Raw genomic sequence first — 144179 nt, forward strand, 5'->3', positions numbered from 1 at the left:
TAGCTGCTCAGGAAACGCCTGCCCTGTATATTAAGTGACTGCAGGAGTCCATGACAGAGAATATGACACAAAGCAGCACCACACCAGCTGTTCTTCCATCTCTGTAACTGTCGGGCAGCTCTTCAAGCGTCAGCCCAGCAACATGTTGCCTATCCCTACCTGGCCCCTAGCAACAGCCTATCCTTGATCCAAGCCCTAGCAACAGCCTATCCCTAACCCAACCTCTAGCAACTGCTGACCACCACGCTACACTATTGCAGATTTGCAGCAGGCCAGGCAGTGGTTGATGCCCACTATCACTCTGAATGGCTCTGGCCAATGTAGGCTAGTGCTGGGGGTGCCTGACATAAGGTTTGTGCATGCCTATAATAGGGATACGTTACTGGGTCTGGCCGGGGGGCTGCCTACTGGGAGAGGGCTCTGAAGGGCCCTTTTGTGCACCATACACTGTATTTCACAGTTCCAGTGGAAGTTGTCATTATAATTTTTTGGATTGGATAGTATCTCCTTCACAAAAGAAACCGTTATATGAGGACCCACTACAGTATACGTGTAAGCATACGTGTAAGCACGTTTTATTGTTTGGATTTATACGTGGTGTGATAACGCTATTGATTACCATAAAGGGGTACACAAAGGAAAGAAGTATAAAGAAACCTTTATATGTATAGTAGACACTAGGGGTGAGCGGGTTCGGATTTCTGAAATCCGAACCCCCCCGAGCCCCCCCGATCCGAGGCCGATCCGAGTCAGGCTCGACTTTTCCCGCCTGACTCGGATCTGAAATCGAGGCAAAACGTCATCATCCCGCCTTCCGGGTCTCGCGGGTTTTGAATCCTATATAAGGTACCCGCGTCGGCGCCATTTTCTCACTCGGCTGTGGACAGTGAAGAGGGAGGGTGGGAGTTAGGGCTGGCTGGGCTGTGTAGTGTAGTGTACTGCAGAGTAGTGTTGTGCTGTGCTGTGCTGTGCTGTGCTGCTGTTGTCCACTACTTCAAAGTCCATAGGGGCTGGGTGGACTGTGTTGTGCAGTCAGTTGTCCATAGGGGCTGTGTCCACTCCAAAGTCCTGTGCAGTGTCCCAGTCCTAAAGGGGTGCTGTAGTGTTGTCCAGGGGGTGCTCTGTCCATCAGGGGTGCTCCCCCCAAGTGCTAAAAAAATTATATTTTTTTCTGTGTTTGTGAATTGTGTGCGCAGTAGCCGCACGTGCATCAACAAAGTAGTGCCAAGCGTGCGCCTGTGTCATAAGTAAAGGGCCGGCTGGCTTGACCGTTAAAGGGTGCTGTAACCCCCAAAGTACACTCCAGTCCAAACCCCAAAAAAAAATATTTTCTGTGTTTGTGAATTGTGTGTGCAGTAGCCGCACGTGCATCAACAAAGTAGTGCCAAGCGTGCGCCTGTGTCATAAGTAAAGGGCCGGCTGGCTTGACCATTAAAGGGTGCTGTAACCCCCAAAGTACACTCCAGTCCAAACCCCAAAAAAAAATATTTTCTGTGTTTGTGAATTGTGTGCGCAGTAGCCGCACGTGCATCAACAAAGTAGTGCCAAGCGTGTGCCTGTGTCATAAGTAAAGGGCCGGCTGGCTTGACCATTAAAGGGTGCTGTAACCCCCAAAGTACACTCCAGTCCAAACCAAATAAAAAAATATTTTCTGTGTTTGTGAATTGTGTGCGCAGTAAGCGCACGTGCATCAACAAAGTAGTGCCAAGCGTGCGCCTGTGTCATAAGTAAACGGCCGGCTGGCTTGACCGTTAAAGGGTGCTGTAACCCCCAAAGTACACTCCAAACAAAATAACAAAATATTTTTTCTGTGTTTGTGAATTGTGTGCGCAGTAGCCGCACATGCATCAACAAAGTAGTGCCAAGCGTGCACCTGTGTCATAAGTAAAGGGCCGGCTGGCTTGACCGTTAAAGTGCTGTAACCCCCAAAGTACACTCCAGTCCAAACCCAAAAAAAAAATATTTTCTGTGTTTGTGACTTGTGTGCACTGTGGCTGCACGTGCATCAACAAAGGAGCAGCGCCAAGCGTGCGCCTGTGTCCCATAAGTAAAGAGCCGGCTGGCTCATTTCTTAAAGGGTGGTGTAACCCACAAAGTGCACTACTCTCCAGCAAAAATAAAAAAATATTTTCTGTGTTTGTGTGCGCTTTAGCCGCACATATATATCAATATAACATAAATGGAGGACCAAACTTTCTCTGATAAAAATAAAATAGGGAAAGATCAAGAACCACTTCCTCCTAGTGCTGTTGCTGCTGCTGGGAGTTGTTCATCATCCCAGAGAGGAAGTAGGAACACCACCACTTTTACTAAACAATTGACCCTCCAACAGTCCCTAGCGATGAGGATGAAGTATGACAGCAGTCATCCTGAAGCAAAACGTATAACTGAGGCCTTGACTGCTATGTTGGTGTTAGACATGGGTCCGGTATCCGCCATTAGTGCAGTGGGATTTAGACAATTGATGGAGGTAGTGTGTCCCCGGTTCCAAATCCCATCTAGATTCCACCTGCATCCTCAAAGCAGCAGCAACAAGCATGCGTCTGTCTGTTAAAGGGTGGTGTAACCCTCAAAGTGCGCTCCACAAACAATAAAAAAATTCTTTTTTTTCTGTCTTTGTGAATTGTGTGGGCTGTAGCCGCACCTGCATCCTTAAAGCAGCAGCGACAAGCGTGCATCTGTCTGTTAAAGGGTGGTGTAACCCTCAAAGTGCTCTCCACAAACAATAAAAATATTCTTTTTTTTCTGTCTTTGTGAATTGTGTGGGCTGTAGCCGCACTTGCATCCTCAAAGCAGAAGCGACAAGCATGCGTCTGTCTGTTAAAGGGTGGTGTAACCCTCAAAGTACGCTCCACAAACAATAAAAATATTCTTTTTTTTTATGTCTTTGTGAAATGTGTGGGCTGTAGCCGCACCTGCATCCTTAAAGCAGCAGCGACAAGCGTGCGTCTGTCTGTTAAAGGGTGGTGTAACCCTCAAAGTGCGCTCCACAAACAATAAAAAAATTCTTATTTTTTTTTCTGTCTTTGTGAAATGTGTGGGCTGTAGCCGCACCTGCATCCTTAAAGCAGCAGCGACAAGCGTGCGTCTGTCTGTTAAAGGGTGGTGTAACCCTCAAAGTGCGCTCCACAAACAATAAAAAAATTCTTATTTTTTTTTCTGTCTTTGTGAAATGTGTGGGCTGTAGCCGCACCTGCATCCTTAAAGCAGCAGCGACAAGCGTGCGTCTGTCTGTTAAAGGGTGGTGACACCCTCAAAGTGCGCTCCACAAACAATAAAAATATTCTTCTTTTTTTTTCTGTCTTTGTGAAATGTGTGGGCTGTAGCCGCACCTGCATCCTTAAAGCAGCAGCGACAAGCGTGCGTCTGTCTGTTAAAGGATTACATCGGTGACAGCATCCAAGTAGGCATGTCAGACAGTCCGTACCTGTACTGGCATGAAAAAGAAGCAATTTGGAGGTCCCTGTACAAACTGGCTCTATTTTACCTGAGTTGCCCCCCCTCCAGTGTGTACTCCAAAAGAGTGTTTAGTGCAGCCGGGAACCTTGTCAGCAAAAGGCGTAGGAGGTTGCTTTCACAAAATGTGGAGAAGATGATGTTCATAAAATGAATTATCAACTCTTCCAGGGAGACCAGCCTCCAGAACGTACAGAGGGACCTGTGGTTGTGGATTCCAGCGGGGACGAATTAATACTCTGTGAGGATGAGGATGTACACAACACTGAAGAGGGTGAGGAATCGGAGGATGAGGACGACATCTTGCCTCCGTAGAGCCAGTTTGTGCAGGGACAGATTAATTGCCAGCTTGTTTTGTGGGGGCCCAAACGAACCAATCATTTCAGCCACAGTCGTGTGGCAGACCCTGGCGCTGAAATGTTTGGTTTGTTAAAGTGTGCATGTCCTGTTTATACAACATAAGGGTGGGTGGGAGGACAATTCCATCTTGCACCTCTTTTTTTTCTTTGAATTATGTACTGTTTGGGGCCTAGTTTTTCAAACTGCCATCCTGTCTGCCACTGCAGTGTCACTCCTAGATGGACCACGTGTTTGTGCCGCCCACTCGTATCTCTTAGCATAGTCATCCAGCTACCTCGGTGCAACCTTTTGGATATAAAAACACTATTGTGAGGTGTTCAGAATAGACTGGAAATGAGTGGAAATTAAGGTTATTGAGGTTAATAATAGCATAGGAGCAGAAAAACACACAAATTCTGTGATTTTAGCTGTTTTTATGCTTTTTTAAAAAAAAATACAGATCCAAAACACAAAATCCAGAACCCAAAACACGGAAGGGTGGTTTTGGCAAAACCAATCCAGATCCAAAACACGAAGAAAGATCCAGATCCAAAACCAAAACACAAAACACGAAAAGTGGCCGGTGCACACCCCTAGTAGACACCAGTGGATGTAAGCTTTATTGTGAGCGTCCTATGCTGAATTTGCACTTGTGGGTGACCTGCTATCAATAGATCAACAGTAAACTCCATTCTCTATATGTGGAAGGGATCATTTTTGTGACTTTATATATGGACTTTTAAGATCACAGAAATACTACAATATTAGCTTTTCCTGTTCACTATTATTTCTTTTCATATATGGAGAAAAGATCTATTTGAGAACATCAGAGAAAGAGATAAGAATTAAGAAGAATTACGGACAATACCAATCATAAGTATATATTAATCCAATATTGAAGCGCTCGTTTCTATTTGTTTGTATTGTAATACTAAAACAATACCTACTAAACAACTACTGTAATGCTAAAACAATACCTACTAAACACCTACTGTAATGCTAAAACAATACCTACTAAACAACTACTGTAATGCTAAAACAATACCTACTAAACACCTACTGTAATGCTAAAACAATACCTACTAAACACCTACTGTAATGCTAAAACAATACCTACTAAACACCTACTGTAATGCTAAAACAATACCTACTAAACACCTACTGTAATGCTAAAACAATACCTACTAAGCACCTACTGTAATGCTAAAACAATGCCTACTAAGCACCTACTGTAATGCTAAAACAATACCTACTAAACACCTACTGTAATGCTAAAACAATGCCTACTAAGCACCTACTGTAATGCTAAAACAATACCTACTAAGCACCTACTGTAATGCTAAAACAATACCTACTAAGCACCTACTGTAATGCTAAAACAATACCTACTAAGCACCTACTGTAATGCTAAAACAATGCCTACTAAGCACCTACTGTAATGCTAAAACAATACCTACTAAACACCTACTGTAATGCTAAAACAATACCTACTAAACACCTACTGTAATGCTAAAACAATACCTACTAAGCACCTACTGTAATGCTAAAACAATACCTACTAAGCACCTACTGTAATGCTAAAACAATACCTACTAAACAACTACTGTAATGCTAAAACAATACCTACTAAACAACTACTGTAATGCTAAAACTACCTACTAAACACCTACTGTAATGCTAAAACAATACCTACTAAACAACTACTGTAATGCTAAAACAATACCTACTAAACACCTACTGTAATGCTAAAACAATACCTACTAAACACCTACTGTAATGCTAAAACAATACCTACTAAACACCTACTGTAATGCTAAAACAATACCTACTAAACAACTACTGTAATGCTAAAACAATACCTACTAAACACCTACTGTAATGCTAAAACAATACCTACTAAACAACTACTGTAATGCTAAAACAATACCTACTAAACACCTACTGTAATGCTAAAACAATACCTACTAAACACCTACTGTAATGCTAAAACAATACCTACTAAACACCTACTGTAATGCTAAAACAATACCTACTAAGCACCTACTGTAATGCTAAAACAATACCTACTAAGCACCTACTGTAATGCTAAAACAATGCCTACTAAGCACCTACTGTAATGCTAAAACAATGCCTACTAAGCACCTACTGTAATGCTAAAACAATACCTACTAAGCACCTACTGTAATGCTAAAACAATGCCTACTAAGCACCTACTGTAATGCTAAAACAATACCTACTAAACACCTACTGTAATGCTAAAACAATGCCTACTAAGCACCTACTGTAATGCTAAAACAATACCTACTAAGCACCTACTGTAATGCTAAAACAATACCTACTAAGCACCTACTGTAATGCTAAAACAATGCCTACTAAGCACCTACTGTAATGCTAAAACAATACCTACTAAACACCTACTGTAATGCTAAAACAATACCTACTAAACACCTACTGTAATGCTAAAACAATACCTACTAAGCACCTACTGTAATGCTAAAACAATACCTACTAAGCACCTACTGTAATGCTAAAACAATACCTACTAAACACCTACTGTAATGCTAAAACAATACCTACTAAACAACTACTGTAATGCTAAAACAATACCTACTAAACACCTACTGTAATGCTAAAACAATACCTACTAAACACCAACTGTAATGCTAAAACAATGCCTACTAAACACCTACTGTAATGCTAAAACAATACCTACTAAGCACCTACTGTAATGCTAAAACAATACCTACTAAACACCTACTCTACTGTAATGCTAAAACAATACCTACTAAACACCTACTGTAATGCTAAAACAATACCTACTAAACACCTACTGTAATGCTAAAACAATACCTACTAAGCACCTACTCTACTGTAATGCTAAAACAATACCTACTAAACACCTACTGTAATGCTAAAACAATACCTACTAAACACCTACTGTAATGCTAAAACAATACCTACTAAACACCTACTCTACTGTAATGCTAAAACAATACCTACTAAACACCTACTGTAATGCTAAAACAATACCTACTAAACACCTACTGTAATGCTAAAACAATACCTACTAAGCACCTACTGTAATGCTAAAACAATACCTACTAAGCACCTACTGTAATGCTAAAACAATACCTACTAAACACCTACTGTAATGCTAAAACAATACCTATTAAGCACCTACTGTAATGCTAAAACAATGCCTACTAAGCACCTACTGTAATGCTAAAACAATACCTACTAAACACCTACTGTAATGCTAAAACAATACCTACTAAACACCTACTGTAATGCTAAAACAATACCTACTAAACACCTACTCTACTGTAATGCTAAAACAATACCTACTAAACACCTACTGTAATGCTAAAACAATACCTACTAAACACCTACTGTAATGCTAAAACAATGCCTACTAAACACCTACTGTAATGCTAAAACAATACCTACTAAACACCTACTGTAATGCTAAAACAATACCTACTAAGCACCTACTGTAATGCTAAAACAATGCCTACTAAGCACCTACTGTAATGCTAAAACAATACCTACTAAACACCTACTGTAATGCTAAAACAATACCTACTAAACACCTACTGTAATGCTAAAACAATACCTACTAAGCACCTACTGTAATGCTAAAACAATACCTACTAAACACCTACTCTACTGTAATGCTAAAACAATACCTACTAAACACCTACTGTAATGCTAAAACAATACCTACTAAACACCTACTGTAATGCTAAAACAATACCTACTAAACACCTACTGTAATGCTAAAACAATACCTACTAAACACCTACTGTAATGCTAAAACAATACCTACTAAGCACCTACTGTAATGCTAAAACAATACCTACTAAGCACCTACTGTAATGCTAAAACAATACCTACTAAACACCTACTGTAATGCTAAAACAATACCTACTAAGCACCTACTGTAATGCTAAAACAATACCTACTAAACACCTACTGTAATGCTAAAACAATACCTACTAAACACCTACTGTAATGCTAAAACAATACCTACTAAGCACCTACTGTAATGCTAAAACAATACCTACTAAGCACCTACTGTAATGCTAAAACAATACCTACTAAACACCTACTGTAATGCTAAAACAATACCTACTAAGCACCTACTGTAATGCTAAAACAATGCCTACTAAGCACCTACTGTAATGCTAAAACAATGCCTACTAAGCACCTACTGTAATGCTAAAACAATACCTACTAAACACCTACTGTAATGCTAAAACAATACCTACTAAGCACCTACTGTAATGCTAAAACAATACCTACTAAGCACCTACTGTAATGCTAAAACAATAGCTACTAAGCACCTACTGTAATGCTAAAACAATAGCTACTAAGCACCTACTGTAATGCTAAAACAATACCTACTAAACACCTACTGTAATGCTAAAACAATACCTACTAAGCACCTACTGTAATGCTAAAACAATACCTACTAAGCACCTACTGTAATGCTAAAACAATACCTACTAAACACCTACTGTAATGCTAAAACAATACCTACTAAGCACCTACTGTAATGCTAAAACAATACCTACTAAACACCTACTGTAATGCTAAAACAATACCTACTAAGCACCTACTGTAATGCTAAAACAATACCTACTAAACAACTACTGTAATGCTAAAACAATACCTACTAAACAACTACTGTAATGCTAAAACAATACCTACTAAGCACCTACTGTAATGCTAAAACAATGCCTACTAAGCACCTACTGTAACACCTACTGTAATGCTAAAACAATACCTACTAAACACCTACTGTAATGCTAAAACAATACCTACTAAGCACCTACTGTAATGCTAAAACAATACCTACTAAACACCTACTCTACTGTAATGCTAAAACAATACCTACTAAACACCTACTGTAATGCTAAAACAATACCTACTAAACACCTACTGTAATGCTAAAACAATACCTACTAAACACCTACTGTAATGCTAAAACAATACCTACTAAACACCTACTGTAATGCTAAAACAATACCTACTAAGCACCTACTGTAATGCTAAAACAATACCTACTAAGCACCTACTGTAATGCTAAAACAATACCTACTAAGCACCTACTGTAATGCTAAAACAATGCCTACTAAGCACCTACTGTAATGCTAAAACAATACCTACTAAACACCTACTGTAATGCTAAAACAATACCTACTAAACACCTACTGTAATGCTAAAACAATACCTACTAAGCACCTACTGTAATGCTAAAACAATACCTACTAAACAACTACTGTAATGCTAAAACAATACCTACTAAACACCTACTGTAATGCTAAAACAATACCTACTAAACAACTACTGTAATGCTAAAACAATACCTACTAAACACCTACTGTAATGCTAAAACAATACCTACTAAACAACTACTGTAATGCTAAAACAATACCTACTAAACACCTACTCTACTGTAATGCTAAAACAATACCTACTAAGCACCTACTGTAATGCTAAAACAATACCTACTAAGCACCTACTGTAATGCTAAAACAATACCTACTAAACACCTACTGTAATGCTAAAACAATACCTACTAAACACCTACTGTAATGCTAAAACAATACCTACTAAGCACCTACTGTAATGCTAAAACAATACCTACTAAACACCTACTGTAATGCTAAAACAATACCTACTAAGCACCTACTGTAATGCTAAAACAATACCTACTAAGCACCTACTGTAATGCTAAAACAATACCTACTAAACACCTACTGTAATGCTAAAACAATACCTACTAAGCACCTACTGTAATGCTAAAACAATACCTACTAAACACCTACTGTAATGCTAAAACAATACCTACTAAGCACCTACTGTAATGCTAAAACAATACCTACTAAACACCTACTGTAATGCTAAAACAATACCTACTAAACACCTACTGTAATGCTAAAACAATACCTACTAAGCACCTACTGTAATGCTAAAACAATACCTACTAAACACCTACTCTACTGTAATGCTAAAACAATACCTACTAAACACCTACTGTAATGCTAAAACAATACCTACTAAACACCTACTGTAATGCTAAAACAATACCTACTAAACACCTACTGTAATGCTAAAACAATACCTACTAAACACCTACTGTAATGCTAAAACAATACCTACTAAACACCTACTGTAATGCTAAAACAATACCTACTAAGCATCTACTGTAATGCTAAAACAATACCTACTAAGCACCTACTGTAATGCTAAAACAATACCTACTAAACACCTACTGTAATGCTAAAACAATACCTACTAAGCACCTACTGTAATGCTAAAACAATACCTACTAAACACCTACTGTAATGCTAAAACAATACCTACTAAGCACCTACTGTAATGCTAAAACAATACCTACTAAACACCTACTGTAATGCTAAAACAATACCTACTAAACACCTACTGTAATGCTAAAACAATACCTACTAAGCACCTACTGTAATGCTAAAACAATACCTACTAAGCACCTACTGTAATGCTAAAACAATGCCTACTAAGCACCTACTGTAATGCTAAAACAATACCTACTAAACACCTACTGTAATGCTAAAACAATACCTACTAAGCACCTACTGTAATGCTAAAACAATGCCTACTAAGCACCTACTGTAATGCTAAAACAATATCTACTAAGCACCTACTGTAATGCTAAAACAATGCCTACTAAGCACCTACTGTAATGCTAAAACAATGCCTACTAAGCACCTACTGTAATGCTAAAACAATACCTACTAAGCACCTACTGTAATGCTAAAACAATACCTACTAAGCACCTACTGTAATGCTAAAACAATACCTACTAAGCACCTACTGTAATGCTAAAACAATACCTACTAAGCACCTACTGTAATGCTAAAACAATACCTACTAAACACCTACTGTAATGCTAAAACAATACCTACTAAACAACTACTGTAATGCTAAAACAATACCTACTAAACACCTACTGTAATGCTAAAACAATACCTACTAAACACCTACTGTAATGCTAAAACAATACCTACTAAGCACCTACTGTAATGCTAAAACAATACCTACTAAGCACCTACTGTAATGCTAAAACAATGCCTACGAAGCACCTACTGTAATGCTAAAACAATGCCTACTAAACAACTACTGTAATGCTAAAACAATACCTACTAAACACCTACTGTAATGCTAAAACAATACCTACTAAACACCTACTGTAATGCTAAAACAATACCTACTAAGCACCTACTGTAATGCTAAAACAATACCTACTAAGCACCTACTGTAATGCTAAAACAATGCCTACTAAACACCTACTGTAATGCTAAAACAATGCCTACTAAGCACCTACTGTAATGCTAAAACAATGCCTACTAAGCACCTACTGTAATGCTAAAACAATACCTACTAAGCACCTACTGTAATGCTAAAACAATACCTACTAAGCACCTACTGTAATGCTTAAACAATACCTACTAAGCACCTACTGTAATGCTAAAACAATACCTACTAAACACCTACTGTAATGCTAAAACAATACCTACTAAGCACCTACTGTAATGCTAAAACAATACCTACTAAACACCTACTGTAATGCTAAAACAATGCCTACTAAGCACCTACTGTAATGCTAAAACAATACCTACTAAACACCTACTGTAATGCTAAAACAATACCTACTAAGCACCTACTGTAATGCTAAAACAATACCTACTAAGCACCTACTGTAATGCTAAAACAATACCTACTAAACACCTACTGTAATGCTAAAACAATACCTACTAAACAACTACTGTAATGCTAAAACAATACCTACTAAACACCTACTGTAATGCTAAAACAATACCTACTAAACAACTACTGTAATGCTAAAACAATACCTACTAAACAACTACTGTAATGCTAAAACAATACCTACTAAACACCTACTGTAATGCTAAAACAATACCTACTAAACACCTACTGTAATGCTAAAACAATACCTACTAAACACCTACTGTAATGCTAAAACAATACCTACTAAGCACCTACTGTAATGCTAAAACAATACCTACTAAACACCTACTCTACTGTAATGCTAAAACAATACCTACCAAACACCTACTGTAATGCTAAAACAATACCTACTAAACACCTACTCTACTGTAATGCTAAAACAATACCTACCAAACACCTACTGTAATGCTAAAACAATACCTACTAAACACCTACTGTAATGCTAAAACAATACCTACTAAGCACCTACTGTAATGCTAAAACAATACCTACTAAGCACCTACTGTAATGCTAAAACAATACCTACTAAACACCTACTGTAATGCTAAAACAATACCTACTAAACACCTACTGTAATGCTAAAACAATACCTACTAAGCACCTACTGTAATGCTAAAACAATACCTACTAAACACCTACTGTAATGCTAAAACAATACCTACTAAACACCTACTGTAATGCTAAAACAATACCTACTAAGCACCTACTGTAATGCTAAAACAATACCTACTAAACACCTACTGTAATGCTAAAACAATACCTACTAAGCACCTACTGTAATGCTAAAACAATACCTACTAAACACCTACTGTAATGCTAAAACAATGCCTACTAAGCACCTACTGTAATGCTAAAACAATACCTACTAAACACCTACTGTAATGCTAAAACAATGCCTACTAAGCACCTACTGTAATGCTAAAACAATACCTACTAAGCACCTACTGTAATGCTAAAACAATACCTACTAAGCACCTACTGTAATGCTAAAACAATACCTACTAAACACCTACTGTAATGCTAAAACAATACCTACTAAGCACCTACTGTAATGCTAAAACAATACCTACTAAGCACCTACTGTAATGCTAAAACAATGCCTACTAAGCACCTACTGTAATGCTAAAACAATACCTACTAAACACCTACTGTAATGCTAAAACAATGCCTACTAAGCACCTACTGTAATGCTAAAACAATACCTACTAAACACCTACTGTAATGCTAAAACAATACCTACTAAGCACCTACTGTAATGCTAAAACAATACCTACTAAGCACCTACTGTAATGCTAAAACAATACCTACTAAACACCTACTGTAATGCTAAAACAATACCTACTAAGCACCTACTGTAATGCTAAAACAATACCTACTAAACACCTACTGTAATGCTAAAACAATGCCTACTAAGCACCTACTGTAATGCTAAAACAATACCTACTAAACACCTACTGTAATGCTAAAACAATACCTACTAAGCACCTACTGTAATGCTAAAACAATACCTACTAAACACCTACTGTAATGCTAAAACAATACCTACTAAGCACCTACTGTAATGCTAAAACAATACCTACTAAACACCTACTGTAATGCTAAAACAATGCCTACTAAGCACCTACTGTAATGCTAAAACAATACCTACTAAACACCTACTGTAATGCTAAAACAATGCCTACTAAGCACCTACTGTAATGCTAAAACAATACCTACTAAACACCTACTGTAATGCTAAAACAATACCTACTAAGCACCTACTGTAATGCTAAAACAATACCTACTAAACACCTACTGTAATGCTAAAACAATACCTACTAAACACCTACTGTAATGCTAAAACAATGCTTACTAAGCACCTACTGTAATGCTTAAACAATACCTACTAAACACCTACTGTAATGCTAAAACAATACCTACTAAGCACCTACTGTAATGCTAAAACAATACCTACTAAGCACCTACTGTAATGCTAAAACAATACCTACTAAGCACCTACTGTAATGCTAAAACAATACCTACTAAACACCTACTGTAATGCTAAAACAATACCTACTAAGCACCTACTGTAATGCTAAAACAATGCCTACAAGCACTGTTTCATAGGAATACCTTAGGTACTATACTACCTTATTTTCCAGGAACATGGATGCCTTGTGAGGACAAATAGAAAAGAGAAAAAGAGTAATTCTGCATGTGGCCTAACACATAACAGTGAGTCTGGAGAGGTACCAGCTTTCTCCAGATTGTGGGGCAGTACATCTTCTATACGATGTGCCACTCACATATCGCACCTGGTAAATAAATAAAGCAATATTACACTAACAACCTCACAGAAATGTACTAGGTGTCAGTGGAGGAAAACTGAAATCATGCATCTAAATATTGAGGCACAAATCTTGGTAGAATATAATATTTTAAAATATAATTTTTAGCATGTAAAAATATAGTCATGCGTTTATACATACTTTACAACTTTTAAGAGTTACAGAGCAGGTCAAGGCCAAACCCCCACGGAAAAGAAGACAGGGCAGTTTCATATTAAAGGACATGGCCAAATCATGGTGGGCAACCCAGGGGTGTGTGCAGTGCATCTAGAGTGCTAGACATTCCAAATAACCCTCCTCCATGCCTGCTTACACACGTACACTGCCACTCTACAATGTGCGTATATCACCATATTGTGTAGTTTGCTTTTTACCATATGCTTTAAAGTAATCAGTAAAATGAAAATCATCTTATAGGAAGCGTGGTAAAATGTAATTACATTTTCATTATAATTCTATTAAAAAATAAAGTGGGACTAAGGGCCTATTCATCAACACTAAAATAACGGTTTTAAGGACATTTTCCTTAATTAAAGTTTTTTTAGGGTTCATTAACACACTTAAAACAGGAGATATCACTGATATCTCCTGGGTACGTCCGTCTGCGTTTATTTCCACACTCCCCATACATTAGTACATTAGTATGGGGATGTAGAAATTAGGCTATTCATCAAACTCCGAAAATTATGTATTCTCTGAATTTGATGGTGTTACTATCAGTGGCATAACTAAGTGGAGTCGAGCAGGGTGTGTGCCCTGATCAGAGACATGGCTTATTTTAATATGATTTTATGTTTATTTTTGTGTTTGTGTGGCTGTTTCCTGGTGATGGGCACTCTTGGTTTAAGTTTCCATGTATTTTATCTGTTTTAATGGAAGTTTGGGAATTTGCATGTTATATTTCGTTGCCATTACCAGCTTGTCTTGTTCAAAGAAAATAAAGTTTGAAATTATACAAAACTAAGATATTTGAGATCATTTACAAAATATCCAAATCATAGTAGCTACCAAAATGTTACAATTATGAAAAATACAGGCGAGGTGGATATTAAAAACAAATATGGCCTAAGAAGAGCCGGGTCTCCACTGCAATCAATTAGTGAAATATAATTTGAAAATTAAGCTAAAAAAATATAAAAATAAAAATATCTCACAGATACTGTAACACTGCAGCTCTCTAGCTAGGGTATGCTAGAACTGTGTCAGTGCATGCTGCTGCTGGGATGTGTAGTTCCATAGCAGCTGGATTGTGGCATGTTGAATACCACTGCTGTATGGAACTTGGAGCACAATGGAACCAGCTACAATTTTAGATCCAAGTGGCCCTTGTTTGGAGTGATACAAAGCCATCTTATTCTTCCATTTTAGATGTTTACAAAATAGGGGTTTCTAGTCCGCATAGACTATTCTGAGTTATAACTTGTATTTGGGGTTTATGATTTGGGTAGCTATAAAAATTTAGCATAAAAGAATGCAGAGAAGTCAAGAGGTTCAGTCAGGGGCATCTTAAGAGAGGAGGGGCACGGCAGCCATTTTCCGGTGTTCCGAACAGCGCAGACACCCGACGTGGGACCACGGACAGGTAAGTCTAAAATAATATGGGGGCAGTGTGTGCGGTGCGGGGCTCCCCTGGAGCCGGGGGCCCGTGTGCCCCGTACACACTGCACCCATTATAGATACGCCACTGGGTTCAGTTGTTTTTCAGATCAAACAAAAGTATGAGGAAAAAAATTTATCTAAGCAACTTTGACCGTGCAATGATTGTCTTTGCCGGACAAGAAGGTTCAAGTATTTTAGAACCTGCTGATAGCCGTGGATTTTAACAAACGGGGCCTGATTTAGAGGTGGACACTAATCCATGCTCCGCTACCATTTATTTTGGATTTGCATCTGTGATAATATGCAAATGCTAGTTTCATCCTTGCCCTTGTGTACTTGTGTTTACTGACACGCCCAATGACACTCCCATAACATGCACATGAGACAGTTGTTTTTTTTTTTTAGATCACTTCAAGCCGCCCCCCAGTCACCTCACAGGAACGCCCATGGCTTTACCCTGCCAGCTCAAATGTGAGTGATCGTGTACACAATAGCACACTCAATGGTAAGCATGCAACGTAGGGGTTTCCAGAACTTTTCACGCATGCGCAGTAGCAAATAATCGCTTAACTGCGTCCATCTCTGATTCAGGTCCACAGACTCTAGCGTTGATGAGAGGTCAGAAGAAAATGGCCAAACTGGTTCAAGTTGAAAGAAGGATGACAGTAACTCAATAACTCTTTGTATGCAGAAGTGCATCCCTTACAGCTCAACCTTGAAGTGGATGGGCTCCAGCATGCCAAAGACCTCAGTGGGTTACAGTCCTGTCAGCTAAGTGATGCCGCGTATCCACTAGACGATATAATGAACAATTGAACGATATATTGTTATCGTTCATTATATTGTGCAGTGGATATGCCGCCAGTGCCCTTCTGCTCCACGGGAGATTTCTGTCCTCCCTGAGCTCGCCTTGGGACACCTACGTTACGATTTGACAAGTGTATCGCCCGAACCTGCTGTCCAACCTGACGATATCGTCTGGCTGTGCAGGTTCGGGGATGAGGGAGGGTGCCGGCACTGAACGATATATCGTTCAGTGTGAGCTCAATGTCCACTGCATGATATAATGAATGATAACGATATTGTTATCATTCATTATATCGTCTAGAGGATACGCGGAATGAAAACAGGTAACTACAGTGGGCCCAAGGTCACCAAATCTGGACAATTGAACATGGGCCAAATGTTGCATGGTATGGATTTTCCTGCAACATGCAGGTGGTAGGGCCACAATTTAGTGTAAACAACATGATTTTATGGATCCAACCTGCCTTGTGCCAACAGTTCAGGATGATGGTAGTGATGTGATGGCGTTGGGAATTTTTTCTTGGCACACATTAGGCGTTTTAATAATCTGGTTCCACAAACATAACAATGAGTTCAGTTTAATCTAAAAGGCCACCACAGTCACCAGATCTCAGTCCAATAGAGCAGCTTTGTTATGGAATGGCAGATTAACAACATGAGTGTGCCGCCAACAAATCTGCTATCATGTCAACATGGGTTAGAATATCTAAGGATCTTTTCCATTACCTATTATTATACTATTAAACTTTATTTATAGGATGCCACAAGTGGTCCGCAGTGCCGTACAGTACAATACATTAAACAAGTAACAAATAGCACTACAAATGTCAACACTGATGCAAGGGAAGCAAATGAAATATTCAGCATAAGCTGAAACCTGTAGATATTAGCATGGGCGCAGATAACGGGTCTAGGTCACTTGAAGAATCAAAAACATTGGAGGAGTGGAGTCCAGGGGCCGAAAGCACAAGGAGGAGATGTAGAGTGTAGCTGGTGTGCAAGAGAAGTAGGTGATGAGAACAGAAGGGAGAATGGCCCTACTCATGGAGCTTACAGTCTAAGGGAAGGGGGAGACAAACAAGACATAAGGAGTGAGCCACTGCAAGGGGAGCTAATGTAGGAAGCAAGAGTGAGAGAATTGGAGAGTGCAAGAGGGTGAGGTACACAGTAGGCTACGTGGTAACATGGTTAAGAGGTGGATAGATAAGTTTTTATGACCGGAGTGGGCGGGAGGCAGTATGTAGAGAGAAGATGTTAGAGATGTAGGGAGCAGTGGAGTTGGAGAGGGCCTTATACATGAGAGTGATGAGTTTGAAGAGGGTTCTGTATTGGAGGGGGAACCAGTGTAGGGCTTGGCAGAGAGGGAAGGCAGATGTGGAGCGGCGGGAGAGGAAGATAAGTCTAGCTGCAGCGTTACATACAGATGGGAGTGGAGCAAGACGGGAGTGGGGGAGGCCAGTAAGGAGAAGGTTGCAGTGGTCGAGACAAGAAATGATCAGTGAGTGGACAATAGTTTTGGTGGCATCCTGGGAGAGGTAGGGTCTGATGCAAGCAATGTTACAGAGCTGGAAACGACAAGATTGAGCAAGAGATTGAATGTGGGCGGTGAATGAGAGGGAGGAGTCAAGACCCCCAGGCAGCGGACTTGATAAACAGAGGAGATAGTGGTGTTGTCAACAGTGATAGAGATGTTGGTGGGGGGAGGGGAGACACTTAAGGGAGAAAAGACAATGAGTTCAGTTTTGGCCATGTTGAGTTTTAGAAAGCGCACAGACATCCAGAAGCAGATGACAGAGAGGCAACAGGACACCCGAGAGAGGAGGGAGGGGGAGAGATCAGGAGAGGAGAGGTAGAGCTGTGTGTCATCGGCATAGAGGTAATACTGGAGGCCGAAGGAACTGATGAGTTCACCCAGGAGGAGGTATACATAGAAAAGAGCAGAGGGCCGAGGACAGAACTCTGCTGAATGCCCATGGGCAGGATGCATGGGGGGAAGATGGAATCAGAGGCAGAGACAGAGAAAGAGCAGTTGGCAAGGTAGGAGGTGAATTAGGAGAGAACAGTGTCAGAGAGGCCAGTAGTCTGAAGGGTGCGCAGCAGGAGAGTGTGATTAATGGTGTCAAAGGCTGCAGAGAGGTTCAGGAAGATGAGCAGGGAGAAATGACCCCTGGATTTGGCAGAGAAGATCATTGGTGACTTTGGCCAGGGCAGTTTCAGTGGAGTGGAGGGGGGCAAAAACCAGATTACAGAGGATCAAGAAAGATTTGTCAGTGCGGTAGCAGGTGAGACGTTTGTAGACACGCTGCCTAAGTATTTTAAAGGCAAAAGGGAGAAGAGAGATAAGGCAGTAGTTAGTGAGTGAGGAGGGGTCAAGGTTGTTGTTTTTTAGAATAGGTGAGGCAGGAGCATGGCCTGACATAGTGGGTACATAATGGCCGTTGTCGACGTATCAGGCGACATAGCTAATCTGTACCCACCATTAGTCAGGGTTCAAGCAGTGAAGTACAGTAGTGCCCTGAATGCGGGCTATGGGCCTGATTCAGAGCCGTTCGCTATTTGCGGTCGTTCGTTCAAAAACAAGGGGTGGCTATTCAAATGATCCGTTCGCAAATTGCAGTCTGTTCACACCTCTAAGTCTGAACGAGCGAGCAAAACATACGCTCGTTTATTTGTTAAAAACGCCCCCTGGCCGCTCGCACCATACGTCATGTCCGCTATTTATTAGATTAATCGAGTACATCGACCAGCGTATGAACTGCTCGCTATTCTTGTGGTTGGTTTTTGCTACCACAATTTTGCGAACAGTTCTGGCTTAAAAAAAACCCAGTGACGTGGTCAATGACGCTGCTGTTTTAAATATGCACACCCATAAAACGCCCGTTTTGACCTTTAAGCACGCCTGCGTTCTGATTTCCACTCCCCGTTTTCAAGCACCTTCCCCTGTTACCACCCACATACGCCTCATCCTGTCACTCAAATTATCAGGCATTCGCTATTTTGCGAGCACATGAATTTCGGCCGCACTGACTGGTTCGCGCATGCGTATAACGATCCGTACGCATGCGCAGATGTGCGAACATCGCTCGGAACGAGCGTACTGCCGCTAGCGAGTGGCTCTGAATGAGGGCCTATGTTTTTTTAAATTTTTGTTCCTGAATGCTGACAGTAAAGCTCCATTTTGTTTATTTAAACTGCAAAGTTGCATGTGGACCCTTATTTAAGCACGTAGACACTGCACCACTGACCCTGCTACCAAGCGAATTACCCCAAATTATCACAATATACATTATGCAAATATGAATAATGTAAGGCCATGGATAGAATCTCTTCTGTGGCAATGCTGTGCGCAACTCCAACTTTCCAAAATCAATAACTCTTTGGCTTCCATTACTTGACACTTTAATTATGTTTCAGGACATCATTAATGGGATGGAAGAATGGTCAGACCCCTTTGTTAGCAGTATATTGGGAAATACTTAGCATGCTGTGAAATTCTCAGTCTGTTGAATTTGAGGGATGGGAAATGTCACATATGCCAAGGATTCACTAATAGACATATTTTCAGGGAATTACAGGTTTTAAAATACAGAACTGTATTCCACATTTAAATAAGGTGTCACATTGCTCATACACTTGCCATTCATTATATAATACTTTTGCCAAATTAATTTTAGAAAGTACATATTAATATATATAGTCAATTAATCTCAAATCATCCCAAATGAAAATAATTTTAATTAGTACAATAATACAATGCTTTCTTTTATTCCACCTCTCTTCATAAAGTAGTTACAGAGTGTACAGTATTTACCCCCAAATGGCACGTTTCACATTTTATTTATTATGATATGGAATCAAACTGGATTCATTCTGAAATTCTACACACTGGTCAACACAAAATGTTATGTAAAGGCACCCTCGCGAGTGGGTCTGAATGAGGGCCAATGTTCAAAGCAAATCTGAAATAAGGCTATCGAAAACCACCAATCAGGTAAAGGCTATAATCAGTTTTTAAAGAATTTCAATATCCCCTGGAATACTGTGAATCAGTTTTAATGAAATAGAGAGAACATGGCATAACTGTTGATTTGTCTAATACCTCTTTTCCACCAAAAACCCAGGTCCGACCCGGGTTTTTGTACATGGTTCCAACCCTGGTCAGACCCAGGTCAGACCCATTTACACTGCACCTTTGATCTGGGTTACTCCCAGGTCAGCCCTGTTCACACTGAACTCAGGTCTGCTCTGCTAAACCTGTGAGGTCATAAAAAGTGGGAGGTGAATGCTCCACAACCACCAAACCACTCATTTTAGGCATGAACCAGGTCAGATAACCCGGGTTGCACCGTTTACACTGCACCATTACCTGGGTCCATCCTGGGTCCAACCCTGGTAGCTACCTGGGTTGCATTGCAGGGTCACTTGACCCAGGTTATTTTTCTGGGACCCTTTTACATTGAACTGCGACCTGTGTAGACCCAGCAAAAACCCATGTTTTTGTTCTGGTGTAAAAGGGGTATAACAGACTGACCTCCAAAACTGACCATCTGCATGGCACTTATAATACCTCTTTTCCACCAAAAACCCGGGTTTGACCTGTGTTTTCAGACATGGTTCCAACCCAGGTCAGACACCGTTTACTCAGCACCATCGATCGGGGTTATTGTCAGGTCAGCCCCGTTCACACTGAACCCGGGTCTGCCCTGCTAAACTTGTGAGGTCATAAAAAGTAGGAGGTGACTACTCAACAACCACCAATCATCTCATTTTAGGCATGACCCAGGTCGTATAACTCGGGTTGCGCCGTTTACACGGCACCATTACCCAGGTCCATTCTGGGTCCGACCCTGGTAGCTACCTGGGTTGGATTGCCGGGTCACTTGACCCAGGTTATTTTGCAGGTACCCTTTTACACTGAAGCTGCGACCTGGGTAGACCCACCAATAACCCGGGTTCTCGCAGCAGTGTAAAAGGGGTATAGACCACCAAGCGGCCTAGGCAACTCTGTCAAAGTTACAGGGCTAAATGTAATAGGGTGTGCGTTCTTTAAAAGTGTGAGTATAGCGCTATAACGCACCCAATGTAATGGATTGCGAGAACATGCACACTTGCATGTTACTCCCATTTCCACAACCCATAATGGCAAACTCGCATCCAGATGGAAAACATACACCTCGGCCAATGTACTAGAGTGTAAGTTTTTAACTTGCACAATATTACTTACCTGAAACTCACCAAATAATAGACCTGCTTTAGGCTAGCAAGTTTAGCCTGAGCAGGTGCAAGAAAGGCCGTCATACATCAGCGACAGATAGCCGCGATGTTGCGATCCTGCAACCCGATCACGATAAAAAAATCATCGCGATTGGCACATCAGTGAAATTTAACATGTAAAACTTCACGATCCTGCAACGGATCGCGGAACATCGATAGCCGCCTGTCAGCATTTCCGACTGGCATTTTTGATCGGATCGCAGGATTGCGAGATCGGACGCCTGATGTATGGGGGCCTTTAGACAGAAGCCTTTACAGATCAGTGAGATCCATGAAGGCTTCTGTGTGAAAAAAGCTATGAAAGTGTTAAAAAAAAATTCAAGCAAAAGCGCAAACAGCACCAGGCTTTTTTAGCCGGTCCTGTTTGTGAAAAGGAAGTACCATTTGAGGGTGGTGATGGGGGGTGGTCGGTGAAATGCAGGCGTGCATAAATTATACACTGCGATGCCATACGGAGCCTGAGCTCTCACTGTGTACCAGAAGGTTAGCAATTTCTGAGTCTGACCCCGATGGTACTCGATGTTACCGATGATTTTGCAGTCTTCTAAGTATTATGGGTGTGTGTAATGTAAGGTGAGCATCCTTATGTTGTGCTGCGATGGCATAGCATCGCAGAGGATTAGCATATGATCGCAGTGAGACTGCGTGCGTAATCGCTATTGCAATCGCAGTTGTGATCCGTACTGCCCATAGTACCGTCCTCTAGGTATGGAACTTCGCGAATGACGGTACAGTCGCTGCATTTCTAATAGAAATGCTTTGGCTGAACATTTATTGGCTGAACGAGGTGAGTCTCCGCCTCTCAGCCAAAGAGCGGTTCCCACCATTGACTTCAATGGTGGGAACCGCTAGGTTACTAAAGTACATTACAACCATTGAAGTTAATGGTGGGAATCGCTCATTGGCTGAGAGGCGGAGGCTGGCTGTTTCTTACCAGTTCCCAGAGGTGGGGCATTAGGTGAACCCAATGAGTTGTTTAGGTTGTCTTTATTTAGGTGGCTCATTAATCGAGGGCCTGATTTATTGATGTATGTTATGTTGATGTCAGACGCCAATGTTTTCAGTTTGCGCATGCGCCTGAGTCGCAGGTGCGTTCTCTGCTAAAAAAAAAAAGTGCTTTAAAATTTATTCATTTGGGTGTGGTATATTAAGTCGACATTCTTATTGTCGACATGTACAAGGAGTAGGTGGTCCTCCCACATCCCTTCCACTTCCGAGTGAAGTGGGCAAGATGGAAAAAAAGAAACTCCCGCAATCACAGTCTGAGAGGGGGCGGGGCCAATATGACGCGATTCTATGATTTAATGTAAAGGTCTAAAATCACCACAAATAAACTGTAAAAGTTCCAAATGAATTTCAGCAATTCATACTGAATATTAAAAGTATCCTTACCTACCAACACACAAAAAAACAAATGCACAACTCACCTTAACTTGTAACATGTTTATCTGTGATCCATTAGTTTGTCTGTTTTGAACAGTATAAGGTTAGTAGTTAATATGGATTATGGGAATTGTATTACTTACCATTGCACTGCGCAACAAACACACTGAACAGACATCTGGATTACAAGTCCTATGATGCAATGCTGGATTCTGTGATCAGTTATCTGTTTCAAAAACATTTTAATAAAAAAAGTACTCTAAAAATAAAGGTCCTCTAAATAAATAAACACATTAATATTCTCAATTGGGATGTAGTGACCTTGCCAACGGATGGGATGCAGGATGTAGAAATCCCTGTGTTGGAATCCCGACCCGGGACTAAACATAGGCGCCTAAATCCTGACGCCAGTTTAGATACCAATGCTGGAATCCCGACAGCAGGCATCCCAAATGTAAGTATAGCGGGGCTGGGTTAGGTGTTAGCCGCGAGGGAGGGAGGGTTAGGTTTAGGCACCATGGGGAGGTTAGGATCAGGCTCAAGGGGGGAGGGTAGTGTTAGGCACCACTGGGTGGGGTTAGAGATAGGCACTAAGACGGGAGTGGATCAGGCACCAAGAGGGTAGGGTTAGGTTTAGGCACTAACGGGGAGAGGGTTAGGGTGCCGGTTGGGGAGCGTTAGGGTGCAAGAAAGAAGGGTTAGAGGGAGAAGGGGGGGAGGATTAGCATAGTTACATAACCGTCGGGATACTGAACATCGGGATGCCTTTGTCAGTTTATTGACAGCTGGTATCCTGACAAGTACCACCTCACACTTTTCCTTGTCTTTACAAACTCCTAGTAGCCAATCGCTCACCCTCTTTCCCCCAATATACGAAGACCTGGGCCAGAGAACTCCAACTATCAATACCAGTGGGGAACTGAAGGAAAATCTTTTTAAACATTTATGGTGGGTACACACTACACGATATGCTCCCTGAGCGATATCGTGTAGTGTGTCCCCGACAGGGTGTGCTCAATGTCGTTCATGACATTGAGCACAGCCGCTGAACGATATCATTAACGATATCGTTCAGCGCCGGGCTCTCTCCCCCATTCCCTGACATGCAGCAACCTGACGAGATCGTCAGGTTGGCCTGCATGTCAGCCCGATGAACGATAATGACGAACGACCCGCGGGAACGCGCGTCGTCGTTATCGTTCATCTTTTTGGGGTTAAAAATGGACGATAAAGTGGACGACTGAACGATAACGATATCGTTATCGTTCAGTCGTCCACTTTATCGCCCAGTGTGTACGTACCTTTACTGTAGCTCCACATGTGTTGTTATAATGGAAACACAATTCAAGATTCTTACTACTGTAGGTGGTACAGACATCCTACAATTCTCCATAGCATATTCCCCTTCATCTATGGCCCTTGTTGTAGATATAGCAAGGCTCCTGGGGGTATATTTACTAAAGATCAATTATGGATTCTGGGCCTGATTCAGAGCCGGACGCTATTTGCGCTCGCTCGTTCAGAAAAACGAAGCCGGCTATTTGAATTGATCGCTCGCTCTTTGCGGTCTGTTGACGCCTCTATGTCTGAGCGAGCAAACGAAACATGCGCTCGCTATTTTGTAAAGATGCCCCCTGGCCGCTCGCATCATACGTCACCTCCGCTATTTATTTGATTAATCGAGTACATCGAAAGGCGTCTGAACTGCTCACACGTTTTCCGACCGCAATGACTGGTTGGCGCATGTGCATTACGACCCATACGCATGCGCAGATGTGCGAACATCGCTCGGAGCGAACGAGTGGCAGCTTACGAGCGGTTCTGAATCAGGCCCTCTGTTCGATTTGCCATTCGATTTTCATTCGATTTTGATATTGGAGATTTACTAAAGCCAAAATAAAATGTCAAATCGAACAGAAAACTGAATTTCACTCAGAATAGAATATAGGCAAAACATCAATGTTTTCCCATAGTTGAATATAGGATACCTTCATTTACTAACATCGAACTCAAAATTGAACTTCAATATCCATATAAATGTATATATACATATATAAATACTATATATATATATATATATATATAAATATATATATATATATATATATAAAGAAATCCTCTGGCGTGAATGCGTGTCCACGCACTAATAAAGGAAGGCGGCACTCCGATTGGTAAGAAAAGTGAATGTATTCAAGCAAACAGCAAATTCATGGTGTAAACATGTCAACGTTTCAAGGCACATTGGCCTTTTCATCAGGACATACACTGTCTGTGCAGCCAGACAGCCGGGACGGATGAGGGAGAAGGTGTCACCGCAGGCAAAGGTCTCCTCTGCCTGCGGTGACACCTTCTCCCTCATCCGTCCCGGACTCAGGTAAGTTGTTTTTACTAGTTTTTTTTTGTCAGCAGTGATCATCTTGTGGTCTGTTTAGACCACACAGCTGATCACTGGGGCCGGCTCCGGGCTCTGCTCTGCCTGTTAGAGCAGAGCAGGAGTCCTGAAACCGGGGGAGACCCTGGATAACGCCACCTCCAGATGGTGTTATTGTCACAGGGCCTCACCCGGTTTTTTTCACATTTTATTTTTAATAAATCTCAGGCAGATCGAATTTCCCATTACAATTATAGGAAATGCGATCTGTTTACTAAAAATATGTGATAATTAGGGCTTGGAGTAGAGTTTTACGAATTCTACTCCAATTGCCCTTTAGTAAATTTAGGTGAAACTAAAATAATGTGAAAAGGGTCTGACAACACCCTTTTTAATTTTATTTTAGTAAAAATAATGTTAATAAATAGAGCCCTATATGTCCATGTAAGATATCATTATTTCCCCAGTTATGTGCCACCTTATTGAGTTGAATGGAGTTTAAGGAGTCTGACTGCTACAAAACCTATATTTCCCGCTCAGCTCCATTTCTCCCTCATGCTGGGCTGTCTGCTTAAATCTCTTTTGTTTTATGCTATATCTGGGATGGATTACCTGGCTGCTTTATGCCTCCTTGCTCCCCTCCTCAGAGCATGTCAGGTCTACTCACACCCTACATTGTCCATATTCATTTTTCCAGCTTGTTTCTTCCCCATATCTTTCTCTCCCTGCCATGTTTATGTAGATTATCTCAGTGCAATGCCTATATTTGCTCTATTCCTCAAGATTTCTTGCTGTTTAATCTAGGGAAGAGCAGTTCGGTTTTGGCTCAGATTTTCCCGCCAAGTTCAGATTTCAGAATAAGGCAAAACATCATCATTCACCGACATCTCGGCAAAGATGTCCACTAAAGATGATGGTTTGCCTCATTCTGAGATCCGAACCGAACCAAAACGCTCATCTCTAATTTAGGGGTCTATTTACTAAGCAGTGTTAGGAGACAGAGTGAAAAGTGATAAGAAAGTGATAAGGTGCCAGCCAATCAGCTCCCAACTGTCATCTCACAGACTGTGTTTGAAAAATGACAGTTGGGAGCTGATTGGCTGGCACCTTATCACTTACTTATCACTTTTCACTCTGTCTCCTAACACTGCATAGTAAATAGACCTCCTAAACTTGTTTTCTTATCAAGACGGTTTGATAATTGTTCTTTTTCGCTATTTCTCCCCTGCGATATGCTGCATGGCATTACAATTTGCTTTCAATGTATATTTTAAGTGGAAATTTGCATAGCAAAATATCTTCAATAAAAACAATTTAAATAAAAAAATAAAAAAACCTATGGGGACAGCTGATGCGAGGGCTGGTGACAGGAAAGCAGGTGGTATCTCCAATATCTCCTGCTTTCTATTATGTTACATTCCAGCAACACTTCATTCTTGCTTGATAAGTATGGTGCAGTTTGCACGTATATTTTAAGGGCAGAAATTGCTTGATGCAGTAAATAGGCCCATCAGAGTTTCACATAAAGAGGCCACTTTTTGCATATGGAACAAAATGTGATTTCTACCTGTATTCAAAGTTGCCACATGTATGCGGCCGCTCCCCCACCATCCATCCCACTGGTGAAAGTTGTCGTCACCCAATTGCTGCCCGATAACAGCCTGTCAGCCACAAGTGTAGATGTTGCTGAGATGTGTACAACTCTATATCACCCGTAATTGCGCTACTGTAACTTGTATATGCTGGCTCCGACGCACGCGCAGCCTGCTTAAGGGTATGTGCGTAGGTGAAATTGAGCGCAACTCTGATTCCCGCCTATAATACTATCTACATTCCCCACACTGTACAATGTTACACAACATATGAGTAAAAGAATGAAAATACATCTAGGTGAGATTATTTTTACTTTTAACATTTGTGTAGTAACTTCATAATGACAACAGCATCAACAAGCTAACAACATAAAATAGCATGTAGTAGGAAAAGCAATATACCAGCATCCTATACCATTGTTTCTGGGGCAGATAGCCAGCGCTTGCTCTGTTCCACATGGTAATTACCCAGAATACCCTGCTGCTGCATTTCTGTCCTATTGTAATGTGCTAAAATAAGACGATGGGGGTCACAATTGAAAATGAGTAATAGAAGTGATACTCCAGGGTTTATAAATGGAAGAAAAAATGAAAAGCTGCCGAACAACTTTTCTTCCTCTTCTGCTTAGAGTTAAATTATGTATTTCTAGTTTGTTGTTTGCTGGATTAAATTTAAAACTACTTTAGACAACGTTAGGCAGCGTAATCCATCACTTGATCACTGCCAGAATGGATAAAAGCAAGGAGGAATATAAAAAAATTACACTTCTACTACTCTCAGCATCTGTTTTAGGGAATTGGGCTCATAAATCAAACTGTCTTGTCAGTTTCAGGGGCACCATCGGAGTGCAGTGTTTAAACGCCGTATGCCCTATGCATAAATGTAATTTCCCCGAATGTCAGCGGGAAATGCACTGCAAAGTATAACACATTGTGTATCTTTGACCCTGTAAGTGCTGAAATCACAGATTCTTATTATTCTGACATGATAGAGAGAGAGGGTGGGGTGGGGGGGGGACTCTTGTCCTCTCTCGTGCTCCTGCTAGATGTTGTTTTTTTTTGTTAAGTCGCCTGTGCGGTTATGATGGAGCGCAGAGGAATATTTCACAGCTCGCTGGGACAGGAGAGTGCAGATGGGTTAGTTTGGTTCCCTCTGGTGTAATCTGTAATGCCTGCTCATGCATTGGTTCTGAATGCTATCTATCCAGCAAGTCTCTTCAAATAGTTGCAATCGGAATTAAGATTGTCAGCTTGTCGCACATCTTGGAAGGAACTGCCGGCCATCTTGAAAATAACTATTTCCATATGGTGACCACGAAAGATACTAACTTGCTTAAGAGATTCATCAAAATGAAAAATAAATGTTTTAGTAATTAAAGTATTAAGTCATGCGGGTGACTGGCCTGCTCAGCTTTACCAACCATTAACCTTGCTTGTATCTAGAATGTTGGTAGCAATTATCAAGTAGGTTCTAGGTGGGTACGGCTTAGTTCCACTCACCAATATGATGCTCTGCACCTATAAATTAAGTTAAAAGAAAATACTGTCTGTCGATACCTAGACATACATTTACATTTGCTTTTCTCTGTCTTCTCCCTTCAGCTGCTCGGTCCTTATGTATTTTGCCCTCTAGCTCCGCTAGGTGTACTATTTTTACAATATCCCCTGGGCCTTGTGTCTTCTCCCTGAACTGCTCGTCCTTCCTCTGCAACCTCTAAGCTCTAAATATCCCTCATGCACCCTCAATGTGTCAGTCTCCTGGGCACATTGTTTTATTTGAAGGGTTTGGACATACTAAAAATAGCTATCACCTGAGTAACTAGTTGCACCTTAATGCCGGATGCTTTTATTACCCGAGATTTATCATTTACATGCCAAGAAAAGGTTCAGTCCATATTTTTTTTTGAAGACCGGTTACATATCATATGGAATCCTCCACAGCCCTGCCTCTTTATCTTCTATCTCCTCAGTTGGACCACTTTACTCTTGTCCAAACTTTCAGAATGTCGACAGTCGGCATGTTGACCATGCGGTTTTCCATACATAGTTTAACTAACCGTAATCCTAATCCTAAATTTAACCCTAAAGTTTGGAAAAACCGACTGTCTATATTCTGTCTGTCAGCATTCACAATGTCGACATCCGGTCATTGTTTACATTATGAATATCAACATTGGTCAACATTCTGAATCTCAACAATCGGACTATGGGCCTTATTCAGAGCCGCTCGTAAGTGGCCGCTCGCTCGCTCTGATCGATTTTCTCCAGTCCGCGCATGCGTACGATTCTAAGTACGCATGTGTGAACCAGTCTGTGCGATGGGTAATCGTGCTCACGGAAAACAATGAGTGAGCACTACTTTGAGTGACAGATAGTGGCGTTTGTGGGTGGTAAAAGGGGAAGGTACTTGTGAACGGGGGAGTGGTGCTGCTAACGCAGGCGTGTCTGACCGTCAAAACAGCGTTTTAAGGGCGTCCATAATTATCATGGGTTCGTCATATGACGCGGCAGTAGGTGTAATTTGACAAGAAGCACTCGCACTGCTTGCGGTAAGGTAAGGTCTACCACAAACAGTGCATGTGCTTCCGATGGCTCTTGATGTTAACGATGGCTTTAAACACTTCCTGGAGATGATGTTAGCTGCGAGCGGCAAGGAGCGGAATTTCACTAAAATGCGTTCACATTTTTCTCGCTCGCTAAGACATAGAGGGTGTCCTTATGGTCTGCCGTGCGAGCAAAGAATTTGAATAGCCAGCCCCTGTCAGCAGCGAGCGCGCGGCCGCTTACGAGCGGCTCTGAATCAAGCCCTATGTCGTCAGTCTGTCAGAATTTTGAATGTGTATCCTCAAACGTATAGAGCTACAGAATATATCTGGTGCTTAGTAAATACATGTGTGATACCAGATGTGGTAAGGTTGGAAATTGTGTTGTGTGCCTACAGGTCGGCATTACCTTATTGTGGGTTTCTTGTTTTGGCGGCAGCTATTCCTTATACCATGCCCTGGCAGAGAGGCAAGGTTTCCCCAGACAAACACAAATAAATGCAGCCAAGGCTTTGCATAAAAGAATAACATGGTTTATTCCATAATTTTGAATAGGAATTGGTTAATGTAGAAAGAATGGATTCACTACATTATACACTATATGCATTTAAGGTTATCACACATATGACACATTTCTATCTCTGTTTTAGGTTAATACATAGATTACTCAAACAATAATATATTCAATCCATGCAGATGAATACGCTACTCATGCCGTATATGAACTATTATCAGAATCTAACCCTTTTCTATTATCAATTAGACTCCTACTGCTACTTTTCTACAATAATAAATTCCCAGTTAACTTTGGAGTAACCCGGGTTACAAAGGGTCTGCCGCCGAAAGCCACAGAATGCAGAGAGAGGCAATTTCAGTGTGGGTGTTCCTAGGTGGTAACAGGAGGGTGGCTAGCCAGACGTGGTTGTTTAGTGGCGCAGGTTTTGCCACAGTTTCACTGATTCCATCGACCAGACAGACATTCTGTGCCAGCATAGAGCTGGTGCAATTTTCGGTGGTGCGACCGATGTGCGGCCAATGGTGACAGATTAGCACAGCAGCCAGTGGGTGTATGAATCCGACCAGGCTGTTGACACAATCCTTCTGGAGACCTTGGCCACAGATACAATGCCCAATCTCTGCGTACACACCTGTCCAATTTGGCTGCCCATCTCCAAACTGCAAATGCTGAAACCATCTGCTGAAAGGATTGTGTCACCATACAGACTCTTCCAATCAGACTGGCTGTCACTCACTGCTTGAGGGATGAATTGGGAGCAGAATTGGACAAACCAGTGGAAGGAGCGTACACACTTCTATATTGGTCGGGTGATTGGCAATATGGTCTCCTGATTTTTCAACAGGTTTAAAAATCTTTTTGACCAGACGTGACCACCAGGGTTGGATGAAACCAGAGGTCATGTTAGCGTACACACCAATGTTGACCCAACTGGTTGGTCGGAGGTTGGATTGAATGAGAATTGGATTAGTGTGTACCCAGCTATAGTGATGATGGATGCTCTAGCAGACAGAGGTCTGGTGGCGGTGCAGTCGTACAGATTAATGCAATTCACTACACGCATTCAACTTCTGCTCACGAACTGGTATACAGAATTTCGGCGTAGGGTGTTTATAATAATATTTTCATAAACCGGTTTAATATGTACCAGCTGGTTACATTTTATTTAGCAAAGGATAACTTGTGTGTCTATCTGAAAACAGTGGGAAGACATATTATTATTATTATTTTATATATTTTTTTTTTAAGGAAAATAATAAATGAATAGTATAGAATGTTCCAAGACTATGGATGTTTGTGAAATGAGAGTGGAATAGAATACACACGCAGCCTGATCCAGAATTCAGTGCTTGCAACATATGAAATGTATTCATGCTGTAGGAATGTCGGTGGCAGATTTATTGTGGGTGAATACAGTTCAGTGTGCATTGCAGAAGTACACACATTTGTATAGGATATGCCCTTTCATGTCACAAACAACCTTAAAGAAACATAAAAATGTATTTTCCTGGAATTGGTGCTGCCAGCAAAACTTTAGTACAGTAACTTCAGTCGGCATTTACTTTGTAACCATTATGCTTTCCTTCTCGCTAGACACAAGGTAAATGAATGGCCGTGGGCTGGACGGCTCCTCGCCCCCTTCTGCATGCATCTTGTTCAAGGAAATGAGGTTGAACGGCTAAATTCCCCATCGCCACACTGGAGAGCCTGTAATGTGTGTAGCCTGGGGTGAAAAACACGATGGATAGGGAGACCAGGCCGATGCAAATAGCATTGGTTTAATTAGGCCAAACGTCTGGAGAGCATAAAAAAATGAGTTGCTATCAAACCCTCACTATTGTGAGCAGAAACATTGAGGCTCAATCCAGTCAGACAATGGGTGAACACGCGTTAGAGGAGTTTTCATAATAAGCAGGAGCTGGGTTCAATTCCCTGAAAGCATGAAGTATTATAATAATTATGAGGAAGTAGTTTTAGAATGTTGTCAACAGATTCCTGCCATTTGATTGGTCAGTGCCAGAAGCACACTGCTGGGAAGTGAATGGGTCATATATTCTTCTTTGGATATTGCACAGAAAATGACTTTAAAGGACTAAGATACATCTACAGCTTGTCTAGAGAATTAGAACATAGCAGACTTGTGGAATATATATTAGGAAACTGATGTGTAAAGCTTTTGCTATTTGTATGAAGTGTGTATGTTGTCTCCATATTCAGGTGGGTGCTCTAGTTCAGTCCCACCGTCCAAAGAAATACTATTAAAAAAAATAATAATTAAAAAAATAATTAAATCATAATCTCTGCTTGAGGAAGGATTAAGTGTATCAATAAAAATTCTGTGACTGTGCAGGAATAAATGATAAAATAATAATTAGCGTTTAAAAGAAACAAAACATGGCAGCCCCAGCCAAAAGGTTAGACTTTTCAAATAAAGGGGATTTATGTTTCCATGTTCTTCTGACAGAAGATTAATGCTGATATAACATTAATGTTCTCCAATCATGACCTTCACATAGACCTCATCCACTGCCCTTTAGTCATCCCTGCTGAGAAAGGACATCTTTATACTTGTCACCAGCAGTCAACCATGGATTTAATACATTTCTTTCACTTCCCACCTTATTCCCTTCTCCTTTATTTCTAGGTTACCATTCCACTTATCACTTCATTCATTTCACTCTTTTTATTACATTTTCCCTTCCTGTATTTCTCAGCCTTTGCCTGGATTTTTTTTAACCACAGTAGTGAATTTGAACTTATTAGTGTAGTTAATTTAGAAAGGGTGTACAAATTAGAGGCAAACACCTCCAGGACACCAAAAGGTGCTGGCCCACCGCAGAAGTGACAATCCAGAACCTAGAAGAAAAGTTCTGCTAGCCAGGGGGTCAGGAGAAAGAGGTTCAGAGATGATCCAAAATTCAGGCATTTATGTAGTTTTTGACCACTGCATTTCCTTTTTAGATACACTGTTTGAAATGCCTTCCAATTCGATAGTCAGTGTGGTAATGGCTGAGTGTTAGCAGAATGGCAATAAAATCACTACTTAAAGAGCATAGGAAAATGTAAGGGGGGTTTCCGGTTGCCTGGAACCCCAGCCCACACCATGACCACAATAACAGTATATAATTCAATTTTGCTAGAGCTGCATGTTTTAAAGATATCAGTATCACAAATGAAATAAATACCACAACCACCAACGATTACACATGTGCACCAACTAGGATATCTGGAAAACATGCACTGTAAAGGGTGCACTACTTTAGACCAGGGGTGAGCGGGTTCGGTTCTACTCGGTTCCGTTCGGATTTAAAAACCGAATCTTATTGGCTATCAGCTGTCACGAGTTTTGGATAGCCAATAAGATTCGGTTTTTAAAACCGAACAGAACCGAGTAGAACCGAACCCGCTCACCCCTACTTTAGACCATCTATAGGGATAGTTATTAATACTGTATACTATCCAGTTAATAATTAGACCAATGTATACATATATGTCCAAGGCAGTGCTAGGTTCTACTGCTGCTCCCTTAGCTCCTGGACTTGCTCCAATGCCCTGGAATGGTGCCCACAGGGAAAATAAATCCCTCTATGTCCACAGCATGATGGTCGGACAAAGCGTTTCGGATTTCTTGAATCCTGCCTCAGGTGTGGTGTTTCCGTCCATCTGTGGATGATACGGCTGCTTTCTCTATAATGCACACATTCTAGTACTTTTCAAACTTTTTTTTACTATAAAACAATGCGATTTTCATAGAATCGAATTATGATTGCTCTCACCCACTCCTTATAGACCAATGATTCCCCACATCCTGCTCCCTGTCCCGTCCATTTGAATAGGAAATGGGAGGGATGTGAGAGAAGCACCTACATTTCCTGCAGCCCATGGGGCTATAGAATATCCAGGAGTCTCCCAGACTTTCTGGGGGAGTATGTAAGTATCTTGTAGGCAACATGTGCTCTGCGGATGGGGGGCATCGTCATGCTGGAAGAGACTGCTTCTGTCAAGACTATAATGCAGTGAAGGCGATCACTTTGTGCCATTAAGCAGGGAATAGCATTAACCTTGCATTTTAAGAGAATGCACCCATACCATGCCAGGAAATTTGCATTATAGAGTCAACAGATTCCTTCTATGATGTAAACTAGTAATAGGGATGTACATTTCCTTAGGTTGGCACTTGACATGCACTAGTCTGATTGTCAATAATGTGAAGGATGACCAAGGCCAGATCAACCCTATTTCAGTTGGTAAGCAGTCATCTGGTTGTGCCTCCCTATCCTGGTATCCACAGAGGGGTAGGCTGTGTATTACTAGTGCGGGGTCAGAGGCAGAGTGGAGAGGGAACCTATGTCAGCAGGGCAGACATTGCCATTGTATCTGCAATGCAGTGCGCTGGCATTACCTTCATCTGCTGTGTGCGGCTCAGACGCTGACTTGGGTAAAGAGGCTAAAGGCTAAGGGCCTGTTTCAGCAGTGCACGCTAGACTGGCAGCAGACTGTCAGTGATTGACAGTCTGCTGCCGTTTGTGGGCGGGGAGGGGGCGGCGATGCCCTCCATCTCCTGAAACGGAGACGTGTCACCGCCGTTGCGGGGGAGGGAAGAAGCCAGGATCTCTGTCGGCTGACGGAGATTTCCTGGCCTCTTCCTCTAAACTGTGGCAGCCGGCTGCGGGACCCCATGGGTCACCGCAGCCAGCCGATGTTACGCAGATTATCCAATACTGTGTTGGACAACGCTGCTTGGGTAAGTAATGCACAGGAGGCGTGATGCCACCTGCTGCATTACCATATCTGCAAGGGTCGCAATTGCAAAGCTGACTGCGTGCAGCTTTGCAATTACGATCCTTGCAGAATCAGGCTCTGAATCAGCCATGCATTGTGAAACGCATCATTGTGTTTAATGTGCAACTTTATGCCAACTTCTCTGTGAGAAAAATAGTAATCCGAAGTACCTAGGACAATAAGCAACTTTGTATGCGGCTATGATGCAAATAAGACGCTAAATTCAAGAAAAAGTAAGGGAATCTGGAAATCACTCCCCACTACTATGAGACCCATTACACTCTCTCTACATCAGTCCAATGTACTATGATACCCATTATACTCCTCCCTCGTCAGTCCAAACCCCAACCCTGGCACTCCAAACTGACCCAGTTTCTCCAAAAGTGCTCGCGCACAGCCGAGCTCCTCTGGAGGAAATCTCTTTCTCTGGCGGACTTCCTTCACTTCAAGTCTGTCCTCTCTTCCTACAGCTCATCCCTCTCCCTCACCAAGCAATCCTTCTTCCAGTCGCTCATCTCCTCTCAGGCCTCCAGTCCCCGCAGCCTCTTTGGTACTTTCAACACTCTCCACCCCTCCCATCCTCCCTCACTACATTTGACTTTGCCTCCTTCTTCTCTGCCAAAATTGAGGCAATTGGTCACAGTATTTCCTTCAATCTCTTTGCTGCAACCCCACGTCCCCCACCATCCATACCTCCCGGCCACCCCACCTTGTTCTCCTTCAGCCCCACCACAGGCGATGAGGTCGACTCCCTCATCTTGTCCTCTCCCCTCTCCACCTGCCCCCTTGACCTCCTCCCTTCTATGCTCCCTCTCCTCCACCCTCTGCTCCCACCTTGCTCACCTTTTCAACTTATCTCTCTCCACCGGCATCTTTCACTCATCTTTCAAACATGCTCTTGTCACACATATTCTTAAAATATCCAACCTTGACCTGTCCTCACCCGCCAATTACCACCCCATTTCTATTCTTCCTTTTGCCTCCAAACTACTTGAGTGGCTTGTCTACAGCCGCATCACCAGCTATATCTCTGACAACTCCATCCTTGATCCACTTCAGTCTGGCTTTCACCCACTTCACTCCACTGAAACTGCCCTGGCCAAAATCACCAATGACCTGCTTGCAGCTAAATCCATGTCTCTCTGCTCATCCTCCTGGACCTCTCTGCAGCCTTCGACACTTTGGATTATACTCTCCTCCTCCGCACCCTTCAGACCTTTGGCATATCTAACACCGTCCATGCCTGGTTCACCTCTTACCTCACCAACCGCTCCTTCTCTGTGTCTGCCTCTGGCTCCACCTCCCCCCCTTCCCGTTGGTGTCCCACAGGGTTCTGTCCTGGGCCCACTGCTCTTCTCCCTGTACACCTTTACACTAGTAGAACTCAATAGCTTCTTTGGCCTCCAATACCACCTCTATGCCGATGACACGCAACTATACCTCTCCTCTCCTGAATTCTCCCCTTCTGTCCTCTCTCAGGTATCCAGCTGCCTCTCTGCCATCTCTTCCTGGATGTCCGAGCACTCTCTGAAGCTCAACATGGACAAAACCGAAATCATCATTTTTCCCCCTAATAGAGTCTCCACTCCAATCAATCTTGCTATCACTGTTGACAACACCATCATCTCCCCTGTCCCCCAACTTCACTGTTTGGGTGTCACCCTTGACTCCACCCTCTCCTTCACCCCTCACATTCAATCTCTGGCTCAATCCTGTCGGTTCCAGCTACGCAACATTGCTTGCATTAGGCCTTTCCTCTCCCAGAATGCTACCAAACTGATTATTCATTCACTAATCATTTCTCAGCTTGACTACTGCAACCTTCTCCTTACTGGCCTCCCACATTGCCATCTTGCCCACCTCCAGTCTGTTCTCAATGCAGTAACTAGACTTAACTTCCTCTCCCGCTGTTCCACTTCTGCTGCTCCCCACTGCCAAAACCTGCACTGGTTCCCATTCCCCTACAGAATCATCTTCAAACTCCTCACCTTCACATACAAGGCCCTCTCTCACTCTACTGCTCCCTAGATCTCCAACCTCATATCCTTACATACTCCCTCCTGCTCACTCCGGTCTGCCAATGACTGTTACCTCTCCTCCACCCTGGTTACTTCATCTCATGCTGTATCCAAGATTTTGCCCGTTGAGCCCCCCTTCACTGGAATGAAATCCCTCGCTTGATCAGGCTCTCCCCGACCTTGCAGAGCTTCAAATGTGCACTGAAAACCCACCTGTTCATCAAAGCATACCCTTCCACCACATGACCATGTTACCAGGTCTCTGTCCCTCCCGCCTCAGCCATCTCTACCTCACCTACTTCCTGCACTCAGTTCCCCCTCTACACACTCATGCCTCATGTCATCTGTCTGTCTCCCCTCTCCCCTAGATTGTAAGCTCCTAGGAACAGGGTCCTCCTCCCTACTGTCTCACAGCCCTCTTCTCTAGCACTTCTATGACAGCCTTCACCTTCCCAGCTGTATTGTGTATGGAGAATTGTGTTGCTAATTGTTACTTGTGCTCTATTTATAATTTGGTTACTGTATTGTAATGTAATGTTCTGTGTAACCTTTACTGTATGTATGGCGCTGCGGACCACTTGTGGCGCCCTATAAATAAAATGTAATAATAATAATAATATTAAGGAGGAAAAATGATAGGTACATATATGAGGACTTATCTTTGCTTTTTTTCCCCCCCAATGTGCTGAAATGCAGAAATGAACAAAAATGGAACTAGTGGCATTTCCAAAACTAAGCTGAGCCAATGCATGTAAAAATTCCAGTGGGTATGGTAACCCAAGGAACATTTGTAAAACACATTCAAAAACATCAGTGGGTATGTTATGTACACTTAGGTAGTCTATTTATGTTACAGCAAAGCAAAGACTGTGGCTTACGCTACATAACCTCATCTGGACTGTTGGCTTTCTGTGACTGTCTAGCTACTCTTAGTTGACTCACTGCAGTGCAATAAGGACGATATAGTACTTGCTATGATAAGATGTTAAAGGGCACTTTATTTTGTGATCGTTCTTCTGGGACTCTCAGTACAATTCATTTAGTAGGAAAGGCTTATGCGAGACATGTATACATTGGGAGTTTGGGAGGAATCAGTGGCACAATCTATAGTCCGCATTAGCAGCAGTAACACATATTGGCTATTAATGCCTACTGCAGTCCATGGACAAATTAAAAATCAGCTCCATGATTCCCCTTTAAAACTACTTATTCCCTTTACATCTATAATATATAAAATATATTTATATCCCATAATCATTTCAAAGACCAGCTGGTTCCTGTGCCAGTTTTTACCTTTTAAACTTGTAGAACGAGTTATGTTTTCTCTTTTTTTTTCCATAATCACAATAATCCTTTAGTCCTTCTGCGGTCTTCCTTTCAAATTGCTCATTCAGCTGAAAGTAACTAATCCTCCATTTTGCTAAATCCTCAAACCCATGGTTACTGCTAACTCTGCCTGATCTATCTAGAACCAAGAATAACCCTGTGGTTCACATTCCAGTGTTTCAATCATTGAACATTCTAGAAAGAGATTTATTCATATTTTAAGGATTCACAAATACATGCTGTGGTGTTAACATATGAAAGCGGGCGCATACCAAGCTGCCTATCCTGGAACGGCGATGCAACACACTTGCTGGTTTTTGTGCCAGTCACAGGGATAGGCCTGTGGGCAAAAGTTCAATTGTCACCTGATAGTACAGCCAAAGAGCACATCTGGTCACACCCTCTGCTGATTGATAAAGGGAAATTGAAGCTATATTTATTTTCTTTGTCTCAGTTTCAAGTTTATTGCTTTCCTTATATTGGTTAATGTGTGCATATACTATAAATGCAGTTACCAGTATAAATTGCATCTAACACCATTACCATCAATGCATTACCTGTAAATGTCAGTCTGCAGGGCTAAAATGACTCCACAGACCTCCTGTCACAAAATCGGGAACAAAACTTCCTGAGGGCCGATTCATTACGGATCGCAGCTGCGATTACGCACGCATACCCACTGCAAAAATATGCCAATGTTGCAATCGCAGTACCGTCGTAGTCCAACATAAGGGCTCCCGCTTCCCCTTACTCCCTTACTCACATCCATAATACCTTGCAAGTCTACGAAACCCCCGGTAACATCGAATACCACCTGTTACAACAGATCTGACCTTACTCAGAATTTGCTAACCTCATCTCACGCAGAGAGAGCTCAAGCTGTGTATGCCATCGCAGTGGATAATTTATGCACCCCTGCACGCCTGTGTTTCCCCGACAACCCCCCTGTCAACAGTCACTTCCTGTCAATCATTCTACGATGGGTCTGCTTGGTCACTGCAATCGCAGTGTGGGACTGATTGGCCAATTATCGGGAATCTGCGCGTGCGCAGGACCCATTCTTGCAAGTGTGCAGAATGGGTCCTGCTAAGACACACGCAAGCCCTTGAATGCCTCTGCCTGATTGACAGGCAGCGGCATTGAAGGGGTGGTGTGGGAGAGGGGTCAGCAGGCGTTCCCGGAAACAAGGGCGCATCCGCCTCGTTTTCAGGGAGTGGCCAGCTCAGGGACTGCGTAGACGTACGCCGTCTGCTGGGCTCGCAAGCCAGCCAGCCTGAGTAAGCTGAGGCTTACTTTAGCTGGCCTGGCGCCGTCTACCATCGCGACCATCGATAACCAATGGTCGCGATGGTGGTCGCAGTGCTGGGATCGCAAATGCAGATCCTGCTGCATTTGCATTATTGCAAGGATCACAATTGCAAAGCTGCCTGCGTGCATACATCATATATCTATAGCCTGCGTGCATACATCATATATCTATAGCCTGCGTGCATACATCATATACCTATAGCCTGCGTGCATACATCATATATCTATAGCCTGCATGCAGCTTTGCAATTGTGATCCTTGCTGAATCAGGCTCTGTGCTCGCAGTGGAACCTTTGCTCACTCGATGCATACGAAGGACGCAACAATCGTCCGTCTGCGTGCGTAATCACAATTGTGATGCTTGCTGAATCAGGCCGGAGTATATAACTGTGACTACTCTGCATTCAGCAATGGACACGTTGAATTACCCATGTCCAACCATTGTGTGCCCATAAAAATGGAAAATGTGCAAAAGGAGGCAGACCAACAGGAAATGGCCCTTTTACTGCTGTGCTATCATAACTTATCATGCCTACGCTATGCTGTGATGCCATATGCTGCCCAATGATTTTCTGTTTTACATAAGGAATCCTAATGCAGGGAAATACATCAATCAGGACCTTAGTAACTCAAAGTAATTTTTTGCATCGATAACCTACAAGGTCAGCCTGTTAGGATGCCCTAATACTGTAGAAATGATGAAAAGTACGACTTCACCTGTCATTACCACCCATCCTCTTTCAGCAACAATGGTGATGAGAGCAGAATTGTACTTCACACTAGGGGAGATGACATCACATTAGGAACATTCTATCAGCTACAATTAGTCTCTTTATTCCATTAGGTTTCATTTTCTCTGACATGATGGGAAAAGCAGTAATGTGGCTCAGTTTTAATTGCCTCACATTACAGAAAATAAATATGAATCTGCTGTGATGGTAATGCGCTGAGATGGGGCATGAGAAACGGATCACAGATACGGAGGCCGGACCTCTTGTGCATGTGCAGATTGTCCCAGAACAATGACAGATGGGACACATTTAAGTGATGAAAAAATGCACATTACAAGGAGTCTATTATTAAAAATGTTCTAATCCTCTGTAATACTGGATTAGTCAGTCTTTTTAGTTTATGCATCTATTCATAACAGTTTGTGGTTATTTGTTTTTGTCTTATTTGCTTTGCAAGAATCAAGACGTCTTGGCAATAAATTTGTGTCAGCCCCCAAGTATTAGATTCCTCATTGTAAAAGTGAGTGTGTTCTACCAGACTGGCGACATAACATGGCAATATCATTAATAATACTGGTAGGTAATACTTGGGGTCTGACACAAATTTATTTGTAGAACAACTTTCCGGGGGCTGGCTGGAGAACTCCAGCAGCAGGCTGGAAAGAGGGGCGGAGCCGGACTGGTGACATAATTAGGCCCCATCCCTTTCTCTGAAAAGTCCGCAATTCTCGAGTCTGCGAGAAGGGGGGCGGAACTAAATTAATCAAATTGTCATTTAGCCCTGCCCCCTCCTCGCGGATCCACAAATTCCCCATTAAATCTCCCCATCCTGCCCGCTTCACCAGGAAGTGGGCAGGATGCGGGAGATCTGCCTACAGTTCCAGGGTGCGGGGGGTTACATCGGGAGCATGTAGGCAAGTATAATGGGGCCTGGTCCGGTGGTTGTGTGGTCCACTTTAAACTATGAATGGTCTACTGTTCCTTTTGGAAGGAGTAGGGGAAGGGGATGTATTAAAAAGTACCAATATCTATAATACTGGACATATTTTCCTCCATGATTTATCAGCGGACCTGATTCACTACTGTTTGCAATTCTGCTTATACGGACCCACCACAGTTGCTAATATCAGCAGTGCTATTTAAATGTGTGCATTCACATTGCGATCGCAACCTGACATAAGGACGCCCACTGCCCCTTATTCACATCCGTAAACTAGGGCAACATAGCGAAACAATCGGTAACATTGAGTAACATCGGACCCATATGCACACTTGCACAAGCCTTGACCTTACTCCGAAATTGCTCACATCCATTCACGCTATCAGTGCTATGGCTGCTTATGGCCACGCAGTGGATAATTTATGCACGCCCTGGCACGCATGCATTCGCCTGACCACCGCCCTTTCTTCACCCACAAATGGCACTTCCTGTCAGTCAGCTGCTCTCGTTCTGCGTAGCCTCTGCAATCGCAATTCTGGTTGGGATTGCTAGTTTGCGCACACGTACTGCGATGCATGCGCAGTGTGTATGTCTGGAGCATCCTCAGAACGCTCTGGGCGGTACTGCAGCAGCGATTCTGGCTGCAGGGTGCTGTTTATGGGGCCGTGGGTCAGCCGCAGTGCAGTCCACCGGGCTCTGTGCTCTGTGCAGCTGCACTACTCGCACGCCCCTAGTTACAGCCCGGTTTATAACCTACAGAGATGAGAATGTTATTTATTAGGAAATGTTATTTATTAGGAGAATGCTGATGGTCGTTTTATATATTAAAGAAGATCCCCAGCCATAGTTCACCTCAGCAAGCAAACCTACTGAAGTTCAAGTCCAGGATACCTCCCAACCTGAGAGATCGTCACGTTCCAGTGACTGGAGGCAGCAGATGAAGATTGCACGCACTGATGCCTCACGTATCCAAGTGACATAGGATAGCCATCAGTCGTTGAAGTCCTTGAATTTCAGATTTCTATGACTGTTGAGCAGATGTTGGAGGTATCTCACAGAATGTATCTCTTAGAATGACTACACAGTTCGATATATCGACAGGCACCACGTATACGTCCTAAGAATATCAACATGTTCACAGTGTGACATGTGAAATATTGACATTCTCAGAATGCTCCTTGAGCATGTTGTTTACAACCACCTTACCACCTTTCTTTCCTCCCACTCCCTCACTAACCATTTTCGGTCTAGCTTCCATTCTCTCCACTCCACTGAAACTGCCCTCACAAAAGTCAGCAATGACCTCCTTGCTGCCAAATCCAAGGGCCACTAATCTCTCCTCATTCTCGCTGACCTCTCTGCTGCTTTCCACACTGTGGAATACCCTCTTCTTCTGCAAATCCTTCACTCCCTTGGTCTACGTGACACTGCCCTCTCCTGGCTGTCCTCCCACCTCTCTGACCGATCCTTCTCTGTCTCTTCTCATGACTCCTCTCCCCCCCCTCAGCCTCTTACAGTAGATGTTCCCCAAGGTTCTGTTCTTGGACCTCTCCTATTCTCCCTTTATATGTCCTCTCTAGGTGAACTCATCAGCTCTTTTGACCTCCATTATCATCTCTATGCTGATGATATGCAGATCTACCTTTCCTCCCCTGACCTCTCCACCTCTCTCCTCACACGTATCACCAACTGTCTTTCTGCTATCTTTTTCTGGATGTCTCAGCGATTTCTTAAACTTAATATGTTTAAGACCGAGCTGATCATTTTCCCAACCTCCAACATAAACGCACTTCCCAACATTTCTATATCAATTGATGACACAACTATCTCCTCTAGTCCCAAAGTGCGCTGACTTGGAGTTATCCTGGACTCCTCCCTCTCCTTCAAACTACATATCCAGAACCTCTTGCAGTCCTGTCATTTCCATCTTAAAAATATTTCCAAGATGAGACCCTTTCTCACCCAGGATGCCACTAAAGCCCTCATACACTCACTGGTCATCTCCAGATTGGACTACTGTAAACTCCTCCTTTCTGGTCTCCCCAAATCCCATCTCTCTCCTCTCAAAGCTGCTGCTCGGCTCATCTTCCTCTCCAAACGCTCTACATCTGCCTCCCCTCTCCTACAAGCCCTCCACTGGCTCCCCATCACTTTCAGAACCAAATTCAAGGTTCTCACACTCGCTTACAAAGCCCTCACCCATTCCTCTCCCATTTACATATTTGACCTCATCTCCCTTCACTCTCCTGTCCACCCTCTTCGTTCAACAAATGTACACCGCCTCTCATTCCAACTGATTACTTTCTCCCACTCCCGCCTTAAAGATTTTGCCCGCGCTGCTCCCCATCTTTAGAACTCTCTCCCTTTTCCCATCAGACTCTCCACCTCTCTACAATCCTTCAAACGGACTCTCAAGGTCCACCACTTCATCAAAGCCTTCTAGCTCTCATCTTAACTTGCTGCTACATGCTCCTTCTTCCCTGTCTACCCCATCTGTGCCACACCTGTTTGTCTGCCCTTCCCTGTAGAATGAAAGCTCTTATGAGCAGGGCCCTCTACCCTCTTGTGCTTTCCCTACTTGTACTTTCATCTACTTCTTACTCTTATGCTATGTTGCTTATCTGGGTGTTATGGTCGCTAATGTAGCAATGTATATTATCCTTGTCCTCGTCCTGTATTGTATTGTACTGTAAGTCACTGGCCAACTTATCTGTTTATGTACTATGTAAGGCGCTGCAGAACACTTGTGGCGCCATATAAATAAATGACAATAATAATTATGCCAATGTCTACGGTTATAGGCACTGACGGAAAGGTTAGGGTTAGGCTGCGGGGCGGAGGGGAGTTAGGGGTAGGCACTAGGGAGAATGTTGAGGGTAGGGATTAGGGTTAGGGATAGAGGAATAATACAGAACTGTCACTCATCAGATGTCTGCACCGGAACTTCTGCACACGTGACTGTTGGGACCCAGAAGAATACGTTTGGAGCCACTGCAGCTGTCTGGGTCAGGTAAGTGACTGCTGGGCCACCAGGGACGTTAGCTCGACATTATATCATGTCGACATGTCATCCGTGTAGGCATGATGAATGCCAAGACTGTTGACATTTTCGACCATGTTGAAATTCTCATGTCAACCTGATGCACGTCGACCTGATAAATGTCGACCTAACATACCATACCCCTCACAAGTGATGTCACGCTCTGATCCTAGAACCCCAAATGCAAAGCTACGCTAGTTCATGGGGGAAGGGGGCATTAGGCTACAAGATTACAGTTCTTCTTTAATGCATTATCATGTGTTACTTTGAACGTACAGTAAATATGCCTTCTCTTCCTTACACTGTCTACAAATCTTTGGCCAGCCTACACCTGATGTATAACAGTGTAAAAGTTAGTTTACACTCATTTATGGCCATTTAGGTGGGCCTAGCCACTATACATTGAACGGCTGGCTTTGTGTACTTCTGACATTTTGTTTCCAGGTGGGATAACCGTCCTTAGTAATCCTTACAATAAAAAAGAGGTTATCTGGATGAGTGCTCTCTTTCATATACTCAATAAAAGGAAAGCCTGTGTTATTGTTGTTATCTCAGCTGTGTGTGTGAGTTGGAAGAGCTGGACTGGGAATACATGAAGTATGCCGCCTGGGGGGGAATGTGGGGGAGGGAGGAGGCTTGTCTCTCTCTTCTACCTACATGTTATTCTAGCGATAAATCCATGTGACAAGCTTGAACTTTCTCAATTGACATGTTTACAAGGAAAGTCCAGCTTTGACAGGAAAATTACGCATATCAATCACTTAACGAAGGCTATAATGAATAGCATGCCCCCTCCCTCTCATAATCTGGCCCCCACTGCCCAAAAGCCGATTAACCCTTGGGCTGCTCCTGCCTTCAATCCTCTGACACCAAATAAAGATCTGCTTTATACAGTACAATAGGCACCTATTGTAATTGTTTAAGACAACAAACTATTTCCTACTGGGAAAACCTCTGTAACACGCAGTTGTTAATTACAAAGTGAAGGTTAATGAAGCAAAAACTAGCAGCACTCCCTAATTCATAAAAACAACTTCAAATACTACCATTTCTTTACACTTTAACCGGAGTATAACTTAGTATTCTGTGCATTGGTACCAAAATAAAGAGGCACAGTGTCCCGACAGAACCCCTGTAGAAACTGGACCTCTGCAAATGAAGAATGAATGTACAGAACTGGTTGAAGCATAACTTGCTTTCAGGTATTCTCCCCTCACCCCCATGTCCTCTTATTGCATCATTGCCCTAATGTTATAACCTTTAGATACTAATAGTTACTAACCTGTGACTTTTAAATATCATTACCTTAACAAAATGATACCCTGGCATTAAGCAATTATAAGAGAATGAGTCTCTGTGGAGGCCTGATTACTATATTAGTATTATGATTGTTTATATATCGGCAATTCTATTACGCATCATTCAGTAATCATTCATGTACGTCTCTGCCCCATTGAAGTCTAAGGGCCTGAGGGCCTGATTCAGAGCCGGACGCTCTGAATCAGGGCCGGCCTTCTGTGTGACCACCTACAGCTATAGCGAGCGGCCAGGAAGATGGTCGCGATGGTCAAGACCATCGCAACCATCGGGCTTGCGACGAGACCCTTGTGTAGGGTCTCGTTGCCGCAAGCCCTAGAGTGCTTTCGGCTCTACCGGAGCCAAAAGCACTCCCACTGACATCACTTGTGATGTCAGTGGGGCCGGCCCCAGATGGTAGCCGTTCCTATGGGAACGCCTCCGTCTGGCCAGCCACGCCCCCGGCCCGCCCACCAAAGGGGGCGCGCTGTCACTCAACATCGACAGCACGCCCCCTTTGGTACGAGACCCGGAGCGACGGCTTGCCCGTCGCTATCCAGGGCTCCCGCATGCGCACTGGGCCACCATCGACCCGCTTGCGAGCGGGTCTGAATCAGGCCCTGATTCAGATTTGAAAATAGAGTAAGATAGAGCTGTGGCGTCACTATAGATGGTGACACCCGGTGCGGCATGGTGGCCCAAAAAGGGGGCATGGCCTCATGACTGCAAAGCCACGCCCCCAATGTGATCTTTTGGGGGTGTGGTTGCATATCACGTCCCCCTCAGCACACTGGGGGTTTGCCCAGTTCTCTGCACAGTGTGGCTGTTTGGTGACACCGTTCTAGGGGGTGACACCAAAATAGCAGAGCAGCTCTGCTATTTCGGTGTCACCCCCTCGGATGGTTTTGTTTTCAGTCTCTATGGCAATGTCAGAACATCTGTAGAATACACATTTGTTATGCCTACACTCATTAGTACAAGGTAAGTGCTTAGCAACTGTGGAAAGAATCATGAAAACGTACCGTATATACTCGAGTATAAGTCGACCCGAATATAAGCTGAGGTACCTACTTTTACCACAAAAAACTGGGAAAACTTATTGACTCAAGTATAAGCCTAGGGTGGGAAATGCAGCAGCTGGTAGTACCCCCAATAGTAATTCCCCCTGGTTGTGCCCCCAGTAGTAATCCCCCCTGGTAGTGCCCGCAGTGGTAATCCCCACTTTCAGTGCCCCCAGTAGTATTGCACCCCTGGTAGTGCCCCCAGTAGTAATCCCCCCTGGTAGTTCCCCCAGTGGTAATCCCCCCTTTTAGTGCCCCCTGTAGTAATCGCCCCCTGGTAGTGCCCCCTGTAGTAATCGCCCCCTGGTAGTGCCCCCCCCAGTCGAGAGACGTAATAAAAATAAAAAAATAAACACTTACCTGAAACCCCCGCGCCTGGTCCCGCCGCTAACAGCTCCTCCGGCCGCTTTGCATGGGAGAGACGTCATTACTCATGACGTCTCTCCCATGGAATGGGTATGATATACTGCCGGCCGCATGGCAGCCCGACAGGAGCAGAGTGCGAAGCAGCGGAAGCCCGACAGCGTTGGAAATCCTGATCGTGGCTAGGTAAGTATCTGCTAACCTAACCTAACCCCCCTAACCCTAACCCTCCTTAGGGGTGCCTAACCCTAACTTCCCCCCTGTGCCTAACCCTAATCCCCCCTCTAAGTGCCTAACCTTAACCACCCCCTTCCCCGCTGCCTAAACCTAAGTCCCCCGACGGGGGTCCCTAACCCTAAGTCCCCCCCGGGGGTGCCTAACCCTAACCCTCCGGGGGGGGTGCCTAACCCTAAGTCCCCCCAGGGAGCCCTAAACCTAACCCTCCCCACCCCCCGTGGCTGTCCGCTCGCGGCGCCCCGCATCACTACGATCGTGATGCCGGGCGCCGGTCTCTACATCTAGACGCCCGGCATTTTACCCATGCCGGGATAAGACAGTCGGGAAGCCGGCTGCCGGTATTTAGGCAGTCGGCTTCCCCATTGTTTCCCCTCTCCCATTACCCACTGTGGGAGCCGGAAGATGGCTCCCGCAGTGGGAGCAGCAGCCGCTGAGAATCTGACAGACTCTCAGCGGCTGCTGATTACAAGAAACACACAGCTGCCGGCTCCGGCGGCTGTGTATTTGTGCTTTGTAGCGCTGACCGAACTCCGTCCGGTCAGCGCTACACACTTCACTCGAGTTTAAGCCGAGGGGGTACTTTTTCAGAACAGAAAATGTGCTGAAAAACTCGGCTTATACTCGAGTATATACGGTATATTTGTTACTATTTATGCAGATTTCTCCCTCAACATTTTCCATAAAACTAAAAATATATTTCATCCAATATGCAACAGAAAGAGAGCCATCTCTGTACCGTGATACAAATAGCTATGTAACATGCACTTAGATAGAAATGCTACTTTTATCCCAGATGAAAGAGGCAAATCGGCAAATGAAAAAACAAGGGGTACATTTACTAAGTATCGAGTTTGGTCGAGAATAAAAACGAGCAGGTTTGCAGAAACACAGGAGTTTTCCCAGACCAAACTAGCAAATTTACCAAGATTCGAGTGTGGCTAAATCGCGTTTTCTGTTGGTGAAAGCAAACGAGTTTTGTCATGCGGGTTTTGACCCACACACGTGCGAGACACAAATGTCTACGTAGTTTCACAATACAGGTGATGATAAATACGCAAGAGCATGGAAGTGTGCTGTTAAATCACACACGAGATTGCATGCATCATCCTAGAAACGTTTTCTGATTGGTTGAAGCAGTCACATGTCATGTACACATTGTGCAAGCATATAAAAATGCCACAAACAGCCTAACTTTAGAGTGTTTTGTTGGTTGGAGTTTGCAGAGGGACAGTGAGGAGTGTGTTTAGTGGTGTATGAGAGTTTTTGGCTTGTGGAATTGTTGCTTGGTGTGTAGAAGTTGTTTTGTGCTTATCTGTTTTCTTGTTATTTATCTGTTTGTCTCATTTTTCTGTCTTGATCGTGTTTTTTTCTTTTGTCCTGTCATTGTTTTATGTGTGTGTGTGTGTTTGGGTAGTATGAGAGGAGGGTTGTGTTAGTTTGTCTTTTCTTGTGTGTGTGTTTTGTGTTTGTATAGGGAGGGGGACAGAAATATGTCCAGGGCAGAGGAGAGACAGGGAGATATTGAGGAGGAGGAGGTTGCTGCTCAAGAGGCCCAATTGAGCAGTACAGGCAGCAGTGATGAGGCACCCAGGCAGAGGGGCAAGACCAAGAAGGGGCACAATGTGAAATTCTCTTTGGAGGAGAACATGGCCCTTGAGCAGAAGATCATTAAATCCCACCACCTGCACATTTGTCGACTGGGCATGGTGTCTATTAAGATAGACATGTGCCCTGGCCCTAGCTGGTCTCAGCTGAATGTGTGGGCGGTCAATAGCACATAAGACATTAGACATGCCAGGTACTCCCTGCAAATCCTTTGCCTCCCCCATGGGTAGACAAACTCTCTACCTCAGTAGAGAGTTTGGCTAATACCTCAGCAAATGCTGCAAAAGGAAAAGCCTTTACCTACTAAAATTATAAACCTTCTAAACATGCTGTGTTATCTTCCCAGTCCACCCAGTTATCTGATTCTGATATATCATGTGGGGAGGCAGAAGATGCAGACCTCTCTCACTCTGACTCCCTCTCAGGAGACAAGGAGCCACCCTCTAAACTAAACATACCTGCTCTCGTGAAAAAAAATCTATTTTACAAGTAGAAGAGGAAGAACTTGCTTCTAAGAAAAAACAACCACTTTTTAAACGACAAAAGGTAGTTTTACCAGAGTTCCCTCACTCTGATCAGCTATCTGATCACATGAGGGAAGCATGGAATATGCCCGGCAAAAGGTTTCAAATTCCCTCTTCCAGCTACTGATTGTACTACATGGGAAGTTTCCCCACAGTGGATTATCATGAAACACATCTATTTAAGAATGCCACCTTACCCATCCATACTGCAACCTCCTTGACGGAGAGTACAGATAGGCGTATAGAAGCTTGTCACAAATCCATATACTCTGTCACAAATCCATATACTTTCTTACAGGAGCTATTACTCGTCCTGCTAGGGCTACAGCCTGGGTGGCAAAAGCCATTGAGAGTTGGGCAGAGACCCTAGAAGAGACATTCCACCCTGATGGTTCAAGGGAACAACTATCCTACATATCTCACATTAGAGATGCAGCCTCCTACTTGGGAGAAGCAGCTATGCATATGGCTCTCCTGGCCTCCAGGATATCTTCCACTTCGGTAGTGGCTCGCCGTATTGTTTGGCTCCATTCCTGGAAAGCAGACTCAGGTTCAAAAAGGGCTCTGGAGTCCCTTCCTTATTCTGGAGATATCCTGTTTGGTCACAATTAGATAAAATTGTGACTACTTTGGCAGCTTCCAAGAGGGCGCTTCTGCACTCTACATATAATACCAAGCCTTGGTCGTCATCCTTTCACCCTCAAGGAAGAACTAAGGGTCAGTCCTTTCCTCGGCAGCAGGCATCATCCAAGGCCTCCAAGCCTATGGCCAAAAAAGCCTGGGCTACTAGACATCCACTTGCCAAATTAGAGGACAAGCCTACAGCCTGACGAGACGGGCCTCTCCCTGGGGCTCCCAGGGTGAGAGGCTGACTTCTTTAGTTTTGCCATCAGACCAAATCAGACCCCTGGGTAAGAAAAGTGGTCTCTCACGGATATGCTCTATCCTTCCTAAGGTGACCCTCCCAGCAGTTCTTTTGCACAGGGCTTCCATCGGACCCAAATAAGGCCCTGCTGCTCTAAAAAGCCATTCAGTTCTTACTGAATTCAGCAGTAATAATTCCAGTTCCCTCCTCATAATAAGGCAAGGGCTATTATTCTACCCTTTTCCTGGTTCAGAAGCTCAAAGGGTCTCATCGGCCTATCCTCAACCTGAAATCTCTGAACAAATTTATCAGGGTGACCAGGTTTCAGATGGAAACACTCCACTCTATTATCCTGGCTATGGAGCCTGGGGATTTTATGGTGTCTCTGGACATTCAGGATGCTTACCTACATGTACCTATAGCACCTTCTCATCAACATCATCTCCGGTTTGCTATCCTACAGCAGCATTACCAATTTCAGGCCCTACTGTTTGGCCTCTCAGTGGCCTCTTGGGTCTTTACCAAAATCATGGCAGTTATGGCGGCCTCCCTTCGTCGTCAAAGGATCAGACTCCCTCTGTACTTAGATGACCTCTGCAGGTAACATTGCCTTCCTACATATGCTCGGGTGACTGATCAACTGGAAAAGCCCTCTTGGACTCTCAGGTACAGAGAATCTTTCTAACAACAGACAAGATCTCCTTAATACAACATCAAGTGTGCAGACTGCAGAGTGTCAATTCACGCTGCAATGCAGACATTGCGATCAATGGTGTTCACCTTCAACATTGTGGAGTTCGCTCAGTTTCACTCCAGGCCCCTACAACACCTGATCGATTCCATGTGGAATGACGTACCACATCTACTTCAATCCCAGACGATGGGCCGCCCCCGGAGGTTCGCCAGTCCATAGCCTGGTGGCTACAGACATTCCATTTAGACAAGAGTCACCCCTTTTGGATCCCAGGTTTGGGCTCTCCTCAACAAGGATGCAAGCCTCCGAGGGTGGGGCTCAGGGACCGGCCAGCACTCCTTCCAGGGCCGCTGGACCCCAGTCGAGGCAAAGTTACCAATTCAAGTCTTGGAACTTCGAGCCATCAACAGAGCTTTCACTCTGGCTCAGGATATTCTTCAAGGCAGGCCAGTACAAGTACAGTCCAACAATGCCACGGTAGTGGCCTACCTCAATCACCAAGGAGGCACTCGGAGTTGGGCAGCAATGGCAGAAGTGTCCCACATTCTCACATGGACCTAACGCCATCTCCCAGCTATCTCCGCAGCATTCACCCCGGGAGTTCTCAATTGGGAAGCGGATTTCCTCAGCCATCACGATGTGTATGCAGGAGAGTGGTCTCTACATCCAGAAGTCTTTCAGCTCCTGGTGGACAAATGGGGTCTGTCGGATGTGGATCTCATGGCCTCAAGACACAATAACAAACTTCCAGTATATGGAACCAGGACAAGGGACCACGATGCTGCCTTTGGTAGATGCATTGTCAGTGAAATGGACCTTCCATTTGGTATACCTCTTTCCCCCAATATCCCTGCTTCCTCCAGTTCTTCGGAAGTTCAAGCAGGAAGGGGGCACAGTCCTGTTGATAGTTCTGGCTTGGCCCAGACGCCATTGGTACTCCAATCGTCATAGTTTCTCCATATACGTTCCTCTTCAACTTCCTGTACAAGTAGACCTGTTGTCTCAGGGTCCATGTCTGACCTGGCCCGACTGTATTTAATGGCTTGGCTCTTGAGACATCCCTCCTAACGGCTCAGGGATTTTTCAGCCTCCACCAGGATTTATCACAGAATATGGCATACATATTTCCAATGGTGTGCTCCAAGAAAACTATAAGTTTTTAAGGTGTCTAGAAATCTTGCCTTTCTTCAGGCTGGATTGGATCTAGGCCTTCGCCTAGCATCTCTGAAAGTGCAGCTCTCTGCTTTATCCATTTGGTTCCAGCGCATCTACCAGATGTTCACACCTTCCTGCAAGGTGTTCTAAATATACAGCCTCCCTATGTCCCTCCTGTAGCTCCATGGGATTTGGCAGTGGTGCTGGATGTCAAGTGGCTCACTGCGAAGACTCTGTTTCTTCTAGCTATCGCATCTGCCCGTAGGGTATCGGATGTAGGGGTGCTTTCATATCACTCCCCCTTTTTAGTCTTTCATCGGGATAGGGCAGTTCTTAGAACACGCCCAGGCTTCCTTCCCAAGGTGGTCTCTCGTTTCCACCTCAATGAGGAAATTGTGGTTCTGGCCTTTCAATCACTTGACGTCTCGGGAGGTGAGGCCTCTTTGGATGTGGTCCGTGCTCTAAGGATCTACGTGGACCATAGTACTTCCATCTGGAAATCGGACTCCCTCTTCGTCCTATATAGATTCCACAAGAAGAGATGGCCAGCTAACAAACAGACTCTGGCCAGATAGATTTGCATGACTATCTCACAGGCATACACACAGTCTTGCCTTCCTGTGCCGGCTACAGTATATGCTCATTCTACTCGCTCTGTGGATCCCTCGTGGGCAGCCCGGCGTGGTGCAACAGCTATGCAGGTCATCTGTCCACACCTTTCTTAGGTTTTATGCCTTTGATACATTTGCCTCTCAGGATGCTTCCTTCGGGCGTAGGATTCCCACCCTTGAACAACTGCTTTGGGACATCTCCATTGTGGGCCCTATGGACCCTGAAGAAGAAAAGGAGAGTTATGTTAAAACTTACCCTTGTTAACTCTCTTTCTTTGAAGTCCATAGGGTCCACAGGGCATCCACCCTGACACTCCTATCTTCTATGGGTTTCTTCTCTTGGTCACTTATTTCCTTCTCTGTGTGAGAGTGTGATTCTACAGCATACCAGTTTTCCTTTTCTCCTCTCCTGCTCCTGCCTTGGGCTTGTTAACAAAACTGAGTTGCCCTCAGGCTATGGGCAGGGTATAGGGGAAAGGACCAGAGCATCCTGGGATTGAAAAGCTTTGCTGTTGGTGTGCGGTCCTCCAAGGTCCCACCTACACCACATTGTCTCCCTGTGGACCCTATGGACTTTGAAGAAATAGAGTTAACAAAGGTAAGTTTTACCATTACTCTCCTTTTTAGTATCACTTACATTTATTAAAGGGCAATTGGAGTAGTTTTTGTGATAAACTACCCCAATCCCTCCAATTCATATATTTTGAGTAAACAGATCGCATTTCCCAGACTTGTAATGGGAAATGTGATCTGCTCAGATTTACTAAAAATAAATAGTGAAAAAATACCAGGGGAAGCCCTGTGATAACAACTCCATTTTCAGATGGCGTTATTAGGGCTTCACCCCAGTTCCCTGACTCCTGCTCTGCTCTGACAGGCAGAGCAGAGATGGGTGCCGGACCCTGTCATCAGTTGTGTATTAGAAAGAGACCACAAGCTAATCACGTAGGAAAAAAAAAATTGTTAAAAAAAAAGAAAAGAAAACTTACCTGCATCCAGGGACCGGTGATTGGTGCTCCAGTGAAGTCCTCTGGGGCTCCAGGGTCTGCACTGTGACCCCGGTCAGCTGCTCTATGCAGCAGCTGACCAGGGTCGCAGTGCAGGAGTCCTGAGACCAGCTGACCAGAGTCCTAGAGAGAGGACCTCACTGGAGCACCGAACACCAGGCAGGTAAGTGTAAGCTAGGGGGAATCACGCGGGGGGTAGGGGGTCGGCGGTGGCGCATGCCCGAACAAATACTCACTGTAATACAGTGAAAAGTATGTGAAGTGGATTCGCAGGGACAGAGCTTTATCACAAGCTCTATCCCTGCATGTGATTTTTTATACATCCTTGTGATGTATTCAAATATTGCATTGAGATAATATGACCCTTAATGCGTTATTTACTTTGGATATAACCCAGTTCTTGCACAAAGGACATATTGAATTATTTTAACTATCTGGCACTGCTGGGGCAATAGGTAAAGGTACTAATTTATATGTGCATTGATTTAAATATATTTTGAGTTGGCTAAAGCTAATGTAGATGCATTATGTTGTGGTGTGTAATAATAAAATACAATAATAGTGTATGCTTCCTTAATTAACTTAGACCCAGGGCTAAATGTAATAGCCTCCGATGCTGCAGGGATTTATGCGAGTCTACCCGTATTTTCAAGGCTATGGCTTTAGATTTCCTGACATTCGACAACCCTGTTGTGCAGGGTAATTTCCTCCTTTAACTATATATAACTGCAGAAACCTTTAATGATTTAATTGTTTTCATTATGAAAAAAAGAAAAGTTATGATGGAGTTTTGTAATGCAAACTGTTCCTCAACAAACCACAATGCATGAATTAGAAGGTTTTTATTGTCTGTCTCCCAGCTGTAATTTGGGAAAGATAACAGATTTATCATTTGCATGTTGGTGTGACATCATGAAAATTATTAAAGTCGCACTAGTGAAAAATGTCCCCTCCCTTCTGCGTTGAATCTCTGTCCCATTTTCTGCCATAATTACACAGAACCTGCAGACACTGCTGCTTCCCTCTTTCCCAAAGACCGGCGCTCTCTCACAGCAGCCATTCGTTACTGTCTCTGGGCTCCAAGGGTTTAATTAACCTGCACGCTCATTAGCATGCCCGTGGTGTATGCCAGGAGGTGCGGGGTCCCTGATTATTTCGTGCAAGAGTCCCAGCCAATTACATCCCCTCTACAGAAGGCCATTAATCAATTCTTTAGTACGATGGCAAATTTTGAGATATCAGATAGCGAGAGGCTGCTACACTAATATGTCACTGTCACAGCAGAGGCGCAGGCATTTAGAGATTGCATGAAGTAAAGCCAGTCTAGCGAAAGGACGTGGATGTACTCCACAGATCAGATTGACTGCTCATTAATGAGATGTGCCAACGACGCCTTTTGTGGTCACTTGGAAATATACTTACTTCCACACATACTGAGATGCTAAAGTCCCAATGTCTACATAGTGATAGCAAGTATATGAGAAACCAAGCAATCTGACTTAGTTTAGCAATGTTCTGTATAATCTGAATAAGGTATATATATTCAATCTGTTTAACTGTGAATATCTTTTATTTCCTGCTTTAAATTTTATATTCATGACCCTTTAAGTTTGAGACACTAAAAATCTCTGATTATAAAGTCACCACCAGATCTCCAACTGAGGAGGATGGCATGCATTGTCAGAATACAAGTGACAAGGCCATAACTAGGGGTTTGTGAGCGCTGCCGTCACCAGGGCGTAGGGCATCCTGCAGGCTGTACAGCGGGATATGTTCAGTATCATTTACATCTCTGACCTCATCTCCCTTCACTCTCCTGTCCGCCCTCTTCGGACAACAAATGCACGCCGCCTCTCATGCCAACTGATTACTTCCTCCCACTCCTGCCTCCAAGATTTTGCCCGTGCTGCTCCCCACCTCTGGACCTCTCTCCTTCTCCCCATCAGACTCTCCACCTCTCTACAATCCTTCAAACGGGCTCTCAAGACCCACTACTTCATCAATGCTTTCCAGCTCTCATCCTAACTTACTGCTCCATGCTCCTTCCTCTATGTCTACCCCATCTGTGTCACGCCTGTCTGTCTGCCCCTCCCCTTTAGAATGTAAGCTCTTGCGAGCAGGGCCCTCTACCCTCTTGTCCTTCTCATTACTTTATTTTCATCTACTTCTTACTCCCCACTAGGGTGCCTAACCCTTGGTTACTTTGCTCTCTTGCTTATGTGGGTGTTATAGTCACTAATGTATCAATGTATATTATCCATGTCCTTGTCCTGCATTGTATTGTAGTGTAAGTCACTTTTTTGGTTATGTACTATGTAAGGCGCTGTGGAACACTTGTGACACCATATAAATAAACGATAATAATAATACCCCGGCACAGGGGATGCCGGCGCATAAAATACTGACACCTGTCAGAATCCCGGAGCCGGCATCCCGACCACGGGCATCCCGAAGGTAAGTAGCGGGATTGGGAGGTGGGTTAGCGGTTATGGTCAAGCACTAGGGGGAGGGTTAGGGTAGGGAAAGAGGGAGGGTTAGGATACCTACCGACAGGTGTTGGTTTACTAACCCTGTCGGGATGCCAGCATCAGGATTTAGACCGCCGGGATCCTGAGCGCCGGCATCTCGTACCCATCCCTCTACAGCAACCCGAAGCATCCTGCATGCTCCAAGCAGTGCTGTACTTCCTGGTTATCGGTGACCCTGCCCTCTTGGCATGAAGTCAGGTATTCGAGGGTGGCACAAGGCTCAAAATCTACATGCTCTGGCACTGGCCAATGACGCTAGTTGGCAGCAATTGTATCCGCAATGTGTTCACATACCTAAATGCTGATTTTCTCATGGTGCAGAGTTGCACATGACCGCACTTCCCCAATCCATATGCTTGTGGAAATAGCTGATGCCATTAACAGCGCACACGTGCACCAGTTCTATACCAACTACACGCCTATGACACATCCCCACTAAACTTAGCCTACATTGAAGTGCCCCATTGCCATCCAGTTATACCCTTACAGCTGCAAGTGGAGATGCGACTGAGTTGCGTAGTTGCATATGGTAGGGTACATTCGGCTACGGTTTGCATTGGCAGCTAATGATTGAACTAAAAGGTGGATGTGAAGTGAACTCAGGCCCTGATTCAGAGCCGGATGCTCTGACCAGAGCGCTCGCTCTGAATCAGGGCCCTCCTCCATTAATATGGAGCGTCCTCCTCCTGGTCACCACCCACAGCATATACGAGCGTGCAAAAAGATGGCCGCGATGGTCTTGACCATCGCGACCATCGGACTTGCGAGGGAAACCTTGCGGTCGGGTTTCCCAGCCGCAAGGCCAGGAGTGATTTTGGCTCTATCAGAGCCAAAATCACTCCCACTGACAACACTAGTGATGTCAGTGGGCCGGCTTCTGACGGTAGGCGTTCCCTTGGGAACGCCTCCGTCTGGCAGGCACGCCCCCGGCACGCCCACCAAAGGGGGCGTGCTGTCAATCAACATAGACAGCACGCCCCCTTTGATCAGACACAACGAGCGAAGGAAAGTCCTTCGCTCGTCGCATCTCGCGCATGCGTACAACGGAGCTTCCTCCGTCGTGCGCATGCGCAGTGCACACCATCAACCCACTTGCGAGCGGACAGCCGCTCGCGAGTGGGTCTGAATCAGGCCCTCAGTCAGAACAATGACATGATTTCAGGCAGCATTTATATTGGTTAATATCATAAATGAGCAAATGCAGCAAATTTTTGAGTGAGACGCTCTGACGATTGTTCAAGTCCAGCTTTTTCTTTGCCTTTGGTGGAATGGCCGTTCACAGAGTATTTGCATATAAGTGATGCGGCTGGGGTAGGTCTGGGTACAATTTAGGGGAAATTTCACATCCAATTGTGGTATGAGACAAATATTCCACGGAATTATTTTGAATGTTTCGCTCATCTCTATTTAATATCCAGAATATCAGAGGAAAATAAATGTCTTTAAAACAAATATCCTGTCTTAATAACAATAATAATGAATAATAATAATAACTGGTTGCTGATTAAGTATGACTTTCCATCTGCATACAATCACAAACATCTATACAATCCTCTCAGCAGAATAACATTCTGTAATACACTGTTTGTTTACTCTCCTACCCTTTCCACTGACACGAGGTCCGGTAACAAATTCCTGTTCTTCCCAAGGCCCCTCCATAGGGTTATAAGACATGAAATTAGCTAAATCAAAACTACATTAAGGGTGTATTTACTTGTTCACACAGCAGAACAGAGATCGCTCTTTGAAGCTAATTGAAGTAAAATATTTGTTCTGAAGAGCTGCAAATACAGAGAGCAGGGTGTCAGAGCTACGGCTTCCAATTAAAATCATTACTTGTGGATAACAAAACAGTACACTTAGAACAACAAAGGTTAATGGGAAAATATCAACCCTGCTCAGAGGCACAGGAGGAGCAGCATGGAAAACTAAAACCTTACATATGCAATTTACATATAATAAAATGATGCCAAGTGCAAGGTTACTGTGACAGAAAGCAATTGCTCTGTAAGAAAGCTAATATGGCCTCACTCACACTATGGTCCTGGCACGCAATAGCCATGTACACGTAGTTAAGTAATTATTTGTACGCACAAAAGTGCTGTTGCGTTCTGGTCAGACGGTGTCAGAAATGTGGTGGAGAAGTGATAGGCGGTGACTGGGAGGTGGTGAGTAGTGCACACAAAAATGCTCCTCTCAGTGGGCATATTATGGGATGGTCGCGGGCGTGTCAGTGAAAGCAGGCATAGGAGGCCATTGTCTGACAGAAACTGCGCCTGTCGTAGGGCTGGTGCAAATTTCGAAGGTGGACTGATGGTGGTGTATAAGGATGCACCAAATGGTATTACAACATGCACTGGCGCTAAAAGTGGGCGCCTCAGTTCTTTCACATTCAGCCGCATGGATGTACACAAGGGAGGGCATTTGTAGCGGCATTTGCATAGACTTGCAGACGGGTGACCTCCAATAAATGCTTTTGCGTGTGACTCAGATTCAGCCCCTTTGTTTTTCCCCATATAGTTCTGTTTACCTCTACGGTCTGGAAAGGTTAACTGGAGTTTTTGGCAATGCAGGGTTAACTATTGCATCATTGCAGTAGTGGCAGTCATTAACTAATATTCAGAATTTACATTAAGATCCAGCAACATCACTGGAGCATGAGGTCTCAACCAATAAATAACCAACCTCATGCCTCAGTGGCTGAGGTCTTTAATTCCTAATTAGCTGGATATTGGTTAAGCCCACAAAATGGCGGGCTGCACAGTGTGTAGCTAACATTGCCTACCTAGCTGTACATATACACTGTAAATATACATTAAAAAAGAACAAGCAAACATTAATGTGGATTAGTTTAGGCGTCAGTAGAATCAATAGATCATAAACAAGTTTTAAATATGAATATTGTTTCATCTAGTGGATTGACTGTCTCCACAGTCAGTCCTCTTGTGTCATTTTGAAAGGAGACTCATATTATTACTCTGTGCTGTGGAGGATCCTGCTCCTTCCACTATATAACTCTCAGTCTGTGGCTTCCTGCTGCCACATGCCATCCTCACATTATGGGCCCTATTTACCACCATTCCAAAATAAAATGCAACTGTGGTGTTATATGGAAATGTCACAAGAATGTATCAACTTCAAGAATGTACTTCCCACTCCCGCCTCCAAGATTTTGCCTTGCACTGCTCCCCACCTCTGGAACTCTCTCCCACTCCCCATCAGACTCTCCACCTCTTTGCAATCCTTCAAATGGGCTCTCAAGACCCACTACTTCATCAAGCCTTCCAGCTGTCATTCTAACTCCCTGATACATGCTCCTTCCTCCCCATCTATCCCATCTGTGTCACCCCTGTTTGTCTTCCCCTCCCCTTTTAGAATGTAAGCTCTTATGAGCAGGGCCCTCTAACTTCCCTACTTTAGTTTCATCTACTTCTTACTTACCACTAGGGCACCTAACGCTTATGCTCTATTGCTTATCTGGGTGTTGTGGTCACTAATGTAGCAATATACCTGGTCCTGTATTGCATTGTTCTGTAAGTCGTTTATCTACAACTTGTTTATGTGCTTTGTAAGGCGCTGCAAAACATTTGTGGCGCCATATAAATAAATGATAATAATAATAATATTCAACACTCTGAAGCAGGGACTGTCCATGTGAATCCCCTCTGCACACTTCTCACTGTATTTTCCGCAAAAAAATACAGTGAGAATGTCTCCGCGCATGCGCCCCCCCTGCTGCCTGTTTTCCCCCGGCTCTCTGGAACTGGTGCCTGGCTGCCTCCTCTGTCCCTGCTTACCCCCGCCGCTGTCCCTACACCACTGGTGCCCACTGCTGCTGCCCCACCGCTGTTGCCTCACCGGCACCCGCTGCCCCATCGCTGCCACCACTGCTGCTGCCATGGCCACTGCCCCCCCCCCTCACCGATGCCCCCTGCCTTCCCCATACCCCCCCTCCGGTGTAAAAAAAGAGGATATCAACACTTACCTGCACCGGGGCACTGAGCGGTGACCTCCTGTTCTGACCCTCGGATCAACTGAGATGCAGGAAAGTACTGATATCCTCTTTTTTTACACTAGGGCAGCAGCGGCGTAGGGGGGGATGCAGTGGCGGGACAGCGGGCACCGGTGGTGATCAGCCTATGATCTATTTAGACCACAAAGCCGATTGCAGATCAATGGGGCCGGCTCTCGGCTCTGCCTGACAGGTTGAAGCAGGAGCCTGGGAACTGGGGAAAGCCCTGATAACGCCATCGTTATTATCATAGGGCTTTCCCCGTTATTTTTTTACATTTGATTTATAGTAAATCTCAGGCAGATCGCATTTCCCATTACAAGTATGGGAAACGCGATCTGCATACTAAAAATATGCGAATTGAAGGGATTTTCATAGTTTTTCACGAAAACTACAACAGACTTTAATATATTTATGTGATATTAAAATAATGTGAAATGGGTGTGGAAACACCCTTTTTCACATTTTGTTTGTAAAAATAATATTGCTAAATAGGGCCCTATGTCACTGCCCCTGTCATACAGTATATAGCCCTGCCCTCACTAACATACCACTGCCTCATACAAAGCACACTTGTTTCCCGTGCACTGCTGTGATCATTTTGATTTATATATCTGGCTATAGTCTGTTCTAGTCCTGCCAAGTTTAAAACTGGGGATATACGAACACATTGGGGCTCATGCTGAGTTGGATGGAATTTGCACCTAAATGGTAAGAGCAAAATGCTCCCCGAAAAATGGTGCACTTTGCTTAGGAGATTTATCTTGAGAGTGGTAATAAAAGCTAAAATTACAGTACACAATTCATACACCATATAATTCATATCCAGATCATACTGCCTGACTTCGCCAAGATTTCCGGAGAAAATGGTCCAGGTGGCAAGATGTGGGTGAGACGTTTTGACAGAATGCCCAGATATGTGGTCGCTGGGTTCGTGGCTGAGAAAACGTTATTTGAAGCAAATTGTGTAAACACTACCCCTTGCCACGCCCACTTCAAGGAACGGCAGGGGGTTGAGCGCAGGGTGCTAGAGAGTGGCCCAGCTTTCTAGAAACTGGGCGATGGATAACGGGAATCATAGGCTCAAAATGCGTCCCAGTCGCCATAGGGATGGATATGTAACATTTCTATTTATGAGGGAAAAAGTGCAAATTGTGTTCATGTCTAATTGTACACGAGCCTCGTTATATGTGTGGTGTTTCCATGTTTTCCCTGTGTTAGTGTGGATTTCATCCAGGTGCTCTGGTTCCCTCTTACATGCCAAAAGCATGTGTTTATTGATTTAACCTTGGAGCATGTGTTTGTGTAATAGTGAACATACAGATTGTAAGCTCCACTGGGGCAGGAACTGTAGAGCACTGAGTAAAATGTGGGCACTATATAAATAAAGGTTAGTTTAAAAAAAAACAAAAAAAAAACGCTATGACTCTAGTAGCTGAATAGCACCATGGGAACCCTGGAAGACACATAAAGAATAACCTAAAGCACAGTCTCTGTTTTATTAAAAACAAATGGCATGACTTTTTACATGGTGCAATATTACTTCATATTACATTTTTATGAAGCAAATAGAAACAGTGGGTAAACGTCGTATAATACTGTTTAAATGAAAGGTCAGAGAAATTTTATCTCCAGCAAAATATTATACAGGACATGCAAAACGCATATGCGTCCTGTGCCGCCTGAAACCTAATGAATGGCATTTTTAATTCCACGTCATCGGGAAATTTCCATCTCGTCCTTGTCATCTGACTAATTTTCTCGACAACCATGTACTTCTGATAATCAAAATGTGGCGGTGAAGGAATTAGACGCGAGGCACAGAAGAGCTATGTCCCCTCCTCCGTACAATGTCCCTCTTTATGTATTCCAAAGCTCCTCCAGGCTAAGTGACAGCCGCTGACTGATGTTTCCTCATACCCGGCTTCTGCTCTTACACAAACTGCTGTTCTCAGCAATCTTTGGAAGCTATCAGTTAATGTCCCGCTGATGGAACAACGCAAGTACAGCAGTGCATATTACCACTCTGGTGAATCTATCTGCCACCAGAGATACTTGTCCTCCAGCAGTGGCCCTGTGGAGAATTGAAGACGATTCTTTAGGTGACAAGAGGACATCAAGTATTTCCTGTCGCAGATTTCCTCCCTTCTTCACGGTGGTGTCGTGATGCTATTGTCAGCGCTTTTATTTAATGTTTTTGTGCACGATAAACATCCCTTAAATCTCACCGGTCTGAAGTGATAGGTCCAGCAAATTTCTATAAACTTTACATATTCTTTCAGTGTCGGAAACTTGTGCACAGTACAGATTGGATTCATGGAGATATGTTGCAGACTTCTTTGGTAACAAAGAGTTAATTTAATCTGTTCAGTATTTTATTATATAATGCTGGGTACACACTGGCCGATATAACGCCTGTTCAATTGAACGGCTGATATATCTCATGTGCGTCGGTCAGTGTGTACAGACAATATGTCTTGGAACGACGTCGTTCACAGACATATCGTGTCGGCTGTGCAGCATAGCCGATGCCAAATATATCTGCAGATATATTGGTGCATCGTGCTGTGTGTACAGGTGGTCGGCCGACCCCCCTGTACACTTGCTGTAGGGTCCACCGGTGACTGACAGCTCAACTGGGCGGGCACATGTAAATGCCCGCCCAGTTGTTTTGTCACTCACGACACATCGGGCCGATGATTGATAAGTGTGTATGCACTTACCAATCGTCAGCTAGTATGACAGATCGGCCAGATGAACGATCTATCGTCCTAATGTGTACCTAGCTTTACAGTCGCCTACATATAGCTAAATCAGTCATCTTAAAGACTGGACTAATGTTTGGCCTATGAATTTACTAAAAAAATTGTAACATCATTGAGATATGAGGCACATCAAAGTGCCTCATGCCTCTCCAAAAATTCTATTGATATGCTATTTTAATATTGATTTACTGTAGTGTGCGAAATGGCTTCCTCCACTAGGTGAGAGCAACAGGTACACCTTAAAACAAAAAACCTATTTCATTAACTATTTGTTACAACAGGAATTGTAAAACATCTACATACTGTAAATGCAGCCTTCACTGATGATTCATGACAGTGCGTGTGGGACATTGCGTGTCTGATTAATTTATCTCAAGAAGGAAGAGGGATATCATTCTGTCCAAGCGATGTCTATGTTCCCAGCAGTATTTTATCTCCGGGATAAACCCTAAATTGCCTGTGAGAGCAGAAATGTATTATTGTGACATGTGACGTATCCTCATTATATGCGAGGCTTGGAATTCTTTAATGACATATATATATATAAAAAGACAGACTGGTGTGAGCACACAAGGAACGGCTTTTCTAGAATTACACTGTACGCTCGGGGACAGTGAGCTGCAATGCAATGAGCAAGAGAAGGAAGCGGACAGTGACCGATTGCATGTGCCTATGTTAATGTGTGTATGGAAGTCACTGAATTATTTATGTGGGTACACACAGTCTTCACTAGAACAGTATGAACAGGGATGTGTAAGCAGTGTGCTGGTGTGAGATCACAAAGGACTCATTTACACCTAGCTGCTGATAATGCGCTTTTCAACCGCTAACGCCTGAATACCGCATTGAAGACAAGATGAATATTTTTGGAGGGCTCATTTCCCCCACTGCTTTCTAAAGTTTCAATGCTGTCTTTAAAATTTTTGATTGCACACGCACTGTAGGAGACAACTTATAATAATGATTGGGGTTCCTTTTGTTCCCCACCATATGGCTGGAAAATGCCAATACATAGGCATAGTAGCAACAGCACAATCATATTGGCACATGCCCTACTTCTCATATGTTGATACACTCTCTCAGTACAATAGATTGTAAAAGTGCAACCTATGAAAAGCAATAAAAACATGCTGACTCACAATGGCACCCTTTAGTTTTCATGTGTTGGAGTCTTATTTATCAATAGCCCCCTTTCTCTTGCCAATAGGCTTGGTGTCACTGCAGTTTACCCCAAACAATAATGAAAGTGGGCAAATAGTAATGTTATGGTACCGGCAGTATCCCTTTATTGTAAATCGCAAAAAAAAAAGCAAAAGCCCTATCTCTGGTGAAGTCACCCTTCCTAAGTTGGACTGTTCTGGAACGTAATATATGGTACGCTCATAAAAATAGCATATTTATGCTGATAAGCAATACAGGAATACATACGTTTTTCATCTTTTCACAATTACGAACACACCATTCCTCTCTGTACTTGGCTACCTTCCCGAATCGGCTGGGAGACTTCCCGAAAATTAGGTGGCGCTCCCAGCCACCTGGAAAGGTGGACAAGTCTATTGGGTTTGGGGCCACCCAGCCGTGACCGCCCACTGCCCCAGTGAAGTGGGCGGCACAGACAGCTAAGACGCAATTCGCAATGAATCACGTCATCGTGGCACCGACCCTTGCTCCACAATGCCAGTAATCTTGGTATTGCCTAGCAGGGGGCGGGGCTGCAATGAGCAATTCCGTCACCACGCCCCAGATCTGCCTACCTCCACTGAGCCCTGCCCCCAGACCATCCCACCTCTCTCTGAGGACCATTTGCCGACCTGGCTCTGAGGAGGCAGCCTAAAGTTTGGCAAGTATGACCTAACTTAGAGGGTCCCTTCCCACCCCATTCCACCTTTTACCAGTGTTGAAACATGTGTGTGTGTGTATATATATATACATATGCATATGAGTATGTACAAGTGTGTGTGACAGGGGCGTATCTATAATGGGTGCAGGGTGTGTGGAGACCCTGCGCCGCACACCCTGCACCCATAATATTACTTACCTCTCTGGAGTCCACTCGGCGCGGGGGTACGGCGCTGTAAAAACAACTGGAAAATGGCCACCGCGGCCATTTTCCCGGTGACCTGCATACTCTATAGACTCTGGGTGCACTCTAGTGGCCAGAGTTTATAACTCCGGCGCTGGGTGCGCGCACCCAGCTCAGTGCGCTGACGGGTGCCAGATAGAGAGGAGGGGGCCCATATCGGAGACTGCACACGGGCCCCCTCCTCTCTAGAAACGCCCCTGGTGTGTGAATATACAAACATATCATGTGTGTGTGTATGATTCCTACACATACTCATATGCACAAGCACATTTCTATTATAACCACAGGGTTCGGCATTCAAGTTGGGTATCCAGTTATTCACAGTATGAATTTAAGCTCTATATGACATTTTTTGACACAAAACCAAAAGAACAAAAAAACAACAGAAAAACATTTAACAAATGAATAACCATTTCAGAATGAAACCAGCACAAAAGCAGAAAATGGCTCCTTTGTGTTTCCAGCCGAATAAATTACAGCTCAATGTTATTAAAACACTTAGTCGTTAAGTTGCCAAGAAAATCCAGTATATTGGAGCGTACGTGAGGGCTTGTCTTCATGCAGAGTAATTAAATGAGATTTATGGGCCTGTATTACATCAGACGTTGATAGTTCATTTTTCCTTCCTTCATATTTTGTCCTGCTTTATTAGAGCGTTTGACAGCTGGTAAAAATAGTGTTACATTCCCCAGCCCGTTGCAGAGTCCCCGTTCAGAGGTATATCTCTCCCCCTGTCACGTTTCCTGCTGCAGATGATGAATGGTACCCTCTCCTTCACTATACTGAATTCTGCACTAAGCAATGTCAGACACAGCATCAGTTTATCTTAATCTGTGATGTTCTGAGAGAGAGAGAAATAGGCCGAGCCAATTTAGGTTTGGAGTTTAAAAGATGCGATTTATCGTCTGTTTTGCTGTACTCGGGGAAAAAAATTCTGGATGATAAATATATGCCCCTATCTACATTTATTTACAGATTAAGTAAAGAGGGTTGCCAGACAGCTACAGCAGATACTTAACTCTATAGTTCTGCAACCAGGACTCATAAAAACATTAAGAACTACATGATAATCTGGGGGTTGGGTTGTTATAAATCCCTTTATAGTCTATTTTCAAAAAGTATGAGGCCTAATAACGGCAAGAACCAAGGTCATATGTAAAAGATTTTTGCATAGAGCCCATTGTGGTAAAAACCAATACGTGAAAACTAGGATGGCAGTGTTAATTTATACTGATTTACCAATAAAGCACACCTTGTCCTTGCTTGAAGAAGCAGAGGAAGTATATTGTGCTAGATCATTGCATTGTCCATGTCTTAAGGTGAGGCTTGTCATGTCTTCACCTATTTGAAAGTAAGCAGCGACATTCTCCTAACACATCCCAATCTATACTCATAAATAATTACGGGGGCTGGAGCACTGCCACAAATCAGAGTTTACTCTTCCTTAATGGTAAACACTAACCTACATAATTCTAACATTTGTCACTGCTGTATTTTCTGTTTTCCCATGGGAATGATGTCACCTTCCTAGTGCATTGACATACTGCATTATCTTAAGGTTAGAACACAAAATGGCTGCCCACACGGCTTGTAAGGAGTAATGGATGCACTTTAAACTTCGACCTATACCCCGCATTGCTTGTCTTTTGTTCCTGTTTTAGATTTTAAATTCACTCTTCTTTCCCTCTGTACGTGTGAATGTCTATGCACTCTTCACATCCTGTACAGTAAGATGTCAACACATTGTAAATACTGTACAATAATGGCTGAGCATTGCGTCATAAAAATATCATTATATCCAGCTGTAGATCACCATCATTGTAGAAAATGTGGCCTGTGTCTTGGAATAGTCATTCGGTAGCTCTGTACCCTAATAGCATAGCTCCCTTAGCACTGCCATTTGCAATGCGGCCCCAGAGTGTTTGCTCGATCCATCCTCTTCCAAAGCACGGCTATAAAAATAACAAAACTGTGCAGTGGATTGGCCAGACTATCAAACGTGGGATATGAAAGTGTCAAGCAAGCCTATCACCCCACATTGGAACTGTGAATATATGAAGCATTAAAAAAACAGAGACAGCGTTTCATGGAGAATCTAATGAGGATGGATACAGTCCGGTATGAATCAACAAGACACATAGCGCAATACCATTAGTCTGCTGACTACATGTCATTATGAGCTCCAGAGAGGCAGAAGGATGAAGGATGGCTTTGCTCTGCCTAGATGCACGAGATGCATATGAGGTTGAATCCTCCTGGAAATCGGAGCTATCCATCTATGCAGGAAGTGGCATTACCTCTTGCTGGATCTATATGCATCAATGAAATCCATGTGATAGATGCGCTTCTTCCCACCAAGACAACAGTGACATGTATATTGCACATTGTCCTTCTGTAGAAAACATGCCGCGCTCAGTGCTTTATGACCTCTTCTCATGACCGTAACCTGGGAGCGCTGTAATATTACATGATCTAAAGACCAATGAAAATATTAACTCAAAGCACTCATTAGGACTGGCGGCCTCCTTTATCATTATTGTGCCATTATTTATATAATAAACCGTATATGTCTCTACGGAGATCGTAAAACGTATAACTGAACTGGAGCGCACAGAGGGTAACTAGACGTGAGGGCAGCGCTGAGATTAGGATTTTTGTCACCCGGGGCAAAGCAGTAATTTGGCGCCACCACAACTGCAGACTCTTTCCTTTCAGAAACCCCCCACCCCAGGTGTCTCTACAGCCCCCCCTTTCCCATATCACTGTAATGCTTTACTGCTACAATTGAAAGCTCCTAAAGATCCCTATAAATCAGGGATCTATGCGCAGCGAGCGAACACTTCCTGATCTCTCGCAGTGGTTCGCGCACGCGCACTGCGATGCATATGCTTGTGCACAATGTGAAAATTGGCCAGCTATGAGAAAACGCATCTTAGCGAGTGGGTCTGAATCAGGTTCTCAGTCTCTGCACTGTATGAGGACACATCTGTACACACTCCAAGCATATTACACCCTGTTATCGTTATAAAAAGCTCTTAAGGAAATACGTGACCTGATCACAGAACCCACCAATACTTGACCAGAATAAGGAGAAATAATCAGATTTAATACAGTGCTCCTGCTTCCAGCCTGCAGGTGGCACTGTTCCTACTGCTGTATATGCTCAGCCACAAAAATTGCTTATCAATAGCGAATGTAACAGTGGCACCTGTAAGGTGTAAACCGGGCTTTCAGGAGTAAGGAGGATGCAGCAGACGTCTATGAACACTTCTTACTCCTGCCAGCCTAGGGGCTTATTCAGAGTTGCATACAACTCCATTTTGAGGATGGATCCTGTGATTTTTTGCACTGCACATGCTCTGTGGCCACTTTCAGCAATTCAGACTTGTATGTAACTCAGTCACACCTTTACGTGCGACTTACTGGCTGTAACTGGTCGGCCACGAGGCCTTTTCATGAATGCTAAGTGTTCTGAGGAGGGAGGGTGTGTATTGAGGGCTATGCTGTGTTGAGCATACGCAGAGATCTAACTGATTTCAGGGGGATCTCTTACACCAGCTATAGGGCTGGCACCAATGCTCTCTGTTAATGATGACGGCTACTTTGCAAGGAAATTAATAGGCGCTGTGCAGCTGCCCAGATGCGTGCAACTCAGAATAGGTAATACCCCACTATGCAAGATATTACACCTGACACTGTGCATCGCATTACATCGCATGTCTGTTATTACACAGACAGACAACTCAAAGCAGCAGCAGCAGCTCAGGAGCAGCTCAGGAGCAGGTCACATGACCAGTGCCAGGTGGTAGGAAAGTGACGTTTGGGAGTGGGCAGCAGTTGGTCGGGGAGAGTATGCTGAGGTACCTGAGGATGGAGCAGGGGTGCTGCTAACCTTATGGCCAAAATAAAGCCCTGTGTCACAACAGTAGAGGTGGCGCAGACTGAGGGGAGATTCTCCTCCCACCATCAAAGCTGTACTGAGGGCCTGATTCAGAGCCGGACGCTATTTGCGCTCGCTCGTTCAGAAAAAGGGGCCGGCTATTTAAATTGAGCGCTCACTCTTTGCGGTCTGTTGACGCCTCTATGTCTGAGCGAGCGAACGAAACATGCGCTCGCTATTTTGTAAAGACGCCCCCTGGCCGCTCGCATCGTACGTCATCTCCGCTATTTATTAGATTAATCGAGTACATCGAAAGGCGTATGAACTGCTCGCAGTGATTGTGGTTGGATTTTCCTACCGCAATCATGCGAACAGTTCAGGCTAAGAAACAAGGAGTAAGAAAAGCCCATCGCTGCCGCATATAATTATAACAATAAGCGCTGCGGACTGTACTTTAAGGAGAACAGCAAAAGATTTAAAGGAGTTTAAAAGACAAGCTAGACAGACTCTGTAGTTTGAGAGCTAGCTATTACATCCCAAAGACCAGCACCTAATGTAACCCGCAGCCAGCCAGTTATCCAGGAGTCACTGCAAAGAGAAGAGAGAGTTGTGCACCACCAAGGTTATAACCTAGTTAAATCAAAAGTGACATATAGGGGTGGCTGGTTATTTTATACTGCAGTATAAAGTTTAAAGAAAAATTATTAAGATACAGTTGTAATGCGTATATGTGTTTACCAAATCTTCACTCGAGACTTATTATTTTATGATACAGTATGTAGGAAAAGTTGATTCAAAAAGGTTATTTATAGAGTTTTGTACAGTGGCGTAACTAGGGTATTTGGAGCCCAGGGCAAATTTGAAAAGGGAGCCCCCCCCCAACACCCCGAGATGTGCGTGCGCAGAAAAAAAATGGGCGTGGTCACTTAAAAATGGGGCGTGTCAACATGACACACCCCTTTATTTTCACGCTGAACATTCCTATCCATATGCACTTTAACCCCATTAGTACCCCTTATACAGTACCCCCAGTATGCTGTTGTGGTCCCTCTTATGCAGGCCCATAGTAGTGCCCCTTATACAGTATCCCCAGTAGTGGTCCCCGTTTTACAGCCCCCAATTAGTTCCCCTTACTCAGTACCCCCAGTAGTGGCCCCCCAAATGCAGTGCCCCATGTAGTGTTCCCCCTTATGCAGTGCCCCCAGTAGCAGTCACCACAATGCAGTGCGCCCAGTAGCGGTATCCCCTTATGCAGTGCCCTTTACATGGTGCCCCCAGTAGTAGTCCCCCCCTATGCAGTGCCCTTTATATAGTGCCCCCAGCAGTAGTCCCCCCCATGCAGATTTCCCAGTAGTGGTCAGTAGTGGTCCCCTTATGCAGGCACCCTGTAGTGATCCCCCCTATCCAGTGCCCCCTGTAGTGGCCCTTCCTATTATTGCCCCAGTAGTGGTCCCCCGAGTGCAGTGCCTCTAGTAGTAGGCCCCTTTTATAATGCCCCCAGTGGTAGTTCCCCCCAAGTAGTAGTCCCCAGTAGAGTAGCCCCCCCCCAGTAGAGGTCCTCCCAATGGCGCCCCCAGTAGTAGCCACCCCTCCCCCAGTAGAGGTCCCCCCAGTAGTAGCCACCCCTCTCCCCCGTTGTGCAGATAGGTTAAAAAAAAAATAATATATATATATATATAAAAATATACTTACCTGAATCTCTGCTCCTGGTCCTGCTCGCGACGCCGCTCCCGCCCGGGCTGGCGCGCTCAGCAATATGGGACAGACGTCAGTCCCATTACCCACTGCAGGAGCCGGACGGAAATCCGGCTCTTGCAGTGGGTGCTGCAGCAGTCAATGAGAGTCTATCTGACTCTCATTGGCTGCTGTTTAACACACGCATCGCTGCCAGCGCTGGCGGCGATGCGTGTGTTATGCACAGCCTGAGCCCACCTCCTAGCACTATTGGGCAAGCGCTCAGGGGGAGGGAACGGGCTCAGGTGTGAAGCACAGGACTGGCGCTGGAAGCCTAGCGCCGGTCCTGTGTAAATGTGTAGCGCTGACCGCACTCATTGCGGTTGGCGCTACACTGGCTAACTAGGGCGGGCGGACCGGTACCGTGGCCGGCGGCGCCCCCCCCGTATAGTGGGCTATAAGTTTGGGGGTACCACAAATATGGCCAAATGTCTGCATTTGGATTCGTGCACACAATGTGGTCACACTTATAGCCAACTTGAGTGCAGCTCTGACTCCCCCCCTGAGGGTGTGGTCACACAGCTAGCATATCGTGCACTGACGTCACGCTGACTGCAGCATGGCAGGAAACACGCAGAACATCAAGACCAATCGATCCCAGCTAAATAATCTTTTTGTATGGGGGTATAACTTCTGATATTCCACCCAAGTCTGTGGATTTTGGATGTAAATATTTAAAAAAAAATTGCTTTACTCTACTAATCAAGACATTTTGTATAATACATATCTTAGATCTGTTTTACTTAGTAAGAAGAAACCTACCAACGTAAATCATTTTAAAGTAATGGTCATTAATCATATACCGGAAAACCATATACAGCCAGTAGTGACATGTCTTGGTATATCGATCCTCTACATTATAAAACCAGCGAGATCATATCTTGGTATATTTCTCCTTTACTATATTAAACCCTATGCAGTCAGCGAGAACATGTCTCAGTATAATGCACAGCTAGTTTGTAAAGCCCTATACAGTACATCCAGTGAGGACATATCACTGTACAGTATACTATCCATTTACCTTATAAAACTATATGGCCAGTGAGTATACAGTATGTTGTGGTATAATGCTCCTTTACTGTATTAAACCCTATACAGCCCATTAGTCTATAAGGCACTATACACCCAATGAGGACATGTTTTTGTAAAATGCCTATTTCCTTTGTAAAACCCTATACAGCCAGCAAAGACATGTCTTGGTATATCGCTCCTCTGCCCTATAACATCAGCGAGAACATGTCTCTGTATATTGTTCCTTTACTATATTATTACTATATTGTTCCTTTACTATTCAGTTAGTGAGAACATGACTCAGTATAATGCACAGTTAGTTTGTAAAACCCTATACAGCCAGCAAAAATATGTCTTGGTACACTGTCTATTCACCTTATAATCTCTGTATAGCCAGTGAGGACATGTTATGGTATAAATCACAATTACATTATAAAGCCCTATGCAGCCAATGAGGACATGTTTTTCGGTATAAAGCCCTATGCAGCCAATGAGGACATGTTTCGGTATAAAGCCCTATGCAGCCAATGAGGACATGTTTCGGTATAAAGCCCTATGCAGCCAGTGAGATCATGTTTCAGTATAAAGCCCAGTTACATTATAAAGCCCTATGCAGCCAGCGGGGTTGTATCCAGGGATCCAGGCGCCCCTGGCAATGTAATGGACTGGCGCCCCCCTCTCCCCACCTATGCAGTGCCTCCAGTAGTAATCCCCCCTATGCGGCATTGACCCCAGTAGTAGTCGCTCCAATACAGTGCCCCCAGTAGCAGCCACCCCCCCCTAAAGTGCCCCCAGTAGTGGCCCCCCTATACAGTGCCCCCAGGAGCGGCCACCCCCTTAAAGTGCCCCCAGTAGTGGCCCCCCTATACAGTGCCCCCAGTAGCGGGCACCCCCCCTTAAAGTGCCCCCAGTAGTGGCCATCCCCTATACAGTGACCCCCACCTGCTGTGCCAGGCTTACACACACACACACACACACACACAGAAGAAAAAAAATTACAACTTACCTGATCCCCGCTTCTGACTCGACCGTCGCTGTCCGCTCCGAGTCCCGGCTCTTCTTGCACTATGGGAGAGACATCATGACGTCTCTCCCATCACCCGCTGCGGGGCGAGACGGAAAACGTAGCTCACGAGTGAGCTCCAGCCGGCTCCCTCCATGGACAACGCAGTAGCCAATGAGAGTCTGTCTGACTCTCATTGGCTGGCTGCTATAACAAACACACAGCCGCCACTGGCAGCTGTGTGTTTGTAAACTGTGTATGGCAAACCGCTCTCACTGCGGGCTGCGGGACTAGCGGGTGTAGTCCACCCCTTGGCTGCTGGTGGCACTGCCAGACGGCGCCCTCCCTTTGGTCGGCGCCCCTAGTGAGTGCCATCCTGGCCAATGGGTAGATACGCCCCTGGCAGCCAGTGAGATCACGTTTCAGTATAAAGCCCAGTTACATTATAAAGCCCTATGCAGCCAGTGAGGACATGTTTCAGTATAAAGCCCAGTTACATTATAAAGCCCTATACAGCCAGTGAGCCTGAGAACATGTTTTGGTATAAAGCACAGTAAAGCTGGGCATCCACTATACAATTTTCTGTCAGATATCTGTCCAATCTGGCTGGTTGGAATGAAAACCTGGTAATGTATGTGATCATATGGTTTTAAGGGAAACAGTCGGGAAGCCGGCGGACGCAATGCGAACCGCCAGCTTCCCGAGTGCTGAATCCCATCAAGGGTTAAATGACAGGCATCGAAATTTCGACGCGTCATTTTACCCGCGCCGGGAGACCGGCGCCCGGCATCCCGATCACAGGGATGCCGGGCGCTGACAGCCGCGGGGGGGAGGGTTAGGTTTAGGGCTCCCGGGGGAGGACTTAGGTATAGGCAACCCTCCGGGAGGTTAGGGTCAGGCTAGGGGAAGGGGGGGTTACGGTTTGGCACCACCGGGGGGAGGTTAGGGTTAGGCACCCCCCGTGGGGATTAGGTCTAAACGGCGGGGAAGGGGGTTAGGTTTAGGCACTTAGAAGGGGGATTAGGGTTAGGCACTTGAGGGGGAAGGTTAGGGTTAGGCACAACTAAGGGAGGGCTAGGGGGTAGAATAGGTTAGTTTATACTTCCGACGTTCGGGATTTCCACCTATGTCGGGCTGCCGCTGCCGGGATTTGGGTAAATCATACTGATTTCGGTTTTAAACACTGAAAAAAAGGACAAAAAAAATTGTTCAAATTGGTTAAATTCATGTGTGTTATAAGTTATAACCAATTTGTCTGAACAACCATTTTTGGCTTTTTCCAGTGTTTGTGAGCAAATGGACGATTGTCATTTGCTCCCATACATTACCAGGTTTTCATTCCAACCAGACAGATTGGACAGATATCTGACAGATAATTGTATAGTGGATGCCCAGCTTTAGTTTATAAAAAATTCTCAATGAAAATCTGAGCAAATATAACTTAAACAAAATCAGCCTTTTGCCTTCTGTTTGTTAGCAAAAAGGGAAACAGTGTTGGCTTGCCGAGTGCTTTCTGCTGTAAACTGTCAGCGGTCCTTCTCCTCAGTCCATCCTCCTCTCCTCCCTCCCTCCCTCTGATAATAATGAGTTGAGACACTTTTATTATCATTATTAATTAGCACTTTCAAGCAAAGGGATTAAATCAATATGGTGGCTGAAACTAATTTTAACAAGCCATTGAAATCAATCACTGGAGCTTTATCTACATAAATGCCACTAAACCCAGCTCGTTAGTGTAACATTAGCTGGGAAGAAAGAGCAGGGAAAATATAAGTGACGGAGAGACCGCCGAGCTTTTAATTAGGAAGACAAAGGGATGTGCTGAATCTCATCCTTAATCCAATTCCACTTGCACAGTCCTGCAATGCACTGTAAATGTGACCACGTAGCAAAAAAATCTTTACTGTCGCCTCGAAAATCCGGTCAAAAGCACTCAACTAGTCAGGAACTTTTATAACCTTACTGCATGGACATCCAGATCCTACATATGTATTTACTGTGCTGTGACTGTGTCGTTGCCATTTGGGGAACAGAAGCAGAATGGGGGTCCAATAGAAAATGGTAGCCCAGATGTGTAATGGTTAGCATTACTGCCTCACAGCACTGAGGTCGTGGGTTCGATTCCCACCATGGCCCTAACTGTGCGGAGTTTGTATATTCTCCCTGTGCTTGCGTGGGTTTCCTCCGGGTACTCCGGATTCCTCCCACACTCCAAAAATATACTGGTAGGTTAATTGGCTCCCAACACAAATTAACCCAAGTGTGTATGTGTGTGTGCATGTGATAGGGAACATAGATTGTAAGCTCCACTGGGGCAGGGACTGATGTGAATGGCCAACTATTCTCTGTAAAGCGCTGCGGAATATATATATATAACTGGTAATAAATAAATAAACTGTAAATACTTAGAATTCAATATAGATTGTGCTGCTCGTACACAGGCATAGTGGGAAGCACAGTATTCGGATCACTTTACCATATGACAGTGACTTGGCAGAGTGCATTCTTCTCTCTGTATTCCTGGAAGCAGTTAAAGATTGACCATAATTTGCGGAAATGCTGACATTGTCACAAAGGGGCATGATAGACTTACAATATATAAAAGTACTCAGGCATTTTTATATACTGTATTGTGTTTCCTGTAACCCTTTGAAATAATCATCTTGTTCACTAAAATGTCTTAAATTGGACCTGTCACTGGAAACAATGAAGGGCTTTCCGGGTCTGTTTACATTATGTTTCACCAACGCAATTATCGAAATAGATTGCCCCTTGCGCTGTGTTACAGACTAAGGGGGATACACGTGCACAAAGGTTTGGTTCAAAACGCATCAGGAAGATGGGGAGGAGCTAGAAGATCAGCCTGACGGGGAGGGATCAGCATGAGGTCACTCTTCTCCTATCCGGCAGCATGTCAGCTCTAATATTCTCCTATCCGGCAGCATGTCACCTCTAATATTCTCCTATCCGGCAGCATGTCAGCTCTAATATCGCTATTCTGAGGCTGCGCAGCAGAGCCGTAACTAGACTTTTTGGTGCCCTGGGCCAGAAAGAGAATTGGTGCCCCCCATTTTTCAAATAGGAACATAAGACGCGCATCTAAAAAAAAGGGGCGTGGCCTCATGGGGAAGGGCCTTGACAAATCTGATTTGTCCCGTACTATGATGAAGGGGTACCGATCCCATTGTTTCACTGTAATCCAGGTGTCACTGCCAAATACATTGTAAAGCCAATGGCTGCAGTGATGATAGTATGTAGTATAACTCACCAGCACTAGATGTAGGAGAGCGCTGGAGAAGCTGCACCTGCAGCTGGATTTATCCATCAAAACAGCCGTGCACAAGCCTGGAGCCAGAAGATCACTGACTGAAGGTATAGTAAGAGTGCTACTGGTAGTGCAATATCAGCGGTGGGGAGATCCATGTATGTACCCTGCACCGGCAGCTGAACTCACCGGCAAGGGTACTGGTAACACTTGGGTCGGGAATCAGTGGCTCTGTTCAGGGCTTCCATCAGAAACTGTGGAACAGATAGCTCTATGTGTAAGGTGTCTTACTGCCATGTGAGAGGTAATAGGTTTAAGTCCCGGCTATGACAGTATTTTGAATTGTGTGTGTTAAATAAAAGAGGATGTGACTGATAGTGCTTGTTGAGGTGGACAGATGGAGGGGGAGTTGGCCAGGGAGGAGATCGGGGCGGCCAGGAGATGCTGGGATGAGAAGAGGAAGCTACTGTACAATTGAGAATGATTATAAACACAAAATTTACAGGCCTGAGTAGTGCCCACTGTCCTGCGGTGCTGGCACATGTTACATGACCCTAGTTACGGGCCTGCTGTGCAGTTTTATAAATTAGCCTTACTTCTCAGACCCCATAGGAGGCACTGGGGATGGAGGAAATATGCCATAATAGAGGGACCGCAGGAGAAATGAGAGGTGTCCCTCTTGACAAATAGAACCATGGGCTCCATGTATCATTAAATATAATTCCTGGTGATATATTGTACTTAGTTTCACTGCATCTCACAATATACCACCGGTAATCAACATGGTTTACATGTCCTATGAGGTCCAGTGGTGTCTTCCTCCTCTGCCAGCAACGAATATTGCTTCAATCTGGCTAGGCTTTTCAGAAGCCAGAAAGGCTTTGTCACCAACGTAATGTTTTAACTAAAACAGCAATTAGCCATAAATAATAACAGCATTGCATTTCCCATACCTGAGTTTGGGGCAGAGAGAACAAGGGGTAAGTAAAGGACCAACCAATAATTAACTGACATGTTGGATGAAAACTTCCTTGTTAAGATTCACTTGCCTGTTACAATACCTTTAAAATGGTAGATATAGAGCTTATCACTAATTGTTAAATAGAGCCTTTTGTAATCTAACCCAGTATTTAGACAATGGGATCCATTCACTAATGATACTCAGTATTGGCAGCATATTTCATTTAATATCACAGAGATACTAACTAATATGCTGTCTATATTTAACATAACTTACCTCTCTGACAAGGTCAAGTGGTGTCTTCCTCCTTGGCGGCATCCTCAGTTGCGTTACCAGCAGCCTACCGGCGAAGGGCTGCTGAGTAATGCGTATGTGCGACGCCCGTCTGTGCACTTTCACCCGGTGGGGAATCCAAAAAGGCTTTTGCTGGGTCCCCATTGCTGGCAATGGGGACTGTACTATTAACTGCATCTATTGATGTTGGAAGCTGTGCAGTCACAACAGTAGTAAGTTTACCGCTATTTGCTAAATACAAAACAAGTGCTAAAGGTTATGGCTTTTTATTAAATAGAACCCAATGTTACCTACCAATTCACTTGGAGCTTGTGTCATTGCTGAAGCAGGAGGTACATTCAGTAATGTCACTAGCTCCCTAGTACATGAGTAGGCTGAACGTCTGTACAGCTCCCATAATGTCTCCACTGAACATGAGAGAAATTACTATTATAAGTCAGTCGTATAATCGTAATGGTATCAGAGGTGTCACATCACTGGGGTTTTGTAGATTCGGAGAAAAGCAGAAGCTTGTGTTCTTGATAAAGCTCTTTCTCATTTAGGCCGGCCGCTCTCAGAAGACGAGTGTCGTTTTGGCAATGAGCATGCAAGCAGAGGAGATTTCCCAGCTCCTATTGGTCAGACAGATCATGCGAGTGGAGCTGTAGGAATCTGGAAAGTCGATGTAGTCACATGAACAAACCCAAGATGGCGGTGCCCGTGCTCTGCCACTGCAAGTGGATTTGTCAGGCACACATGGAGATGTCCCAGCCAAAGTCTCTAGGGCGTGAGCATGAAGGGCACAGATGGTGATGACACTGGCGGACCCTGTAATGGAGGCTAAGACCCCGATTCGTGACAAGAGGTCCCTTTATAGAACCTGCCGGGATGCGGTCAATATCCTGACTGCGGGGATTCCAGCGGTCAGAATGCCGACGTCGGAATCCAGGCACCAGCACCCCGAATGGCGGAATCCCGAAGGTAAGTACCGGGATTAAGGGGAGGGTTAGGGTTAGGCACTAAGGGGGGTAGTTAGGTTTAGGGTAGGGGCTGAGGGAGGCTATCCCGAGCGCCGGCTTCCTGTACCCATTCCAACCTGCCATGTTGCTCAGAGATATATGGTCAAGAATAAAGTACAAGCCTTTGCATCCAGTGCTGCAGCTACTATTTATTGGTCAGCTATATATTTTACTTTGTATTTATTATGTTTCTCTTGTGCCATATAATCATTAATTCAATTTTCTATTATGGGAACTGATGGAGTGGAAGTGGTTCTGTCATTGGGCTTATGATAGCTCGAGACCAGCCTGAACAATAGGGCAGGTTAATGTTTGCCGCATGAGCAAATGGAGTAACCATTATTAATTTAAAGCTTTACATACTAGGCTGAATATTAACCACTAACACCAAGGATGTGTTTCAAGCAGCAAATAAGTTAATGGGGGCTGCTGTGAAATCTCTGCAAACTTAAATTGTGTGTTTTAGAGGAAGAGCATGCAAGCTTTATGGATCTGCCTGCCTTCCATCAATAAACGCTACAGAGGTTGTTGTAACAGTATGCGGTTTCTTGTTAGCTGTACGTTAAGCGGAGAAGTGACGGCCCTCTGACAATATAATTTACATCCCCGTATAAAACTATCTCTGGAAGCCAGGCTAATTTGTGGCAGATTGGGTCATTTGTCTCAGGCAGTGTCTAACAGCCCAATCAATCAGAGCAGTGTTTCCAAAATATCGCTTTTCAAGCGTGCCCTGGAGAGGCAGGAATTGATTGGGATCTTAGAAAGCAAAATTACAGCAATAACTTAAAAGAAACAATAATTACTGAATCATACCAGTGTCAGCAAGTCTGCAGAACACGAAACAGCCATCAGTGAGCTGTTCAATATACTCCCAGGCGGATTTATTGAATGGAAAGGGGGGGCTGCTCACCCCCTGGCTTTATCAGAATCCCCCTCCCGAGCTTGTTTGAAAATCACAACGTACTGTAAGCCAATAATTTGTGAGCAGCATGTAACCATGACACGCTTCAGCCTGTAACTATGCCGCGTAGCTCCCAGCTAACCATGGTGACATTTGTACATGTTAAAGTAAAATGAAAATATCAATTATGTATTAATGTACAGTATGTGGCTGCCTTTCATCTTGCAGAGAAAATATGGGTAGGAGGCGAATAAATTCACTAATATTAAAGTGCACTCATCGTCTGCATCGAGACAGCCATTTTCCTGATGAGCGAATCCATTTTATTGGGTTCAGTCCACAAAATGGCTTCTTGCACTTTGAGCAGGATACTGTACAATTACAACTTTGGGGTAAAGCATTTTCCCTGTACAGTTGTGGCTTGTTTGATTGTGGTTATGGATGTATAGGACAGTGTGGCCTATTTTCTCCCTGGTTTTCAGTTTGCAAGTAAGGCCCCTTTCTTGGTGATCTGTAGCAGTTTTACTCGTCACAATATGCTATTGTCATTGTATTTTCACAAAGATATATCCTGGGCAGCTGAGTGACACTCAGTTGCCCAGGTGATACCGGCTCACAGTAGTTAGGGTTCATTTTCTGCTTCCCTGAGCCAGTTTCTGCATGTATACACATGTGTGCACCACCTTGTGCACGCCTACTTGGAAATGAGAGGCTAGATCTGGGCTTTCAGTAACCCTAACATGTAAAAAAAGAAAGAACACAAGTTTTAAAAATGATACAATGTTATCAAACATAATTAAATAAGTGTTTAAAAAGCTGGCAATGACCATTCTCCAAGCATTGGGAGCACTCCATATACTGATTGGTGAAAGGCTGGAACTATCCACCAATCAAGTGCAGGCAGATTATCTATAGCACACTAAAAGCGGGTATCCACTACTAGATATACAAACAAGAGCACGATTACGACATTGCAATCATGCTCTCGTTTGTATATCTACTGATCTGCCTAGACTGAACATTCACTCGTTCAGTCCAGGCACATCCATCAACCCAGCACATGCTGAACCTGACGAGATCGTCAGGTTGCCCAGCATGTACAGGCGATGATAGATGTCGGAAGAGACCAGCGCGCACGCGCATCGCTGGTTGCTTCTGACCAAAACATGCCCGATGCATGCACGATTTGCAAAAGATTGCACGATAACGACGTCATTATCGTGCAATCGCTTGCTAAAATCGCCTAGTGACCACCGCCCTTAAGAAACAGCAAGGGACCACACTCACCAACATTAGGATGGGAGGGAGTCTGCATTATAAAGTCACTAGAGAACTGTGGTCTGATTTTAATTACCACAGAAATTCTGATGGGAGTTATTTATTACAAACCTCCCAAGATCTGGGGTCTACTTTTTGTCCTCATCTATGTGTCTTATATCTGTTACATGAAATACATCCCAATTGTTTCTGTGAAATCTGAATTTCTCATCTCCCTCAAAGGTTTACACAAGGTTTGTAGTATACAGTAGGTTGATTATTGTATATTAGTCACTAGAATGTTCCATATATTGTATATCATTCACTAAAAATGCACCCTGTATTCTATAGAGGTCATTAGAATACTATGTGTATTTAAAGAGGTCACTGGAATGCTTTGCATAATGTATAGAATTCACTAGAATGTTTCCTGTATTGTACAGAGGTCAATAGAATGCTCTCTGTATAAAATGGAGGTCACTAAAATGCTCTGCATAATGTATAGCTGTCATGAGAATTCTCTCTGTATGGTAAGGAGGTCAATAAAAAGCTCCCTGTATTGTAATATCATACACTAGGCTGCTCTGTGTGTTGTATGTATGTCACTAGAATTTCTCCTTGTATTGTGTAGAGATTACTAGAATGCCCAGTGTATTGTACACATAATAGTCACTAGAATACCTTTGCTATTGTAGAGTGCTCATTAGAATGCTCTCTGTATTGTACAGAGGTTACTAGAATAGTTTCTGCATAGTAGTTTAATCAGACTGGTAGGTTTGTATGTGATTATATATCTTTAACATAACAATTTGTCATACATTTTATAGGCTATATAAAACCACATTGAACAAAACATGCCTTGCTTTTGTCATGCACATTTTTCTTTTGTGGCACGTTGATAGAAATGACAGGAAGACTTGTCTGTGTTTGACCCCAGGTGAAAAGTTGCCAGCCACACCCTGACTTCAATCAACCAAGAAGTAATTCTTTAAATACTACTTTATGCATCTATAAAGATCAGACGGAAGCATGCGAAAAAGATAGGGTATTTATCATCAATAATTATACTTTAGTTACCATTTTACATGCTGTACAAGAAGGCATTGCTCAATGCTATGTACAGTATGTGAAGGGCTGCAGTGGTTTTAAGACGATGAGCGTTAGTGCTATAAGAAGGTGATCATTTGTAATCATGATACCACCGCAGTCCTCATAATATAAAATAAACTGGAGGGTTGAGGTTGGGAAACTCTGCCCTAGATACTTGTTTTTATTAACATATGTGAGATCTACCACTATTTACCCAGCCTTCATAAAATGATCTACAGTAGCATCCGGACATTTAATGAAGCAAATCGTTACTGTCTGGATAAGTTCTGCATATTGGGCCTCATTATGTAAGAATGGATGTCACACATTCAGGCTAAGTTCAGGTTTGGATTGGTTATGTTTATTCATTTGAGTCAGTGGGAACAGTTTTCAGAAAGTAATTAGTCATCTGGGCTCCTTGGTCTTACCTTTACATACAAACCAGGACCTAAAAAGCATCAACGTACATAAGGTCACTGCCATACGTTACTTATTAAAGGTCTCTGGGAGATTCCGGTGAACATGTGCAGAGGCGTGGCGCAGTGATTCGCATCATCACAGCCACATCCCCTGCTGCTCAATGTCGCAATTTGCAGCATTCAATAAGGGACAGTGGGCCTGATTCAGACCCGCTCGCAAGCGCACAGCACTCGCAAGCTGGTCGATGGTCCCCCACTGCGCATGCACCGCCTCCGGTGTGCGCATGCACAAGACCCGTCCTGTGACTGAAGTTCAGTCGCAACGGGTCTCGCTACAAGACGGGACGGCTGTCGATGGTGAGTGACAGCTTGCCCCATTTTGCAGGCGGGGAGGGGGGTGTGGCTGCACAAACGCAGGCGTCCTCTGGCGTTTGTGGGAGGCCCTACTGACATCACGAGTGATGTCAGTAGTGGACTTCCTGCTCTATCAGAGCAGGAAGTCCACTCGGCCTTGCGGTAGCCGAGACCCTACATCTATATGTGGGTAATACCAAAAATGAGAAGCGAAAATAAAATAAATTAATATAATAAAAATAAGTATGAATATAAAATAATAAAAATAAAATAATAAAAATTAATATATCAAAATCTGTTCTGAGAGACAGAGGCTGTCACATGCACACTCTCTTTTAGTGAAGATGTAAAACGCGTGGACAGGGCTTGAGCCCAGAACACTAGTTTCACAGTCAGGTTTTCTTACTCTATCACAGGCCCTAGGAAAGTCCAGGAATGGTGCCGCTCACTCTTTACCTCCCTCCATGCTTGCCGGAGCCCAGGATAGGGTGCAGAAGCAGGCGGCGATTCCGGGGGTTGATCTGTGAATGCGGGGCTGCTTGTGTGCTGTCTCCCTCCTTACCAGCTAAAAAACTCCAGAGAAAGTAGGCACCTATGGTTGCCACCTAGTTTCAAAGAGGGAGTAAGGAACTGGCATCTGTGTATTATTCTGTATTACTATTATTATTATTATTGTGATGCCCTTTTTTATTTATCCTATATCTCAAGCTATAATAATAACGTGTGGAAGCTTTTGGAAGGGCAGACCGGGTGATCCCATTTCATGATGTCATATTTCCTTGCCATCTAACTAAACCAGGCACTGGAGACAGACGTAATTAAAAATGCTTCCTGCCATTATTCTTATGCCAACCTAACGCAGCACAGAGTTATGCGGGTGAAGTGTAAAGCAAATATAGATTTATACCAGTTTGTAATTTAACTCCGACAGTCTATAAAGCATGAAAGCAGCATTACCTATAGCTTCTAATGCCAGAAGGGTTAATTTGCCCCCTCTCCCCATTCTTCCGAAGACTAACATACACAACTAATCATCTGTTCAAATGTTGGGGGCCACTCATAAATTGTTGCAGCTGAAATACATTAATGGGTAATTAATTGATCCTGTTCCAGCAGGGTAATAAGATAATAGATGACAGCGTATTTCACTCTGGCGTGCTGCTAATGGTTCTTTAGGGCTGCTCTGAAGGATAATAAATTAGGCTGAAATTAACTGCTAAGAGCCTTCTGCAGAGGCACAGGCCTGACAAATGCTCTGCGTGTGATTTACTGCAGCAATGCTACCAGGGCACTTCCATTCCCCGGCTAAAAAATATTGACTATTTTTTTTCAGCTGAGTGATGAGGTTTGGTGAACGGGACGCCAGTGACCTTGAGCGCTGACCTTCTCCCTCAGCATTTGTCTTCCTGCTTCTCTTGCTCAATTTTTTTTTTTCGTTGGCGACTGCATCGGTTTTATTTTATTTTTTAAATCTTTCTTTTAAAGGAGGCTTTGTATGATTTGTTTTCTTTTCTGCTGCGTGCTATGACCGCGGCAGAGATGGTGCCATGAATGGTGATGTCATCATACTAATATTTTTTTTTTTTTCTATGTGAAAGTGATAGAGCTCAGAGATGATGGTGTCACAGAGCTAGCCACATTTTGCTAATATTGGGTCTGATTTATAGTCAGGAGTAAATCCAGCTAGAAGCAAGGGCGTCACGAGGGGAGTGAGGCGGAGGCATGCCAGGTACTGTAGCCACTCCCCCATGTTGTAGTGGCCATGCCCTGGCAACGGCACATATTCACATCTGCACGTCATGGCCACGCCACACTACAGAGTGGGGCAAGTTATTTTTCTTGATGCCATTTCCTGAAAAGTACTGTTTTGCACATTGGCAATATCATGCCAGACTGCACAGCAGGTGAACACAAAATACTCTATAGAGACAAATGTAAACTTGGGAGGCAATAGTGTTCTACTGTAGCTCATCTCTGGAGTCTCTGAGGCCTCCTGGAGTCTGTGTGCTACATGCAAAAGCAGGCACTTTTATTCCTGCATGTAAAATAGAAAATGCATTTCTACTACCTGGTATCAAATTTGCTTCTAACACTAATTGAGGCCCATTATGTCTCATTTGTCTGATAATAATGTACTGACTTTATTCCAAATGAAGAACTTTACAGTTTGGGTTAGAGCTCAGTATAATGTTAGGGTTATGTGCAGAATTAAGTTACAATTGCCCTTAGTAATTCTTTTTTGTCCCATGTCTTTCTGTTGTGCAGGCAATGCAAGGAATACACAACGCAGTACTGCCAGCCTGCTATCTCGCACTATCCTGAAGTAGGTATCACCTATGACACAGGTTCTCAAACTCGGTCCTCAGGACCCCAAACAGTGCACGTTTTCCAGGTCTCCTCACAGAGTCACAAGTGAAATAATCAGCTCTACCTGTGGATCTTTTAAAATGTGTCAGTGAGTAATGACCACATCTGTGCATCTCCTGGGTGACTTGGAAAACGTTATCTGTGTGGGGTCCCGAGGACCGAGTTTGAGAACCACTACGAGAATGGTCTTTGGGATTATGACCTGCTTGCCTACTCTCCCGAAATCTCGGGGAGGCTCCAAAATTTTAGGCAACTCTCTGACTCATCGGTAGAGTAGACTAGTCTTACGGATCCCTTCCACTCTCCCAGTGAAGTGGGCAGTCTGTGGATTTGTTGACACTATTTGTACAGTGGCTTGATGATCACTGCATTGTACAGTACAGTGGGGGTGGCACAATGCATCCCTACCCCACCCCCAATTTCTCACATTACTCTTACCCTTTGGGATCTCCCAAGGGAACTATAAAAAAAAAAGGGCATGTATGCCATATGAACTGCTCACACCCGAGAAGTCAGAGCGTAATTCTGTGCGTGAGCATTGTACATGCATGGGGGCAATTCTGGTACATAAATGGTAGGGACACCACTGGCCATCTAATCTAAGTTACCCCTAGTTGGACAACTCTTTGAGGCATAGCAACATACTGTATAAAAGGAAGGCTGAAACTCTGTGCAGTATAGAACATACTAACCTACAGAATGTATTTCGACTAGCAGTCTGTCAGGATGAGATAGGAGGAGAAGGGCAGATAGTTATTGATACCGCAGTAAGCTGAGCTATTATAAATCAATGGTATCAAATCTGAGACTTTTAAATACAGTCGGCTAAATATGCATAATATGGGTGATTTCCATAAAGTCTGCTTACTCTCACAAAGGAGCAAGTGATGCAATTCTACTTTCATAACAATCTTGATAAAGAATTAAAAGAAACCCTTCAGAACTAGGTAAATATATAAAAGTTATCTATTTATATAAAAGAGAAGATCCCTTTTCACCGAATTGGTAACTTGAGCCTGTTCCCGGCCAGTACGGCTCAGCTGCCTCGGCGATGTGTTATTAATAAATGGTGGCGACAACAGATCACTGGGTGATAGGAAATCATTGTTATCACCACTTTTTAATAAATAGGCCCAAAAGTATTTCAGGAAAGGCGTATAACATATCTGGATGATATGGTATGGTAGTGATTAGCTGTTACCATAACATAATTAATAGGAAATAAAAGATGAGATCACTTGGAAATTGTAGTTTTGCCACAAATCTGGAATGAATAAACAGGAAAAACGCTGATGTATATTAATGTACAGTGTGCAATAAATGCTTTTCAGGTGAAAAAACCTGTAACGCCACCAGCGCTGACGTATATAAGGGAAATACATTTTATTATGTGAAAATTTTGGCAATGTTAAAAACAGGAAGTTTTACCACAGTAGAACATGATGTGTAATAATCAGAGTAACAGAAATATAACAGTACTAATAAACATACTGATGTAAAGTGACGTTGATTGATCTAAATAAACGAATGTACCAATAAAGCTTAAAAGAATAGTTCACTTAAGCTGGGTATACGCAATACGATGTGCGTTGTAATGATATATCACACGCTCTGTGTACACTACACGAACCGTTGTATGGCCGCATGTTATATCTCTCCATGCTGCATATTACATCATGGAGTCGTTCATTGCATCTTCTCATCTGCTTTGCATGCGTAATCAGGTTACACACTATACAATCCACACAATATATCATTTCGATCCCCGTCAGAAAGATATATGGTATGATATATCCTATAGTGTGTACCCAGCTTTACTCTATTATTACTTTAGGGTCGATCCAATTAGCCGCGAAGGGTGCGAGTTGCCGTTGCAACGGCGTTTAAATGCTGGCAACGGACCGGCATCTTGCACCCTTCGCGGCCCGCTCTGAGCCCAAACTCGCAGAATTTTGCTCACAGCTCTATGGGGCTCTGCCGTAAAGTGCGCCCACTGCCGCGATGACTTGCGCCGGCGAGATCATCGCGGCTAATTGGATCGACCCCTTTGTTTGTCATGGATTTGGACGTTTCAAATAGTGAAAGATATATAAGGAACTGAAAAAAATGATAAAACTGTATATTTATAAATCACAAAGCCATATTGCCTAATAACATAAACTATCACATGATTCATAAGATAACCCGAACAAAGGTAACGGTTGGCCGCAAGATTCAGACGGTCTCGTTTAATGTACATAAAACTGGGCAATATGTTGGACATATACGTCTTGGACAACACCATTGTTTTCTATGTCATAAAGAGAAAACCCGGGATGAATGCAAAGCTCCCCTCCCCTACACAGGCTGCTGCCACCATCAGCACAGCTTCTGTAGACGGCGGCCTGGATATATTGCTACCATTACATTGTGCAAGTAACACATTCCGTGAAGATGAAGGAGCTGTAAATTATACAAATATGATGCTAACAAGCCAGGAAATGCACTGCTAATGGGGTCAGATACAGTGTTCCTGCAGTGTAACAAATCAAGGACAGCAGCAGCCTGTGAGGTGGCACCTCCGCTACCTCCTCAGCTCGTCCTGCTTAGTTTGAAACCCGCTGCTTAGTTTATGGTCCTGGCGGCAGAAGATGATGCAGGTGCTCTGGTATCTTCCCAGCTACTCTGGCAGCTGGGAAAAGAATTAACCGCTTCTGTTGCTAAAGGAAATAGACAGAATAGTAGTCAGTTACACAGCAATCCCCCCCCCCCAGGTGATTCCGACCACATGTATAGGTCCATAGCTATTTGCATGACAAGGGTTACAAAGGCAGGTAAGGATTCTACGTGAATTATAGTGAGCCACTTCAGTGCTGCCATCCCCCTGCATTCTCTGGCCTGTTCTTCATGCTGGTGTTGAAATGAAACAAGTGGAATCTCGGTGACATGAAAGATCCCCTGCGCCCACACACGTACACGTATAGGGGCATATTTATCCCCTGAAGATGTGATTTCAGGTGCTTAAAGATATTATCATTTCACAGTATGTTGTTTTTGACAGGGCTGACTCATCAGGAGCCAGTTATTTCACCAGTTTGATGGATCAGCCCTTTAGAGGTAATAAATGGAAGCAGCAGATTTTTGATACACGAGTTGCATCACACATCAAAAATTGGGACTATTATCAGGGATAAAAAATTGGCCCCATAAGTTGTCAAAGTCCAGTGAACCCACACAATATGCCAGATCTCAGAGCCTTTTCGTGGCACCTACTTAGAACCTATTGTCTAATGTATTGTGTACATTAAAAAGCCGCTTGCCTTGTGGCTAGTATACAATACAAAGCCCACTGCTTGGTGGCTAGTATGCAATACAGAATCCAATTCCAGGTGACTAGTGTACATTGCAAAGCCCATTGCCTGGTAACTAAAGTATAATGCAAAGTTCATTCTCTGGCGGCCAGGTACAAGAGAATTCTATCCCTGGTGGCTCACAGAACAATAGAGCCCATATGCTGGTGAACCATTGGGCATTAAAGTCAATTTCCTGTTGGTCTGTACTAGAGAGAATATTTCCTATCGCCTATCCCCTGATGTGCGGGGGAACAACACAGAGCTTGTCAGGAGTGCTCAGATATAGGCACAGCTTGGGCTATTCTCCCAGGTCTCAGAGACGATATCTATTGGCTGAAGACAGCTCTCTTTTTTTAATTTCACTAAACTCTGGTCGGAGTACAAAGAAGAGTAGGAAAGAGAGCTGCTACTAAGCCAACAGGCTGTGAGTACCTCCGGCAGCTCTAAGATGGATTACATTTTGGGAGTGGGCCAACACCCAGGCAATTACGCTTTATTGCCATGCGTCGGTCGGACCTGCACTGGGGCTATCTTTAGGTACTTATCCCCACTCTGCCTTTTGATGATCTACCTGACAGGTACTTTGTGTGCTATTTTGGCTATGATAGGAAAGGACACACTCCCACATCAAGAAGTCGAAAATGCAGCCCCCATCTCCCACCTGCCAAGGTAAGAAGCAAGCAGCAGGGCTGGAGGTTCAATGTCTGAGGAGAGTGGGATTGCTTCCAAATGGGAGTAAGCGAGAAATGCAATTAGCCCTGCTGTCACCTAGCCATTGTGATTGCCTTCATTTGTGTGCAGCCTCTCTTTACTGTAGTGCTGCACTAATGTCTCATGTGATTGTAGACACATGACCGTATGAACATACACCTTTGTATTGTTACATGGAAACAAATTATTAAATCTATCTTCTTCTACTCACATGGGTAACCTATCCCTATTACAGGAGGTGAGTCAGATGAGCAAATTCCCCATGATATTCTCTGACAGAAGCACATAGCAGGACAGCAGCTGTGTTTGGCTGGATGGCAGAAATGAGAGCTGTTTAAAGAGCAGATGGTTCAACTCTCTGGTCCTCAGGTATATGGGATATGTATGCAGAGAGGAGGGTCAGTGTGCTAACCCATTACAGTAACTCTACCCTAATAAATCACTCTAGAAGATATCCTGTTACACATTCATTGCTTTAGGTCCTAATGATGTGGTCACAGCCGCACTAAATGCCAGTCATAAGATTGATGCTTTCATATAAGGAATATGGTCCTGAATCAGTAGGGAAGAGAAAGGTTTAAAAATACTACAGTATAATGCTTACATTTCTCCCCTGTCTGCAGGGCCAGATTAAGGCTTTTAGGGGCCCAGGACAACTAAGTTGTGGGGACCTCCTCCAATATAATTGACACCCTGCCCTCCACCACTATACCCCTAATGTTGCCCCACAGTGCCCCCTCTGTATGCCTCATAGTGCCCCCCAACCACCACTGTGCCATTGAGTACTCACCTGCCATGGCATTGCCACTTGAATGAATCGGACTCTATGCATACAGCAGCTCCCGTGTCCCCTCATCAGCATCGCGTGACACATCATGAAGCTGATAAGGGGACTCGGGAGCTGCATTATGCACTGTGCATGCAGAACATAGAGCCCAAAGCATTCAAGTGGTGCCGGCCATGCCATGGGAGAGACTCAGGAGCCGCTCTGCGCTGTATGCACTGTGCATGCAGAACATAGAGCTGCGGCAGCCACCGTCCAAGAACCTGTTCTCAGACCGACTATGTGTGGGGGCCCCCCTCTGCTTGGGCCCTGGGTGCAAGCCCCCGTCCCTTAATCCGGTACTGCAAGTCTGTCTGCCTGCCTCTCCCCTTTAGACTGTAAGCCCTCTTTTCTCATGTGCTTTTCCTTCCATCACTTATGCCATCATCCTCCCCACTGCCTGCAGTGGCACCTAGCCCTTGGGTTCTGCCGCCCTGTGGCTTATTTGAGTATTATAACCTGATGCAGCAATGTTTATAAACCATGTCCATGTCCTGCAATGTTTTGTACTGTAAGTCACTTTTTTCTTGTTTTCTTCAAACTGTTTCTTTTTATGTACTTTGTAAGGCTCTGCAAACCCCTTGTGGCACCATATAAATAAACAATAATAATAATAATAATAATAATAATAATAATAATAATAATAATAATATGTAAATAGGAATATACCAGGCCTATTTTCATTTAAAAATTATTATTTTAAATCCTGTTGTGGACACTGGGTCTGATTCAGACCCGGACGCTAAGCTGCGCACTCACGCAGCCAAAAGGGGGCCGGGTATGCAAATGCCGCGATCGCACTGTCTGGTGGAAGGACGCCTTCTATGTCTTAGAGAGCGCCGACAAAGCGAACGCACGCCAGTATAAAGACGCCCACTTTTCTCTCTTAGCACACGTCATCACCAGGAAGTGTATGATGAATCAGAACCATCGAGAGCCATCGCAGCTACATGCAGCGCTTGAGGTAGACCCTACCAACCGCACGCACTGCGATCAGTACTGTCTAAAATACAACCAAGTGACGTGTACACTGACGCTTTTTTACTAATTATGCACACCCATAAAACACTGTACATCCACTCCCCAGATCACAAGCACCTTCCCCTGTTACCACCCACAAACGGCACTATCTGTCATTCAAATTAGCGTCCAGTCTGTCTACTACAAGCGCAAAATTCCCGAGCACAGTGAGTGATTGCGCATGCGCATATTGATGTCTACGCATGCGCAAACATGCGATTATCGGCCATAGCGTTCGTTCGCGGCTTAGCGTCCGCCCACTGTTTTAGGCATCAGCAGCTGAATGGGCATACCTCCCAACATGACCCATTCCAGGAGAGACTAAATACTCTGTTCCTGGACTTCCCTCTTAATTTATGATTGCCATCACCTGTGTGGAAACACCTTTCTTATCAATTAGCTAGTTCAATACAGGTGACAGCAATCATACATTAAGGGGGAAGTCCAGGAACAGAGCATTCTGTCCCTCCTGGAATGGGTCATGTTAGGAGGTTTGAGCCATCGGAAACTAGGATGCGACTAAGGCACAGACATGAGTGTGTAGGTCATCCATTTTCTCTGCCAGACTGGCCTCACTGATGAATGTACAGGTATAACTGCAGGGCGGAGACCCCCTCAACAACAATGAATCGCAAAACAGAACAGATACAGGTAAACCAGGAATGCTGGGACAGGAATCCTCCTGCATCTGGTATGAATTGCATCATCGTGGTACCGCCCCCTGCTGTGCTGTGACGAGACATGGGTATTGCACAGCGGGCCATGATGATGCAAGTCACGTCACTACCCTGCACTTGCTCCTTGGACCTCCCCTCTGGGAGAATGTACAGAAGGCTTACATGTGCAGAATTCATACTTTTAGTTTGCACCCCACACTTCCCATGCATAAAGTGTACCAAGGACGACACACAATGGAGGTTGCCATTTTCTGGGCTTAACCAGTACTCATAAGAATGCAGAATTGTCAATTCACTAGTAATAACTGATATCGATGAGGCACAAAATGATGCATCCACCATGTGTAGGTGATATTTACACTTTAACTGGTGTAGCGGCAATTTCATCCCTTCAGCATTGTGACATTACAGCCAGCTCATTCTATTATTGCCAGTGAGTGCTTCAGTTTTGCGATCTCTCCTATCCATTCTAATCACCATCCTGCAATTAACAGATTCTTCAGTGTAAATGAGGAGTTTCTTTAGCCGATCGTTTCAATGTATTTGGAAACACAAAGCAGAGATAAAATATAGTTTTCACTAAATCCCGCTAAGAGTCACGCCTCAATTACAGCACAATTAGCTATTGTATAAAAGCTGAAATAAGCCGCTGCAGCACTACTATCACATTGAAAAGAAAAAAACCGTGTGCTGGAAATCCTAAGTAGGCTTCGGCCTTCGCTGTATTTTGAAGGCCTAATCTGCCATATGGCTCCCAGAGCTGATGATTTATTAGGTGTAGAAAGCAGGCTGATAAATTTCACTGCTGGTCCCAGCATAGACTGGGGGTGTCAACAGACAGGCCTAATGGAAAGTGCCTGCACCAAAGAGGAGAGAATTATTTATGACTGTCTGTAACAGGGGAAATTTATCATCTTTCCTGGTAGATGTATTTGGATCTGAGAAATGAAGGTGGGGGTTTAGGCTCAGGACAAAGTCCCCTTGTGTCTGAAACCCTGCCAAGGTGAAGGGGAAATTGTGGTGGGCAGCGAAGCTGAAGCCATTAACCACCTCCTGGCAGCTTAGGACCTACAGGGGAAAGTACAGACTGGCTACAGGTCATATCCGTACCCTGTGCTGCATCAAGGAGCTATTTAGCAGCATACAGTATGTACAAGGGAGGATTGCAGCAAATGAATCATTAAATTAAAAAAGAGGTTCTAGATTGCATAAAAAGAACAAGAAATAAAGTAGAGAGAAATAGGTTCTTAGCAAAAACATTTGTAGCGTATGCTTTTACCCCTACTGTGCAGTATATTCAAATCAGAACCGATATTGAATAGGAAACCAGACGTTACCGAGCTTAAACTTTAAATACTATGAAGGTTCATTCTCTCTCCTGGTTGCTTTATTTGTAAACTGCTCTGTATGGAGGTAAATGGTTTTATCAGCTCACTTTCTGTACGAGTTGTAGGAACCTGATATACACCATATATATCACTTACCACAAGGCAGTAAATATGTCATTTACAAAATATATCAAGATCAGTTTCCACTGTGCTGTAAATATATCACACACGCTGGGTCTCAGTTTCCATCTGAACTTTAAAAGGCAAAGACAGAATAGTGAAAGCCTGTAAATAAGATCAGGAAATATTTAAATGTATAAAAAGTGCAAATCCCTTGTAATAAGGGGTCTTAGTGTAAAATGCCATGGAGAACAACAACATCATCAATATTAACCTCAACTGTCTCCAGAAAATACAATTACAGCTAAAACAGTCGCTGAAATATGCTATAAAGCAATCCCGAAATGCCTCCTCAAAAAAAAAAAAAAAATATATATATATATATATATACACAGTATATAATATGTATATACACAGTATTATATATATATTTCAAGGAGGAATTTCAGGATTACTTTACAGCACATTCCTCCATAAGCCAGATGGTGGCGCTGTTGCAATTGCTGCCACTAAATATGTTCATTGAGAGGAATCCAATTTTTGATCGTCATCAACAGGCTGACAGCCCTAGAAAAACATACATATAAATGAGGGTATGGGTAACTTAATTCATAAGTTTATTGGCTTCCATATCAAGGAAGTGGCATTATTATTATTTTTATTATTATTAGAGATGAGCGGTTCTGTGTTCTGTGGAACATTGGGGGTCCGAGTCCACCCGGGGGTGTTCCCACCTGGCTCTGGCCCTGATTCAGAGCCGGACGCTCTGACAGAGCGCTCGCTCTGAATCAGGGCCGGTCTTTTTTCTTTTTTAGAACGGCCTCCTGGCCGCTCGCATAGCTGTGGGTGACCACCCACAGCTATAGCGAGCGGCCAGGAAGATGGTCGCGATGGTCAAGACCATCACGACCATCGGGCTTGCGACGAGACCCTTGTGGTAGGGTCTCGTTGCCGTAAGCCCCAGAGAGATTTCGGCTCTAACAGAGCCGAAATCTCTCCCACTGACATCACTCGTGATGACAGTGGGGCCGGCCCCAAACGGAGGCGTTCACATGGGAACGCCTCCGTTTGGGCAGCCACTTCCCCGGCCCGCCCACCAAAGGGGGCGTGCTGTCACTCAACATCGACAGCACGCCCCCTTTGGTACAAGACCTGGAGCGACAGATTGCCCGTCGCTATCCGGGTCTCGCGCATGCACACAACGGAGCCGGCTCCATCGTGCACATGCGCTCTGGGCCACCATCGATCCGGTTGCGAACGCTCAGCGCTTGCGACCGGGTCTGAATCAGGCCCTCGGATCCCACTTCGAGGCCGAACGTCATCCTCCCGATGTCGGATTCTCGCGAGGGTTTGTTTCTATATAGGGCGCCGCAACCAGGACTCGGCGCCATTTCACTCGCACACTGTGCACTGCTCTGCTCATTAAAGTGGCTGTGTCCAGACTCACAAGTAGCTGTGCTGGTAAAGTGACTGTAGGGGGCACACTGCATGCTGATGTATGCTGCGCTATACTCTACTGATTGAAGTGGCTGTGTCCAGACTCACAAGTGGCTGTGCTGTTAAAGTGACTGTGTACAGGGGGAACAATGCACGCTGATGTATGCTGCGTAAACTCTACTGATTGAAGTGGCTGTGTCCAGACTCACAAGTGGCTGTGCTGTTAAAGTGACTGTGTACAGGGGGAACAATGCACGCTGATGTATGCTGCGTAAACTCTACTGATTGAAGTGGCTGTGTCCAGACTCACAAGTGGCTGTGCTGTTAAAGTGACTGTGTACAGGGGGAACAATGCACGCTGATGTATGCTGCCCCTATACTCTGCTGATTAAAGTGGCTGTGTCCAGACTCACAAGTGGCTATGTGTACAAGGCATGCTGATGTATGCTGTGCTGTACTCATGCCCATCTACTCCAGTGTAAAAAAAAAGTAAAATTATATTTTTTTAAAAAGTTTAAAAAGAAAAAAAAAACTGTTTTTTTTTTTAGCTGTACCCCACTGTGTATACAAGCACCGTGACTCCTTGGTCCGTAGCCCACTGTGTATACAAGTACTGTGAATCTGTTGGCCATATACAAGCACTGTGACTCATTGGGCCGTTCCCCACTGTGTATACAAGCACTGTGGTTCCTTTTATTTATTACCAGTTATTTATACAGCGCACACATATTCCACAGCGCTTTACAGAGAATATCTGGCCATTCACATCAGTCCCTGCCCCAGTGGAGCTTACAATCTATATTCCCTACCACATGCTCACACAGACACACATAGGGTTAATATTTGTTGGGGGCCAATTAAACTACCAGTATATTTTTGAAGTGTGGGAGAAAACCGGAGTAACCGGTGGAAACCCACACAAGCACAGGGAGAATATACAAACTCCACACAGTTGGGGCCATAGTGGAAATTGAACCCATGACCTCAGTGCTGTGAGGCAGTAATGCTAACCATTACACCATCTGTGCTGTCCTTGGGCCGTAGCCCACTGCGTGTTCATAGCATAGAAATACTGTGACAAGTTATCGCAAGAAAAGTTAAAATAAAGTTTCAAAAAGTAAAAAAAATTAATAAAAGTTAAAAAAAACTTTTTTGTGCTGTACCCCACTGTGTACTGTATACAAGTACTGTAACTCTGCAGGCCTAACCCCACTGTGTATACAAGCACTGTGATACTTTGGGCCGTAGCCCTCTGCGTGTTCATAGCACACAAGTACTGTGACAAGTTAACGCAAGAAAAGTTAAAAAAAGTTACAAAAATAATTAAAAGTTAAAATGCTGTTCCCCACTGTGTACTGTATACAAGTACTATGACTCTACAGGCCGTGCCCCACTGTGTATACAAGCACTGTGACTCCTTGGGCCGTAGCCCACTGTGTATACAAGCACTGTGACTCCTTGGGCCGTAGGCCACTGTGTATACAAGAACTGTGACTCCTTGGACCGTAGCACACTGTGTATACAAGCACTGTGGCTACTTGGGCCATAGCCCACAGTGTATAATAGCACTGTGACTCCTTGGGCTGTACCCCACTGTGTATACAAACACTGTGACTTCTTGGGCCGTAGCCCACTGTGTATACAAGTACTGTGACTCTGCTGGCCATACCCCACTGTGTGTCCATAACACACAAGTACTGTGACTCCGCAGTGAGTGGTGATTAGTAAATACATAATACTAGCAAGTAGCTTTTGTACAGCTTTCATCAATATGGATCACGACAACCAACCAAGAGGAGAGCAGAAGCAGCAAGCAAATGCTAGCACTGCAGCTGCTGCAACCAGTCATGATGACAATACTAGTCGTTCACTATCATCTAAAGCTGATGCTCAAGGGCGTAGAGCAGTGGTTCCCAAACTTTTTTGAATCACAGCGCCCTAGAGTATAAGCATTGTTTTCACAGCAACCCTAATCCAAAAGTTTATTGCTGAGAAATTCAGAAAAAATTTAGTAAACTAGAAAAGTGAAGTAAATTATGCTTACCTGTCATCCTTAGGTTCAGTTATGTGGTGGTGGACAGGTTTGCACTTCTGTTTGTCCACATATTTACATTACATTGACCATAAATAATTTGATTTGGTGCTGGACCACCATACTGAGGCACCCTTGCAAGTGTCCCAAGGCACCCCAGGGTGCCACGGCGCACAGTTGGAAACCACTGGCGTAGAGGCTTTAATAAATCAGGGTATCTGAAATTAAAAAAATCGAGATTTTACAGGGGTAAAGACAAAAACACCTCTAAAGGTTAGTACATAAACACAGAAAATTGTCAACATACCATTCACCACACACACAGTGGCAAGGAAAGGCTCAGGCCTTGGCCTTTATTTCTGTGTGCTGGCTCTGCAACTGTCAGTGAGGCATCTTCTGCCTCTCATGACAATGAAAGACCTTTTCACTAAGACTTTAGAAGAAGTGTAAAAAAATTGAAAACCACTAAGGCAGTAAATCAAACTGTGCATTCAAAAACAAAAATGTTAGAAATCCCTGAGTAGAGTCTAAAGCTGGGTACACACCTATACAATCATCGGGCCATTCATCCAATATTGAGAGAATGGCCGTTGGATTGTATAGGTGTGTAACCTGTCCCGATGCAGGAGCATTAGCCGATAAACGGCTTTTAATGCCCCTGCAACGGTCGGGATCGGGGGTCGCATCTTATGTACAGTTTAATATTTGTCGGTTCGACCTCCCGATCCCATAGAAGCCCGTACACACTGTGCTATGTCTGCACAGTGTATACGCGGCTGAGGGGGTCACACTGGGGACAGACTGCACGGCTGATCGGGACAGTTTTACCCGATCAGCCTGCAACCGTAAAAGTGTGTACCCAGCTTTAGTGTGTCCACGAGTGCTATGTGTGAGCCTGACCTTTCAGAGAAGCCGCCTTCCACAGTTTCTGCTCCCTCTGTATTTGTGGGGATGAGCAGCATAAGTATTGCTGATGACATAAAAATTGAGAATGCCACCAAGGAATTGTAAGAGGATGAGGGGGATATTTGTATAGCTGACGCTGGCACTAATAAGGACATTGATGATGAGGATGTTTGTGTAAGTAAGGCACCAGTGGAAGCAGCTCTTGGCCATGATAAGAAGAAGGCCTTTGTCATGCCATGTGTGGAATTATTTTTACCCAAATCATGACAACATTTGTCAAGCCATCTGTAGCCATTGTGGAACCACAGTAAGTAGAGGTAGGGACGTTAAGCATCTTGGAACCTCCACGCTATTACATCATCTGCAGTGAGCATGACAAGTATTTGATAACATCAGAAACTGGGGCTTCAAAAATAACAACAAGCAGTCCAGCATCAGCTAGCTCCCGTCTCTCTTCTAGATCCCAGCACCTGCAATATCCACCACCAACACCCTCATCCTCAATATCCTCAGTAATGATCAGAGGTCTTCTGGCATCCATTTTGTTATTGCTAGGTGACTCGTCCCCTATCCAGGACTCCTCAGAAGAATCCTTGAGCGCTAGGCCTGCTGCTGGGGGTGGATCTTCATCCCAGAAGTGGACCAAGAAGACTACTAGTAGTAGTTTAACAAAACAATTGACTGTTAAACAATCCTTTGCAAGGGGAAGCAAGTATGACAGCTCACACCCAATCGCACAGCGGATCACTGACGCCATGACGGCTATGCTAATATTAAATCTGCGTCCAATATCAGAAATTAATGCAGTGGGTTTTACATAGTTAACTGAGGTTCTGTGTCCCCGGTACCAAATTCCATCTCGGTTTTATTTTACCCAAAAAGCCATTCCATGGCTGTACCAGGACGTAAAAAATAAAATAATTATTGGCCTACAAAATGCCATTGTACCCACTGTACACTTAACCACAGATATGTGGACAAGCGGTAGTGGGCAAACTAAAGATTACATGATTGTGACAGCCCACTGAGTGGGTGAATCGCCTTCAACAGCAACAGCAGTATCTAACAAACAACGCCAGCCAGGGGCATTTCTAGAGAGGAGGGGGCCGGTGTGCAGTCTTCAGCACGAGCCCCCTCCTCTCTGTCTGGCGGCCGGCAGTGCACTGAGCTGTGCGCGGCCAGCGCCGGAGTTATATACTCTAGACACTAGAGTGCGCCCAGAGTCTATAGAGTATGCGCAGGTCACCGGGAAAATGGCCACGGTGGCCATTTTCCCTGTACTGCGCATGCTCAAATGACGGGAAAATGGCCGCAGCGGCCATTTTCCATTAGTTTCTACAGCGCCAGACCCCCGCGCCGACGTGGGACTTCAGAGAGGTAAGTAAAACTATGGGTGCAGGGTGTGCGGTGCGGGCCCCCCTGGACCCAGGGGCCCGTGTGCCCCGCACATCCTGCACCCATTATAGATACACCCCTGACACCAGCTCATTCAGAGACAGGCTACTCTGTGTATCACTGGATTCAATAAGAGGCATACTGCTGACAACCTCTTAGAAAAACTAAGAGATGTCATAGAAACATGGCTTACCCCACTTGGACTCTCCTCAGGAATTGTGATATCTGATAATGCCACAAATATTGTGAAAGCATTACAGCTGGGTGAATTTTAACACATCTACTGTTTTGCTCACACGATCAACTTAGTGGTGCAGGTTTTTTTTTTTTTAAATGACAAGGGCGTGCAGGAGATGCTGTCTGTGGCCCGAAACATTTCGAGACATTTTCAGCATTCAGCAACAGCATGCTGGAGATTGCAGCACCTGCAAGAACAGTTTAATTTGCCCTGCCATCAACTGAAGCAAGAGATGGTAACAAGGTGGAACTCCACCCTTTATATGCTTCAGCGGATAGAGGAACAGCAAAAAGCCACCCATAGCTATACAACAAGCTATGACATTGGGAGTGGAGGGGGAATGTACCTTAGCCCAGCACAGTGTAGAGTACTTTCTGTCTTGTGCAACGTGCTCAAACCATTTGAAGTAGCCACATGTGAAGTGAGTGCTGACACTGCTAGCTTGAGTGAGGTGTGTCCCCTAATTAGGCTTTTGGAAAATCAGATGGAGAAATTGAAGGAGGAGATTAAACAAAGCAAATCCGCAAATTATGCCGGACTTGTATATGGAGTTCTTAAATCGCTTCGCCAGGATCCACAGGTGGCCAATATCTTGAAATCTGATCACTACATTTTAGCAACCATGCTTGGTCCTAGGTTTAAGTCATATGCTGTGTCTTTCTTTCCAACTGACCCAGATCTTAAAAGATGCAAAGAGCTCCCTGGTGAGCAAGTTGGCAGCTCAAGTGACACATAGAACTACGACGTCTCCTCATTCAGTTTCTTCAGCAGCAGCCAAAAAAAAAAATCAGCTTTCACAAAAGACCCAGTGGTGATGCAGAAAAGTCAACCCAACATTTTGACATCTGGTTGGGTCTAAAAGAATTGCCTAACCTTAGTGACACCTCTACCGTAACTCCATCTGATACAATCACCATCCAAAGAATGGTAGAGGATTATTTTCATGACACCGTACAAATAGACATGTCACAGAGTCCCTTCGAGTACTGGAAGGAAAAAAAGGCAATTTGGAGGCCCTTGTACAAACTAGCTTTGCATTACTTAAGATGCCCACCCTCACGTGTGTACTTGGAGAGAGTTTTCAGCACAGCGTAGGAGGCTACTTCCTCAAAATGTGGAAAAGATGATGTTCATCAAGATGAACTGGAAATTCCATGAGGGAGACCTTTCCCGGCAATTACGTCACAGTACAGAGTCTTCTGTAATGGTAAATTTCAGTGGGGATGAATTAATATTGTGTAAAGGATGATGTACACACTGATGAGGGTGAGGATGGCAATGACGGTGACATCTTGCCACTGTAGAGCTGTTGCCTTAAGCCAATTGGTAGCTTATTTTGTGGGGGCCCAAACAAACCAAGCACTTCAGCCACAAAAGTGGCAGTTGCTGTCGCTGAAGTGCTTGGTTTGTTAAAGTGTGCATATCCTTATTCATATCAAACATAATGGTGGGTGGGAGGTCCCAAGGACAATTTCACCTTGCACTACTTCATTTCTGTCACTACTGTGTGGCAATGTTTCATAGATGTGCTTTAAACTGTGGTGTCTGTGCCACTGCTCTGTCGTTTAGTAACCAGCCAGCTCACTGCAGCCTTTGGCCAATAATGGTGAAAACAATTTTGTGAGCTGTGAGGTGGTCTAAATTGACTGTAAATGACTGTAAATTAGTGTTATTGAGGTTAATAATACTCTAGAAACAAAAAGAAAAGCCCAAATTATGTGATTTTAGCTTTTTTTGTCAATTTTTGTAAAAAATCCAAATCCAGACGATGAATCAGAGCTAAATCCAAATCCAGCAAAAATGGTCCGGCGCACATCTCTAATTATTATTATTATTACTATTAATTATTATTATATCTTCTGTTACGCTTTACAATTGGGAAGAAGGATACTGACAATGAATTAACATTTACCGGCTCCCTAGTATATCAAAGCTACACATAGATCATGCAAGAAATACAATTTTACAACTATTCATCTGCCTTCCTAACCCTTATTGCCCACCCTCCCCTCCCAAGTGACAGCAGCAGGGCATGCACAGACAGACTGAGAAGGCACCCTAGTAGTTACTGTTAGATGGCATGTGCTCCTGTGCTGCCTCCAATCCAAAGCGCCCACAAGGTAAGCTGATTCGGCCATCACTAGGACCCGCCAGAGCTCAGTCAGCAGGTCCAACCTCTGGCATGCGCAGCATCTACACACGTCTTTCCTCCCTGACGTTGATGGACCTGGAGACTCTGCAAACATACAGCTACACACAGCACCATATGAGACCACAATAACACTATATCACCACCACTGTAATGAGGGGCAATAGTGTTACTATACGCCGGTGCATTTTCTGCTATCACGCTCGGCACACTACAATGCCCAGCAACACCTCAAGCTACAGGCATATATATATATATATATATATATATATATACATATATATATATATATATATACTGTATGTGTATATATATATAAAATATATATATATATGTATACTGCTATTAGACCTGTGACATCCCTCTGTCCGTTGTTACTTACTAAATTGCTTCTGCCATAATTTTTTTTATTTGAGGTGTTCTAGTTGTATTGCTTTGCATAGGGGCCCTGTCGTGAGAGTGGCCCCCGTGATCAGCAGTGCTATACAGCCTGGTGGCAGCAGTACCTTCACCCACCACTCACACCAATGTCACTGTGTGCCCTGTGCACAGGCTGCTATGTAGCCTATCCTATTCAAGTGGCCGTGGGCCCAAAGCACCTCTCCACCCCTTACCGGCCGCGCGCATGGTGCCACACCTACTGTACCTCTTGCATTGATTATGTCAATACATTTTGTTTGTTATTGCTCAGTTTTATCTTGACGGATCAAGATGAAACAAAGTGCAGGTTATTTATAGGAGTTTCCACTACAAAATGATTCAGTTTTAATCAAAATCGGTTCAGTAGTTTTTGCTCCAACTTGTAACAAACAGACAGACCCAAATTTCTTATTAGTATAGATCAGAGGTTCCCAAACGCGGTCCTCCAGGCTCCCCAACAGTTCAGGTTTTAGAGATATCAATGGTTGACCACAGGTGACTTAATTAGTACCTCAATCAATTTGATTTAACCACCTATGCTCAACCGTGGATAGCTCTAAAACCTGAACTGTTGGGGACCCCTGATGACCGCGTTTGGGAACCTCTGGTCTAGATAAACTCAGCAGACTACCCATCATGTTATAGACTGTATTACTTGACCACACGCCTGAAGATGTTCCGTATTCTGGAAGTCCTAAGTGAGTTGCTTGTTTTAATAAGAAAGTCAAAGGCAGCAGTAATGCTGTCATCATTAACGTTTCATGCTCTGGATCTTGGATTCAGGAGATTTGCAGCAGCATGAATTGATTGGCAAAAAAATTCTTCCCATCTGTTAATAAAGTCGTTAACTCTTCCTTCTGTACATGTAAGCAGAGATGCACTTAGAGGCCCAACAACAGCTGATCTTATCTGGGCCATATGATCAGTAATGTCTGACAGAAGTGCACTGTTTGGTTCAGATGCTGTGATTGCTGACAACGTTGGATTTAGAACCTTCAGGGAGTTCTGTAGCTGAAACCAGACGATATCCTGTCATTTCACTCACTGTGCTGCCTATTTGACGGAATTCTTGTTAGTACTGAGCTATAAACATTTTATCGGATGAGGTGCATCATGTGTGCAAATCACTTAATAACAATAACAATATTCTACTAATAATAAAGAAACAGATACATGAATTTGACAGAAAAGTGTTAGCTACTTATTTAAGTATATATTTAAGGGGCGGTATGGTGGCAAAGAAAGGATGGCCAGAATCAGCACAATCCACACTGTACAATAACAACCAACAACATGCATTGTAGGCGGATAGTGGACACCGCCCAAGGCGCACAACTCAACTATAGCACAGCTATAACACCACAAAGGGTATCCACTCCACCTTCTAACTTGACTACCCACAAAATGATTGCACCAGGACTGTTGAGCTGCCGTTCTTTTCCGCTGCAGAATAGCCAACAATCAATCACCAACCATGAAAACTATAAGGGAGGGAGGGTTGGGAGACTGGAACAAAGAGGCTTTGGCCCACAGCCCAAGTCTTTAGATAAAGTCCAACACAGAAACAATCCTGCCACATCATAGGCAGCCTAAGTCATGTGATTAACCCTCATGCCAGCCCCGAACTAAGAGGTTTAAACTACCTCATTCTTAATTATTCAGTTACGCTTTTGGGTACAGATCATAGACTATTATCGTTTCTTAAACATTGTAATATTTGATCACTTATTTCTTCTGTAGGTGTGTAGGCAGTGGCTGCACTATAAATGCGTTTATTTATATGCAGTGGAACTTTAAAAGCATGAAGGGATAATAAGCTCCCTTAGTTTGTGGCTTTTATTTGCTGGGAACTTTGGGTTTATGATTGACAGGTGCAATATTGGGTACACTCAGGGAGTGTTTATAGCCAGGCTCTGACAGGAAGTCATCCACTTTTCAGTTTGGACCCCACTACCCACAGTCTTGAATAGTTGTGTTGTTTGTTCACTAACTTTATCCTTCAGAGGGGGAATAGCGCAATGCAAAGGCACTTCTCCCTGGCAACCAAACATGGCACAAGGGTGATTGTCGGGTATTTTCTGTTTGTTATCAGTGAGAATGCCATTACCTTAGGTTGGGCCTGGTCTCTGATTTAGGGTTGGGGCCAGTACTGGCCAGTAGGGGAAGATGGTACCTGGATGGTCCTGGTTGCGTCAGGGGAGGTGCTGTGAGCTGCTCTTTTTTTTTAGTTCATTAATGATATCCTGGCTGTCACCTTGCTGCCACACTGAAATGAATCAATAATTTTTTTTCTAAATAAAGAAAGCGTAGGTCATTTTATATGACAGTAGATGTCATAAACCTCTAGTCTGTCATCGCACACACTCAGAGGACACTGAAATGATGGTCCTGGGGGAGTGTCTTGTTAGGGTCAGTGATTAGCCAATAGGTTGGTAGGATTTACAGGAGGGGGTGTGTTAGTAGGAATTTTATGGGTAAGCAGCTTTGGCTTTCCTTCTCTCTTCTCTAGATCTTGGACAGAGAATTACTGTAATTTAATACTGATTATTGATTATTGTATTGTACTGTTTATACTTGTGCATTTTCCCTTTCTCTTTTTCTCTCAAATTCTATCTGATCTTCGTTGCTTTCTTTCTACATTTCTTTCTTTTCATTCTGTACTTTCTAATTATCGCTATGGATCGCCCCCGTAGGGCCACCGCCATACCCGCGCGCTATTTAGTGGATGTTGTGGGCGGTGGGTCCGTCGCTAACGACGGGACGGCGGGGGTGCGTGGCTGTGGCATGGCCCGGGATCGTGTTTCCGTCCACGGCCTATCTGGCTCTGTAGTTCCGGCCTTACGGGCCCGTGAACAGGGGAGGGGTGGCTGCGGCGCAGTTCGGAATGAGGTTGCTATGCGCAGGCGGCGATCTGCACGTAGAGTGGCTAAGCTGGCAAGGTATGTTCCGGAGGTGTGGGGCGAGCGTCTGCACCCTGCAGGTGGAGACGGCCGCCATTTTAATGGTACTGCTGGGGGGACTATGAGATGTAGTTCCTCCGGGTCTGACCCGTTGGGCGGTATTGGAGGGTCGCGTCCTGCGTCCGTGGTAAGGGTAGAGGGGGCAAATACTGATGCTTCCCGGTCACGGTCGTACGCGGATGTAGTGAGGGGACTGCGCAGTGATTCTGCACCGCTAGATAGCGCGCCCGCGGCTGCGGGGCAAACGGCGGGGGGGGTCCCCGTTAAATTTAGGGATGTATCGGCGATATGCTCATTGCTGATATTGGTGCTGGCCCTGCTTTTGTCCGCTGGACCCAGCGGTCACACCCAAACCGGGAGTATGCAGTCCACCGCCCCAGCAGCATTGTCAGGGGAGGTTGCAGCAGGGCCCGCCGTTAGGGTGGCATTGCAGGGGGAAGGAGTTAGCAATACCAGGGAGTCGCCTCGACCTTCTAGCATACCCCTTTTGGTATCGGAACTATCCGGTTGTGTTCCCACAGGCGGGTCCAGTAGTGGCGATACCATGATGAGGAGAGAGCAGAACGCGCGCGCGGAGGCATCGGCCAATGCGGGGCCTGTGGGAAGATCTACGGGTGAGTCTTCATCCGACCCAGATTGGGTAGACAGTGGATCTTCTAGTGGCTCTGGGGGTTTGCCGCGACAAGCTTCGCGCCACAGGGACAGGAGTGATAGCAGGTCTAGTGATGCATCCTCCACCGACTCCTCTTCTACTGATTCTGGCAGACGCAGGCGTAGGAAGGGGGGTAAGGCTAAGCGCAAGCGTAGGTCCTCTTCGACTAGTTTATCTGACACATCTGTGCTGTCAGATGAGGTGTTTTGTTCCAACACTGCTGTATTGTGGCCTAGGGTGAGGGATAGCATTAGGCGACGGCGGTTTGTGAATATTTTCACCCTTACTAGCAAGTCGAAGAAAGTGTGGAATGCGGCTAAGAAGAAAGGTGGCGTAGGGGTTGACTCTTGTGTGTCCTATCACAATTGGTTAAAAGGGATGTACATATTCGCGTCTTGTTACCTGGAGACGCGGCCGGATGAACATTTAAAAATCATTCGGTACATGTATCTCATACATGATGTAGTGAGCTCAGCTAGGGGTAACGCCTGGAGGATTTATGATGAGGAGTTTCGCAAGAAGCAACATGGGAAGGAGATAATTGATTTCGGGGCCAAAGACGTTGAAGTCTTCGTAGACGTTACACAGCCACAGAGAGTAGCTCTGGAGGGTATTACCCCGAAGCGGGCATTTGGCAGTGGCATAGGTGGGGCAGGTAGTGCGTCTAGACCTGCAGTGGGTAGGATAGGGCATGGGAAGTGTTTTGCCTTTAATAATGGCCAGTGTGGTTTGGGTACGAAGTGTCGTTTTCGGCATTGCTGCATCAGATGTGGCGGAATCATCCCATCAAGGATTGCACTCGTCAGGGGGGAGCAGGGGGCAGTTTCGCAAGTGGAGGAGCTACTGGTCGCGGACCCGCGCCCATCCCACCAAAGTAGGGGATCTACACCAGTTGATGTGAGGGCTATGTTGGCCTGGTTACAGGCTTATCCTGATCAGGCTGAGGCTGTATTTTTACACAAGGGTTTTACTCAGGGTTTTTTATTAACGGTGGAAGGGGTCATCATAGGGGGTAGGGGTAGGAATTTACGCTCGGCACGAGAATTGCCTGAGGTACTGCGTAAGACAGTTGAGGCCGAGGTGCGGCTAGGGCGCATCGTTGGTATACTTTTCAGGTTCCCCCCATTAGCAATTTGATTCTGTCACCGGTGGGTGTAGTCCCTAAGAAGGTTGAGGGCAAGTATGAGGGGCCGTTCAAGTCAAAATTACAGCTTTCTGGATATGTCATATACCTAAATTATTGCTTTCTGGATATGACGTATGCTGAAATGTATATGACGTATGCTGAAATGGATATGACGTATGCTGAAATGGATATAACGTATACTGAAATGGATATGACATATGCTGAAATGGATATAACATATACTGAAATGGATATAACATATACTGAAATGTATATGACGTATGCTGTAATGGATATGACTTATGCTGAAATGGATATGACGTATGCTGAAATGGATATAACATATACTGAAATGGATATAACATATACTGAAATGTATATGACGTATGCTGTAATGGATATGACTTATGCTGAAATGGATATGACGTATGCTGAAATGGATATAACATATACTGAAATGGATATAACATATACTGAAATGTATATGACGTATGCTGAAATGGATATGACGTATGCTGAAATGGATATAACATATACTGAAATGGATATAACATATACTGAAATGTATATGACGTATGCTGAAATGGATATGACGTATGCTGAAATGGATATGACATACACTGAAATGGATATGACATACACTGAAATGGATATGACATACACTGAAAAGCACATGACAGTGCCAGCCAATCACAGCTCTCCTATATAAGCAGGGCTCCTGGGAAGGAAGAGCAGGAGAACAGTGTGGCAGAGCTGTAAAGGGGAGGTGAGTGCTAACACTATAGTCAGTGGTGTAATAACTTTTGCTGTGCTGATGATGGTAATGTAACACATAACTACTACTGCATGTACTATTAGTTATAGCTGCAGATAGGAGACTGCCTCTTTTCAGCTTTTTCTCCTGTGAGGATTGTGCTCCTGCTGCAGGCAGGTTATGTATTAATGTTACTTTCACTTTCCTTTCTGTCCTCATTCTCTCTCATCTCAGCTCTTTCTTTACTCTCCTTTCTCTTCTTTCTCTATGTCTGATTTCTTGCCAGTACCCCAGGTCCCTGCTCATGTTAGGGAGTGCCCTGTCTCCCAGCAAGATGGCTCCTTCATAATCCAGCAGGTGTGGTAGGATTCCCCTGTTGTCTGGCAAGATGTACTGTTACTGTATGCAGGCTGCTGGGTCAGACAATCGGCAGTAGGCTGTGGTTTTCACACTCCACACGTGCCAAGCATTATTATAACCATACCACCCAACTGTCCCACATTCAGTGGGACAGTCCTGTTTTTTTGGGACTGGCCCGCTGTCCCACCCATGGGCTGCAGTGTCCCGCAGTTGGGGGGGAGTTGGGGAAGCATACACTGCTGCTCTGCATAGCAGAGCAGCGTGTACGCAGAGCGAGAATAGATGTGCGCATGCGCACAGTATCTTTCTACTTCAGGGTCCATAGGGTATCCACAGGATACCTTGGGGTGTAGGTGGATGATGTCAGACATTGGGCACCACAGAGTTAAAGTTTTCAACCTCCCAGGATGCACTGGGATCCCCCTCCTATACCCTGCCTCTGAGCCAAGACAAACTAGTTTCGTAGGTACATGGCTCGGAGTCGGATCACCATTTAACAGAGGGGGGCTGTAATGGCCCCTGAAGTTCTTCAAGGCAGCTGTGGCTGCTCAAGATGAGCTGCACAGCATAGACAGTCAGTACTGACATCTATGCTGTCGCTCCTTCACCCCGCCAAACCAGAACGCCGGTACTGATCCGGGGATGCTGGTGGGTGTCTGGGGTCACAGCTAGCGGTGACCCCGAATTACCCGGACTGTGGCCGGATTCAAGGGGGCAGGTAAGTGGCGGGGTCCCTTGGATGGTACATGCTGAAACACAGTCCAAAGTCCCCAGGCAGGGGGCTCCCTGGGGACTGTCTGAACGTGGAGCCAGGTATTAACTTGCGCTTCCACTAGACCACCAGGGACAGCGGGCCGCGGCTGAGCGGCAAAGGTCTGGCATCCCAGGGGTTAATTGCATGTCAGGGGAGCGGCCTTCCCTGTCTCACAGCTGGCGCCTCCCCTGCTGCACAGTGGCTCCCCATAGCGGTCTGGCGGGCTGTGTCAGCACTCCTCCCCCTGGCCCGCCTCCTCTCTGCACCTCGGCGGCCATTTTCTAAGAGTGTGCAATTGCTGCTGGACGCTGAATCAAGGTGGCATCGCGGTCCGGGTCCCCCCGCATACCTCTCCTGCGATTAAGGTCAGAGTATGCAGCACTGTTTCCTACCAGGCTCTGTGTCTGTGTAGTTGATCTCCATGCTGGAACTGCAGGTGATTTATTTCTGCATTGTATGTGACTAACTGCTAACGCTGCTGCCTGTACTTTCACTTCTGACTGTCAGACATTTTACTATCCCTGTTCTTCCTCTGCTAAAGCCCTTGCGGTGCGGTGTTGCAGGGTGTTCATTGCTTCACTGTAAAAGCATTTATCTGTGAGGGGAGTCACATACACTACGGGTATACAATCGGGAAGCCGGCTGCCGAAATCCCGACAGCCGGCTTCCTGACTGCTTTATCACGGCATGGGATAAATGACTGGCGTCTATATCTAGACGCCTGTCATTTTCCCGATGCCGGGAGACTGGCGCCCGGCATCCCAATCGAAGGGATGCCAGGAGCGCCACGAGCAGACAGCCACGGGAGGGGAGGGTTAGGTTTAGGGTACCCGGGGGGGACTTAGGGTTAGGCACCCCCCTGGGAGGTTTAGGGTTAGGCTACGGGGAGGGAGGGTTAGGCACCCCCGGGGGGGACTTAGGGTTAGGCACCCCCCGGGGGACTTAGGTTTAGGCAGCGGGGAAGGGGAGGTTAGGGTTAGGCTCTTAGAGGGGGGATTAGGGTTAGGAACTTGGGGGGGGGAGGTTAGGGTTAGGCACCCTAAAGGAGGGATAGGGTTAGGGGGTTAGGTTAGTATAGAATATACTTACCTTTAGGACGATCGGGATTTCCAGCGCTGTCGGGCTTCCTCTGCTGGGCTCTGCTAATCTGTCGGCCTGCCGATGCCGGGAATCGAACTGCCAGCCATGCGGCCGGCGGTATTTCATACCGATTCCACACTACATTACACTCATCATGTCTGAGAGTAAACGTGATTTTCCTCTTCAGCTAATGTGTACCACATGTAATGTACCATTAGCGGAGGGTGATGGAAACACTGAGGGGTTATGTAGGGCGTGTTATCTTATATCACACCCGATTTCTGTCACTGCACCTGTGCAGGAACTGCCCTAGGCTTGTCTTGCTAAGGCACTTACAACCCTTGTGAGCCAGCTAGCGACTCCCCCTACATTCCCCCAGATGGGGTTATCACAGCAGTCGGTTGTGTCGTCCCCCATGCAGGGGTTCCCCAGGCAGTTGCTGGTACCCCAGTGTCTCCCGCTTTCGCCCCCCCAGGTCTCGCAGGAGCCTGCGTGGGTGAATTCATTGTCCAATATGGTGCAACACCTGTCGGATGTTTTATAGGGGTAGTCATCATTGCAGCCTCCTAAGCGGCCTTTAGTGTCTCAGATGGCTCAGTATGATGTTGTCTGATGACAATGAGATGTTTGACTTTTCAGACCAGGAGCCCCTCCATACTAATAAGGCGGAGTCTAAGTCTAAAGTGTATATACCTGGCCTTATATGGGCAGTCCGTGCGGCCTTGGTCATTGAGGATGATAATTCCCCCGTGGCTAAATCTAAATACACCTTCTTTAAGGATATTAAGGGAGATGCCACTGTATTTCCTCTATCTGGTCAGTTAGTGGATCATTTAGAGGAGGCGTGGAAAAATCCGGGTAAGCGGTACCAGCCTTAAAAACATTTGGCCTTTGCATACCCCTTTGCGGATAATTATTTTTTCAAGTGGGAAACTCCTCTGCAAGTGGACTCTCATGTCACATGCCTTGTGAAGAGTGATACATTGCCCATGCCCTCCATGTCCTCCTTAAAGGATGCTACAGATTGCAAGGTGAAAATATGCCTTAAATCCATTTATTCCCTTGCTGGGGGGCGTCCAGACTGGCTATGGCTGTGTGCTGGGTGGCCAGAGCCATGGAGTGTTGGGCTGATAGCTTGGAGGCATCTCTGGACACTGACTCTTCACCTGAGCAGGTGGAGTTAGTGGGTAATCTCAGAAACTCAGCCACGTACATTAATGAGGCAGCCTCGGATATAGGTCTCCTCACTTCCAGAATCTCCTCGGTAGTGGTGGCGGCTCGCCGCACCCTATGGTTGTGCTCTTGGAAAGCCGACACAAATTCCAAAAAGGTTTGGAATGCTTGCCTTTTAATGGACAGGTCCTGTTTGGCCCTGATCTGGACAAAATTGTGGCCACTCCGGCAGCAGCTAAGTCTGCGTGTCTGCCATCGGCTACAGTCCCATCAGGGTCAGGTTCTTTGTCCTTTTGGCCCTATAGGGCCCTGGGTAAGTCCAATGTACAGTTCTTTCAAAGACAGTCAGGGGCCAAGAAATCTGCCAAGCCTAAGAAGCAGGCTTGGAGTACAAGATGTCCTGCTTCCAAATCGGATGATAAGCCTTCCGCCTGACAGGATGGGCCTCTCCTTGGGGGACCCCAAAGTGGGAGGCCGGCTTCTTCAGTTCGCACAGTGCTGGTGTCTCACCACCACGGACACTTGGGTAAAAGAAGTGGTCTCTCAGGCATACGCCCTCTCCTTCCGGCGGAGGCCTCCCAGCCGATTTTTCACCACGGGCTGTCATTCAGATCAAGACAAGGCCCTGGTATTCCAGAAGGTGTTACACTCTCTGCTCCAGGCTGGAGTTATAGTGGCGGTTCCATTGTCCCAGAGGGGATCGGGGTATTACACCAATCTTTTTCTGGTACAGAAACCCAATGGTCTTACCAGCCCATCCTCAACCTCAAATCCCTCAACAATTCTTGAGGGTTCCTCTGTTCTGGATGGAGACCCTGCATTCCATCATTTTAGCGATGGAGCCTGGGGATTTTATGGTGTCGCTAGATATTCAGGACGCTTACCTGCATATCCCCATTGTTTCAGCACACCAATGTTTCCTCAGGTTTTCAGTGGCCGACCAACACTTCCAGTTTCAGGCACTGCCCTTTGGTCTGGCCACGGCACCTCGAGTGTTTACCAAAGTCATGGCAGTTATGGCAGCCCACTTGCGGATGCAGGGGGTCCGCTTGTTGCCCTATCTGGATGACCTGTTGTTAGGAGGGTCTCCAGAGATACTTCAGTGCCATCTGCAACTGACAGTCTCTGTGTTGCAGACTCATAGCTGGCTGGTAAACTGGAAGAAGTCCTCCCTGGTTCCCTCACAGAGGATGCTCCATATCGGAGCCCTGTTGGACTCCCAACAGAGGATCTTTGTGACAGAGGAAAAGATCTCTGCATTACAGGCAAAAGTACGCAGTTGCCTGCAGAGTTGCCGGCTGTCTAATCACTCGGCGATGAGGTTACTGGGATCCATGGTGTCGATGTTTGACATGGTGGAGTATGCCCAGTTTCACTCCAGACCTCTGCAGAAGTTGATCCTCTCCAGATGGAATGGGTTTCCCCATTGGATAAAGACACAGACAATGGTGCTTTCCCCGGAGGTACGTCTGTCTCTGGCCTGGTGGCTGCACACTGCTCACCTGAACAAGGGGCACCCCTTTTGGATTGCGGACTGGGCCCTTCTGACAATGAACGCCAGTCTCCGAGGCTGGGGAGTGGTGATGGGTCCGCACTTCTTCCAGGGAAGGTGGATGCCAGCAGAATCTGCGCTTCCGATAAACATCTTGGAACTTCGGGCAGTATTCAAAGCTCTCCAGCAAGCAAGACATGTCCTGCACGGAAAACCCATGCAGGGGTAGTCAGACAATGCCACCACAGTGGCTTGCATAAACCTCCAAGGAGGGACCCGCAGTCAGACAGCCCTGACGGAGGTGTCCCGCATTCTAGCTTGGGTGGAAGGCAATCTCCCTGCCATTTCGGCAGTGTTCATACCTGGAGTCCTCAACTGGGAGACAGACTATTTCAGCCGTCAAGACGTGCATCCAGGAGAATGGTCTCTTCACCAGGAGGTGTTTCAACTCCTGGTGAACAAGTGGGGCCTTCCAGAGATAGACCTCATGGCCTCCCGACACAACAACAAGCTACCTGTGTATGGGTCAAGAACAAGAGATGCAGAGGCACTTCTGGTAGAAGCTCTGTTGGTCCGGTGGACCTTCCAGTTTGCGTACCACTTCCCTCTGTTCTCCCTTCTTCCTCAAGTGATTCGCAAATTCAAGCAAGAAGGTGGCATGCTGCTGCTGATAGCTCCAGCTTGGCCCAGATGGCACTGGTACTCAGATCTTCAGAGTCTCTCCTTAGACACTCCAATGCTGTTGCCTCTATGTCCGGACCTGTTGTCTCAAGGTCCTTGTCATTACCCGGACCTGGGTCGTTTGTCGTTTGTCTCAACATGGCTGTTGAGACTTAAGGTCCAGGGGTTTTTCCAGGTCTGTAGTTAACACCATGCTCAGAGCTCGGAAGCCTGCGTCTGCAACAATTTACCATCGAGTATGGCATACTTTCTTTGAATGGTGTCACCCTAGAGCCTTTGATCCTCAAGTGTTCCGGATATCCAGGGTGTTAGCTTTCCTGCAGGTGGGCTTAGATCACGGTCTTCGCCTTGCTTCTCTGAAGGTGCAGGTTTCTGCCCTGTCAGTGTGGTTTCAGCGTAGGATTGCTACTTTTCCTGATGTCCGCACCTTTCTGCAAGGTGTACTTCGTGTTCAGCCTCCCTTTGTTCCTCCAGTGGCTCCTTGGGATCTTGCTGTGGTCCTGAGGGCTCTCCAAGGACCGCAATTTGAAACACTAGGCTCAGTGGATTTGAAATGGCTTACAGCTAAGACTGTATTTCTTCGGCCATTGCTTCAGCCAGAAGGGTTTCAGAATTGGGGGCTCTCTCATGTCGGCCTCCCTTTCTCATTTTTCATAGGGACACTCGCCCTGGTTTTCTCCCAAGGTGGTATCTAGTTTCCACATTAACGAGGAAATCATAGTGCCGGCCTTTAATTCTCCAGACCTCTCGGTTGGTGAGGCCACCTTAGATGTGGTACTGGCTCTAAGGATTTATGTTGACCGTACCAATTCTTTTAGGAAGTCGGACTCCTTGTTTGTCCTCTATAGCTTCCGTAAGAAGGGAGGGCCTGCCACTAAGCAAACTTTGGCAGGATGGATTTGCATGGCTATTTCTAAGTCTTATATTCATGAAGGCCTTCCTGTTCCATCCTCTGTTAGGGCTCATTCCACTAGGTCTGTGGGTCCTTCATGGGCAGTTCTATGTGGTGCCTCTGTTGTTCAGCTTTGCAAGGCAGGCACGTGGTCTTCTGTCCATACCTTTTAAGGTATTATGCATTCGATACCTTCGCCTCTCAGGATGCTTCCTTTGGGCGGTGGATTCCCCTTTCAGCACAGGAGCGTCCCCACCCTTAAAGGATACTGCTTTGGGACATCCCCAAGGTATCCTGTGGATACCCTATGGACCCTGAAGTAGAAAATATGAGATATGGTAAGAACTTACCCTTGTTATCTCTATTTCTACGAAGTCCATAGGGTTCCACAGGACTCCCGCCCTGTCTCACCTGTACTGCAGATGGGCTTTGTTCTGGTCACCGGTTTTTCCATCTCCTTCTGGTGAGAATGTGATTCTTGTGTGTTCCAGACTTTTTCTCCTCCGGCCTATGGCTTGTTACATAACTGGTTTGCCTTGGCTTGGGGGCGGGGTATAGAAGGGGGATCCCAGTGCATCCTGGGAGGCTGAAAACTTGAACTCTGTGGTATCCTATGTCTGACATCATCCGCCTATACCCCAAGATATCCTGTGGAACCCTATGGACTGGGGTCCCCCTTCTATAACCCACCCCAGAGCCAAGGCAAACCAGTTATATAACAAGCCATAGGCTGGAGGAGGAGAAGAAAGAGAGAGAAGAAAGTCTGGAACACACAAGAATCACATTCTCACCAGAAGGAGACAGAAAAACGGTGACCAGATCAAAGCCCATCTGGAGTACAGGTTCGACAGGGCAGGAGTCCTGTGGAACCCTATGAACTTCGTAGAAATAGAGATAACAATGGTAAGTTCTTGCCATATCTCATATTATTCACAGTATGGGGGGAAGTCCGGGGGCAGCCCAGCATCTCGGAGATGCTGGGCACGCCCCTTAGCAATGTAAACAGGGCGTGCCGCTAGGTCATGCCCTTTTTTCACATAGGTCACACCCCTTTTCAGGAAAGCTTCGCCGCGTAGTTGTCCCGAGTGGAACTCTGCAAAAGTTGGGAGGTATGTTATAACACTTACATGGCTTTGTGTGTTTATTTAGTGCATATACTGTATAGGTACTGTATGTGCATGTCTACATGCAATTCTATGTCTAGGGCTTTATATTGTGTATGTATATATGTATTTATTCTTCCGCTACTTGTGAGTGGCAGAATAAATACATACATACAGGGCCGTAGAGAGCCTGGCCAGTCCCGGGTAAAGGAGGGGGCATGGCCTAATCGCTGGACGCATGGCCACGCCCCCTTGGAAAAAACACAAAAATATATCAGCCCAGTGCTAAGCAGGGGGGGGCGCGATCAGTGTGATCGCTCCCCCCCACAGCCATAGGAGACTGCTCCGGCTGCTGCAGCAGCTGCAAGCAGTCTCACACTGCAGCCCAGCACAAGCTGTGTGCTGAGCTGCTGTGAGGGAGGGGGGGGGCCACGCCGGGCTCCTCTAGCAAGCCCAGGCCCGGGTAAACTGTACCCACTCCCCCCCTCTCGTTGCCCATGTATACATACATACATACATACATACATACATACATACACAATATAAAGCCCTAGACATAGAATTGTATGTAGACATGCACATACAGTACCTATACAGTATATGCACTAAATAAACACACAAAGCCATGTAAGTGTTATAATAATGCTGTGTATGTATGGGGTGTGAAAACCACAGCCTACTGCCGATTGTGGCAGACTATAAATCTCTGACCCAGCAGCCTGCACACATCTAGCCAGACAATAGAGGAGTCCTACCCCACCTGCTGGGTTATGAAGAAGCCATCTTGCTGGGAGTCAGGGCACTCCCTAACATGAGCAGGGACCTGGGGCACTGTCAAGAAATCAGACATAGAGAAGAAGAGAAAGGAGAGTAAAGAAAGAGCTGAAATGAGAGAGAATGAGGACAGAAAGGAAGTGAAAGTAACATTAATACATAACCTGCCTGCATCAGGAGCACAATCCTCACAGGAGAAAAAGCTGAAAAGAGGCAGTCTCCTATCTGCAGCTATAACTAATAGTACATGCAGTAGTAGTTATATGTTACATTACCATCATCAGCACAGCAAAAGTTATTACACCACTGACAATAGTGTTAGCACTCACCTCCACTTTCCAGCTCTGCCACACTGTACAAGTAAGAGGGGTGGGCTGCGCTTCAAATTATTATTTATATTATTATCATTAATTTATTTATATGGTGCCACAAGTGTTCCGCAGCGCCTTACAAAGTACATAGACAAATAAGTAACCATTGACTTACAATACAATACAATACAATACAGGACATGGATAAACATTGCTATATTAGCAACCTTTATGCCCGCATAAGCAGCCAAGTGTTAGTTGCCCTAGTGGGGAGTAAGAGATAAATTAAATTACAGTAGGGAGAAGCAAAAGAGGGTAGAGGGCCCTGCTCGAAAGAGCTAACATTATTTAAGGGAGGGGATGACAAACAGGAGTGACACAGATGGGGTAGGCGGGGAGAAAGGAAGATGTAGCAGCAAGTTAGGATGAGAGCTGGAAGGCTTTAATGAAATAGTGGGTCTTAAGAGCTCGTTTGAAAGATTGTAGAGAGGTTCAGAGTCTGATGGGGAGAGGGAGGGAGTTCCAAAGGTGAGGAGCAGCATGGGCAAAATCTTGGAGGCGGGAGTGGGAGGAAGTAATCAGTTGGCATGAGAGGAGGTGTGCATGAAAAGTGGCGTGTACTAAGTGATCAAAGAGGACGGACAGAAGAGTGAAGGGAGATGAGATCAGAGATGTAAATGGGAGAAGATTGGGTGAGGGCTTTGTAAGTGAGTGTGAGTGCCTTGAATTGGGTTCTGAAAGGGAAGGGGAGCCAGTGGAGGGCTTGTAGGAGAGGGGAGGCAGATGTAGAGTGTTTGGAGAGGAAGATGAGCCGAGCAGCAGCATTTACCACAGACTGGAGAGGAGAGAGATGGGATTTGGGGAGGCCAGCTAGGAGAAGGTTACAGTAGTCCAATCTGGACATGACCAGTGAATGTACAAGGGTTTTGGTAGCATCCTGGGTGAGAAAGGGTCTGATCTAGGAAATATTCTTGAGATGGAAATGACAGGACTGCGAGAGGTTCAGAATGTGTGGCTTGAAGGAGAGGGAAGAGTCCAGGATGACTCCAAGACAACACACTTTGGGACTAGATGAGATAGTTATGCCATCTATTAATAAAGTAGTGGGACATGATGTTATGTGGGAGGGTGGGAAGACTACCAGCTCAGTCTTAGACATTAAGTTTGAGAAATCACTGGGACATCCAGGAAGAGATAGCAGAGAGACAGTTAGAGATACGAGTCAGTAGAGAGGGGGACAGATCAGGTGAGGAAAGGTAGATCTGAGTATCATCAGCATAGAGATGATAATGGAGGTCAAAAGAGCTGATGAGTTTACCTAGAGAATACGTATAGAGAGAGAATAGGAGAGGTCCAAGAACAGAACCTTGGGGAACACCTACTGTAAGAGGCTGTGGGGGGCAGGAATCGTCATGAGAGGAAACAGAGAAGGAACGTTCAGAGAGGTAGGAGGACAGCCAGGAGAGAGCAGTGTCACGTAGACCATGGGAGTAAAGAATATGCAGCAGTAGAGGGTGGTCCACAGTGTCAAAAGCAGCAGAGAGGTCAAGGAGAATGAGCAGGGAGTAGTGGCTCTTGGATTTTCCAGCAAGGAGGTCGTTGCAGACTTTTCTGAGGGCAGTTTCAGTGAAGTGGAGAGAATGGAAGCCAGACTGAAAAGGGTCAAGGAGGGAGTGGGAGGAAAGAAATGTGGTGAGGCGGTTATAAACAATACGCTCAAGGAGTTTGGAGGCAAAAGGGAGGAGAGAGATTGGTCAGTAGTTAGAGAGAATGTTAGGATCAAGGTTAGGTTTTTTAAGAATGGTGGAGACAAGGGCATGCTTGAATGCAGAAGGAACAGTGCAAGAAGAGAGGGAGAGATTAAGGAGGTGGGCAAGATGGGAGCAGGCAGAAGGAGAGAGGTAGCGGAGGAGGTGGGAGGGGATAGGTTCAAGGGGAAAGGTGGAGGGGGGGGAGGACTTGATAAGGGCCTTAACTTCCTCTCCAGTCACAGGGGAGAAGGATGTCAGAGTCGGTAAAATGGATGGGGAGGGGTGATCCAGGAAAGGAGGAGGTGGAGAGCTGGGGGACTGGTTGGATATGATGTCCTGATGTACAGAATCAAGTTTAGATGTGAAATATGTAGCAAACTCAGTGACAGAGAGCAAGGAGGGGAGGGGAGAAGGGGGTGGGCAGAGGACGGAGTTGTAGGTGGAAAAGAGACGCTGGAGATATGAGGACTGGGAGGAGATGAGATTCTTGAAATATGACTGTTTAGAGAGGGAAAGGGCAGCACTGTAGGATGACAGCATGAATTTGAAATGGAGAAAATCTGCCTGAGAGCGTGATCTTCTCCACTGTCGCTCGGCGGTTCTTGAACATTTTTGCAGGTATCTGGTGCATTTGGAATGCCAGGGTTGAGGTGTGGATTTGCGAGGGTGAGTAGTGATCGCCAGAGCAACAGAGTCAAGAGCAGAAGTAAGGGAGGCATTGTATAGGGAAGCAGCTTGTTCAGCGCAGGAAAAAGAGAGGATAGGGGAGAGAAGTGAGTCAAGTAGGGAAGAAAAGAAAGCAGTGTCGATAGCTTCAATGTTACGCTTAGTGATGGTGGCTCTGGGAGGTAGAGGAGGGGAAGGAGAGAGGGATAGGTTAATTGAGAGGAGGTGATGGTCAGAGAGGCGGAATGGGGAATTGGAGTAGGCAGAAATATCACAACGGTGAGTGAATACCAGATCAAGCAAATGCTCACTCGCATGGGAGGGTGAGGAGGTCCATTGGGAGAGTCCAAATGAGGAAGTGAGGGTGAGTAGTTTGGAGGCGGTAGATTCTGTGGGGATATCAATAGGAATATTGAAGTCACCGAGGATAATAGAGGGAAGGTCTGAGGAGAGAAAGTAGAGGAGTGATGGGGTGAGGATAGGGGACTGGCGGGAAGTGGGCAGGTTCAGCAACATGATATTAACAGGAGTACCAATGCCTGCAGGTAGAATATGAGGAAAAAGGGGTACACGTGCGCTCCTGCTGGGTGTGTGTGATACGATGGTGTGGGGGAATTGGCTGGGGAGGGGGGTCAAGGGGAATGTGGGGAGGGGAGATGGAGAGGAGAGGGGTTTGTGTATTGGGGCTAAATGGAGGCTATGTTAGTGGGTGTGTGGGTGAGGAAAAATGAGGCAGACAGTAAGTGTGGAATCTAACCTGTTTTATTTGGTAAGACACAGTGCTTCCCTATGTGGTTCCGTTATGGGGTGTGGGGATGAGCAGATGGCTCTGTGCGATCCTCGGTTGGGGAGTGGGTAGACCATTTGAGGGGGCTCCTATCCGAGCTGTCCTTACTCCTGCACATTCCCCTGCTGGACCTATGGTCACAGTCTTCCGGAACCGGGATGCATGGGGTGTTGTTCAAGTCCTGTAGCTTGTGCAGTTGGCGGCATCCCGCACTGTCTCTGGGACCTGTTTGACCTACCGGTAGGTGGAGTGATGTCTGTGGTGCTGTGCAGCGCAAGCTGTGGTCCCAGATGCTGGCCAGGTGTTGCGTTGCACCTTTGCGAGCCGGCGAGGTGCCTGGCAGATGGGCGCCCGTCGATGTCCTGCTGTGGGCTGTAGAGTGATGTGGAGAGCCGCGGTGTGGTGCTGCCCCATGGTCTCGTGGAGTCAGTCTACTGTGCTGTATGCACAGCCAGGGCGGGCAAGGGGGACCCAAGGTTTGCCGGGTTGTACAGTGCTGGATCCTCTGTGGCCTGGATTCGGTGTAGCAATAAATGGTTGATTAAAGTTCTTGTAGTGGTGGTGAGTGTGGGTGGCTTGATCTTCAACGCATTTCAGCCTCAGGGCCTTTTTCAAGGAGTCATTGAAAAAGGCCCCAAGGCCACCCTGGCAGTGCATATAGCACAGTAGGCTGACCCCACGGGACTGTGGTACAGCACCACACTGCAGCTCTCCACATCACTCTACAGCCCACAGCAGGACATCAACGGGTGCCTGTCTGCCAGGCACCCCGCGGGCTTGTGGAGATGCAACACAACACCTGGCCAGCATCTGAGACCACAGCTTACGCTGCATAGCACCACGGACATCTCTCCACCTACCGGTAGGTCAAATAAGTCCTAGAGACAGTGCAGGATACCACACTGTACTCCTGCTTTTCCTTCTCAGCAGCCCTGCTTATATAAGAGAGCCGTGATTGGCTGGCACTGTCATGTGCTTTTCAGTATATGTTATATCCATTTCAGCATATGTCATATCCATTTCAGCATACGTCATATCCATTTCACTATATGTCATATCCATTTCACTATATGTCATATCCATTTCACTATATGTCATATTCATTTCACTATATGTCATATCCATTTTAGCATATGTCATATTCATTTTAGCATATGTCATATCCATTTTAGCATATGTCATATCCATTTCAGCATAGGTCATATCCATTTCAGCATAGGTCATATCCATTTCAGCATAGGTCATATCCATTTCAGCATAAGTCATATCCATTTCAGTATAGGTCATATCCATTTCAGCATAGGTCATATCCATTTCAGCATACGTCATATCCATTTCAGCATACGTCATATCCATTTCAGCATACGTCATATGTCATATCCATTTCAGCATACGTCATATCCATTTCAGCATAAGTTATATCCATTTCAGCATACGTCATATCCATTTCAGCATAAGTTATATCCATTTCAGCATAAGTCATATCCATTTCAGTATACATCATATCCATTTCAGCATAAGTCATATCCAATTCAGCATAAGTCATATCCATTTCAGCATAAGTTATATCCATTTCAGCATAAGTCATATCCATTTCAGCATACGTCATATCCATTTCAGTATACATCATATCCATTTTAGCATAAGTCATATCCAGAAAGCAATAATTTAGGTATATGACATATCCAGAAAGCTGTAATTTTGACTTGAACAGCCCCTCATAGGCAAGTTTCGTTTCATACACCACCTTTCGTACCCGAAGGGTGGTTCTGTGAATGACGCTATTGCTGAGGGTCTCTGTCGGGTTCGTTACCAGTTGTTTGAAGTGCGCTAGCGGTGGTGCACTCGTTTGGATGCGGGGTGTTGATGTGTAAGTTGGACATTGAGTCGGCTTTTCGTTTGTTGCCGCTTCATCCGTCAGCTTTTCAGTTCATGGGTTTTCAGTGGGAGGATGATGGTTTTTACTTTGATAGATGCCTGCCCATTTACTTTGATAGATGGCTGTTCTATTTCATGCGCATACTTTGAGAAGTTTAGTTCTTTTTTGCACTGGTGTTTGGAGTCAGGATCTGGAGAAAGGGGTATCGCCCACTATTTGGATGATTTTTTGTTAGTAGGTCCGGAAGGGTCGGATAGGTGCGCTATGCTACTGCAAAGTGCGATTACTCTTTTTTCTAGTTATGGGATTCCATTGGCGTTGGATAAAACCGAGGGTCCTACTACTACCTTATCTTATTTGGGTATTGAAATAGATACCCTGGGGGGATTCTGTAGACTGCCAGAAGAAAAAATTAGGCAGCTTCACGACAGTATTGTGCTGACGTTATCGGTGGGTAAACTTACCTTAAGGCAGATGCAGTCGCTGTTAGGATTGTTTCATTTTGCGTGCAGGGTTATTCCCATGGGTCGGGTTTTTAGTGGGAAGCTCGAAGGTTGACGTCCAAGGCAAGGAGCCCTCATTTTTTGAGGTTGTCGGGAGAAATTAGGCGTGATTTGCTGTTATGGGACATCTTTTTAGGTGAATTTAATGGACTAAGGATTTGGCCGGAGCTAACGGTTTCCAATCGGGCGCTACAGCTTTTTACAGATGCAGCGGGGTCAAGGGGTTTTGAAGCCTTTTTGGGGGGCAGTTGGTGTGTTGGTATTTGGCCAGAGGAATGGGTGAGGGTAGGATTGACGAGGAATCTGCTATTGTTGGAGTTGTTTCCTATAATGGTGACAATGGAGCTGTGGGGGGATCGTCTACTAAATAAGTCGGTAGTTTTTTGGTGTGACAATTTGGGAGTAGTACAAGCTCTAAATAGGCAGCGGTCCACCTTTTTACCGGCCATTAGGGTCATTGCGCAGCTAATCTTGCACTGCTTGCAGCATAATATTAATTTCTGCGCCAGGCATGTAGCGCGGGTGGATAATAGCATAGCAGATGCGTTGTCCAGAGGAGAATGTGCGCAATTTAGGGCGCTTGCACCTCATGCTGAACTTAATGGTGAGTTATGCCCTCCTTATGTATGGCAGGTGATTCATCCAGCCTGGAGGTGGTAGCTCATCAGTCCCAGGGCCCAGGGACTTACCGTGTATTGCTGGCTTCTTGGGAACCTTGGAGTCGGTTCCTTTTGGAGCAGGGCACCAGAGGTAAGAGGATCTCTTTTTATCTGGCCCTTTGGGGTCGACCTTACGCACGTTTTATGAATGTGCGATGCAAGAGGTACATGGGGGTCCTTGGACCACATGGGCTTTTGCATTAAGCACATACTGTCTCGGGGACTTGAGGATTAGCTACTCGCCCTAGGTGGGGGTCTTGAGGAATTTTTGTTTTATCACTGGTTTTAATCGTGGCTGTTGCCCACCGGTGGAAGTTTTGTGTTTTTGCCTCAGGTGAAGTTGGAAATCCCCTTTCGGCCCCATGTCCCTTTATTCCTTCTAGTGAAAGAGAATTTAAATAGGCCTAGCTAGCCAGTTGGTGGCAGGGTACTAATATAATACTGTTAAATAAAATTACATTTTGAAAATTTTATTAACCAATTTAAATCCCTTTTGTTTTCTCCAGGACGTCATTTGGACGATAACTTTATCTGGGTTATCGGTCACTCCTATGTCTATTGGTTAGCCCGAACTGAAGTGCTTTTAGGTTCCTCTGAAATGCCTGAGTTACGGAACTTTAGGTGGATAGGGCAGAGGGGTTTGAGATGGCAGTGACTGGAGGATCTTCTCCTAACATCAGTCCTGAGGTACGGGTACCCCCGTTTCCTCATTATCCATGTAGGGGGTAACGATCTAACTTTGAGGACGTGCTTGGACTTGCGTATGTCCATGTGTGAGGACATGCTTCGTATGATGGCACGCTGGCCATTCTGTCATTTCTTATGGTCAGAGGTTAGTTTGGAGAGGTCGAGTTGTCAAGGAGGCGTATCAACTCTGTTGTGGGGAGGGCTGTTGTGGCACATGGTGGCTCTGTTGTTGCCCATCGGGGTATTTATATCCATGACAGGCAACTGTTTGGGAGTGACGGTATCCACCTTTCCCGGGGTTGGTACAAGATATTTGTTACAGATATGGTGTTAGCCCTTAGATCTCTGGATGTTTAGGTAGTCTAATTTTGTTGGTTTAGGTTTTTTAAGGTTTTCTTTTGAGGTTTCTGTAGTATGGTGGTGGCTAGAGGCAAGGGCCCTAGTATTGGCCTGGTTTTCATGAACGGCCTGGTTAAGGTAGTGGAGTTATTATTTTATTATTATTATTATTATTTGGATTATTAGGGAGTATTGGTAGGTTTCCCTGGGGGGTCACCCACGCGGCCCGTTTGTCATAGGTTTAGATAGGGCGTGCACTGGATGACCACCGATCCAGGTGGATCCGGCCCTTCACGGCTGCGTGGGTGACTCCTCAAGTTGTTAGTTAAATAATTTTCCCGTAGGGTGGGGCAGGAGGTCCCTGGTATCCCTGCGAGTCGTTTGGGGGCAGTTGGTCCCACTGGGGTAGGTCAGAGTGGGTTTTGGCCTATCCTCTTCCCCTTTTGATTTGAAAAGGTTTATTATGCTGCAGGCCATTCTTGAATCCCCGCCACCATTTCATTTTTATTATTATGTAGATTTGACTAGTTAAGTTAGGAAGGGTCATTAAATAGGCTTTATTTACAAGACATAATAAAAGACTGACCAGTTTTCCCCGGCAAATCTGGTGTCCGTGTTTTTATTTAGTTAGATTAAGTTAGCTTTGTGTTTGGCTGAGTGTGTGGGGTGATCTGACGATAGAGAGTTTAAAGCTGTGACCTCATTTATGACAAAATTTGTTGGCTGATTCACAATTTCAGGTTTATTGTTAAGAGGGTCTGTTCAGAAACTCTTTCTGATGTCTTCAAAGCCTCCATTATAGGCGACCTACATACCTTTGTTGATGTTCTGTCAGGGCATACCTACCAACTGTCCTGACTTCTGTGGCAGGGTCCCGATTTGAGGCAGGTTCCTCCAGTGCAATTCATCTGTATTTTTTTGGTTTGGATGGTTGGGGGTAGCCTAGCATTTTGTTGCCATTGTGATGTGGACACGCCCATAATGTAATGCTCCTTCCAGAGGAGGTGTGGCCATGGTAAAACTTGAGTTTTAATTGTTGGGATGTATGTAAAGGTGTAGCTGTCTTTGAACACTGAGGGGTGAATTCAGGTAGACGTTATCTTGCATGTTCTGGCAAGATGTACAGGAGATGTGCAGTGTGCACAAAGTCCATACATAGGACCCGATTCAGAGATGGATCCAAACGCGATATTTCCGCAGTTGAGTGTGTTTGACAGTCAGGGAGCATTTGGGGAAAGTAACGGGGGAGTGACGGCTCAAACGCAGGCGTGTTGTGACCATTTTGGGGACATGTTGCAGACTACGATTGCGATCCATACGCAGAAAAAATGGGTGTAGCTTCTCAGTTCCTGCGGCCATTCTGAGTAGCCATAGGGGTTACTCAGAGCTTTGATAATCGCCTGCTCTGCGTCCAATGCTGTGTCTATGTATGCAATTGCTTGTATTTGCGAAGTCGCCAGTCGGAGTCTCAACACAGATCCTGTTGGCTGCGACATTTGCATATCTTCGCACGGCCGCTGCGTGCAAATTCGCAGCAGTGGCATCAGCATTAGCCTCCATCTCTGAATCAGGCACGCAGGCTTGTAACATGCATGTTCCTGCACCCTCCTATGGAGCTGCGAGGTAGAATGTACAATGTAGGGGTGGTATAGACTGGCATTCCCAGTGTACAAACGTCATGATGGCACCAGGATGCACATACAGTATGCTCTCTGTATACACCGTACAATTGCATTTTCTGAATAACCAAACCTGTAATATAATCTATAGCAGAACATTTTCAGTCTGACATGTGGATCAAATAAGCATTATAGGTGGTTCTTGTCTTTGTTAAACACATGTAATAATGCCATAGAGGTAAAGGGCCACTAATAGTGTGAATGAGGGTGTGCTCAGGCTGCGTAATCTGCTCCCGGCAGCACACAGTGGGCAATGGATGTTAGACTTTACATGTTTCTCTATGATGCCATGAGATGAAATCCTAGGAGTTCAATTTGCATAGGAATAGGGTCCCTCACCCTTTATAGATGACATTTCCGATGCTTTATGGGGCCATTCTTAAAAATGCATGTCCCCTTTCGTAAAGATATTCAGGATAGAGCGATCCGCATTCTCGCTGCAATAGGGCCATGAATCTGGCGTTCAGTGACAGATTTATAGGACAATCTTCTAACTAGTGCACTAAATGCATATTCTAGCAGCACACAGAGATTCATGGTTTCCCACTCCCTTTAAAACCTAAAACAGTATTTATTTTTGTCCATGGTAAGTTTAATTTTTTTTTAACCCTTTTAAATCAAGGGTTGTCTTCAGATCTTTTGAGATTCAATATTATACTATACTATACTCGATTTAGCTTTATGTATGGCTTATACAGTTTTAATCATGACATTGACAGGAATCCTTTTATAATGTAGCAGTTTAGTGCATTTAAAGCTTTGTAATACATTACTTTGGACTGAGCTTACAAAGGCACCTCCTTACCCCGTTATCTAGCTTGAACAATCTCTTTCCACAAACTGATGTCTTTCTTCTGCACTTGTTTCTATAAACACACTATTGGTTGACATTAATGCGGTTATACTTAGCTACTGAAATAAAACACATGACAGGATTTAGCTGAAAATTTGGCCAAAGCTTACTTGTTAGTATGGTGGTGGACAACAAGAGCAGACAACATATAACCAGAAATGAGGGGTCTGGATTACCTTGAATCCGGACCACTCCGAAATTGTTAATCAGTGCTGCATACGAGTCCTGGCTCGGGATTTCCCGCTAGGCTCGGATGTTAGAAAGAGGCGAAGCCTCATCCTCCCGGTGTCGGATTCTTGCGGGTTTTAGATTCCATATAAGGAGCCGCGGCTGGCACTCGGCACCATTTCACTTCAGTCCAGTCTCGCTTCTGCACAGGCTTGCCTAACCTCCCGATTTGGTCGGGAGCCTCCCGAATGTCGGGTGCCGCTCCGACCCCCCGGAAAGGCAGGCAAGACTCCGGCTGCAGCCTGCCCCCCCCCCCCCGACTACTTCTAGAAACCCCCGCAGCGGGGGTCCTGATGACGCGATTCGTGCTGAATCACGTCATCGTGGCTCCATCCCCTGCTTCACAATGCCTTTCCGGCATTGTGAAGAGGGGGCGGGGCTGCGATGACGCGATTGTGCGGTCACTGACCCTGCCCCAAAACAGGTGTCATAGCCCGGCCACGCCCCCCCTTACTGTATGCTGACATTCAGCTCCCTCCCGGAAGGAGGGAGCTGAATGTCGGCAAGTATGCTTCTGCATGTTGCGCTCTGCTCTGCGGTGCCCAAGTGTGCTGCTGGGGCTGTGTCCATCTCTAAGGGGCTGTGGTGTTGTCACTGTGTCCATCTCTAAGGGGCTGTGCTGCTGGGGCAGTGTCCATCTCTAAGGGGCTGTGCTGCATGGGGCTGTGTCCATCTCTAAGGGGCTGTGCTGCTGGGGCAGAGTCCATCTCTAAGGGTCTGTGGTGCTGTCACTGTGTCCATCTCTAAGGGGCTGTGCTGTGTCCATCTCTAAGGGGCTGTGCTGCTGGGGCTCTGTCCATCTCTAAGGGGCTGTGCTGCTGGGGCAGTGTCCATCTCTAAGGGTCTGTGCTGCTGGGGCTCTGTCCATCTCTAAGGGGCTGTGCTGCTAGGGCAGTGTCCATCTCTAAGGGGCTGTGGTGCTGTCACTGTGTCCATCTCTAAGGGCCTGTGCAGTGTCCATCTCTAATGGGCTGTGCTGCTGGGGCTCTGTCCATCTCTAATGGGCTGTGCTGCTGGGGCTCTGTCCATCTCTAAGGGGCTGTGCTGCTGGGGCAGTGTCCATCTCTAAGGGGCTGTGGTGCTGTCACTGTGTCCATCTGTAAGGGGCTGTGCAGTGTCCATCTCTAAGGGGCTGTGCTGCTGGGGCTCTGTCCATCTCTAAAGGGCTGTGCTGCTGGGGCTGTGTCCATCTCTAAGCAGCTGTGGTGCTGGGGCTGTGTCCATCTCTAAGGGGCTGTGCTGCTAGGGCAGTGTCCATCTCTAAGGGGCTGTGGTGCTGTCACTGTGTCCATCTCTAAGGGGCTGTGCTGCTGGGGCTCTGTCCATCTCTAAGGGGCTGTGCAGTGTCCATCTCTAAGGGGCTGTGGTGCTGTCACTGTGTCCATCTCTAAGGGGCTGTGCAGTGTCCATCTCTAAGGAGCTGTGCTGCTGGGGCTCTGTCCATCTCTAATGGGCTGTGATGCTGTCACTGTGTCCATCTCTAAGGGGCTGTGCTGCTGGGGCTGGGTCCATCTCTAAGGGGCTATGCTGCTGGGGCTCTGTCCATCTCTAAGGGGCTGTGCTGTTGGGGCAGTGTCCATCTCTAAGTGGCTGTGGTGCTGGGGCTGTGTCCATCTCTAAGGGGCTGTGCTGCTGGGGCTGTGTCCATCTCTAAGGGGCTGTGCTGTTGGGGCTGTGTCCATCCTTCAGGGGCTGTGCTGCTGGGGCTGTGTCCATCTCTAAGGGGCTGTGGTGCTGTCACTGTGTCCATCTCTAAGGGGCTGTGCTGTGTCCATCTCTAAGAGGCTGTGCTGCTGGGGCTGTGTACATCTCTAAGGGGCAGTGCTGCTGGGGCAGTGTCCATCTCTAAGGGGCTGTGCTGCTGTCTCTGTGGCCATCTCTAAGGGGCTGTGCTGCTGGGGCTCTGTCCATCTCTAAGGGGCTGTGATGCTGTCTCTGTGGCCATCTCTAAGGGGCTGTGCTGCTGGGGCTCTGTCCATCTCGAAGGGGCTGTGCTGCTGGGGCTCTGTCCATCTCTAAGGGGCTGTGCTGCTGGGGCTGGGTCCATCTCTAAGGGGCTGTGCTGCTGGGGCTGTGTCCATCTCTAAGGGGCTGTGCTGCTGGGGCTCTGTCCATCTCTAAGGGGCTGTGGTGCTGTCACTGTGTCCATCTCTAAGGGGCTGTGCTGTGTCCATCCACAAGCTGTATCCAGTGCCCTTAGTCTAATTCGATCACAGTGGCGCTGCATTGACACCACAGGCCCCACTCACTGCATTCACAGTGTGACTTCATATTTGTCAGCAAAAATGTTTTTAAAAAAGTATTAAAAAAAAGTAAAATTATTGTATTTGTACTGTTCTGCGCACTTCACACTGTAGCACCCCAGAGCTTGTGCATAAAAGCGGTCTGACTCCACGGAGTGTGAGCCGAACTGCCAGTTTTAAAAAATAGGAATTGTTGCATTTGTTTGTACTGTGTGCGCTGCACCCTAGTACACTGAAGTTCCCCTGAGCGTGTGCGTAAAAGCAATCTGACTCCACGCAGCTGAGGTGGCCAAAACTGACTGGAAATGACTGGAAATTTATGTTATTCAGGTTAATAATACTTTCGGAACAAAAAAAGGCCCAAATTATGTAATTTTAGCTTTTTTAAGGTAAATTTAAAAAAAAAATGCAAATCCAAATCTAAAACCAGTCACGGCAGTTTGTGAAATCCAAAACTAGATGACGAATCAGCCAAATCCAGCAAAAATGGTCCAGCGGACATCTCTACACACTGTGGGCCTGATTCAGAGCAGGACGCTCTGAACGAGCGGCCGCTCTGAATCAGGGCGTGTTTTTTTTTGGGGCGAAGCGGCCTCTTGGACGGATGCATAGCTGTGGGTTACCACCCACAGCTTATGCGATCGTCCATGATGATGTTCGCGATAGTCAAGACCATCGCGACCATCGGGCTTGCGACGAGACCCTTGTGGTAGGGTCTCGTTGCCGCAAGCCCTGGAGTGATGTCACTAGTGATGTCAGTGGGGCCGGACCCAGACGGTAGGCGTTCCCATTGGAACGCCTCCATCTGGGCAGCCACGCCCCTGGCACGCCCACCAAAGGGGGCGTGCTGTCACTCACTATTGACAGCACGCCCCCTTTGGTGCGAAACCCATAACAACGGCTTGGCCGTCGCTATGCGTGTCTCGCGCATGCGCACGACGGAGCTCCCTCCGTCATGCGCATGCGCACTAGGGCACCATCGACCCGCTTGCGAGCGCTCAGCGCTCGCGAGCGGGTCTGAATCAGGCCCTGTAGAACAAGACACTCGTACATTCCAAGCTCAATCATTGGTGTACAACTCTCCGGATGGGCAGTGTCCTGACGAGACAATCGTTATATATAATTGACTGAGGAGAGCGCACACAACTAAGGAATAACTGACAACTCATCTAAACAGCCATTCTTACGGCCAAGTGCCAGGCCACTAAAGCCGGAGCTGACTCAATACAAAAAAATTGCTACACCAACTCCAAAATACCTCTAAAGATGTTCTCGGCTGTAAGATACCCACCATCTGGCCTATATAAATGTACGTGTTTATATCTGATCAACCTGTGCTCCAAGAGCACACCTTGGTGTCATTCTTCAATTTGGTCAACCTGTGTACCACAAGCATACCTTGATGTGACTTCCTTTACACTGATCAACTTGTGCTCCACGAGCAAGTCTTGATGTAACACCATGCAATGAGAAATCACGGAATTGACGTGTTTATATCTGATCAACCTGTGCTCCAAGAGCACACCTTGGTGTCATTCTTCAATTTGGTCAACCTGTGTACCACAAGTATACCTTGATGTGACTTCCTTCACACTGATCAACTTGTGCTCCACGAGCAAGTCTTGATGTAACACCATGCAATGAGAAATCACGGAATTGACTTTCCGCCCAGCTCCATCAATGACAGCACTGATTTCACAGATAGCCATCTACAGTGGGGCACAATGGCTGACCAAATAAATCTACAGAAGGGCCAAGACCAAAAAAGAAACCATGTATGATCACCTATTGTAAATCCAAAGATGTACGCCAGCCCAAGTTATTACCACCAAGGTGGCACTCAACAATTCTATAAAATCATATTGATGAACTTACAAACCCCAAAGCGACACTCATACCACAAAAGAACAGAAAAGAGACGGTTAGTAACAAAAAAAGACATGGTAACCGGACCGAAGGCAAAACAAAAAACCTACAAGGATCTTTTCTAATTAATAGGTATAAAATTACTTGATGCCCTTAGTAGGAAAAATGGGCAACATCTCCGCTTCTAAAAACCTTTAGTAAATATAGGCTTTGTATGGATCTGGAATATTCTAAGTACTTTATATGGATCCAGCTTCTACCCTTTTCAGCTATGCAAAGATCGTCTAACGGTCAGTCACTCAGGCTATCTCAAATAGGGAAGTACCTCTTCTTAAAATAACCATCTGGTGCAGTGGAGTGAAAGAGATAGAGCACAATTATGCTCTAAGTATAAACAGTCCATTTAATTTCATTATAATATGAAACTCAGTAATAGAAAGCCTTTCATATTTACTCTTTACATCTGTGGCTTTGCTCACCCATTAAAGGGGATTGTCCTATTTAAACAACTCATAATCTGCCCCCACTTATGTATGGGCAATTTGGTAAAGTAAGGTAAAAGTTTCAGGACATGACCAGCATGTAGAAGTCATGTAATGTGATGCTAAGGTTCAGAGAATCTGAAAATTGTACATCAATACTCGCAAATTGCATTAAAATTAGGAATTTGAGGCACACAGGAGACAATCTATCCCTATCCCCAGTGGGGGCCCAGAAACACCACATTCACACAGAAGCCGAGGCTTGAACTCTGTTTTTTCCGGGCTTCTGGACCCGGGTTACAGTATTCACACAAGAGTTGAAATTGCAGGTTCAAGCATCTGGACCCAGGAAATTGTCGGCTCAACACGGGTACTTTCTCTGTGTGAAAGGGTCCACCCGGGTCAGAACTGCCGAAGCTTCAACCATGGTCGCAAACAGGGTTGAAGCCCCGGCAATTTTGACCCGGGTGGAACCTTTCAAACAGAGAAAGGACCCAGGTTGAGCCGGCTTACCTCAGCAATTTCCTGGGTTTAAATCTCTGTGTGCAAGCGGTATTACTACTAAGCAACTCTGATCCTGTCTATCCTCCCAGGGAAGTCAGCCACTATCTACTATTGTCATATACTGTTATACAGGTGTAAAGGGCCTGATTCTGAGTAGGACGGAGCGTCAGTGTCGGACACAGTTCACTGAATTATCTCTACTACGCCTGTGTCTTGGTCGCACTGGGAGCTCACACACATTATCACTCGCATAGGAGAATCTGCAGCTAGCATGGGGATGGTGCACGTTTCCATGTTGCGTATAAAGATGCACCTAGCGGTATATGAGCGCCTAATAAAACACAAAGTGGGGCGTCTCAGTCCTTGCACAGTCAGACGCATGGCTGTACACCAGGGAAGGGCTTGTAGCGGTATTTGCATATACCAGCAAAAGACGCAGACACTGACGCTGCAGTATTCAGAGTCAGGCACTATGTGTTTTCTTCTCATGTACTGTGCATTGGTTCCTCTGTTGTATTGCAATTTCCCTGTTCGGTGCTACATTCACTTTCTGCTAGAGATGTGCGCGGAACCCTGTGTTTTGATTTTGGTAAAACCACCCTCAAGTGGTTTTGGGGTGGTTTTGGTTTTGAATTTCTTTAAAAAAATTGATTAAAAAAAAACAGCTCACACTATGTAACTTGGGCCTGTTTTTGTACCTTCAGTATTATTAACATCAGTAACATTCATTTCCAGTCATTTCCAGGCAATTTTGGCACCTGAAATCACAAGGGAGATCCGAGATATGACCCGTGAGAAGACACAAGCTGGGAAAAAGTGATCCGAGTCGGTATTCGGTTTGACTCGGATCCCCAAAGTTCGGGTGCGTTCGGATTTCAGCAAAACAACACACCCATGTCTACTTTCTTGCGCCATATAATCAAGGATAATAAGAAATTAAAGACAACAATGATGCTAGTATATTGGCATGTTTGTTTTAAGACATCAATCTGTCTGATTTCAATCTACTATATAAAAGCGAAAATTTGTCCTTCTGTCTTTCTATACAAATCCATTGTTTACAAGCCATGATCGTGAAATTTTACATACGAGCGTATTAAAACACGGCGGAGGCAACTAAAAAAACTTGAAATCGAAATGAATTACTGTTAATTTTTAATTAATGAAAAACCACAAATTTTGCATAGCATTCGCCCTCTTCAGGTCAGGTACGGAATTACAAAAGGATTTAGCTTATCTACTATTTTTCTTTTCTATCTTCTCTACCAAATGGAAATTAATTACTGTTAATTTTTAATAAATTAAAAAACACAATTGTTGCATAGCATTCGCCGTCGACAGGTCAGGTACGGAATTAGAAAAGAATTTAGCTTATCTACTATTTTTTCTTTTCTATCTTCTCTACTATATCAAAGCGAAAATATGTCCTTCTGTACTTCTATCTTTCTATACAAATCCATAGTTTACAAGCGAAGATCATGACATTTTACATACGAGCGTATTAAAACACGGCGGAGGCAACTAAACAAATTTTAAATGGAAATGAATTACTGTTCATTTTTAATTAATTAAAAAACACAATTGTTGCTGAACGCTCATTGTGGGGCCTCACGGCATATAAGTAGGGCCTCGGAGCAAGCGTTTTGTGTTGTCATGTTTTGTCATGATCTTAATGTTTATTATCAAAGAGAGCTTTAGCAGGCTTTGCTAGAATTCTCAGCTCTCTGACTATACCAAATTACACAACAACATTCACTTCTTTCTTCCAATTGTCAAAATGATGAATTTGCAAGGACCCTGCGGTACTGTGAGCTGCCAAAATATTACACATGGAATGCTTCTCCAAAAGTTTTTCTGTGCAGAAAACAGGGAATCGCTGCAGATGGTCATCCTGGTATCAGAGCAACAGAAGCTCTTCGCCGTGTTTACACTGTACATCCTACAAATTTTGAATGCTTCTATCTCCGAAGTTTGCTTTACACCATTACAGGTCCTACTTCCTTCGAAGACCTTAGGACTGTTAATAGGGAAGTTTGTCACACTTTTCGTGAGGCCTGCCTAAGGAGAGGTTGGTTGGAGGATGATGTGTAAACAACATTCTTAAAATCCCGGGCAACACCGGGTACTCCAGCTAGTACAAAATAATGTTAAATACTACGCAAGCAGGAAATTTCACTGCACTCAGGCCCCCATTTACCAATGAAGCATAATCCCTTTAGCACTCACTAAAGGGGTTATGTCCTCATTTCTGCATTTAACAAACATTGTCAATCTAGAGTACCCTCGCCATCTTTTAGATGGCGAGAGCAATGCGGTCCCCAACCTGGTGCTGCCTTTCCGGCTTCAGTGAAGCTTTCCAGGCACTGCCGGGTCTCCGTGTCATGCACATGCGCAAACGGACCGTGGTGCATGCGCATTACACCAGAGCCCCGTTGATGGCAGATTTAGACTGCCAGCAGCCCAGCGGAGGACCTCGCTGAGGACTTCGCAGGAGGGGTAAGTATTGGTAAAAACCAGTGAATTTCTCATTAGTATCACGGTGATACTAAACGAAAAATTCCTCTGGTATTTGCCTTCGTTGGTAAATGGGGGCCTTAATATGAAATGACCTTGTGCCATTGCACACTTGCACATCAATATAAACATATCCATTAATATGTACAGGCCTTAGGTTTGTCACTAATTGGTAAGTTGTTAATTGCTAATATTTGAATAGTAAATTACATTTATTGCAACTACAGTATAATATTATAAAATAAATAATTTAATCACTGAGAATTTTATTGAAAGAATGTTTTTTAGTAATCTAAAGAAGTACTGCTGGAATTCAGTAAATGCTGTCGTTTGAATTTGTAGCTCTAGTTTAGTGATGGGACGCTGAGTCCCACTAGGCTTCCACATGCTGCAGTGTGGGGGGGGGGCTCATAAACAAATATATTTCATAATTTAAAATGTAATTGTTACCCCTGAGTTAATTCAAATTAAACTTTATTAATTGTTCATATAATATGCAGAATTTTAAATATATAGATTAAGTTACTCACTGTTGGCTGCCATATTTTTCTGAAGAATCCTACATTATGGTCACATTAGTAAAAAAAAATGCCTAGTAGCAACAACCTGAGATTGTTGAATTTTTTTAAATTATATACATATATATTTAAGCCTGATTGCATTAGTCCTATTAGATTATCATTATTATTACAGAGTACACTGTGCTATTTGCTATAATCGGCTTCAATGGTTACATCTCCATGTCTAGGACAGACATTGTCTTAGCCAGCGATGTATGACAATTTATTAGAATTTCCGTCAAGTGTATACTGTTAAATTGGCATCACTAGACAGTTTTACATTATTAACTAGAACACAGTGCCATGAACACCCCAGTCTGCAAAGCATATGCCATTAAGGAGTGAAACATAGTTCTATTTTTTTTTAGAATTTTTTTTTTTAAAGTATTTTATTTTGCAAGTTAAAAATAGCATGTATTATATGATATAATGAGTTTGGAAGGTAAAATAGGGTAACATGCTAGACAAACTAAAATACACAACTGAGATGGACAGACTGGCGCCTTTTCAGCTAGAAACACATTAGCACTCATATTGCTTAAATTAGTCAATGGGGACACATTGAAATAAATGGTATGCTCTCTACCTATCGCATGAGCGAGAATAAGCTCTGAAATCTTAGCATGTATGCAGGGGATGTAGTTGGCATCCTGGTGTGCGGAATGCCAACGGTCTAAATACTGGAGCCGAAATCTCGACAGGTCTGGATCCCGGCACCAGTATCCCGACCATCGGCATCCCGAAGGTAAGTATCGAGATTAGGGCTAGGCACCGGGGAGGGAGTGTTAGGATTAGGGTGTGGAGAGGGGGAGGTTAGGTTCAGGCACTAGTGGGGAGGTTAGGTTTAGGCACTGGGGAGTGGGTGTTAGGTTTCAGGTGCGGCTAGGGGGAGGTTAGGGTTAGGCACCGGGGAGGGAGGGTTAGGATAGGGGTAGGGGAAATACTTACCAGCTGTTCTGGGTGTCTGCATTCTGGCTGTCGGGATGCTGCTGTCAGTATTCATACCCAACCCGCATACAGAATAGGCATCTCACTAGCAGGGTGAATACGGCTAGAGGGAACTATTGAGGTTTAAGAGGGTTCATGACAGGATGTGATTCACTTTCACCAAGGCTGGCATCCTGGTAAGATGCCTGCCATCGCCCCACCTCCCCTGTACCCTTACAAGAATTGGGCAGAGGGACACATAACGGGCTTGGGATGAGTCATGTAGAGGTAAAAATAAAATAAACAAACGGTAGAGACAGAAGAAAATAATGAGCAGAACCACAGGGAAGTGAGAAATGACAGCATACAAAAGGAGAGAAAAGAAAGATATGTGACAGACAAGAAAGAAGAGACAAAATGCAGGGTTGATGAAATACAGGCAGAAAGTAGCAAGAAAATGAAGAGGGTGTGAAAAAAGAAACAATATCAGGTAAAATGCTGCATGGATAACAAGTGATCAGTGTAACAGACACAAGTGTCACCTTCCTCCATGAATTTCCAGCAGGCAAGAGAAGGAATGATTGACTGGGATCCCTAATATGACCCTGCACAATCCCTGTGATAGACTGACAACCCATCACCAAATTAACATATAAAAGAGAACCACTAACATCTTAAAGGGGCCCAGCACTAACAACCATGTGGTTTAATTTTGCTCTGGCCCTATGAATCAAATCATTCTTGATTATGTCCTACCTGTAACTTTTACCAGTATTTGCTATAGCATGTTTCTCCATGTTTATTTTCAATCTGTATACAGCATGTATTGGCTATGTTTGACTATATGTAACCTAATTTTTTCACTGACTGCCCAGTGCTGTGGAATTAGCGGTGATAATAATAATGAAAGACATATAATGCCTGGCTACACTGCAGATAGTTTACATGCATGCTATTTTGCTGTATCACATGTGGTACCCTAGGTGTTGGTGTGGGCACAGATAAGTTAGGTGTAGATGGTACCTTACAGCTGAGATGGCAGCGGCTCTTCCTTCTTTGGCAACAATTCCATGTGCTTATCCACCCCAGGCTGTAGCAGAGAGGCTAGCCCCATACTCACAGTAACATGACATATCGTGACAGCCTTGATAAATGGAAAAATCAAGTAGGTTTATTAAAGGTGAGCAATAGGGCGTGAGTACAGACATGGTCACTGTATGGCAAAAATAATAATCACCATACAAATTATAGTAAATTGCAGCAGAAAAGGAGAATAGTCAATATAACACAGTAGTTTGCAATATGATGGCAATTAAGCAGTAACTCTCTTGGATAGTGAAATAGACTGCAGCACTTCTTTGACTATGACTACGGAAAATACAGATTCTCAATGGTTTCACTATACTATACAATTGTCTAAACACACAATGATCTTTACAAAACACAGATATAAGTTAATATCAAAACAGATTAATACTCAGCAGAATTAGCAAAAACCTCAAACTGATCAGTCATTTACATTAAAGCGAGCACAACATTCTATCCTTGGAGTACTCTGTTGCTGGACAGTCATTGTCCTATAACATGCATTTACTTGTAATCCACAAAAGGCAAAATAGTAGGATTAGCATCTTGTGCTGGTCTTTCCTGATTCCAGAGAAATTATAGCTTTGGGTTTCCAATGATAAGGCAATAAATGCAGTTCCACTTTCAATAGCATAATTACCTTCAGAAGGGATTATCTCACAACATGGCTTCTTCTCTTTGCACTGTTAAACTCAGTCAATGACTCAGTAATAGCTCAAACAAGATATTTATCATGCTTTGAGCACACTCAGATATTTAGCTCATTCTCTTGCATAAGTTAGGTTTACACAGTCCTTTCAATGTTTTTTAATATACTTTCAACATCTTTCAATATATTACCAGCTCTCAATAGTTTCCAATGGTTCTCAGTATCTCTCAATAGTTCTCAGTATCTCTCTATAATGTTTATATCTCAGTAGCACTTAACAGTTCACAATCTCTCAGTAGGGACGTCTCCCTTTTACAGATTTTACTCAAATACAGCCTTCACAGATCTTAGCTGTGGCTCCCAGGGCTGACACACTGTCTCTGGATCTCTGCAGTGATCCCCAGTGCACCACCAGCGGGTCTACAGTGGCACTTGATACTCTGTACCACTTCAGCATCATCACATACCTAGTCTCTCTCTTCAGATCTGTGGTACCTCACCCCACTCTGCTACCAGTGGCATCACAAGGGGGATGCAGGTGGTGTCAGCCACACTTGGATGTTACCCGCCGAGGGGTGACACCAAGGTGCAGACTCCCCCGCAGTGACAGGAGCCGAGTTCTGCACTGTAGTATTAAGTGCAGCTTTCAGCTCCTGACACTGTGACTCCGCACTTCCTGCACCCCAACCTCCCCCTGCCCAGTAAGCAGCACGGTGTCACAAGCTGTGCTAGAGACCTCCGGCTGAGACCCCTGCATTTCCGTATGCGCTTATGTCATCGCGCCTTGCTGAGTCGCCGGCTGCTCCTGTCAGTGGAATCCAGAGTGGGACCTATGCCTGAAGGTGGTTTCCTGCATCCCTGCTGTTGCCTAGGTGTCCCAGCTACACTTCCATGCACTTCAGTGTGTCAGACCTCCAGATCATGGGCGCGGCCATCTTGGATCAAGTCAGGTGGTCCAGATCCATCCAGTCAGCAGCACTCTCCAGTTGCTCCAGCCAATCACCATCCGACCAGGGATACAAAAGCCCTTCCCTGACTCTGTCTCATTGCCAGTACAATAGTGCACCTTGCCACAGCAAGACCTATGTTCCTGTGCTCCACTGTTCCTGCTCCAGTTTGTTTGTTCCTAGTTCCTGTGTACTCCAGTTGGGAGTACTCCTGCTCCCAATCAAGCACACTCCATCCCGGAGTCATATTCAAATTGCTTCACCCAATCCAGCACACTCCATCCCGGAGTCCTATTCAAAGTGCTTCACATAATCCAGTATACTCCATCCCAGAGTCTGACTCAAGTTCATTTCCCAGTCCTGCATACTCCATCCAGGAGTCATATTCAATTACCCTCCAGTATTCAACGTATCTTCAAGTTCTACAGTATTCAACCTTACAGTTCTTCTCCGCAGTACCCCTGAACCTTAGAGACTTTTTACCTTTTGTTTTATTGTGTCTACAGTTGTGCATCCCTGCACTAAGGACTATAATTACCATCTCTCATTGTTCTCATTTAACTGTATGCAACGGAATTATATTAAACCATCTAAATTCCAACTCTCTCCTGGTCCTGGTGTCTCTGTACCACAACCCAGTTTGGGTCCACCCCTTCCAATACCTCGAGCCATGACAGTTTGTACTGGCGACATGGATCCGTCTGGTACCCAGAGCCCTGGGCCTGGATCTGTCCAGGATCTTCTGAATCGCCTGGGTAGAGTCGGCACAAGTGCTGTTGAAGCAATATGTTCAGGATATATCTACTCGTCTGGATAATGTTCAAGCTCTCCTCTCAGGAATATCTAGAACGGATCTCCAGCCCAGTAATGCTACTTCAGCAACCACTCTTCTGCAGTGGTCTCTTCTCCAGTGCCTCGTCTTCAGCTACCACTTCCCAATAAATTCGATGGGAATCCAAAGCTCTGTTGTGGATTTTTAAATCAGTGCAAGATTCATTTCGAGTTACAGGCAGCAAGCTTCCCTACTTCCAGAACCCTAGTAGCATACATCATAACAACTACTGACCGGTCAAGCCTTGGACAGGGTCTCTCCTCTCTGAGAGAAAGCTGACCCAATTTTATCTAACTATACTGAGTTCATGACCACCTTCCTTAGAATCTTTGACGAACCAGGTAGAACGACCTCAACCTCTAATGATGTGTTATGTCTCCGTCAAGGACGCAGGACTGTCAGTCAATATGTGATCCTGTTTCACACCATAGCTTCAGAGCTAACCTGGAACGAGGATGCTTTACTTGCAGCCTTTTGGAATGGGTTGTCAGAGAAAATTAAGGATGACTTAGCTTCCCGTAAGCTGCCTTCATCATTGGACGCCTTGATTTCTTTGTGTAATAAAGTCGACCTGCATCACAGAGAGCGAGCCATTGAAAAAAGTCGGATCAACTGCCCTAAAAGTTGTCCTGTTCCCCGAGTTACTTCACCCTCTACTCCTCCTGATGAGCCTATGCAAGTGAATCGTTCCCGACTCTCTGCTGAAGAACGTCATAGGAGACGTCTAGAGAATCTTTGCCTGTACTGTGCTTCTTCGCATTATTACCTCAAGTCTTGTCCCTCCCATCCGGGAAACGCCCCCTCCTAACCTATGACAGAGGGGTTAGGTTAGGAGTATCTATGGAATCACACAAGGAAACTGATCCTACTCTCATTGCCTTGTTGGAAGTGAATCAAGTCTACTTAAGTGCTCTCGCTTTGCTTGATTCAGGAGCTGCCGGGAATTTCCTCACTTCGGACTTCATTCACAAACATCGCATATCTACTGAGTGGCTATCACAACCAGTATCTTTAACTGCTATAGATGGTAGTCGAATCATCGGTGGGAGAATTACACATCACACCCAACCTTTGAAGCTCAAAGTTGGGGCGCTCCACGTGGAAACCATGTCCTTCCTTGTCATTCCTAAAGCCTCTCATGAAATGATCCTGGGCCTCCCATGGCTTCAAAGACATAATCCTCAAATCGATTGGGCGTCCTTGCAAATTGTCTCCTGGAGTCCATTTTGTTTCCGGAACTGTCTTCCTCAAATAGTTCCTATACGAAACTCCTGTGTGAATTCTCTAGAAGGTCTTCCAGAGACCTATCAGGACTTCTGTGACATCTTCAGTAAACAAGGAGCTGACACTCTCCCTCCTCATCATGAATGGGACTGCCATATTGACTTGGTGCCAGGGAAAACTCCGCCACGTGGACGAGTTTATCCTCTCTTGGTGCCAGAGACCCAATCCATGTCCGAGTATATTGCAGAGAACTTGGAGAAAGGGTTTATTCGCCCCTCCAGCTCACCCGTTGGAGCGGGGTTCTTCTTCATTAAGAAGAAAGACGGTGGCCTTCGTCCCTGCATCAATTATCGTGTACTCAACGATCAAAAACTTTACCATCAAAAATCGTTATCCGCTTCCACTCATCACAGAACTGTTCGATAGAGTGAAAGGTGCTTCTGTGTTTACCAAACTTGACTTAAGGGGTGCGTATAATCTGATTCATATACGAGAAGGAGATGAATGAAAGCCTGCATTCAACACCAGGGACGGGCACTATGAATATCTAGTGATGCCCTTCGGCCTCAGCAATGCCCCGGCAGTCTTCCAACATTTCGTTAATGAGATCTTCCGGGAACTTTTATACAAGTCAGTCGTAGTCTACTTGGATGATATTTTAATCTTCTCCCAAGATCTTCAGACGCATCGTTCCCAAGTCAAGGAAGTTTTGCTTCGCTTAAGAAAAAACCTGCTTTTCTGCAAACTAGAGAAATGCACCTTCGAGACCTCAACCATTCCCTTCCTAGGATTTATTATCTCCGGAACCAGTCTACAAATGTATCCACAGACGTTGCAAGCCGTTCTTGACTGGTCTTTGGCTACTATCTTGAAATCCATTCAGCGGTTTTTAGGATTTGCCAACTACTACCACAAGTTCATCAAGGGCTTCTCTTCGTTGGTGGCTCCTATTACAGTTCTCACTCGAAAAGGTGCTAACCCCGATGCATGGTCTCCTGAGGCTATTTCAGGTTTCCACCAGCTGAAACAAGCTTTCATCTCAGCACCAGTTTTGAAACAGCCTGACGTGACCTGTCCCTTCATCCTTGAAGTAGATGCCTCTATGGAAGGGGTGGGAGCTGTTCTATCTCACCGATCTGATGATAGCAAGTTACATCCCTGTTGCTTTTTCTCTCGAAGATTTCTACCTGAGGATTTACCCCATTGGAGACCAAGAACTCCTAGCGATTAAACTGGCACTAGAGGAATGGCGTTATTTACTATAAGGAGCCTCATACCCCCATTTCAGTCTTCACAGACCATAAGAACCTGCTTTACTTACAGACAGCCCGGTGTTTAAACTCCAGACAGGCCAGATGGGCGCTGTTTTTCTCCCGATTCGATTTTAAACTCTCCTATCGTCCAGGTCCTCAGAATACCACAATATCATATGGGTGATCATTGACAGGTTCTCTAAAATGTCTCTTTTTAACAGGTCTGCCTTCAGCGTCCCAGCTTGCACAGCTCTTCATTAAAGAGATTTTTCGTTTGCACGGCCTACCTCAAGATATTATATCCGATAGAGGAGTCCAGTTCGTGGCCAAGTTTTGGAGATCCCTGTGTTCAGCCTTGCAAGTGAAACTTAAATACTCCACGGCCTATCACCCTCAGACCAACGGATAGACGGAGAGGGTGAACCAAGACCTTGAACAGTTCCTGCGTCGGTTTATTTCATCTTCACAAGATGATTTGTTTGGAACTACAGTACTTCCTTGGGCCGAGTTTGCTTATAATGATCGCTATCACTCCTCCACTGAGAACACACCCTTTTATACTGTGTATGGTCAACATCCTCGCCACCTTGAGTTCCCATTGGTATTGATGTACCAGCTGTCAAGGAAACCCTCCAGCATCTGACGGCTATCTGGGACAAGGTCCATTCTTCATTGTTGAAGGCCTCCATACGTTATAAAAAGTTTGCAGACCGTAAGAGACGAGCAGCCCCGAAGTTCCAACCTGGGGACAGAGTATGGTTGTCTACCCGAAATCTTAGACTTCTCATCCCGTCTATGAAATTTGCTCCTCGATTCATCGGTCCATTCTCAGTGGAAAAGGTTATCAACCCAGTGGCTGTTAAGCAGAAGTTACCTCCAGTCTTACGAATCCCTAACTCATTCCATGTGTCACTCTTGAAACCTCTAGTTTTGAATAAATTTCAAAGAGCTCTCCCTAAGACACCTAGTATTCACACTCAGCATGGACAGGAATTCGAGATCCAAAAGATTCTGGATTCCTGCTGCCGCTATGGACGACACCAATACCTCATTGACTGGAAGGGCTATGGCCCAGAAGAAAGAACTTGGATTTTCGCTACTGACGTCCATGCCCCTGCTCTTCTGAAAGCCTTCCACGTCAAGTTTCCTCACAAGCCTAGGAAGTGTCCAGAGTCCACTTTTAAAAGGGGGGGTACTGTCAGAAACCGTGCTAGAGACCTCCGGCTGAGACCTCTGCATCTCCCCATGCGCTTATGTCATCGCCACCCTCTCCTGTCAGTGGAATCCAGAGTGGGGCCTATGCCTGAAGGTGGTTTCCTGCATCCCCGCTGTTGCCTAGGTATCCCAGCCACACTTCCATGCACTTCCTGCACTTCAGTGTGTCAGACCTCCGGATCATGGGCGCGGCCATCTTGGATCACGTCATGGGGTCCTGATCCATCCAGTCAGCAGCACTCTTTAGTTGCTCCAGCCAATCACCATCCGACCAGGGATATAAAGCCCTTCCCTGACTCTGTCTCATTGCCAGTACAATAGTGCACCTTGCCACAGCAAGACCTATGTTCCTGTGCTCCGCTGTTCCTGCTCCAGTTTGTTTGTTCCTAGTTCCTGTGTACTCCAGTCGGGAGTACTCCTTCTCCCAGTCCAGCACACTCCATCCTGGAGTCCTATTCAAAGTGCTTCACCCAATCCAGCACACTCCATCCCGAAGTCCTATTCAAAGTGCTTCACCCAATCCAGTATACTCCATCCCGGAGTCTGACTCAAGTTCATTTCCCAGTCCTGCATACTCCATCCAGGAGTCATATTCAATTACCCTCCAGTATTGAACGTATTTCTTCAAGTTCTACAGCATTCAACCTTACAGTTCTTCTCCGCAGTACCCCCTGAACCTCAGAGACTTTTACCTTTTGTTTTACTGTGTCTACAGTTGTGCATCCCTGCACTAAGGACTATATTTACCATCTCTGATTAATTCTCATTTAACTGTATGCAACGGAATTATATTAAACCATTTAAATTCCAACTCTCTCCTGGTCCTGGTGTCTCTGTACCACAACCCAGTTCGGGTCCACCCCTTCCAATACCTCGAGCCGTGACACACAGGACCACAGTGGGGTTCAGGCTGCAAGGCCACGCCCCCTTCCCATGAGGCTACACCTTGCAGTGTGGCCACACCCCTTTTCCGGCTGCACAGCTTCCTTTCCCGCACCGAGTGACCACAGGGATGGACGCCACTGTCTGCTATTATGCTTCTTGGCATCTCTCCGTCTCTCTCCGTCTCCACTGCGCAAGTACAACTATTAACTCCTTGTTCTGTTGCTGTTTTGTCTCTTTTTCATGCATTGCAGCTCCACCTAGTGGCAGTTTCCTAAACTAGAATGTCTACTGGCTCCCATAGAGCCAGGGGTATCACACTCATACCATATGTATAAAATAAAAGCATAAGAAGAGTATTCTCACAATGCTCTACATATTTTTTTCTTAACCTGGGATACTACTACCTCCAAGTGTATTAGTTGTGACGTACAGGGGTACTTGAATAATTTTCTGTAATGGCGGGATGGGGCAGGTGGGACATCCAGGTGATTAGAAACATAGGGAAAGCAGTGTCCTAGGGATACCTAGCCCCATGTATCACAGTATGACCCTGATAACACAATGAAGCTGCGTACACACGGTATGATTTAAATGGACGATATGAACTATAACGATATCAATCATATTGTTATCATTCATATTGTGCATTTTTTGCTAGCCAATGACCTGCGATGCACGGGCACACATGGATGATATCGATATCGACCAGGTTACTATAAGGACCCGCGATCATTGAACGCGGGTCATTATAGTCGTTGGTGGGTACATGGTGTGCTGGATGATCGATATCGATCGTCTAGCACACCCAGAAGATTGTACAACGATATCGTTATCGATCATCCCGTGTGTACGTACCTTAACTCAAAAAAGCATATGTAGACTAGTTTAACCAGCCGCAGAAACTGCAAGTTTCGTCACACGCAGAGAGCTCTGATGCTGCGCATGCAATCGCAGTGGCTAATTTATGCATGCCCATGAAACATCGTGCAAACGGACAGGCACGCCTGCGTTTCTCCAACCACTTCCCCATCACCACCCCCAAACGGTGAGAGCCTGTCGCACACTTTGTGATGGATTCCTTTCTTCGACCGTAATCGCAATGTGATCATTGTGTACGAGCAGTGTGGCTTGTACGCATGCGCAATGGCAAACATCAATCGACTGCGTGTGTACTCACTATTGCGTATGCTGCTTAATCGGGCCCTTAATTATTACTTTTATTCACTGGCAGGCAATATAAGATGACAGTGTCTGCAAATGTAACAGTATAGATCTGGCCTTTCCACACATCTGGGCCTGCTTACAATAAAATATTTTAAATGGTTTATGCACATTATTTATAACATTTCCATTTGATAATCATTAAGTAATGACAATTAAAATCTGGTAATAATGCATAGCTGGGAATAGTGCAAAATATAGTAAAAATTCAATATTTCGTGGCACAAAATTATTGCAAAGACACATAGTCACATTTGTAACTCACTGATTTTCTGGTGCAAAGTCTCTTGTAGCTCAATTGATTTTGTGTCATGAAATGATATCATTTTGTCCACAAAAATGGACTTTGTGTGCACGCTGATTCATTTCTTTTTTTTTGCACAAAATTGATTTTGTGCCACAAATTTTATTTTAGAGTATAAAAATTTGGAGTGCATTTTGTTACAAAATGAATAATAGATGTTTCTTCTGTGACAAAACAACCAACTGTGCTCTGGTTTCTATTTAATTATGTAGACAAAATAACTGATTGACAAATGGCTACCCATAGTGCACAG

This window comes from Taudactylus pleione, unplaced genomic scaffold, assembly GCF_031769625.1.
Source record: "Taudactylus pleione unplaced genomic scaffold, aTauple2 ptg000567l, whole genome shotgun sequence".
NCBI lineage: Eukaryota > Metazoa > Chordata > Amphibia > Anura > Myobatrachidae > Taudactylus > Taudactylus pleione.